Raw genomic sequence first — 144,179 nt, forward strand, 5'->3', positions numbered from 1 at the left:
CTTCTCTGCTCTCCAGTGAGCCATGGCCATGCCATCTCCAACAAGGTCTGCATCCTCAGGCCCTGGGCTCTTTGTCAGCCCAGGGTCAGCAGATCTTCTCTTTATCCACTATCCCTGTACACTTTAGTGTTCTTTTTACTTCTAATTAGCCAATTCCTCAGTACTCCAATCCCCTATATAGTTAATAATTCTTTACACTAAACTTTCCCTGTTCCAATTATTAAGTGGATTCTCTCCTGATTGGACCCTGACTGACACACTGCACAAGGGGTTTCTTTGGTGGCATTCACAGGGGACACTGACATGCTCACAATGTAGATGCATTCTTAGAGTTCCACCTTCAAACCAAACAGTCTTGTCACTGATATATCCATGTTGTTCCTTACAAGTCCCTGGCCATCTAGCTATCCTTTAGCCACTGCAATTGGCTCTATAAGTAGAGGAACAACTCAGTGAGCCACTCAAGCTTCTTCCCATCTGAAAGATTTATTTCCCACTAATCTTCAGAGATTCTCTGAAGTAGAAATAAAACAATACAATGATCAATCATTTCTGGCTGGTGAGAGCATCTCATGCAGACAAACTGTGTACTAGGCTCAGATCAACTGGTAATGGTAAAATCTCCATAAGTCCATAGGTGAGAGTTGAATGAGAGGTGGCAATGGGTCAAGAATTGGCCTACTGGGAATGTGAGCCAGCTGCTCAAGCAACTTACCAAACCCTCATGGGCTGCTTGAATTCATTGTCCTGTAGACCACCCATTTGGTGGAACTTTATTGTTTAGTGGGCCAGATAACATGTAGTACAGGAAGGCCACTCAGAATGCATGGACATATGATGTCCCATCTACCTAAGCTCAATTACAAGAGAAGAGCTCTTTCTGAAAGGGAGAATATTTACCAAAGAAAACTTAGCTTTGTTTCAAAACCCTGGGTTCTTGGCAGTGATTCTCTAATTGTGAGTTGCCACAGACTCCACGTAGTATCTAGTCAATCACAGGCACTTCAAGTTTAACTGGATCCATTGCCTCTTAACGGCTAGATGGCAGAGATGCTTTCTTGAAGCCTCCAGCTGGAGAGCCTTCTCTTGCTCAAGATCACTAAGAGCTGGCAGCCTAATGGATTCCTCAGTAAATAGTTTTTGGAGCAGCATGCTCAAATGTGGCATATGTTGCCTCCAAAACCCAAAGAAGCCCGACAACCACTCTTTCATCATAGCCCTTCCAGTTAGGAGATTATTTTCAGAAAAAGCAGATAGTCAATAAACATACAAAAAGATGCTCAATTTCATTAGCAATCACAGGAATGCAAAGCAAAGTCATAATGATATAAAATTACTACCCTGCCAACTTGGCAAAAAATTTAAAGTCTGAAAAAAACAAGAATTGGAAAGGCTGTAGACTAATGAGTATTTTCATGCTTTGCTGGAGGGAGTATAAATTGGTAAATGACTTTGAAAACAGTATGTCATCACCTAGTGATGTTGGACACGTACATAACCTATGAACAAGCAATTCTACTTCTGGTTACTTATCATAGAGAAACTCTTGCACAAGAAGTTTGTAACAAGACCTGTAAATAAGAATGTTCATGGTAACTTGTTTGTCATAATAAAAATCTAGACAATAACACAATTGTAAATCAACAGTAGAATGGTAAATGAATAATATAGATATAATGGAATAACACAGCAATTAAAATAAATGAAGTATAAATATCATGTTTAGTGCAGTAGGCAGAATTCTAAGATAGCCCCAAGATTCCAAACTTGTGTATACACACAATAGTCCCCTCCACTTGAGTGTTGATGGGACTTGTGAATATGATGGGATAGTCACTCCCTTTATTATGGTGTGTAATATGCCTCCACTGTAGCAGACTGGTGAGAAATTCTCCTGCTGGCCTTGAAGAAATGAGCTGTCATGTTGTGAAAGGAGGGACCCACATGGCAGGGATGTAAAAACTGAGAGTTGTGTCCAGTTGGCAGCTAGTTAAAAAATGGGAACCTCAGTCTTATAACTGCAATAAACTGGATTCTGCCAATAACCAGTGAGCCTGAAAGAGGATTCTGAATTTCAGATAAGACTGCAGCCCTGGTTGACACCTACATTTCAGCCTGGTGAAACCCTGAGCAGATGACTCAACTAACTCAGATGATCTGACCCATGGAAACTATGAGATAATAAATGTGTGTTTTTAAGTCACCAAGTTTGTGGTAATTAGATACAATGCAATAGAACACTAATATATTAAGGTAAAGAAAGAAATCACAAAGCAAAATATATAGTATGATTTTATTTCTGTAGTGTTCAAAATACTATGTTCCCTGGAGGCACATATATGGATAACAAACCTATAAAGAAAAGCAAAGGCATGATTGTCACTTAAGGCAGCGTAATAATTCCCTCTAGGTTAGAGGGAAGGTTTACCATTAGAGAAGGGCATGTGGGAAACTTCTAAGTTTCTAGCACTAGTTCCTATACTATCTTGGGTAGTGTTTACATGGGGATACACTTTGTTATCACTGATGAAACAGTGCTTATAGCGTTTATACAATTCTCTGTAGGTATGATATATTTTACAATGTAAAATTTTAAAACTGAGAGAAGGAATGGAGGAAAAATTAGGTAGGAGAGAGACAAGGGAGGGAGGCAGATAACCATTTTAGGAATGGCAACTGCAATTGAAATCACCATTTGATTAGACCTATTATAATCACAATGTGACTCCCCAATATCCATCCGATTTTTGCACAGGACATACAGGCAAGTTAAATGGGAGAGGTGGTAGAAATCAATACTTCTGTATCCTTCAAGTTTTAGGTGGTAGCACTAACCACCAACGTTCCCATTGTAAAATGGCACTACTTTGGGTTTATTTTTTGAATACAGGGTAGGTGCATATGTTTATACCACAATAGCCCCTCACTCCATGGGTCAGGGAGCTGATGTGAGAATCCTGCCAGATGACAAGCATGCTTATTACAACTGACATTCAGAACCTGGAGAATTAATCTCAGGATGGCTTGTGGACATACTGGAACCACTGAGAAATGATGCAGCTGGTGCACACAAGTCCCCATTCTGATTGAGGGACCATGGTGTCTTTCTAGGAAGTATGTTGCCTCTATTGAGATGGCATCAGTCAAGCTTTGGTTAACCAGAACTAGCACTGTACTTATCAAAAAAGGCATAGTAGACTGCACAACTATTTCAGTCCTTGGTATTTTCTGACCAATTAACCTCTGTTAAATATCCATGTAGGCCAAACCATTCAGATTTCTATTCTAGCTCTTTTATGTAAGACTTCTTCTCTTAAGTTGGACTTTGTAAATGTCATCTAGGAGCCCTCTTAATGATATGGACAAAGAATCTCTTGGTTCATCAAAGTCTTTTTTTCAATACCCACTTTAGTCTAGTTGACTACAGGCTATCATTTAAGTAACTACTTGGTTACTAGCTGCTGTGGACTACTGTCCCATTCTCTAACACTACCTAGTGTTCTTACTGCCTTCAACCAACCATTTCAGACACTAGTCCCAGATTTCTATTTCTTTGAGGATCTTTCTGGATCAATTCTGTGTCAGTAATAGTTCTTGACTGAAGACAACAGAATCCACTGTAACCAGTTTAGGCAGGTGTGTCAGAGTTTCCCTAGACTACCCTCAGTCTCGATGATTTGCTACAAGGACTCACAGGACTCAGAAAACCTGTTATATTCATGGCTACAGTTTATTATAGCAAAAGAATACCGATTAAAATCAGCAAAGAAAAAAGGAGATGGGACAAAGTCCAGGAGAAACCAGGCACAAACTTCCAGGTGTCCTCTCCAGTGTATTCACATGGGGATGTGCTTAATTCTCCCAGCAACAATGTGCGACAACACATATGAAATATTGTCAACCAGAGAAGCTCAGCCAAGCCTTGGTGTTCAGAATTTTTATTCAGGGTCTGTCATGTAGACATGTAATGCCTTAAAATGCAGAGTGTTACAAGGGCTCAAAGATTATTTCCCAGGGTTCCAGTCAAGGATTAGTCTTGAAAGCAGACCCTTCTTTAGAATGTGCAGGGTTTGAACTACCCAGGCTTATTGAGTTAACCCACTCCTGCCCAGCAGTTAAAGATTTATAAAGAAATATTGCAAAGATCACAGTACAATCAGAAGGGACTGCCTCTAGGTTAGGTTTCTGAGAACATTTCTCAGAACCATATCATAGAAATGACCTGCTAATGGAGATGCTGTCCCAGACAAGACTATTTTTGCTGCAAATGGAAGGCTACCACTATCTAATATGTACAGCCTAAGTACCCCTGCACAGAAAAACAGAAGACTGGGGATTGTTTCAATTCCACTTTGGGAGGTAGAATTCAAAATGTCGGAGCGTATCAAAGTGACCGTAGGGAGTTCAAAAGAATTGGGGGCAGCCATTAATGATTAATGACAGTTGTTCTCTGAAGTGAGTTATGGTTGGGGGGGATGAGTGGTGGGGGGTGTCTGGATAATTACCATTGAAATCACCTAAAGCATTTGGCAAAAGTTCAGGTTCCTGAGATTCATCTAAGACCTACTGAATCCCAATCTACCGTGTTAAACTCCCCCGTTCCCAAATATTTTAGTAAGTTAGTCCAGTACTACAGTGTTTGAATTTCTGACTTCATTAATTCTCTGCTTTCACTCAGATACTTATTATAGCAAAATGATAAAGCAGAGGCAGAGTAGCAGCAACTCACTGCCAGAGACAAGGTGAGTGTGGAGCTACAATATGTAACAAGGCCAGAATGATATTTAGCAAGGCTTGCCTACAGGGGGTCTTTAGTGTTGGGCAATCAATCACAAGGTACATAAAAGAAAAATATAAGAACAATCCATGAAGCAATTTAACTTAATCCATATTGCAAAAGGAATTCTTAGTTGGGGAACAAATACCATGAGGATTCAAAATCCTTCACCAAGTCCCAAGTTGTAGTTATTTCACAGACCCAGAGCCCCTTGAATTGCTTGAGGAAACAATTTCTGATAATATCACAAGTACAAATGGTAAATATTCCTCCTAACATTTCCCAGTCTGAGTAGCAGACAATTACAAGGCCAATTGTGTGCTGAAGAAAGAGAAAAACCCAGGTCTTCTGTGGACACTTGGAATTAATTCTGTGGTTCACTAAACAGATAGGGAACACTAAGGATCAAAAAAAAAAAAAAAAAAAAAAAAAGACTTTGAGCCTGTGTCTAAGTCTCAGAGGATCATGAAAACAAGCTAAAATTATTTTCCTAGATCTTGAGAGTATGATTGGACTAACCTTAGCAATTGACAGAATCCTCAACTGGTTCCCTTGTCAGTGGAGCAAAGCATATTATTGGATGAAAGACCAAAGGAAACTATGGAGCTGCCTCTCTAACAAAACAGAAAAACACATGCTTGTGAAAATTTCAAAGATCATACCACTTTCCAAGGCTTGAAATATATAGTAGTTGGTGATTCCTATCACATCTCCGTAGATCAAATTGTTAGGGGAACCACTGGCTGAAACTTCCTACCCTTTCCAGGCCCACAGTAACCATTTGCATGAGTTATCTTGTGACAGGAGGTCCTGGTAAGGAACGCGGAACTAAGAAGCCACCACCAACCGTAAGAATTCAGGAAAGGTCAAAAGGAGAGAGAAGAGGCCAGTCCATATGTCCTACCAACCTCCCAGAATCCTTCTTGCTGGAATCCATCTTGGCTGAGTGATGTGCGGGCCACCAAGAAGGACTCTGAGTCAGAATGATTGGCCAGGGACAACTGGGAAACTAATCCCATCACCATAAAACCTGAGACTGCAAGCCATGTGGCAGAGCAGTCCTCCTGGGTTCCCTTATCCTGCTGCTCTCCACCTGGGTGCCCCTTCCCAACAAAGTCTCTTGCTTTGTCAACACATGTGTCTCCTTGGACAATTCATTTCCGAGTGTTAGACAAGTGCCCACTCTTGGGCCCTGGAAAGGGTGCCCCTTCCTGCAACAAAATAGGTCTTGAAGAATGACAGCAGATTACTGTAATGTCAATCAAATAGTGATTACAATTACAGCTGCTGTCCCAGGTATATTTTCTTTACCAGAGCAAATAAGTACAGTTCTTGGTTACTGGTACATAGTGATGAATCTGCAAGATGATAATTTCTGTGTCTCAATGACCAGAAAACATCTGAATGAATTCACTGTGTCTGGCAGGAGTAGTGAGACTCCTTATTTCCCTTACCTCATGGCTACATAACCTCTACAACTCTGTGCCAGAACAACCTGCAGAGGATTTGCTTATCTTGTCATTCTACAGGAAATCACCCTTGTCTGCTACATTGATGACATTTTACTGAGAGACACTGGAAACCTGGGAGTGGCAGATACCAAAGATGCCTGGATAAGACATAGAGATAATAGAGTAGATAAGTGAGATTTCATTTAAAAAGGAAGGCCTTTCCCAACATTTAGCACCTTGGGAGGTGCATGTTCTCAGTCAGGAGCTGTAAGCCATGGTGACTCTTGAGTAGACAGCAAATGATATTTATCCTATTCTGAAATTTTCCAATTAGCTTGCTACTTGGTTCCAAAAGAGACTAAATGCCTGATAAGGGGACATCAAGTGACTTCATGAACTGAAATTTCCATGGTGGACTATTATTTAATCTACCAAGCCATAAAGTGGGCCGTGCCCAGCTGCACTCCATCAGAAATTGGAAGCAATTTATATAAGATCAAAAGCCTGATAAATTAATCTTCTTGCAAATAATAGTTATGAACTCTGAACAGTAACAACAATACCAAAATGCCTGAGGGCTCTAGAGACTGAACAAATAGATTTGGGGAAAGAGCTGAAATTGGGAACAAGTGACCTGAAAGGAGAGAGTTCCCATGTTTTCCAGCTTGGCCCCAGGGCAGCCACAGTTAGGGAGATGACAATGTGGGGCAGGTAACATTTGATAGAAAGGTTGCTGTCTTCTGAAGAGAGGAACCAATGAAAGGAGACCAAAGTAATCAGGGTCATCAGAGAATAAGGAGGAACCCCATAAAGAAGAAAGAGAAGGTGAACCGCAAATTCCATGTTTAAACTCAGCCAAACTTTCTTGCTGATCACTGAAACATGAATGGATGAAGCAAACTGAAAACAGTGTGCACATGCTCCCCACATCAGCTATGACAGCTTTCAGTTTGAGTATAACCAAGTTAAATGCCTGCGCTATTCAGAACAATATAACATGAACCAGAGTCTCCATAACATAAGTCTTCCTGATGTCCAGGATATAATACAAAACTATTTGATACATGAAGTACCAGGAAAATATGACTTAGCCTCAGGGGAAAAGAAGTTGACAGATGCCAACCAGAGACGACCCAGATATTATCAAACAAGAATTTAAAAGCAGCTGTTGTACCTTTGCTCAGTGAAGTAAAGGAAAATACACTCTCAATGAATAAAAAAAAATTTAATTTTTGTTTGAAAAAGAAAACTTTAGAACTGAAAAAGTACAGTATCTGAAATAAATTAACTACATGGGTTTAATAGCAGAATGGAGATGACAGAGTAAAGAATCAGTGAACCTGAAGATAAATCAGTAGAAATCATCTAATATGAAGAAGAGAGATGAAAGAGATTGAAAAACAAATGGATAGAGTTCCAAAGAGATGAAGGGTAATTTCAAAAGGTTTAACAGAAATGGAAAGATATCTGGTGCTCTTGGATTGGAAAAATTAATATTGTTAAAATGAACATACTACCCAAAGCAATCTACAGATTTAATGCAATCCCTATCAAAATGACATTTTTCACGGAACTAGAACAAATAATTCTAAAATTTATTTTGAACCACAAAAGACTTTGAATTGTCAAAGCAATCTTTTTTTTTTTTTTTTTTTTTTGAGCAGAAGGAATTCAGCAAGAGGCAAAGTGAAGGCAAGAAGTAGATATATTAATATAGGACGCTAGTGAGGGATAAAAGCAGGCAGGCGACAGGGCTCTGCCTGCCAAAGCAACCTTGAGAAAAACAGAAGAAACCTTCCCAGACTTCAGACTATACTACAAAGCTACAGTAATCAAAACAGTATGGTATTGGCACAAAAAAAACACACAATGGAACAGAACAGAGAGCCCAGAAATAAACTCACACACCTATTGTCAATTAATCTATGACAAAGGAAGCAAGAATATACAATGGAGAAAAGACAGTCTCTTCAATGGTGCTGGGAAAACTGGACAGCCGCATGTAAAACAATGAGCAACCCAAGCGCCCATCAACCGATGACTGGATTAAGAAAATGTGATATATATGTGTGTGTGTGTGTGTATATATATATATATATATATATATATATATATATATACCTCCAAATAAAGATAGCTCTAGGCTAAGGCCATGAACCATTGAGGTACAATCTCACTCTACTCTCAAAATGAAGGTTCTTTCTTACTAATCCAACCCTAATTATGTACCTGCTGGTGCCACTAGCAGTCTGAACTTCTCCTCTTGGTACTTGTTTCCAAATGCTAGTCCCTATGCATGTATCTTCTCAGCCCAACATTGTGGTTAAGAAGGATATTAGTGTTTTCTCATACTATATCTCTTAGGAACCCAGGCATGCCCAAATCCTGCCTTACCAATCTCCCTTGCCTGAATACTATTTTCCTACTGTGGTAATCAACAATGGAATCCTAACTAAAATAGAATCATAGTGTGTCTTTATTAACACACCAACATATTCCTAATAACTCTCAGTATAGATTCCAACAAATGCTATATTAAAGAATGAAGCTTAGACTACCTATTGTCCTTTATATTTAAACTCCTGTGACCAGTTTGGTCAGGCTATAAGCAAGCAAGTATAAAAGCAAGCATATATACAGAGTACGATGGCTGGGACCCCAGAGGATCCCCAAGTGAACGTATATACCCTGGCACGTGGAATGAGACACAGAGACAGAGAGAAAAAGAGAGAGAGAGAAGCAACTTTTAACATACAATCACCCTGGGACTTCCCTGGCAGTCCGTTGTTAAGACTTCACCTTCGGGGCTTCCCTGGTGGCGCAGTGGTTGAGAATCCGCCTGCCAATGCAGGGGACACGGGTTCGAGCCCTGGTCCGGGAAGATCCCATATGCCGCGGAGCAACTGGGCCCGTGAGCCACAACTACTGAGCCTGCGCATCTGGAGCCTGTGCTCCGCAACAAGAGAGGCCGCAATAGTGAGAGGCCCGTGCACCGCGATGAAGAGTGGCCCCCGCTTGCCGCAACTGGAGAAAGCCCTTGAACAGAAACGAAGACCCAACACAGCCAAAAATAAATATAAATAAATAAATAAATTTATTAAAAAAAAAAAAAAAAAGACTTCACCTTCCAATGCAGGGGGTGCGGGTTCAATCCCTGATTGGGGAGCTAAGATCCCACGTGCCTCGTGGCCAAAAAAGCAAAACATAAAACAAAAGCAGTATTGTAACAAATTAAATAAAGGCTTTAAAAGTGGTCCACATCAAAAAAAATCTTTAAAAAAAATACAAGGGCTTTGCCTACTAGTAAAAATAATCTAATGATTGTCAAATATTTTATGTTTTCATGTCTCTTTACTGAAGTATAATTTACATACGTGAAATCCACTCATAAGTGTACAGTTAAACAATTTTTAGTAAATGTATACAGTTCTGCAAACATCACCACAGTATAATTTTAAAACAATTCCATCACTCCATGAGGTTCTCTCATGTCCGTTTGCAACCAATCCCTGCTCCCACTCCCAGCCCTAGGCAGCCTTTGATCATCTTTCTGTCTCTTCAGTTTTACCTTTTCTAGAAATTTTATATAAATGGAATTCTATATAATTTATATAAATGGAATATACAGTGTCTTCTGTCTGGCTTCTTCCACTTTAGCATAATGTTTTGACATTCATCCATGTTGTATGTATCAGTAGTTTGACCCTTTTTATTGTTGATTAGCATTCTGTTGTACAGATATACCAATTGGGGGAGATTTGCACTGCTTCCAGTTTTTGCTATTATGAATAATGCTATACAAGTCTTGGTGGGTTTGTATGTTTTCATTCCTTGTGGATAGAAACCTAGAAGAATTGCTGGGTTATATGACAAGCACATGATTAACTTTTCAAGAAAGTTCCAAACTGCTTTCCAAAGTGACTGCACCATTTTATATATCCACCAGAAAATTTTCCACATCCTGGACAACAGCCTTATATTATCAGCCTTTGTGATTGTAGTCATCCTAGTGGGCATGAAGTGGTACCTCTCTGTGGTTTTAATTTGAATTTCCCTAGTAACTAATGATGTTGAATATCTTGTGTTAATTAGCAATTTGAATATTATATTTGGTGAAAGGGCTATTCAAATATTTGGCCAATTTCAAATTGGATTGTCTGTCCTCTTATTATTATTATTTATTTATTTATTTATTTATTTATTTATTTTTTGGCTGCACCACGGCATGTGGGATCTTAGTTCCCTGACCAGGGATCAAACCCGTGCCCCCTACATTGGAAGTGCAGAGTCTTAACCACTGAACCACCAGGGAAGTCTCTCTGTCCTCTTATTTTTGATTTGTAAGAGTTCTTTATATGTTCTGAATATATCCTCTATTAGATTGATAATTTTCAAATATTGTCTCCAGTCTGTGGCTTTTCATTTTACTAATAGTGTAGTTTGATCAAAAAATTTTTAAATTTTGATGATGTTCAATTTGTTGTGTTCTTTTATGGATTGTGCTTTTGGCGTTGTCACATCAAAGAAATCTTTACCCATGCTGGGGACAAAAATGTTTCTCCTATGTTTTCTTCTAGAAGTTTTATAGTTTTAATTCTTACATTTAGGTCTTGGTTCATTTTGAGTTAATTTTTGTATATGGTATAAAGTAAGCGTATAAGTTCATATTTTGCCTATGACTATCCAATTGCCCCAGAATCCCATTAGTTTAAAAGACTATGCTTTCCCCACTGAATTGCTCAGGCACTTTTGTTGAAAATCAGTTGACCATAAAAGTGAATTTATTTCTGGACTCTCTATTCTGACACATCCATCTATAAATCTATCCTTATATTAATACCAAACTGTCTTGTTTACTTTAGCTTTATCATAAAATTCAAAATCAGGTAGTATACAAAAAAAACAAACAGAAGAACCATTTTTCAAGAAATTATTTTGGCTATTAGTTCCATATAAATTTTAGAATAATCTTGTTAATTCTACAAAAAAAATAGTTTCATTGCATCCATAGATTAATTTGAGAGAGACTTGACATCTTAAGAAGATTGAATCTTCCAATCCATGAACATGATATATCTCTCCCTTTATTTAGTTCTTGTTTAATTTCTTTTAGCAGTGCTTTGTAGTTTTCAGTGTACATGTCTTGCACTCTTTTTGTTAAATTTATCCTAAATATTTTATTCTACGTGAATTTTAAAATCAGCTTGCTAATTTCCACAAAATAATGCTGAGATTTTAAAATCACACTTGCATTGAATCTGTACATTGATTTAAAGATAATTGACGTCTTAAAAATAGTCAATTAATCTATAAAGATGGAATAAATTTCTATTTATTTAGGTCTTTAATTTCTCCCAGCAATGTTTTGTAATTTTCTATGTTAAGGAGTAGTATATCTCTTATTACACTTATTACTAAGTATCTGTTGCTTTTTCAATGCTATAATCAATAACGTTTTCAAAATTTTTCATTTTCTAGTTTCTTGTTGCTAACATATAGAAAAAAACATTGATTTTTATATATTGGCTTTGTTTCAAACAATCTTGCTAAATTCCTTACTAATTCTAAAGGTAGGCTTATAGATTCAATTGGATTCTCTTTATTATAGCAGAGTATATAATTTTGTCATCTATGAATAATACTAGTTTTACTTCTTCCTTTCTAATTTGTATGTTTTCTATTTCTTCATCTTGCCTTATTTCACTGGCTAGGACCTCCAGGAAAATATTGAATAGGAATAATGAGAGTGAAAATCCTTATCTTAATTTAGAGGGAATGCTCCTAGCCTCTTGCTATTTAGAACAATTTTGTCTATAGCCCCTGCAATCAGCTAAGTCATTTGCTATTGCCCACGAGTCCAGGTGTATCTCTCTCCCGCAAAATGGATGACGTACCACCCAAAGCTCTACCCATTGAGAGGCTTTCCACTACCCTACACCACTGTTTTTCATTTTCTGATCATACCAACCTCACCAGTTGACCCATAGTGAATCAAGCTCAGGTCTTTTTCTTCTTTGCTAGCTGGCTATAGGGAATACTTTCCTGGGTCAAAGGTGTGAGCTCAGGGAGTGGGAACAGTGCAATAGTGTTGAATAACATGGGGGTGAGAGACAGATGTTCTTTCAGCTTATTTGTGATGTTTGGATCTGCTTAAGACTGATCTTGGATGTATCACTTCCACTGTTGTGATGAATTGATGCTAGTCCTATCTGACCCTATGACTACATTTTAAAAAAATATTATGGAAATAAAAGAAGATCTGAATCTGTATGTTGAAAAGGGCCTCACTGTGAACTTGGAAAACTGGTCATCTCCAAATCATATCTTAGTAAAACTTTTAGACATTAAAAATAAAGAAAAATCTGGACTCCACACTAAAACACCAGACAAAGGACAGAAAATCCAGTTGCCATCAGATTTCTTAAAAGCAACAAAAGCTAAGAAGGAGTGGAGCAACATATACATGAAGATCAAAGATAAAATGTGAACCAAAGAATTTTTTAGAGCCAACCAAGCTGTGCTTTGAATATCAAAGCTGTAGGAAAACAGTTTTAAACATAAACAAACTCAGGGAATACTGTATGCCTCATCTCTTCCTGAGGAATTTACTAAAAGACAGCCTTTATTAAACCAAGATACGACTGAGGAAACGTCAGTAAAAGGACTGATTATAAGATTTAAATGTATTTAATTATAGCTCTAACCCTAAAACAAACTGTTGATTAGGTGTAAGAATAGTATGTAAAAATATGTTGTTACAAAGTAGAACTAACACCATTTTTAAAATAAGAAGAGAAGGGAGAGAGAACAGGGAAAGAAGAATATGCTCATTTATTGTTACATAGACATGTAACATATGTTACATTTATTGTTACATAGACAATAGGTAGAATTCAAAGGATATTGCATAGCTGTTGAAATAGTAGAAATCAAATAGTAGAAATCGCAATAAAGGATCCTAAGGGGATTATATAAAGTATGAATGTAAAGTTTTCTCTGTCATAATTTATGTTTCTTAAATACCAAAAGAGATAAACTTAAAAGGGACAATAATTTTAAGGATATATACATATATATTACATATACATATAAAAATGTGTGTGTTTGTAGGTTTATTTCTGTAAAAGGAAACTCAGGAAAGATAACCTTAAAAAAATAAAAGTGGCTACTTATAGAGAGTGGGTGGAATGGGGTTGAAGGGGTGGGAATTAGAGTGAAACATCTCCAGGTATATCTTTTATGTAGTTTTCATATTTGAAACATCAAAATATTTTACATATTCAAAAACTAAAATTAAACTAATGTAGATGAAAGAATCAAGCCCTAAAATTCCTACATACAGAAACAAAAAAATCTAATTATGTATCAAACTAATAAGAATTAATTCAAGAAACTACTGAATGTAATACTCTGAACATCTTTATGGGAATTTAGTTTAAGGACTAAAAGAATTGCAAAGAAATCTTGAACTTAGTAGATTTGTTGTTGATAGTGGTATTGGTAATTTGTGTGTATTGTAAGATAGAGCATGTGATAAATATATCGGGTTCTCACTGTGGGAGAAGAGAGATAAATATGGAATGAGAGGAAATGCAAAAGAATCCAGCATTGTTGGATATGAAATATCATTATGAATATATATATATATATATATATATATATATATATATATATATATATACTCCATAAGTATGGCCATTGAAGAAATGACAAGTTAGATGCAATGACTAGTGCCCAGATTTACTAAAAGGAACCAGGTGTCTGAGAAATGACTGAAATGGGGCAAAATAAGTCTGAATATTATATTGTGCCAAAACCAAAGAAATGCTCAGGCGGATAGGGACATGTCAAAAGGATACACAGTTGGCTTGAGGGGCCCCAACTGGACAAATCTGGGACAATTTGAGCACCAAAAAGAATAATGATGTAATGTATTATGCCATACGGATAAAAAGGGAAGCTATGAATCCATATTGATACTAAAGAAAAGTGGTGGTTAGGTGGACAATTTCTTCTTTTCTGAAGAACATGACTAATAAACCTAGAAGGAATGGAGGAAAATTTATCATTGTGCAATCACCAGTGTAAAGTTAATTTAGGCAATGATCACCCATGGATGCTAAAACTAGTGGGTAAAATACTGAAATATTTACTCAATTCTCAAAGTATCACCACTCAGATTACTTATTAATTACAACATATACATACTAGTTGCCCATACTGGATGCTTGATTAATAATCCAACCTTTATTGGTTGTCTCCCTTCCCTAAGTTACTTCCTTACTTCCCTACTAATGTTTTTTGGGGATCAGTTCCCAAATAAACTACTTGTACCCAAATCATTTTCTCAAGATCTGTTTCTGAGGCAATCCCAAATTGAGACAATTTCATCCATTCACCCATTTATTCATAAACATTTATTGAGCATTTATATTGTGCTAGGCACTGAGCCAAGTCATTAGCAGCACATTGTCTCTTTAATCATCACAGTATCATCCCCTTTATAGATGAAGAAATTGAGGCTTAAAGAAGATAAGCAGCTGGCCCCAAATCACACAATTAGGACTGAGTACTGGAAGGGAGTGGTGGCAGTGCTGGCTGGCTGAGGCTCTCAGAAGCCCAGTTTTGAACTGAAGAGTATGGAAAAGGAGCTTTCTATTCAGGTAACAATTTGAGAATATTGTTCTTATAATACTTTTAGGAAGCAATGAATAAAAGTGATGACTGGAAAATTGAGAAAACATTTCAATGAAACATATTTTTGAAATTCAAAAAACTTATCTTTGTCTTCTGGGAAAGCAGCAACACACACACACCACCTCCTCACCCCCCGCCCACGGATTTACACCCTAGCTCTACTAGGTTTTATGTGTGGGACACGGGCAAGTTACTTATTTTAAGCTCAATTTCCTAATCCATGAAATGCATAATAGCAAAGATTGTTGTCAGAATTAGTACAATTTATTTAAGCAACTAGCACTTAATAGGTGCAGAAATGCAATTTGTGGAAATAAATTCATTTTCAGGAACTTTGCATTAAGTACTGAAATATAGATGCAATCACTATCTTGCTTAGCAGGAACTAAAAAAAGAAGCAATATAAAATATTTTATGTCAAGAATAATATCAGCGTTAGAATTTTAAAAAACCTTTGTCTTTTTATATTGTAATGATGGTTTACTGTCACAAAGAAAAAATAAAAACAACAAAAAGAAGGCAAGCTTTGTTTCAAGGAATACCAAAAAATTCCAATAGTAAATTTTATCATTTTGATAATTTTTTATTCTCTTGTGTCAACCAAGAATAAAAAAATATTGCTTATCAATTGCAAACTATATTCATGATTCTTCCCTTGCTAGATATTTTCTTTAGTTGAGGTATCCCAAAGAAAAACAGTAAGTATAGTTGTCTACATTATTTTTACTAACCAAGATTTTATTTAACCAACGCACTTCCTTAGATTTAAAAAATTGTTAGAGTTCTTGTTAGAATCAGTATGATATGTCTTAAAAATGGTATTGGATGCATGAATTCAGTGTGAATGCAGCAACCGCTGTTCAATAAAACTCCTCTTTTCCATCTACTCTCCAGTTGGGTAAGGCAGGCACAAAGACTGAAATGACCATAGTCAAAGCATGATTTAATGACTTGCAGGTTTTTGCTTGAATGACTTCTTAAGTAGTCTTGGATATATGTGCAATTAGTGAAATTTAGTGGTTGAATAAGTTGTAGATTTAAGAGAATTTTGTAGGTTATCTTGCTCACTATCTTAATTTTATACAAATAATACTAAGGTCCCAAAAGATTAAAAGATATATATTGTTGCTTACTTAGTTGCTGGAGTTCACAAGTTAAAATATCTTACTTTGATAATTTATCAAAACAAATTTATTTGCCTGATTTTTCTGTCCCCACTAAATTGTATAGGCAGGCACTTCTGCACCTTGTATCTCTGCTTGGCACAGTTGAAAAGTGAAATATCCAAAGATACGCTACTTTACCATATATTAGCTCATTCATTCAAACACTTTTTGAGGACTTGCCAGGCTTTAGCTACGGAGATGATAGATACTGGGAACAAAAAGCAAACCAAAGGCACTCTCCTCTCTCAAGGAACTTCTTAAGGGGAGACAGAATTGTAAGCATAGCACATAAACCAACAGTATGTGAAAAGTGACATGATAGGAAGAAGTGGCATGAGCAACAAGCCTGCCTGGAAAGATTAGAGAGGCTTCTCAGAGGAGGTGCTTTAAATTGTTTAAAAGACAGAACGAATTGCAGGCAAAAGGGCTCCAAATGACTGTAAAGTACCGCTCCAGGAAGGGATCCATGAGGGGAGTGGAAGGAAACGGGGCTGGGAGGCAGGGTCCACCTCCAGTGGACCTTGTTCTTGGAGTTTGAACATTTTCCAGAAAGCTATGAAGAGCCACTGCTATATTCAAGCAAGGGAGCAATAAGATTCACATTTGTTTCTTTAAAAAACATTCCATGATGAGATGCTTCAGTAGGAAAGTATTGGACCAGCACTGGGGTGTTGGGGATACAATAATGAGTAAGATAAAATAGCCCTGCCCTTCTGGAGTTTATATTCTGGTTCAAGTGAGAAACACTAAAGGTCTAAATTATGGTAGCAGCAGTGGGATTATATAGAAGGAAATGGATGTTATAATAATAATGACAATAACACCTATTAATAGTAATAATAGTGCCTATTCCCATTTATTGGACGCTTCCCATATGCCAGGCACTAAACACTTCACATGTACTGTCCCTGTTCACTCTCCACAGTAGCCGGATGAGGTCAGTACTATTATTTTTCCTGCTTCACTGATGAGGAAACAGATAGATTAATTGAATATTTAATTTAAGTTTCTATATCTGGTAAGCGGCAGAACTGGAATTTGCATGGGATTAAAAAAAAAGCTCACCTTTACTGAGCTTGTACTACGTACCCAGCATTACTCTAAGTGCTTTTATGTATACTAACATGTAATCCTTACAGCAACCCAATTTTACAGATGAGAAAACCAAATCACAGAGGAGTTTATGATTTTGCCCAGCATTTTTGCAGTTGTTAATAAATTGTGAACCTATGCTCTTAACCACTCTGCTATGCTACCTAATTCTAAAATCAATTCTTTAAGGAATATATAACTTTGCCTCCTAAGTGTCAGGAGAGTGAGGAAGAGGAAGAAGTCTAGGATTATTAACATTATGATTGGGGACTGCCACAGATGGTAAAGTCATCAATCAAGTCAAAGAATGTAAGATGATTTGGTTTCATTCACCCCTAACTCCAGATGACTATGTCCACCTGCTTCCTTGATTTCTTCATTTGGATATTAGGATACAAGGTCAGCTGCAGTGAAAGGTATCTAGAGTAACCATGGCAGATTATAGAAGTTAGTAGCTGTCTCACACCAAAGTTCACTGGTATACAAACTGTGACTCAGGAAGTCCTCAGGGACACATATTATTGCTCTAGCTCACAACCCCACCACATTCCAATCATCAGAAAGGGACAAAGGGAAAGGAGCATCTCATTTCTTTTAGAGTATGATTTGGAAGTTGCTCACATCATTTCTGCTCACATCTCACTAGCCAGAACTTAGTGACATGGCCACACTTAGAGAGTTTATTACAGTCAACTGTGTATCTGGCTAGATATTCCATTATCATGGATGAAGAGTAGAGTGCATATTAGGGGCCCACTAGCAATCAGTCTGTACTACAGACATATAGGCATCTCAAATTTAACATTTGCAAAAACCAATTCCTGCTTATTCTTCCAAAACCTGCTTCTCTCCACAATTATCCACATCTCAGTTAATGATGAAAAATGGGACACAGTCAGCAGTTCGATTTCAGACATGGATGAATTTGAGGTGCCTGTAGGATATTCAATACAAATTTTCAATAAGGGGCTGAAGATACATGTCTCAAGTTTCTGAATGAGGTCAGTGTTCAAGATTCAGATTTCATTCCTGACTTATATAAGTGATAGAGAAAGAGTATACATAAACAGTTCTGTGAGAGACTGTAATAATGGAGGGTGAAGAGAACCAAAAGTAGAGAGAACAAGCATTCTGTAAAGAAGAGAAAGAGTGGTCCAAGACACAGAAGATGGAGAATTCAGGGTGATGGAACCAAGGGAGCAGTTTCCAGTAGGTAGTGGTTAGCAGTGAGGAAGGCTGCAAAGTGGTCAGATACCATGAAAATTGAGAAGCAACTTTTAAATTTGATCATTATGCCATTACTGACATTAATACTAGCAATGTATATATTGATAGTAAAATGGGGGCACATGCTAAATTTCAGTACTTGAAGAGGGACTTGGAAGGAAATGGCAATCTGATAGCTTTTCCAAACAGAAAAGACAAAGTTAATAGGAGAATTAATGAACAGGAGAGGGAATGACTGAGGGATTAAGTCTTGAGGCGCACCTCTCCCCATATATATATAATATATACATTAGCTGTAGAAAGGAAGAAAGATGGCTCATACTTTAGGACAGGAGATCAGGGGGAGTACAGATTTGGGTAATCTGTAGGAATAAGGGTGAAGGTGTGAAGGAGTTAATGCCTGAAGTCCGTAATGATAAACAATGATACAGATAATGCTAATATCACTACAGCTATTACTAAGCACTAACATTTACTGAGCACTTGTCATATGCCAGGCAATGTTTTTCATGGAATTAATTTTGCTACAACAGTATTTCTTAAATACTGAGAGCTACTCTTATACTGAAAGCCTAGTCTTTTTCAATAGTTGAGTGTGTAACATTTTGATGCAACCTAAATATAGCAACAGTAACTTTTATCCCACCATATCCGACCATTTTTTGTTCCATTCTTTCAGCTTCTTCCTGATCCCAGGGGCATGCTAGGTAATAAAAAATTGTGTTTTTGCATTTTGATTCCTCTGTTGTGACTCACATCAAAAAGAAATCTTGAGCAGCAAAACAGCCCTGTTGAAAAACCAACTTCATCAGCAATTTGGGGCAAACTGTTCCATAAAAACTGTTGGGTTACTCTGAAATAAATTTCGTTTTACTGGTGATTTCCTCTTGGACTGTGAGTTCTTGAGGGCAAGGATAGGGATTGTTGATCTTTTATTGTTTTCCAAAGCCTGGCACAGTTCTGGGTAAATAGTAGAAGTTCAAAGTTTGTTAAAGGAATTAATGCACTATGCTAAAAAAATTAAACTGCTCCTTTCACTTTACACCTGAAATGAGAAACTTAGAAACTACTGGGTCTCATTTTGCCTACAGTAGTCTAACAAATTTACTACTTAACTTGGTAGCTACTAAGTTGTTTTTCTGGGAAAACGTACCTGAAGAAAAATATGGGTTTGACTTGGGAAAAAAAATTATTCATAAAAACTGATATATATGGAGATGGAACACTATTATTCTAAGGATTCCTGACAATGTTCCATACTGGTAATTTTTACCAGCAAACATTTTGAAATTTGAACATGGACAAGGCAAACAGCACAGTGGGTTCTTGAAACAAGTCTGACACTAGCATCACACGTAAGAACGCCTATTTAATATTAACGAGCTAAGAGGGCTATGGGTAATTTCTCCAGATTTCAAGGAGGAATTGGGATCCTTTGATCTTAGTAAAGAACTGGCATTTAACTGACATTTAATTAAGAGGTTTATTTCTCTTGTCTTTAATTTTCTTGGAACTCATGGTTTTCTGCCACATTTGATATACCAGGTTATTACAAAATAAAATTACATTTAATTATTCAGACAATTTTTACTTAAGAGGAAGTAGAATCGCTAAAAGAATCTTCATATGCTAGATATTGTAGTAATATTTTACTTTACTCTAATAAAGTCTTTAAAGATTTACACTTGCCTATTTTGAAAATATGCAAAGACAAATCCTTAAGAGACTGATTTTAACTAATCTCTCCCATAAAACATAACTGCAAAGTTTCCAAATGAGAATCTGTAATGGAAGAAAATGAAAAAAGAATAAGGAACTGAGTTAAAATTGGGCATGATTTAATACTGTTATCATCAGTTGTCCTAGAATAATTTAAATTCCACTAGCTTATTTTTTTTAGTTGGGAAGCAGTATATATATATATATACATATATATGTGTATATACATATATATACATATATATGTGTATATACATATATATACACATATATATGACTATATAAAAAAGATGTTCTAAGAATGACAGCTAAATTCACTGCTATGTATTATTGTTGATATAAAAAGTTTCAATACTAAATGAATGGGATCTCATATGGTATTCTATGGACTTATCAGCAAAAGCCACAAACCGTAAGGATATGAATTGTTAGTGACCCCATTACAGATTTGCTAGTAAGTGTTGCAGAGCCATAAAAACATCCTTTTAAATAAGATGGTGACCTTGGTGCTAAATATGAAGGCGCACGGCTTTAAATGGATTCAGTCGTCATACGGATCAGAATTAGCCTGTATCCAGCTGGGGTCAACTAAGGGGCCACTTTCTCTTTATCGACAACCTACTGAAGGTCAAAATTGCAGGAGACAGGCTTTCACCTTCATGTAAACTAGTGACACATCGTGTGTTGGCAAAAGTCCTAAGCATATGACCTTGGTCCCCTGAAAGCTGGTCCGCACTCTTGGGCTACCTCTGCAATGTTTACAAAGCAGCTCAGGGCGTAAAGGGGTTGGGATCGGAGACCTAGAATATGGAGTGTTCTGCCCGACCGCGGGGCTGGCAGCTATCAAAGCCCCCTTGGCGCAATTTCGGAGCCGATTCGTTCCCCAACAAAATCGGGAGCGTCCAAGTTCAGGCACGTTCCTCGGTTGGGTAGACCACGGGACTCGCCAACACTCCAGAGGGCTCCAGGGGGTTTCCGGAGTGTACCGCCTGCTTTCTGTCGGGCCACAGACCACGGTGGCTCAAAAGAAGCATCGCCCCCACTTCCCAGTGCCAATATGGCGACCAACCCTGGTGGGACTCCGAGGAGGCGCTAGCTACTTCCCCTTCCCAACAGCCCCTGCGCTGCCGACGACGGCAAGCTGAAGGGGAGCGGAGGCGGCGGTGGGGGGCGGGGCAGAGCGCGGCGCCGTCCCGCGCGCACACCGGCCCCGCCCCGCGTCCGTGCGTCCAGACCTGGAGCCCTCGCCCGGCCGGGTGGCGCGCGCTGCCTGCCGGGATACTCGGCCCGCCCAGGCCGTCCTCCCCGCTTGCGCCGCGGCCGCGAGATCCGCGTTTTTCCCAAGATGGTGGCGCTGGGCTCGGGGTGACTGCAGGAGACGAAAGAGCCTGACTCCCCTTCGCCGGAACCTCGACACACCGCCCTTCTCTTGCTCGCGCACCCCGCCTCCGCGTAGCTTTCCGCCGGCTCGGGCGCCCGCCATCCGCCGCCGCGCCGACTTGCGCTTCACCTCTGCCGACCCGGCGCTCACGGCCGCGGGCGGCGGCGCCTCTCTCGGCTCCTCTTCGGGGCTGTGCTCCGACCACCTCGCACCTAGCCCCGGCCAGGCGGGCTCCGTAGCCCCCCGGTGCGGACAGGCAACGGCGGAGCGGCGGCTGGCGACGAGCGCAGGGTTTTCTGCGGCCCCTGCGCCTCCTTTCCCGGTCTCGGTCTCCGGAGAAGGAAGCGCGGGTCCCGCATGAGCGCCGGCGGTGGCGGCAGCGAAAGGGAACGAGGCGGTGGCGGGCGGAGGCGGCGGGCGAGGGCTGCGACGACCAGTGAGGCGGCTGCTGCTGTGGGGGCCGCAGCCCAGGCGCGGGGGCGACGACAGGTCAGTGTGGCTGAGGACCGGGCCTGGGCCGGGGCGGCCGGGTGGCACCTCCCATCGTCTCCTCGGCCGCCCAAGTTCCCCTTCGGGGCAGGCTCCGGCGAGGGTAGGGACGCCCCCACCCCCGCCGGGGCGAGTGTTTGGGGGCGCGCGCGGTCTGGAGAGGTCGGTGCCAGAAGTAGGCCTCTGCTAGCAGTGGCTGCTGCTGCTCCTGCCGTGACTGTCAGTCCTGGCTGGGCGCCGCAGGGAGGGAGGGTTTTGTCGCCCGAGGGGACACGAGCGGGCCCGGGGCGGGGCGTGCTGGCCGTCGAGAGGTGGCCCTTCTTAGAGCGGGGCTCGCAGAGCCGGCCTGGGCCTCAGGCTGGGAAGGGCTGGCCTTTTCCTTCCAAGGGGAGCTCTTCCTTGCTGTTTTCCAGGTTTTGGCCTTCTTGGTGAAGAAATATTTAGATGTGTGCTTTGGTGGGTTGGGGTTTTGGGGGTGGACTGGTGGGGAGGGAGGGCGGATGAAGTGGTAAATCAAGCCCAAGGGTTGTGTTCACAGATTACTCATGGCGATTCTGAAATTAAACGTGAGCTACTGGGTTTGCTGGAGACTATTAAATGCAAACCTGCAAACAGTTGGCCCTTTTTTTTCCAGTTGAGAAAATGAAAAGGACTCGTCATGGTGTGGAGGATTTTGTTGGTAAAGTCAGAATTTAATGCGACAGACGTTTTGGTCCATAAAATTGTTAAAAATAATTTTAATATGGACGCTGTTTGGTTAATCTTAGAATCCTTGAAAGATAATTTAGTTTCCGAAATTTTTAAAACGTTCGATGGATATGTTGAAAAAAACATTACGAAGTCTGTTTGTTATTATATTTATTAAGTGGCTAGGGTGCCGTCGAGAATGTCAGCTAATAGCATATGGGGCTTACAGTCCAAAGTTACCCTCCATCAATCAGAAAGGAATACAGGTATGACCCATAATTTCGGATCATTCCACTATCTGCAATATTGAGAGAAGCAGCAGATTACTCCAGAATTTTGTCTGGGGGCAGGGGGGAGAAGGGGGATTGAAATGGAAATGACCTAAAGTTCAGAAGTACAACTGTTAAAAAGTTACCTGTGAAAGACCCTTGAGATAGCCAGTAAATGTTGTCAAGTGATTTGGACAAGAGGGCTGAGAAGTGTTTATCTCACACCTCTGACGAGTAAGTACCGTTAACTTAAGAGATTATTTTGTAAACCATGTAAAAAAGTTTAGAGTTTAGGAAGATAAAAAGAAGTGGAAATAACTTTGGAATTAGATCCTGCTTGTAAATCTGAACTGCTTATCACATTTTTAATGAAATGAATACAGTATTAATGATGGTGCTGATAAGTCCAAAGAATGACCAGAAACCCATTAAAGAAATTATTAATCATGACAAAACAGAAACAAGAAGTAGCTTTAAGAAATAATGATCTCAGGGCTTCCCTGGTGGTCCATTGGTTAAGACACTGGGCTCACAATGCAGGGGGCGGGGGTTTGACCCCTGGTCAGGGCACTAGATCCCGCATGCCACAACTAAGAGACCGCATGCCGCAGCTGTAACCCGGCATAGCCAAATAAATAAATATTAAAAAACAAACAAACAAACTCCTGTGGCACTAAAGGAATGCTTTAAATAGCAAACCAAAAACAATTTTAAAAAAATTAAAAAATTAGAATGTAAACCATGAAAGTCTTATTGTGTCAGTATTTACTAAGTAGCATTAATGTGCTGAGTAGCATGTACACCATCTTCTGACATTGCTGGGTTACTGAGGAGTTTACACAGTTTACAATGTTCTGATTCCTTTTCACAGGTTTTATATGCTGCTTGTATTTCATATCTCTTAAATTTACACTTTCTTTCACGGCTTAAAAAATAGCTTCTTAAGTAAGTAGTCAGAAGCGAGAGGAAGACACATTCTCATCCCACTTGCCCAGTCCATTTAACAAGATTTGTTGGGTACCTACAGTGTCTTTGACACATAACATTTAATGTTTTATTCCTTAAACCATAGATCATTTCTAAATGACTCCTCCTCTCTCCCCTCCAAAAACAATCCCCTCTCCCCTTAAAAAAATATTTGGAATAATTTGCTGTTTCTCTCAATATGCAGTCAGTGGAATAATCTAAAACTCTGGATCATACCTAAATTTTTCAGCCCAAACACTTACAAGTAAGTGTCTGTTTTCTTAAATGATTACTGGTCATGTTTTTCAGTCATGTTGTGCCCTTTTGTTTAGACCTGTAGTTGTATAGGTCAAAATGTAGAAACATGACATTAAGTATACATATGCAGCTGTTGAAAAATTAGTTTTATGATTTTTATGAGTGAAGACCAATTTTCAGAAGTGAGTTTTCAAGTAAAATACTTGGGTAAAGTTTTAGATGCTCTTTTCATGATGATTCAGGACGACAAAGTTTTGGCTGATTTTGACAGTCCCTGCTCTCTCCCCACTTCGAATGTAAAGGTAAAGTATAAAAACCAAAGACATTATGGTATGTATAGCGTAAATAGCTTTGGAGTTAGATCCTGCTTTTAATTCTGGCTTACCCCTGGTTGTCTGACCCTTGGCAAGTTACTTAATCTCGAGCTGCAAGTTTTGTCATCTGTAAAATGGGGTGGTGAGACTAACTCAGAGGTGTGAGGATTAAAGCATGTGAAATGCCTAACACATAGGCACTTAATAAGTATTATCCTTTGAAGTCTTCCTACCCAGTTTTTCTGAATGTTCTCAAAGCACCGTATAGACAGTGGACTCTAACATATTATCCTTTACATTGTTATTTTGATTACTGGTTTTGAACTCACTTTTTAAGGACAGGGACTTCTGGTGTTTACCAGAGAGTGTGTTACCAGAGTATGGATGACTTCATTATCAGCTAACATTTATTAGGTATCTACTGTGGCTACTCTGAGCTGAGCTTGGTGTAGGGGCTATAAAGACAAGACTCATGTCTCTGTCTTTTGGAAGTGTATAGTCTAGTGACTTTCTCCATATAAGACTTTTTGTGAAACCCTGTCAAATGATGGAACCCCATTCTCCTGGTGCCCTTCCACTCCTCAGGCAGTTCTGTGGACTCAGCACCTCCTACTCCCAGCTCCTGTTCTAAAGAATATTGTTTTACTGCTTCCTTTATACACTGTCTGGCACATGTTAGATACTTCATATCTTGGTCCCAATCCTCCACCCAATATCTGGCACATAGTGTGTTAGTGTTTGTGTGTATGTATACGTATAAAAAAAATAAGTTTACTTTGGCAAGTTGCCTGTAAATACTCTGGTATTTTTCTGGGACAGTCATCATTCTGTCTTCTGGTTATAAATTCACAGAAGTTGTGAGTCTGAGTAGGGCTATTCCTGTTTTACACATGAGGAAATTGAAGTGCAGAGCTTTAAGATGGTTTTCTTAAAAGTCACCAGGTGGCAGAGCCAGGGCACATTTTGAGCCTCTGGACTCCAGGTCAGGACTCTGCACACAATGGTACATGTTCTGTCTTACCTGTTGGGAGGAGTGTTACTTTGCTTTGAGAATGCCCACCCACCTTATTGCAGTTAAGTGAGTGTTTTCTATGATATTAGTAGAAGGCACCCTTCAACAAGATGCCTTTTCTGACCATAGCAGTTACTGGAGGAAGTGGGGCTTTTTCTTCTAATAAAGAAAATAAAGTAAAATTACAGTAAGTGGAAATAGTGTTAATCTACAAGCCTATATCCTATGTCCAAAACATGAGATGTTTGAAATACCTTAAAGATACTACATAAATAGTTTTTTCTTTTTTCTTTTTTTTTTTGGCCGCACCACACAGCATGTGGGATCTTAGTTCTAGGGATCGAACCCATGCCCCCTGCAGTGGAAGTGCAGAGTCTTAACCACTGGACCACCAGGGAAGTCCCTATAAATAGTTTTTTAATGAGATGACTTACAAGTACATGATAAATTTCTTTGCCAACTTTTCATTTTCATTTAATCTCAAAATTGTCACTTACAGTGCTTTGATCTGAGTTATCTGTTATCTTTAACACATAAATACCATTATGGATACTAAGTTAAAAAAAAGATCATTAAGTATAAGGTCTATCTGAAAATGAAATAAGGCTAGTACTTTTTTTTTTTTTTTTTACTGCTGTTTGCACATGAGATTTAGCTGACAGTTATTACTGTTTGATTCTAAGCCTTGTGACTATGAACGCCCCAAAATTATATATAAAATTTTAAGTGCTTCAGAGTCTCAACAGGTTCTGTGAACGAAAGCCATGGAGAACCATTGATGTGGAGGAAGAAGCACTAACTTTGGTATCAGAAGATTGTGGGTTCATCCTTCTTCTCTAGCTTCCTAGCTGGGCATGAGTAGGCCATTTAGCTTTCTAAGCCTTGGCTCTGTTCCTTCTGTCAAGTAAAGGCGATACGTGCTTTGTTTCTGAGGAATGATTTTCAAATGAGATCATTCTTGAAAAAGTAAATTAATGGTACTCTATAAAGTGACCTTATAACTGATTTAGTGACTTGCCCAAGAAAACAGGTTGGTTAGTGGTGGACAGACGGTTGGAACCTTGGTATATTTTCATGCTTTTCTCTACTAACATTTTAACCTTTCCATAGATATATTATTTTTGGAAATACTTAGTATGTGAATTTATTTTATATTTGGTAACTACATTTGAAATAAACAGTAGATCTTAATAGTTAGTGATGTGATTCAGTATTATTAGTCCAAAGTCAAATCACTTCTGTAATTTGCTTTACTTTTGACCTCTCCTGTTAATGTGATAAAGGCAAGTGAATCATAAGGTTGACCTGAAAGGAAAAGAGGTTTTGGAGACTTAGAACCTTACTAGATAAAATTATTCCTGAAGTTCAATTTTAGGAGATCTTCGGAATCTCATATAAGATGTCATATGTGGATTGTGGAAGAGAATCCTAAGTAAGACTTCATTAATTAAAGTCAACATCTGTGCTGCAAATGAAGCAAGGAGGTGGTGTACGAGCCCTGAACACTTAACCCAAGTAGGATAAAAATCTTTCAATGAAACTCTTGGCTTGCCAGTGTGGAGACTACTGTGGTGACTCTTAACAGTTCATTGTGTTCCAGAAGTTGATCTTCTGTACCCTTTGGGAACAGGTGAGGTTAGTCAAGCACAGATCCCTTTATGTTACAGAAATAAAACATGAAACTTTTTTTTTTTTGACCTGTCTCTTTGTGGTATGCAGTCTTGTAGCTCTTTTTAAGGTCTTAATAGGTGCCCATTTTTCATACTTGCAGTAATTCAGAATGTTCCTTTTCACATTTGAGACGAGTAGTGCTACACACAAATTACATAGCTAGGGGCTGAATGAAGATGCTACCAGTACTTTACACATATTCTTTTCATTTGTTGACTTTTGTCTCCTTGTATCAAAAAGAATGGCTTATCCATTTCAAGTTGCTAATAGACTTTTACTTCAGCAGTCTCCTTCTTGAATGTGAGAAAGTAGTCTTAGGATTAATTGCCCTTGTGAGCTGTAGCCAATATGCTAACTCATTTATTTTTATATTCTTTGTGATGCAGTGTAAATTCTGAATTTTCCTTCCAAATTAAATATACAAACAGTACAAAGAATAATATAACAACCGTGTATGTACCACTCAGTATGGACAAATGTCACATTTTGTCACTTGCACTCTTTAGCACCCTTTCTAAAAGGGATGTTCTTTATTTTCTTCTCAGATGATAGCTCTAGCACTGCAGGTACCACTACAGGAATTTCTTGATACAACAAATACTTTCCTATCTTTTATCATATGTAAAGCATAATCCTGTTTTTTGGAAGGGAAAGGATGAGATGCCCAGCAGTGTTTTCTATATAAAGCTAATGGGTCACAGGGAGAAATTTGGGTTATTTCCAGCTTATTAATTGCTTTAGTACTTTTTTCTTAGGAATTCTATTTGTTGTGCCTTGTGTGTGTATTTGCCAATATTGATAACCTTACAGTGTGCCATGAATAAGGATACTAAATATTTACCTTTGCTAAATAAAGTTTTTGTTTTGAGAATTAAAAACTACCTGTCTTTTGAACACCTATTGTATGTGACATGTATACTAATTGATAAATCCCATTTCACACAAAGAATATTTAGGTAACGTTTTTTCTAGTTTTCTGAAGTGAGCTGATAATGTGCCATATTCCATGTTGGTGATAGAAAACTATGCTGTTTAAGATAATCCAAATTTAGAGCTCCTAAGAAATGAAAAGCTTCCCTAATTAGTTAAGCTGCTTCATTCATACTCAATTTCTTACACATTTTGCTATGTCTGTAACATATTGTTATAGAATGTTTATGTCCCCCCCAACCCCCAAATTCATATGTTGAAATCCTGACCCCCCATTGTGATGGCATTAGATGGTAGGGCCTTTGCGAGTTGATTAGGTCATGAGAATGGAGCCCTCATGATGGAATTAGTGCCCTTTAAAAGACCCCAAAGAGCTTCCTCCCTCCCTTCTGCCATGTGAGGATCTAGCCATAGGATGGCCATCTATGAAGCAGGAAGGTGATTCTTGCCAGACATCACATCTGCCGGTGCCTTGATTTTGGAATTCCTAGACTCCAGAACTGTGAGAAATTTTTGTTGTTTATACACCATCCAGTCTATGGTATTTTGTTATATAAGCAGCCTAAATGGACTAGGACACATATCAAACATGTTTAAAGAACAGAGAAGGAAAATAGAAAATTAAATGGATAAAGTTTGGTAGCTAACATAGGGGTACATTGTCCTTGATAAAATGGAACTGCTTTTTTTTTTTTTTTGAATTGTTGAATTTTATTTTACTTTTTATACAGCAGGTTCTTATTCGTTATCTATCTTGTACATATTAGTGTATATATGTCAATCCCAATCTCCCAATTCATCCCACCACCACCACCACCGCCCCCGCCACTTTCCCCCCTTGGTGTCCATACGTTTGTTCTCTACATCTGTCTCTATTTCTGCCCTGTAAACAGGTGGAACTGCTTCTTAAAAGTTGACTTTAATGCTGACATGAGAACACTTAAGTATAATATATTAGAAAAGCTGAGCAAACATTAGACTTTAATATACATAAAACTAGATTTCTGCATTTAAAAACATCTGTTTCTTTAAATTTAATTATTACCCAGTGCACTATATTTCATATTATCTTCAAAATAAAAAGTAAAATCTTAGAGTTTCATTTAACTCAGTATCTGAGTCAGTCTCCTCCCTCCTCCTCAAAATTCCTCTTCCATGTTTTGGGTAGATGAAGGGTAGGGAGGGGTGAACTTAAAAGTAGATGGATCTCAGTTGTAAAATATTGATAGGTAGGTCACTTACCTCAGCTGAAATTAAACAATTTGTTTACTCCTGGATTGAAGATTCTATGTGAACACTAAATATTTGCTGTCTCTCTCTCTCTTTTTTTTCTGTGTGCTGTTTTAGTTATTTATAAGTACTGGATAGATGAGCTACTTTTTAGTTAGTTCAGGACTACTTTTAGATATCTGCTGTGGGCTAATGAGCTATGATCAGGATATAATGAGGTATGATCAGGAACAATCCTCTAGGCCTCAGAACTTCAAGTAATTTTAAGTAAAGGTGGACTAGGGGTCAGCCTGGACAGTGGGCCAGAGACCAACTTTACTGCCTATTCCTGTGCTGAATTTGACAAGGCACTCCTAGGAGAGTGTGTGTGTGTGTGTGTGTGCGCGCGCATGTGCGCACACATGCCCATTCCATATTACTAGCTGACACCAGATTTTGAGAAATTGGGGCTGATCACTATTCAGCCTACCAAGGTTTTCTCTCCAGCAATCAAGGTCTAATACCCTTAAGTGCTTTTTTAGCTACATAGTATGTGTTTAAAATGGCGTTGACTACAATAGTATTTATTTTGTGTTCTTACTCTGATATCTTTCCTTAGTTCTTTTATAAAGGAAGTAGGTTGGATTAGATGATCTCCAAAGTAATTTTCGGCTTGGATAGTATATGCTCATTTTTTTCTTTTTAAAATATTTGTATATATTTTAATTAAAAAAGAAAACATTTAAAACAGAGTAAATAATGTAGCAGGTACTCATTTACCCCTCACTCAGAACTATAAATTATGCCAATTTTGATCCTTAGCGAACCAGATGCAGTCTTACATATGCGCTTGTAGCCACCTCACCCCCAAGTCCTATTACCTTCTCTCTTTACCCAAGGTAATAACTATCCCGAGGTTCTTGAATTTCATATCCTTGTTTATACTTTTACTGTATATGTGTACTTGTATCTGTAAATGCTATATATGATGTTGGATTTTGTGTTTTAAAATTTTTACAAAATGATATTGTTACTGTACAGCTCTTTCATCAGCTTTTTTTTTTTTTAACTGTTTTTTGGGATATGTATGTTGATGCATGTAGCTCTAGTTTATTTGGTTTAACTGCTGTATAGTACTCCATTGTACGATATATCAAATAAATGTGTCCCACTACTAATGGATATTTTGAGTTGTTTCCTTTTTTGCTATTATAAACGATGCTGCAGTGATCATGTTGACACATTTCTTTGTGCATGTATTTCTTTGGGAAGATTCATGGAAGTGAAACTGCTGGGAAATAGATTGTGAATAACTTTACTGGATGTTGCTAAATTCTTCTCTAAAATGGTTATGTCAGTATATACTTTATCAGCAGTGTATGGACATTTCTTTTTCCAGCATCCTAGCCCATACTTGAGATTGTCAGATTTAAAAACTTCTGCAAATTTGATGGGTGTGAAATTTTAGCAAAATATTACTCTCATTTTAGCATTTCCTTGATTTTTTTATTAATTCTGGGTGGTGGATGTATGGATATGAATTTTATTATTTTCTGTATGTTTTAAATGTTTCATAAATTAAAGAAATGGATTAAAAGAAAATAAGAGACACCGTGTTATGCAGCATTTATGTTGTAAAGGATCTTGGAGATCATCTCACCCAACATTCTTTATAATGCAGCCGGGAAAGTTATCAGAATAAGAGTAAAATATAAAACCCTACTTATTGTTCATTGTGATTTTCTCTTTTGGGATATATCTCAATTTTTGAAGTGAAGCTCATGAATCTTTTCTTTTATGATTTCTGTTTTTTATTGAAGAAATCCCCCTTTACTATTGTCTGCTAATAGTTGAGAGGTTTTTGTTGTTGTTTATTTTTTTGCATTTAGGTCCATCTGGGAGGGAGTTAGGAATCAAATTTTTTTTAATATGAAAAACAAGTTGTCCCAACATTAAGTATTGAATCTTTTCCCCATTAATTTTTTAAAATATCACCTGTATCATCTGCCAAATGCTTGGGTTTCATTTTAATTTTTTAATTTTTTTTTTTAAACACTGGTACTACATTGTTTTATTTCAAATAGCTTTATATTAAGCTTTGAAGTCTGAGTCAAAGCCTACTCCTTTATTCATTTTCAGAACTTTTATTCTTCTTAGACTTTCACTCTTCCATAATAATTTAAAACCAGTGTATCAAGTTTCTTTGGGGATATTAATTGGAATTGCATTGAATACATAAATTAACTTGAGAATTGACATAGTTTATCTTGCCATTTAGTCTGTATTTTACAGTTTTCTTCCTAAATTCCTTTTATACATACCTTGTTAAATTTATTCCTAGATATTTGATCTATACATATTTTTTTGCAGTGTAAATAGGATCTTTTTTTCTGTTACATTTGATCATTGCTGGTGTTAATTTTGTATCCATTAATTTGGGTGAACTCCATCAGTTTTATTAGTTTATAATTCTTTTAGATAATTATAAACAAATAACAATTCTGTCTTTTCCAGTGAACTTTTAAAAATACAAGTCTAACTTTTTGTTACTTTCTTTTTAAAACTATTCTTTGGCTTTTCTGTGGCTTTTAGAATAAAATGCAGAATCCTTAATTGGTCTACAAGGTCCCATCTGATCTGGATTCTCTCTGCTTCCTCAGATTTAATTCACACTCTCCTTTGTTTAGAACCATCTAACAATATTGGCCTTTTTTCAGTTTTTTGAACTATCCAGCAGGCTCCTGTTGCAAACCTTTTGCCCAGTGCATTTCAGTCTGCCTAGAACACAGTTAGCCAACAAATTTTACCCATCCTGTAGGGCTCAGCCTAAATATTACTCAGGGAAGCCTTCCTTTTAGAATCTCTTTGTACTTACTAGTATTAGGGCTTTCTTGTATGGTATGGTTATTGAATTCTGTGTTTCCTGAATAAGTACTTAGCTCAACTGACATTAAATAATTACTTTTGAATTGAAGGTTCAATGAGAAAAATAAATGTCGATCTCATTTTTTTTCATGTGCAGTTTCAGGCATTTGTGAGTGTTGGATGAATGAATGTTCATTTACTGATTGATAAGAACTGCATTTTTTTTCCAGTTAGAGAAATATTACTCCAGTTGATAAACTGCTCAAAAGAAAATTTGTAATTAGGCTACACTTTAGTGTTTTACCAGACATTAATAGAAAATTAAATGTTCTCAATGTTTAATATTTATGTCCTTCGAGTATGGATGGTCTTTAGAAAAACAATTTTCTGTCTTTTAACAGATGCAATGTAGTTCACTTAAAATTATATGTTGTGAATTTTTAAAAGCATTTTGAAATTAAATTAGAAGCTAATGGTCTTTTGTCCTTAATTCAGATTTTATGAGTTTAGATGCTACATTTGATAGATGAAATGTAATAAATTAAACGTAAAATAGTGTTCAGGATTATTTCTAGGAAAACTCACCTACCTTTAGTTATTTTAGTATATTGCATTATAAATATTTTTTGTGTGTGCGCTGAATGCTAATGTAATTCTGTGTTTAATTTTAGGTTAAGCTCTGTGTAAGATTGAACTCAATTTAACTATTGTACAGAAAGAACCCAGAGGAAAATTTCAGAATAATAAGTCATTGGGACTATGTGTGGCACATTGCTTCTGTTTTCAGATCATGGAATTGTTGATTGCAATAAGTGATTTATAATTAAAGTCAGGAAATTGAAATAATTCTGGTAATTTGGAATTTTTAAAGACTTTTCATAGATGACACTTGGGATCTACACTGAGATAAGATTTTCTCACTGCTAGTAAGTCACATAATAAACACAAGTAAATACTGGGGAAAGATAGCATTTTAATGTTGGCAGATCATGAGTTTACCTTTTATAGTTTTTCAAACAGGTAAATAGCATAGTTTGTTTACTTTTGGAAATGTTCACAGAACCCAGAGAGAGGGGAGGGCCAAGGGTCACATTAGAGAGTTCTGTTCTTTTCCAACGCACAGTGATTGTGATCCGAAAATTTTACTCCTGTTGACCATACACCTAGATTTGCCGGTGCAGCCTCAATTTTAAATGTTAGGTTATTCCTGTAAATCATAAAACCAGAAATCCTGGAACTTTCATATTTCCAGAGAGCCTTTTATATGTCGTGGTTGGTTGCCCCTCCCCTCAAATATTGGTGTGTAGAATTAATTATTTTTGAGAATAAGGAAATACAGGAAAAAAATATGTATTTTTAAAGTATAAAAAGAAGTGAAAGTTTCCTCTTCCTTTCTTAGCCAGTTCCAAAACTTAACGGTTGTTCAATTTAAATGTAGAAAAACATAAGAACACCTGGTGAATACCAAACAAATACATCTGTGTAAGTACAGATACTTGTAATTTTTTTCTTTTTTGAGGTGGTTTATAAAAAATCATTCCATACACTTTTTATAATTTCCAACTTTATTAGATATAATTCACATACCATAAATTCCACCCTTAAGAGTGGGTCTTAGTATATTCAATTGGCAACTATCACCATTATATAAGTTTAGAACATTTTCATCATCCCCAAAAGAAACCCTGTACCTGTTTGTTAGTAGTCATTCACCATTCTTTCCTTCTTCAGCCCCTGAAGAGTGGCAACCACTAATCTGCTTCCTTACTTTATGGGTTGCCTATTCTGGACGTTTCATATAAATGGAATCATAAAATATATGTCCTTTTGTGTATGTCTTCCTTTACTTAAATGATATTTTGGAGGTTCATATTACATTGTATGAGTATACACATACTGTTTATTCAGTAATCAGTTGATAACTTTGGATTGTTTCCATTTTTTGGTTATTATGAATCATGTTATGAACATTCATATATAAGTTCTTGTGTGGACATATATCTTCATTCTCTTGGGTAAATACCTAGGAGTGAAACTGTTGGGTCTTAGCTAACTGTGTTTAACATTTTGAGGAACTGCCAAACATTTTTTCCAAAGTGGCTGCAGTATTTTACAGTTACATCAGCAGTATATGAGGGTTCTTTCTAATTATTTCCTTGCCAAACCAATTGTCTGTTCCTTTTATTTTAGCCATCTTGTGGACGTGAAGGTATCTTTGTGATTTTGGTTTGCATTTGCTAAATGACTAATGATCATCATTTCATGCCCTGATTGTCCATCTTCAGAGATCTATTTAGATTCTTTGCTGTTTTAAAATTGGGTCATTTTTCTTTTTATTGTTGGCTTTTAAGCGTTTTTATATGTTCTGGATACATGTCTCTTATCAGATATATGATTTCCAAGTATTCCCCCCCCCCCCAAAAGGTTGTTTTTTCACTTTCATGATTGTTTCCTCTGAGGCACACAAGTTATAAATTTTGGTGAAGTCCTGTTTGTTTTTCTTTTGTTGTCTTTGGTGTTATTTATTGTGTTGGCCAAAAAGTTTGTTCAGGTTTTTCCATACATCTTATGGAAAAACCCGAATGAACTTTTTGGCCAACCCAATAAGAAACCATTGTCTGACCAGTCATACAGATTTATACCTGTTTGCTTCTAAGAGTATTGTAGTTTTAGCTCTTACATTTATGTTTGTCATCTGTTTTGAGTTAATTTTTGCATATGGTGTTATATAAGGTAGGGGTCCAACTTTATTATTTTTACATATAGATAGCTAGCTGTCTCAGAAACATTTGCTGAAAAGACTATTCTTTCCCATTGAATTGTCTTGTTACCCTTGTTGAAAATCAATTGGCCATAAATGTAACAATTTATTTCTGGACTCTCAGTTCTCTTCCATTAATCTGTATGTCTGTTCTTCAGCCACTAACACACATTCTTGGTTACTGTAGATTTGTAGTAAGTTTTGAAATTCGAAAATGTGAATATTCAAACTTGGCTCTTCTTTTTTTGGCTGTCTGGGTTCCTTGAATTTCTGTGTGAATTTTAGGGTTAGCTTGTCAATTTCTGCAAAAAGGGCAGGTGAGATTTTGATAAGGTGTGTGTTGAATCTGTAGGTCTATTTGAGGAGTATTGCTACCTTAGTATTATGTCTTTTGATCCATGAACATGGGATGTCTTTCTGTTTATTTAGGTCTTTAATTTTTTTGTGTGTTTTGTAGTTTTCGTTGTACATGTCTTACACTTCTGTTCAAAAGAAATGTATTTTGTTATATATTCCTAAGATTCATTCTTTTTGATGTTATTGCTTATGGAATTTTTCTTAATTTTATTTTCAGATTATTCATTGCTTGTGCATAGATTTTTGTCCTGAACTTGTATTCTGTACAACTTGTTTTTTTTCTCTCTTATTTGTTATAGAAATCTTTTCCATGTGAGTGGTTACATGTGCATCTACCTCATTCATTTAGCAAATATTTATTGAGCACCTACTATGTCATAGGCATTTTTCTAGGTGCTAGTGGAGACAGCAGTGTACAAAATCCACCAAAACTCCTGTTTTCACGGAACTTACACTTAGTAGGGAAAGAGAGATCATAAACATCAAAAACAAGATATGTAGAATATACCGTATGTTGCATAGTACTTCTAAGGAGAAAAATAAGGGAAGTGGGATATGAAGTATTTGAGAGTGCAGGGGTTGAGTGCAAATTATAGTGTGGCCAGAGAAAACCTCACTGAGATGATAACTTGAGTAAAGAACTGAAGGAGATGCGAGAGCTAGACATGTGGATGACTGGGGGAAGAGTATTTCAGGCAAAGGGTGTAGTGAATAAGGAAACACTGAAGTGGGAGAGTGCCTGATGTGTTTGAGGAACAGTGAGGTGGCCTGTGGGGCTGTAGAAAAGTAAATGATGGAAATCGAGTCAGAAAGGGAATGTAGGATACAGATCATTTGGTCATAATAAAGAGTTTGACGTTTACCTCTGAGTGAGATGGGAAGCCATTGAAGGTTTTTGAGCAGAGTGGAAAGTTCTGATTTAGGTTTTAGCACGATCACTCTGGCTGCCATGTTGGTCGTAGATTGAAAGAGAAGGGCAGAATCAAGAGACCAGTTGGCAGGCTATTACAATACAGATAGGAGGTGATGATGGTGAGTTGGACAAGGTGAGGCCTATCAGGTTGGTGAGAAGTGGCTGAATTATTGATACGTGTTGAAATTATAGTCTGTAGGATTTGGTAATAGGTCAGATATAAGTGTGAAATAAAGGGAGAAGTAAAAGATGACACTGAGGTTTTGGCTAGAACAACTGAAAGTATGGAGTTGAACAATACTTTTTAATTACTGCATTAAATCTATGTATGGTATCACATGCCCACATAACTACAGGTAATTTTATCCTATTAGCTTGGTGGAAAGGGGAACAAAAGAAAAAACTCAAGAAAGAAAAGAATGTTTGATGTGGAACATATGTCCTGAAGTAAACTTGATAGAAGACTATCAATCTTATGACTTCTATCAGTCTTTAGAACTGAACTAGGAAACTAACTCAGAGTTCATAATATATTTTGAAACTCTTTATTGTGGAATTTAGGTTGTTTTCAATTTTTGATATTACAAATAATGGTACGTATTATTTCTGTAAGGTAGATTTCTATAAAATGACTGTTAGACCATGAGGCTATGTCAGCTTAAAGATTTGATAGATACTGCCAATTACTCTTTACAAAAATCTTTTTAAGCAAGTTTCATTCCCAACACATTGTATAGGTCTGCTGGTTTACCTCATTGTTTATTATATAGTATCTAGTCATGAAATTAAAATTTTTTGGTATAGGTAAATCTATCTGTCCTTTTTGGCTTCTGAGTTTCACCATGCTTACAAAGATAATACAGAAATCTCATACCTTCTAGCACTTCTATGAGGTTACTTTATAGGTTTAGATTTATAGATTTAGATCTGAGTACATTCAGCATTTTTTTGAATATTGTATGATTTAGGTTTAGATTTGGATTGCATTTGGCATATATTTGGATGTTGTGTGAAAATATCTAACTTCTCTAAGTTCTAATATTTAAATATCCCCACTTGGGCAGCTAATTCTCTAGACCAGCGGTTCCCAACCTTTTTGGCACCAAGGACTGGTTTTGTGGAAGACAGTTTTTCCACGGACAGGGGGTGGAGGTGGGTCGGATGGTTTAGGCGGTAACGTGAACGATGGGGAGCTGCAGATGAAGCTTCTTCGCTTGCTCGCCTGCCGCTCACCTCCTGTTGTGTGGCCAGTTCCTGACAGGCTGCGGACCAGTACCAGTCCGGGGGTTGGGGACACCTGCTCTAGACCACCTAAGGGATCCTTTCCCCACTGATTTAAAATGCCATCTTTTTATATATTGTTTTCATAAATTAAAAAAATCATGTTTATTGAAGTACTAATTTATATCCAGTAAAGTGCACCTATCTTTTTTTATTTTTAAAATTTATTTATTCATTTATTTAATTTATTTTTTTGGCTGCGTTGGGTCTTCATTGCTGTGCGCGGGCTTTCTCTAGTTGTGGCGAGTGGGGGCTACTTTTCGTTGTGGTAGCTTCTCATTACGGGGCACGGGCTCTAGGTGCACGGGCTTCAGTGGTTGTGGCATGCGAGCTCAGTAGTTGTGGCTCACGAGCTCTAGAGCGCAGGCTCCGTAGTTGTGGTGCATGGGCTTATTTGCTCCGCGGCATGTAGGATCTTCCTGGACCAGGGATTGAACCTGTGTCCCCTGCATTGGCAGGTAGATTCTTAATCACTAGGCCACCAGGGAAGTCCCCATGTGGTAGTTTTATGTTTAAATTTATAAGGAACTGATGAACTATTTTCCCAGTGGTTGTACCATTTTGCGTTCTTACCAGCAATGTATGAGAGTTCCATTTCTTCCAAATCCTTGTCAGCATTTGATACTCTCAAATAAATTGCAGATCTTCACATGGGTGTGTAGTGGTATCCCACTGCAGTTTCTTTTTCTTTAATTGTAGTATAATATGCATAACATAAAATTTACCATCTTAACCATTTTAACTGTACAGTTCAGTGGCATAAAGTACACTCACATTGTGCAGCCATCATTCTTAACCCATTTTTGAAACTTACTCATCATCTCAAACTGAAACTCCATCCCCATTAAACAGTAACCCCCCAATTTCTTCCTCCTCCCTCCAGCCCCTGTTCTACTTTCTGACTCTACGAATTTGACTGTTCTAGGTACTCACGTAAGTGGAATCATATGATGTTTGTCCTTTTGCTTTTGGCTTATTTCACTTAGCATAATGTCCTCAAGGTTCACCCATGTTACATTATATTTCAGAATTTCCTTTTTAAAGCTGAATAATATTCTATTGTGTGTATATACCACATTTTGTTTAATCATTCTTTCATTGATGGAGACTTGAGTTCCGTCCTTCCTTTGGCTATTGTGAATAGTGCTGCTATGAACATGGGTGTTAAAAATAGATCTCTTCAAGTCCCTGCTTTCAGTTCTTTTGGGTATCTATCTAGGAATGGAATTGCTGGGTCTTATAGTAATTCTGTGTTTAACTTTTTTGAAAACCAATATACCATTTTCCATAGCAGCTGTACTGTTTTACCTTCCCACAAGGGTTCCAGTTTCTCCACGTCTTTGCTAATACCTTGCTAATATGTTGTTTTTATTTTTTAAAAATAATTGCCAGATAATGAGTGTGAAGTGTCTTTGTGGTTTTAATTTACATTTGCGTGATGACTAATGATGTTGATGTTTTCATGTATTAATTGGTCACATGTATGTCTTTTTTTGTGAGTATCCAAATATTTTGCACATTCTTTTTCTTTTCAGGATACAGGTCCTTTTTTAGACAGGCATGTATTCTGTATCATTACTGATTTTTTTTGGGGGGGATACTTTATTAATTAACGAGAGGAGTGTTGAAATCTTCAACTATAATTGTGAACCTGCTATCTTTTCTTTCACTTCTCTTCATTTTTGCTTCCATGTATTTTCTTTATTTATTCTTTTTAGTTTTTGGCTGCGTTGGGTCTTTGTTGCTGCATGTGGACTTTCTCTAGTCGCAGCGAGCGGGGGCTACCCTTTGTTGTGGCACGCGGGCTTCTCATTGCGGTGGCTTCTCTTGTTGCGGAGCACGGGCTCTAGGCGGGCTTCAGTAGTTGCAGCACACGGGCTCCATAGTTGCGGTATGTGTTTTGCCCATATTTTCCATTTTCATTTCTTTTCCTTTGTGTAGATTTGTGTAGACTTTTTTCATGGACCTAAGTTTCTATGTGGTGTTGTTTTCCTTCTACTTGAAGAATTAAAAAATTTCTAAAGCACCAAGTCTATTGGCCAAAAAAACATTTCAGCTTCTATTTATATGAAAATGCCTTTATTTCACTCTTCAACATTTTATTAGGAAAATTTTCAGACTTACATGGATGTGAAATAATTGTGGAATGTAATTCCACAATTAACATTTTACTATATTTACTGTCTTATATCTATCCATCTATTAATTTGTCTTATTATTTTTGATGTTTTTCAGAGTAAGTTGTAGATGTTAGAATATCTTATCCTTAACTTCATCATATATAGTCAACTAAAACTTAGAAATTTAGTATTATTAACTGAATTTAGTATATTGTTCTGGTTATCTATTGCTCCCTAACAGATCACTCCAAACTTAGTGTACCCCAAACATCAGCAGTCATTTATTTTGCTTATGAATCTGTACTTTTGGCAGAGACTGGCAAGGATAGCTTGTCTTGACTTCAAACATGTCAGCTGGAGTTGTTTGATAACTGAGGTAACCTGATAAGTCGAGGCTGTTATCATCTAAAGGCTTGCTCACACATCTGGATATTGATGCTGGCTGTCAGGACTTCAACTGGAGCTCTGGTCTAGAACACTTAGATGTTGCTTTTGTATATGGTTGCTTGGCTTCATTGCCAAGTGGCTGGCTTCATCACTGTAGAGTGGCTGCATTCCAAGAGTGAGTATCTCAAGAGACCAAGGCAGAAGTGCATGGCATTTTTATAACTTAGCATCAAAAGTCTAGCTTATAAAAGAGCACAGACTTCCACCATACTTTATTGATTGAAAGTCACCGAGGCTGCTCAAATTCAAGGAGAAGGCACATAGACCCCACCAGCTGATGGGAGAATGCCAATGTTAACCTTGTAAGAAGAGCATGTGGGATGGATTATATTGTGGGTGGCCATCTTTAGAAAATACAGTCTGTCACATATACCATTCCATGTGTGTTGACAAATGCTTACATCTTTGCAACACAAAGTCCTATCAAGTTATGGAACCTGTACCCCTTCCTAGCCATTTCCTGCCCCCACATTACCCACACCCCCAAGTCAATCATTGTTCTGATCACTTTAACATAGATTAGTTTAGCTTGCTCTAGAATTCCATATAAATATAAATCATGGTACTTATTTGTATAAGGTTTCCCTTAGCATAATGTTTATGAAATTCATCTATGGTACTGCATGTGTCAGTAGTTTGTAACTACATTCTTCTCTTAAGGGACACCTGGGCTATTTTCAGTTTCTAGCTGTTGTGAAAAGCCTTCAGTGAACAGTTGTGTGAAAGACTTTGTGTCGATATATTTGGTTTCTTTGCTCTTGGGTAAATACCTAGGAGTGCAGTTTGGGTTATAAGATAGTTGCCAGATCTTTTCCCCAAATTGGTTGTTTTGTTTTATACTCTTACCAGCAATTATATGAGAGTTTCCAGTTGTTCTACATTCTTGTCAGCATTCGGGACTGTCAGTCTTTTTGACGTAGCCATTCTGGTAGATGTATAGAGGTTTATCTTCATATTTTGAAGGATATTTATCACTTGATATATAACTCTAGGTTGACATTTTTTTTTCAGCATTTGTTTCTGATGAGAAGTCTGTGGTTATACTTATCTTTCTTCCTCTGTACTTAAAGTCTTTTTATTTACCTCTGGCTTTTCTTTAAGATTTTCTCTTCATTGCTGGTTTTCTTTGTGATTATCCTGCTTAGGATTTATTGAGTTTTTGGTTTTGTTTTTTTGGTCTGTGTTTATGTTTTCATCAAATTCGGAAAAGTGTCAGTCATTATTTCTTCACATGTAGTTTTTTAAAGTTAGCTCTCTTCCTTCTACACTCTTTTTTCCAGGGTTACTCTGGTTACATGTATAATGTTAGACTATTTGATATTATCTTCAGGTCATTAACATTTTTAGTTTTTTTTGGTCTCTCTGTGCTTTAGTTTACTTTGTCTTGTATTTCACTGTCCTTTTTTTTTCCCCTGCAGGGTCAAATACTTTAAGATATTTTATATATTTATATAAATATGTATATATTTATTTACTTTTTGTATTTCTAGACGTTCCATTTGATTTGTTTTCATGTATTCCTTTGAATCCTTGAGCATATTTATAATAGCTATTTAAAAGTTCTTGTCTACTGATTCTATCAATTCTTTCATTTCAGGGTCTATTGATTGGTTTTTCTGTTGGTTATGGGCCGTCTTTTCCTGCTTACATATTTAGTACTTTCCTATTGGATACTGAACATTGTTATAGTCTATTGTTGAGTGGTTGGATTTTGTTGTCTTTTAGAGTGTTAAACTTTGTTTTGCCAGCAAGCTAAGTAACTCGCTGGTCAGCTTGATCCCTTCAAGGCTTTATTAGGGTGTATCTAGAGAAGACTTTACTTTAAGGCTGGTAGCTACTACAAATGCATGGCCCTTCTTAGTTCTCTACTAAATGTCCCCAGTGTCAGCATATTCTCTTCACTCTGGTTGGGAGGAATTTAGGAATCTCCTAGTCCTGTATGAGCACTGGGGATATTTCAGCTCACAGCTCCTCTTTCTCCAGCTTCATATAGTCTTTCCCTTTATTCATGCAGTTTTGTATACAGTGGCAGACTCGAAAGGACCCCCAAGTGACAGATTTCTGGAGACTTTCCTCTGCATAGCTCCCCTCTGTGGCAGTCTGTCTTATTAAAAATTCCACCCACTTCAGCCTCAACTCTGACCTCTTGCTTCTTACCTCAGTGAGACTGCTGTCCTCTGACTGTGTTTCCTCTCCATTGACTCAGGTTGGAAAGCTGCCTCCATGAAGAAATTCAAGCATTGGAAGGGTTCACCTCATTTCTGTTCGTTCTCATGGATCAGTCTCACACTGCCTGTTATCCAGGGTCTGAAAACAGCTGTTTCATATGTTGTCCAGTTTTCTTGTTTATGACTAGAAGCAACTGTTACATACTTTTGGATCTTTCTCTGGACTTAACTTTCTGTTCCACTTAAACATTTAGTTAATGCTCATACCATACTGTGCTTTTTAAAATAAACTTTTGATTGAAGTATAATACACATACAGAAGTGTGTAAGTGTGCACGTAGCTTGTTTAACTTTCACACACTGAGCACACACGTTTAGCCAGCATTCAGATCAAGAAACAAGATCAGCTCTTCTGAAGCCCCTTGTGCTCTCTTTGTCACTACCTCTCTTTCCCCAAGAGTAACCACTATCCTGACTTCTACTAGCATAAATTAGATTTTTCTGTTTTTATATTTTATGTAATTAGAAACAGTCACATTTAGTTGTGTCTGGCTTCTCTCACAACATATTTGTGAGATTCATCCACATTGTTGGTTGTAGTCGGTTGCTTATAATTTCTGTATAGTACACTTGACCCTTGAACTAGGTAGGGGGCTGGGGTACCCATCCCCTGCATAGTCGAAAATCTGCATATATAACTTTACAGTAGGCCTTGAGAACTTTACAGTTCTGTATCTGTGAATTCAACCAATTGCAGATAGTGTGGTACTGTATTAATGTATTTACTGAAAAAAAAAAAAATCCACGTATAAGTGGACCTGCATGGTTCAAACCTGGGTTGTTTAAGGGCCAACTATATTTTGTTTATCATTTTGCTGTTGATGGACATTTTAGTCATTTTTGGTTTGGGGCTACTAAGAATATTGTTACTCTCAATATTCCACTGAACGTCTTCTAGTGAACATATGTACTCATTTCTGTTTGATGTGTACTTAGTGGAATTTTTAAGTCATAGGGTAAATGACTAAACTAAATGATTTACATTTAGTTTTAGTAGATACTGTCAAAGTTTTTTGAAGGGGTTGTATTGATTTTAATTATACTATTTAATATTTTATGCTTTAGTCCCTGGTAGAACAAGTTCTTGGGAGAGAGGCATTATTCTTTGAGAAAAATGAAAGTTTCGTGGCTATTCTTACATGTTTGAGCTTCAAAATAAACTTTTGTTAGATTGGCATTGGGTTAAATTTGTGTTAATTTGGAATTAAAGGATACCCTTGTTTGTTCATCCGTGAATTGCATTTGGAGCTAGTTTAGAATCCTTTGTCAGGCCATGATCCTTATTCCTTTTTTTTTTTTTCCTTGTAGAGGGAGGTGTGGTGTCAAGAAAACAGTCCCATTACTATGAAAATAAACATATGGATGAGATGAGCCCTACCCTCCACCAGCTTACAGCTAGAGACACTGAGAAACGTATTCAGACAGCTATAATGTATAAAATAATAAATTTAGGGTGGAAATTAAGAAATTATTTTATAGTATTAGGAACATATAGTTCCCAGACAAGACAGTGGTTATTTACAGAAGAGCTTAGAGAACTCTGTGAGATACAGCCTTTAAAATGAATAGAGTTTTTTTAAACAGGGCATAATAGGTGGGTGGGGGATGGAGGTTAGCAAAGGAGAGAGAAGTATTTCTGAGTGAAGTGTCGTGAGAAACAAAAGCATTGAAATCAGAAATACAGATGGCCAGTATGTGATAGCCAGTAATCCAATGATGGGACTAGATCAAGTACTTGGTAATGATTTCATAGAGTGGCCAGTAAGGCTTGTATGAATGGGTGGAAGCCGGTGGCAGGGACTTCATATGATAGTTTGAAATTTATCCTGTGGGCATTGGGAAAGTATAGATTTTGAGTATGAGAGTGATATGCCCAAATTTGGGTTTTTAGGAAGATAATTCTAGTGGCAGAGTCAAGGATAGAGGAAAAAGTAAAACTAGATGAAGTAATGAGCATCTGTAACATGACTATGCATGGAGAAAAAAGGATGCAAGTGATATTTCAAAGAAAAAATTTACAGGATTTGGGTATAAATTAGAAGTGTACAAGGGAAGGAGCATGGCCTTTACAATCAGACAATTTGTTTTTAATCTTGTATTCACTAGTTAAATGACCTCCAAAACAAGTCACGTAGAAGAAAACTTTCCTCTTCATAAGATGTTTATCCTGTGAAGTATATTTTGTGAACATTTTCAAGCACTGGAAGTGTAAAAATGAATGATATATATGTTCTCTAAAAGTGTGGTCTAGTCTGAGAGAAGAGGCTGGACTGGCAGGTTTTGGCCAAATTATGTATAGTTTCATCGGAAACGTTACTCTGGAACAAAACCAACAAAGGAATAATTGGGGGCAGTGTTGGAGTGTGGGGGAATTTCTGAGGTAGAATTGATAGCACTGGGTGAACGGTTTGTTGTACTGGAAAGAGAGGGGCCTTCTCTTTAGAATATGACTCAGAATTTTCTAATGGGTGACTGGACTGGTAGTGGTACCATTACCTTCCACGGTTTTTCTTAATATATCTGGGATAAACCTTGCTCATGCCTCAAAGCTCAGTTTATATGTTACTTCATGAAGAACGTCTTTCCTTTTTCCCCAGACTAAGTCAGAATACTGTATATGTACACTTACCATATCCTGGTTTCTTCTTCACAACACTTAACTATGCATTGCAGTTACCTAGTTTATTGTGGTTTTTATTGTGCGCATTTCCCCCATTACATGAGGATACAAGATTGTCTAGTTTCTTTACCACTATGTCTTCATCCACTTAGTAAAACACTCAAACATATTTTTTAACTGAGTTATAATTGACATATAACATTGTATTAGTTTTAGCTAGTAGACATTCTTTGAATGACCTAAAGGTCATATCAAACCATACATTGGTTAGGCTAAATAAAAATGAGGGGGAGTGGGGCTTCCCTGGTGGCGCAGTGGTTGAGAATTTGCCTGCCAATGCAGGGGACACGGGTTTGAGCCCTGGTCTGGGAAGATCCCACATGCCACAGAGCAACTGGGCCCATGAGCCACAGCTACTGAGCCTGCGCGTCTGGAGCCTGTGCTCCGCAACAAGAGAGGCCGCGATAGTGAGAGGCCTGCGCACCGCGATGAAGAGTGGCCCCCGCTCGCCGCAACTAGAGAAAGCCCTCGCACAGAAACGAAGACCCAACACAGCAAAAAAAAACAAAAATAAATTAATTAATTAATTAAAAAAAAAAAGTAGCGATTAAAATACAGATTTTCCATCAAAATTTAGAACACTCCTACCTTTTAAGAAAAAAAAAAATGAGGGGGAGAAAATAAAGAATGGCACCAATTTTTTTCTTTCTGTAACTAGTAGGACAACAAGATTAGGCACATTCAGGGTGAAGTAAGTTTTTTTGGGAATAATTGAGCTTGATTTTAGATGCTAATGAAACATCCAAGTGCATGTGTACTATTGGTAATTGAGAGTAGCAGGCTTATGACTCACGACATGAAGTCTTAAAGATGTAGAGTTAGGGATTGTAAGTATAGAGAGGTGCTATAGGAATGAATGATGACATTGCACAGAAAATTAATTCTTAATCTATGAAAAGGGGCTATTGATAGAAACTTGGAGAGTGGCTGTGATTGAGAGGTAGGAAGATGAACTAGCAGAAGACTTAGTTCCTGTCAGAGGTAGAAGAATACAGGCAAGTACAGCATTATGGAAGTCCAGGAGGGGTGAGAAATGGTTAGCAGTGTGAAATGCAGCAGAGAAAAAGTAGGATTAAGAGGCCATAGGATTTAGGACATACAAGAATGATGATGACTTATATAAGAAAACTTTGAGTATGTGGAAGGTTTTGTATATTAGCATCTGAGCTAATGGTTTTCAGACCTTTCTGGCAGTTAAAGGAAGGAGAGTAAGGAAATGGTACTGTGAAGAGTTAATGGAGTTGAGGGAATTATGTTGAAAGTACTATATGAAAGCAGTGTTTTAAAATTTTAGTCTAACTGCAGAATGGACTAGAATGAGGAGAGCCTAAAGACAGGAAAATTTACACCAGAAAGTTAACAGTCTTTTGTTGTGAAATTTACAAATGTACAAAACTTAATGACTTTCAACAAGTAGCTTTCCCATAAATTTAAGACACCATAAACATGGCATAAAGGAGAACAAGATTGCTGAGTGGACACAATAAAAAAGTGATAGAAAAGGTAGTCTGAAATTAAGTTTGACCTAGGGTTACAAGGAGGTGAAGGAAATAGGCTGTTGGAGAGGAGATAAAGGACGTGACAGATGTAATAGTAATATATATGCACCTGTGTAGAGAGGGAGAGAGAAAGAGTGAGAGCAGGCAGATGGACTATTTTAAGGATAAGTGAAAATGTTACAGGGACAGGTGGATGTAGATTGGTACAGGCATTTCTTATTATTTGATTCATTTCTTATTCTTAGATTATTAGACTGAGCCCTCTGTTGGAGAGGAATGCGGTTATAAATAAAGGCACTAGGTCTGGTGTAAGAGTGCTAATGGTTAAATTTGCAAAGAGTGCAGCTAACATTTCTGGTGCTTACAGTTTCTGTTACTTATCCTATATCTTCGTAGATTTGGTACATTCTATAATTATGTGTTCCTAATCTTCTAAGGCAAAGTTTCTCAAATTGGGGTATGCATATCACCTGAAATGTATGTTAAAAATACAGATTCACACAACCCCATTTTATGTATTGAGTCACAGTCTCTGGAGGTTGAGATAAAGTAAGTATCTGCATTTTTTACAGCTTCCTTAGGTGATTGTATTATAGAACAGAGTTTGAGACTCAGTCCTCTTAACACTTGGTTAATTTAAAAAAAATATTTGTATGCAGTGTATAGTATATTCATTTTCTGCCATCAACCCTGTAGGATGCTGGGTGGGTTTCCTGATTTGGTGGGGGACTTGGTTTCTTCATATGCAATAAAAGGAAATGTATTAAGAGACTTTAGTTCCTGTTCAGCTGAGAAATGATCTGATTATATACAAATGAGTTAAGAATTTACAGTGATTATTTGGATGCATGATTTAAGCTTCAGAATTTGGTTTTTGATAAGAGTTAAGTTTTGATAGATGTATTAAATGTTTAAGAAATAATATGTGCTACCATACACTGAGGCCCTATTATGCTCCAGGCAGCATTGTCCTACATACTTTAAAAATATTTTCTCTATTACAACAACCTGACACCGAAGACTTACAGGTCAAGGGACCTGCCAAAGGCTGCTACTCCAGGAGGTAGTTGGGCAGATGCCCATATATGTACCTAATATAGCAGGTCCTCAGCATATGGAATTTAATTAAAAGCTTAATTGCTGTAGGTATCTGAAGGAATTAGAGGCATGTAGTTAAACAGTTTTCATATATTTTCAGGCCTTTTGGAGGGAGGGAAGAGTAAAGAAACAGCAAGCAGTAAGTTCTGTGGATGAAAATGGGTATCATGGTTCTGCCAGCTGAAAGCACTCAGACCACAGGGCCTGTCTAACCACCTTTCCATGCATCCTGGCAACAGCATTAGGGGCATTTGTCTCTTAATATGTTTCTGGATATTCATAAGTATTACAAATGAATTTGCTTTTATAATAAATTTTAGAAAAAATTTTTTCTATGAAAGTTGTCCATCCAGTTGTCTGTGTAAAAAGAATTGAGTGAGGTGTTTTATATTTTAGGTTAAAAATCTGTAAGAGCCTGATTTTAGAATTCACCAGTTCCTCAGAAGTTTGGCGAAATATGGTATGTTTCTGTTTTATTTTTTGGAATTTAAAATTGCATGTATATCTTAATGTCATGGTTAGAATAATGACAAATGTATTCAGCAAATTTGGGTGTCTGCCATTTTTAAAGCATGTGCTAGGTGCTAAATCACTGTGCTACCAGGTAGACTGTATGAGGAATCCAAGCGGGATTCTGAAGAAGTTTAGAAGAGTATGCTATGAGAAGTAAAATAATTGCATAAGAAGGTTGAGAGGGTGAGTTTGGCTGTTAGGCTATGAGTTAATAATAGCTTCCATTTGTTGGGCTCTTACTATGTGCCAGACACTGTTGTGAACAATATATATGTTTGTTCATCCTCATGACAGCCCTCTGAGATAGATACTACTGTTATCTTAGTTCTGCATATCAGGATACTTAGGCTTGGAGAGGTTAAGTAACTTGCCCAAGATTTTCCATCTAGTAAGTGACCAAACAGGGACTTGAATCCAGACTGACTCTGGAACCTGTTTGCTCTGTGGAGCGCTGGACCTCATGAAAACGGAGGTCTAGAAGAGAGGACTTGCCTCAGTAATTTTCACAATACACGTAGCTCTTTAATGAATTAATTCATCTCAATTAATTAATCAGTTAAAAGGTATTTTGACTTTCTCATTTTTATGTTTACAGGTTGGAAAGTTAGACTTGCATCTTTTAAATCCACATACACTATTAGTCTTTTGAGGAACCCACAGGAAACACTGTTCATTTCAGGGGCGCCTTACCTCTTTCCCATATGACCTCAGGAATATTCTAGGTTTTTATTAGAAAACATGCAACTATGATAGGAAAATCTGGGAAATTTGAATTATATCTTCCAGGGATTAAAAATCTCACTTATAGGCATACCTCAGAGGTATTTCAGGTTTAGTTCTAGACCACCGCAATAAGGCAAATAAAGCTAATCATATGAATTTTTTGGCTTTCCAGTGCATATAAAAGTTACGTCTACGCTATACTACAGTCTATTAAGTGTGCCATAGCATTATGTCTAAAAAAGTAATGTACATACCTTAATTACAAAATATTGCTAAAATATGCTAACCATCATCTGAGCCTTCAACGAGTTGTTGTAGTAACATCAAAAGTTACTGATCACAGATCACCATAACAAATATAATAATGATGAAAAAGTTTGAAATATTGCAGGAATTACCAAAATGTGACACAGAGACATGAAGAGAGCAAATGCAGTTGGAAAGATGGCACCAATAGACATGCTTGATGCAGGGCTGCCACAAACCTTCAGTTTGTAAAAAACACAATATCTGTGAAGCACAATAAAATGAAGTATGCCTGTATTGGAGTCCCCTAAAGTTAATGTATTCTTAGGCCAACTCTCACCCTTATCTGAATTTGAAGCCCAAGTTCATAGGCTGCAGAGGTATGGGCTTAAGCATTGATGTTTCATCCCTTCTCTTGGGGTTCTCAGATAACTTGCTGTTTTATATAGGGCTCTGGATCCATGCTGTAAACCACCTTCTGTGGTTGTCTGTTGTCACTTGGAAGGTGTTAACTATCAAGGATCTTTTTTTTTCTCTCCTAATTTTCTCATCTTTCCTTAGTTCACTTTTCAGATTTGGCCTGGATATATAGTTTGGTAGGGAAATCATCAGGGGAAAAACTAGTTGCAGGACATGAGCTCTTGATTCTGGGATATTTCAGATGTGTATCTTTGCCTGAAACTACAGTGTGATTAGGATGCCTGATAAATGTGAACCATGATAATCAGGAATCAGGAACGTTCAGCTAAGGCCAAGTAAGAGGATCAAAAGATACTAGGTTGAGGGAGGAGGAAATGTTTTCATATTTTGCCATTCTCTCTCATGAAATTGAATATTAGTGGATTTATGGCTGATGTGGAGAACATGTTTTCATGAAATACCCAAGGAGTTTTGGCTAATGTTAAATTATCCTATTTAAATATGGAATAAGTAGGAATAGACTGGGGGGTGGTGGTGTGTGTGTGTATCTGTGTGGGTGTGGGTGTATAACTATTCCATTAAGCATTTGACTACCTGGAAAACTCTACTACTGTTAGTCCCATTTAAATTATTGTAATTGTGGGGTGTCAATCCATATTTTAAATCTTTGTTCATATTTTTAAATCATGAGACTCTATAGCAAAACTAAATGAAATCACAAAATACTAACTCTGGATAGGCAGTCAGTATATCTGGGTTTTTAATCCTAGTCCTGGCTTTAACACTAATACTAAAATCTTGGGCAAGTCAATTAATCACTCTAAGGCTGCTTGGTTTTTTCTTTTTCTTTTTCTTTTTTAAAATTCTTTCTATAGTATCTGCTCTGAATAGGTAGAGCCCAAGTTGTCTTTAGACTTAAGATGCCGTTGAGCAAAGTGCTTTGTAAACTGTAACACTTCATAAAAGTACAGGAGATTATTATATTTTCTCAAGTGAAGAAATCATTAAAGGAAAAAAAAATGCTGGAAAATAGTCCTTAAAAACATTTCTATAATTACTCTTCTGATGAATGTTGCATTGGCACCTAATTTGAACCTTTGAAGATTATTTTTGAACAATGAATTGGGTTTATATGTTAAAGTGTTCTAACTAAAGATTTGTTTAATTTATTAGAGTTATTAAACCTACGCTCAGATCAAGTTAGCAGCTAGACTGGTGTGACAACCTGTTTTTAATCAGTGACTCAAAGCTGTGATCACCCTGATGTCACCGAATGGCCACAGCTTGTAAAAGGTAATTTTGAATGTTATTTTACAGCCTTTAAAAGGCTGTCATTGTAAAATACATGCTGTAAAAAAATGAAGAAAATATATAGTTGGCAGGAATACTGACTGCTAAGAATAGTGGACCTAAGAGTTGACCTGTTTCTCCATTTAATCTCCTTCCTAAAATATTTTGTGCCTTTTCCCCAGACCTATCTGTATGAATAAACAGGAAAGTATTTCTAAAAAATTTCAAGCTTTTAAATAAACATTTTATTATGAACATTAAAAAAACTATGAAAAAAGTCTTAATATGCATTTTAAAGTGTGCTTATGTGGTGAGAGTTTTAATAAATATAGTATACTTGTCTCTCCTAGAGAGTTACAGTGGAAGGGCTTGCAGGCTAGAGAAGCTGCACCTCATAGAAATCTCTTTTCTGATTTGTTATTCTGACGAACTTTAGGTTAACCTAAGTCAATACTTTTTGGGTTTTTTTCTCCTTTGATTATATGTCCTCAATTTGGTAAAATTACAATATGTACCAGATCCTTACTTCCAAGAACTTGAGAGTAAAGAATAAAGAGACTCTTCAGGGGCTAAATTAAAGCTTGGAAACTATTGTTAGATCTTAGGTATTTTATAATTTTGAGAGTTTGGATCCTAATTTTAGGATATTCTTTAGTAAATTATTTAGAAAATTAGTAAAATATTTAGAATAAATAATATTCTAATTATTTAGAATATTTAGAATAAAACAGACAGAATACAATAAGCAGAATGACTAGAAATTTATTCAGGCAGGTACTATTACTTATTGCTCACTGTAAGGTAAAAGGTGCTTCTATTTGTTCAGCGTATATTCAGCTTTCTCTGATTAAAAAACGATTTTTGTTTTGAGTAAAAAACAATTATGCTAACTCTGTTTAAGAGACCTAGGATAGATTGTTTTAAGGTAATAATCTTCAATCCTTATTCTTTTGTTCTTCTTGTTGACTGAATTGGTTTAAATTACTTGGTTTGACTTAAAAGTGGTTTTTGGTAGCTCACATTAATATATGTTAATGTTAAATGATCTAGTTTATTTACAGTAATTTGATGACATTTTGGTGCTAATGTTTACATATCCTCTTGTTTAGAGAATAGACTTTGGAAAATAGAATGTAGTTACCATTTGATGTATTTAACCTCTATCCCATTTCAGAATCTCAAAACTTTGCAGCAGTTACAAATTGTGCTTCTGAGACTTGGATTTGTTTTTCCTCTTGCTTGCATCTTACCTTTTTGCAGTAGCAGTTTAATTTCCCTGTCATTGTGTCCTCATTTTTTCCCCTCTCTCTCTTTCCCTGTTAATTTTAAAAGTTTTGCCGCCTACATGTATGAAAGCTTCTAATCTGCCTCTCTTCCCTTAGTGCCAGCAGGTTTATTTTTTGTTTTGCAAGCCTGCTCTGCCTCCTTACAGTATGACATCTGATGCTGGAGGGTCGCACTTTCAAAAATGAGTCAGCTGGTACATGGGGTTATCATCACTTTTTAGCTCTTCTGTCTGAGAGATACAAGTTTGGAAGCAATCTTGGGGTACTTACCCACAAGGCTGGTGGAGACCAGGTGTGTCACAAAGGTGATTTGCTTGCTCCCTGGGGGAGAGGGTGGAGTGAAATTTTTGCATTTGTGTCACTGCCAAGTCACTGCCACCTCCAGCATGCCCCAGTTTTTAGTTCTAATATCATTTTGTGCAAAATTGAAAATGTAAATATACTGCAAAGAAGATCTAAAATAAATATTTGAGCTGCTGGATTTTTTTTTTATTTTTTATTTTTATTTTTTGCATTCTTGTCCTTGGACCACTCAGTGAGGGGTAATTTTGAAAGTCTGATAAAGAAGTGAGTTTTTTAAAATCTAAGAAATATGGAAAACAGATTCTTTTCTATTCTGGTGGCTCTGATTTTAAGATTCTCTTGTTAAAAGTTGTTTGAATTTGAAGTCTCAAGTCAGTGATAAATTTACAAATCAAGTCCTTGTAATGTCAGTTTGAAAATCTAGCTTTTGACCTCTAAAAAATATTTTACCTGTTTTGTGAATTGAAAGTGTCAGAAATCAGTATTACGTTGATTCACCTTAATACAATATATATTGATTGATGCTGGTTGTAAAAGTGAATAGAGTAACAGGAATTTATTTTTAACAGCATGGTGGGGTTGGCAAAATTGGTTCATGCCCCAAAATGAAAATAAAAGGCTTCTTAGTGTCTTAGAATTTTCAGTATTTCTACTTAAAATAGCAGCAGTATATTAAAAAAAAAAAAAGAAAATAACTGGGAACTATTTATAACTGAAGTCAATTCACAGTTATCCACAGCAAAATTTTAATACCCTAAGATGGTACAATTTTGACAGGTAGTACATCCTGTCAGTGTATTTTCAGGGAAACCTACTTTGATTGTTGAAATAAGGTAATCATGATCAGAATGGTAAAACAGACTTAAATGTCTCAAAATTCCTAAGGGTATTAGATTGAAATTTGAATTATCTACAGCAGAGGTTGGCAAACTTTTTCTTAAAGGGCTAGGTAATAAATATTTTAGGCTTTGTGTGCCACGTCTCCGACAGAGTTTCTCAGCTCTGCTTTTGTAGTGTAAAAGCGGCCGTAAATACATGAGCGTGATTCTGTGCCAGTACAACTTTACAAAAATAGGCGGCCAACCCAGGCCTTAGTTTGTCATCCCAGGCAGTAGTTTGCTGATCCCTCATCTAAAGCTTGGGACTGTTAATACCAGTGAATACTTTTGATATTGTGTGGATAACCAATACTTGGCTGTAGAAGGTTTCATAGTTGTGGGTTTTTATTATAAATATTTGACTTTGTGAATTATGATTTATTACACTGGTTTGTATGTTGGTATCTAAATATAGTGTTTACAGTTTCCTTTCCTTAAAAAAAAAAACAGAGTTTTTATTAGTCTAGCCCTTACAATAAATGTGTTGTATGGCAATCTGATTTGATCACTTTTTTCTCATGTTGAACTTTTAAAACTGTTAACCATTAAATCTTGTTTTCAAATTTGTCTTCCAAAATAAAATGTTTGCCCCTTTTTGAAATATGGAATATTTTGCTTAACTTTCCTGAATTGCATTTTACAGATCATCAGGAGAACCTCAGTCTGACGACATTGAAGCTAGCCGAATGTAAGTATAACTTGGTTGAGGCTGTGGTGTCTTTTAAGTTGCCCTAGATTGCTTTAAATGGTATCACATAATTTGAAAATAATTTCCAGTTAAAGAGAGTATAATGCTTTAAAAAGTAAATTGGAAGATAGGAATACGCATGTCTAATATTTTCCCTACCAAATAAATACCTCTAAATCTTGGTAACATGCTACTAGATTACTGCTTCTGGATAGATAATTGCATGCCCCTGGATTCTTGTATGTTTTTGCTCACCTAGCAGTTTTGGGGAAAGAGTTCAGCTTAACAATCATTTATTAAGTGCCTGCTGTGTATAAGATATTGGGTGCTGTGTTGTGGATACAGAGATGCATAAGATTAGTTCCTAACCTACAGAAATTTAGTCTACTCAGTGTGAAAGACCCAGAAGCAAATCATTTCAATCATTGTGGTAGAAGGATACCCAGGATGGAACATGAGCATAAAGAAGTACCAGGGTACTCAAGTACCCTGATGCAATAGGGACCTAATCCAGATGGCAGGGAAATAGGGGTGATCAGGGAAGGCTAAGTTAAGTCTTGAAGTGTGACTGGGAGTTAGGTAGCACATTCTAGGCAGAAGCAGGAGCAGAGTTATAGAGCAGCATAGTGAATGTAGGGAACAGTAGGCAGTTGATGATTCTTAGATCATAGGCTGACTGAAAGGTAGGAAATTGAAGGAGATGAGACTTGAAAGAAAGGACTAGGTACTTGCATGCTATGTAAAGGACCTTGGCCTGTCTCTCACAGGTATTTGGGAGTCAGTAAAGAATTTGCTAAGTAGGGGTAGTAACCTTGTTAGGTGTATATTTTTAATAACTTTGCCAACAGGGAAGCAGGATTGAGGAGAAATCATGTGGTGGTACGTTGACCAGGGCTTCAGTCAATGAGGGCCTAAATAAGGGCAGTGGTATATTAGGAATTCAAGATAAAGTTTTCTGGATGAAAGAAAAATGGAAGGTGAAGTAGGTCAGACTTCAGTGATTAGTTGTGAGAATATAAGAAGTTCAAGATAATATGAGAAGTGGTAATTGTTGAAGCAAGGTTTTTAAGATAGTAAGGGTTGGAATGAAGAATATAGGTGTAGGGATTTCTCTTGAATAAGAGCAAAGACCCTCATCTTACGAAACTAGAAGAAGGAAGTAAAAATGCATATGTGATGTTAAATGTGTTGGTAGGTAAGAATGGGGAAGTCAAAGTCATTTGTGTCTGAACTGTCAATTGTCTTAGTAAATTAGGTCAGCTACACCACTGTGTGCTTCTTGAAAAAGTGGTTGTGGATTAAACTTGGGGCATGCAGACTTAAACAGCAGATTTCTTTACTGAAAATAGTGGAAATCCTTTAAAATGCTGATGTACATTGTGCATCTCCAAGAAGGGGCTATAAAATGTATTTCTCAAATTTATGTGTCCATGTAACCTTTAAAAAAAATTTTTTTGTGGTAAAATACACATAACAAAATTTACCATCTTTACTGCTTTTTTTTTTTTTTTTTAAAGATTGATTGATTGATTGATTGCTATGTTGGGTCTTTGTTTCTGTGCTAGGGCTTTCTCTAGTTGCAGCAAGCCGGGGCCACTCTTCATCGCGGTGCGTGGGCCTCTCACTATCGTGGCCTCTCTTGTTGCGGAGCACAGGCTCCAGACGCGCAGGCTCAGTAGCTGTGGCTCATGGGCCCAGTTGCTCCGTGGCATGTGGGATCTTCCCAGACCAGGGCGCGAACCCGTGTCCCCTGCATTAGCAGGCAGATACTCAACCACTGCGCCACCAGGGAAGCCCTTTACTGTTTTTAAGTATACAATTTAGTGGTATTAAGTACATCCATATTGTTGTGCAGTCATTGCCACCATCATCTCCATAACTCTTTTCATCTTGCAAAACTGAAACTGTACCTGTTGAACAATCACTCCCCATTCACCCTTCTCCCTAGCCCCTGGCAACCACCATTCTACTTTCTGTCTTTATGATTTTAACGACTCTACCTCATATACTCTGAGCGCCCACAATATTTGTCTTTTTGTGATTGGCTTATTTTACTTACGTAGCATGATGTCAAGGTTCATCCCTGTTGTAGCATGTCAGAATTTTCTTCCTTTTTAAGGCTGAATAATCTGTTGTATGTATGTAACATATTTTGTTTATCCATTCATCTGTTGATGGACACAGGTTGCTTATGTTTTAGCTATTGTGAATAATGCTGCAATGTACAAATACCTCTTTGAGACCCTACTTTTATTTCTTTGGGTATATACCCAGAAGTGGGATTGCTGGATCATATGGTAGTCCTATTTTTAATTTTCTGAGGAACCTCTGTACTGTTTTCTACAGTGACTGCACCAAATTAGCATTCTGACCTAATAATGCACAAAGGTTATAATTTCTCCACATTCTCATCAACATTTGTAATTATCTGTTTTTTTCATAGTAGCCATCCTAATGGGAGTAAGGTGATATTTCTTGGTAGTTTTGTGACCCTGTAACTTTTTTTTTTGTAATAAATTTATCAGTCTATCTATTTATCTATTTATGGCTGTGTTGGGTCTTCGTTGCTGCGTGCGGGCTTTCTCTAGTTGCGGCGAGCAGGGGCTACTCTTCGTTGCTGTGCGTGGGCTTTGCATTGCGGTGGCTTCTCTTGTTGCAGAGCACGGGCTCTAGGCACGTGGGCTTCAGTAGTTGTGGCATGCGGGCTCAGTAGTTGTGGCTTATGGGCTCTAGAGGGCAGGCTCAGTAGTTGTGGCACATGGGCTTAGTTGTTCCGCAGCATGTGGGATCTTCCTGGACCAGGGGTTGAACCCATGTCCCCTGCATTGGCAGGAGGATTCTTAACCACTGAGCAACCAGGGAAGTCCTGACTGTAACTTTTTAAGAAACATTTTCAGGTAGTTCTTGTGGAACATGGAGTTTGGTTAGGGGATTTGAGAAGACTGAATACTTGGAAAGTTATTGGGGGAAATGGGTGAAGAAGTGGACCAAATATTATTGACAGTCTCATGCTACTGAGTGGCCAGCTAAGGTTAGCTTACTGCATACTTGCAGTTTAAAGACTTTTCTTTAATAGCTAGAAGAAGATGCATGCTATTTCAGGGTTGGCTATTAGAGCATATGGGAAGTGGCATGTGTGTAGAGTGTTAACATTGGAGTAGTTGAACTTATATGTCATTGGCGATGGCCACTGTTGGAAAGGTTGTGATGCCAGGTGAAGATGTTGGGTTGTTTACAAAAAGCCTGATGGGTCAAAGAGATAGTTCAGTATAAGTGAAACTCTTACAAGGATAGATGATAATGATCAGAGCCTAAGGTAGTGATTGGCTGAAATTGAGAGGAGGTGAGGGACCCTCAAGTCAAGAAAGTCAAATATTTTGGGGGCTAGAGTGTTGGGATAGATCATGCACACAGACATGGAAGTCACAATGCCAGCAATATAACTCGGGAAAAGTAGAGCCTTTAGTATATGGGTATAATTTACCAGACCAGAGAGGGAAGGAAGAAGGATTTCAGGTAGATAACGTGAGTTTCAAAGAATAAGTTGTGTTTGTGCTGTGCTTTGTTTTGTTTGGGGGGATGGGCATTATTTTTAATATAAGCAATTAGAATAATAATGGTGCACTTAGGGGTTTGAGTTGTCTATGGAACCCTCACCTAAAAAGGTTGCAACATAAGAAAAGCCTTTGTGGGTAAATCAGGTTTTAGTGAAAGCTAAGAGATTGAGGAACCATTATATAAAGCAGTTGAAGATAGGTGACAGCCTATATCATAAATGTATTTCTAGAAATCTTGGTGGAGGAGGTTAGATGGATAAATCAAGAGTAAAGAATGGAAAAGGAAAGATGGAGGCTTGCATTTTGTAGTAAAAACCAAGTATGGCAAGAATGTGAGGTTGATACAGTTTCTCAAATTCCTGTACCTGTAGAAATTGTAATCAGGCAGTAATTTAGTAAGATTTGTTCTACCTTAATCTTGTGGGTATTGATTTACAAAATAGGTGATGAAGGAGTCTTGTTTTTACCTAAGAATTAGCTAGTGTGTTTTATTAATGGCAACATCTTAAATTTATTAAAGCATGATTTTTTTTTTAGCACTTTGAGATGCATTTGCATTTGACATCCTTTAACTAGGGAACACCTTGAGTACATTTAAAATAGTAATTTATATAAAATTAAAGAATATGCCTGTTTGCTTTTAGGAATTCCTAGTGTCACCCATTTCCTAGAGTACAGAAAAACATAGTAAAAGTTTTTAAGAGCTGCATGCTAATTTATAGTTTAGCCTAGAAATAGAACTAACACAATAACCCAGATCTTTTTATTCAATTATATGTATTATGTACTTGGATTTGGTTTAAATTTATATATACCATGTAGTAGTCTTTTTGCACATATTAATTTAGACTCTTTAATTTTCTTAATGTTTTCAAAGAAGTTTCTAGTAACTTCAGATTTCTTATCTTTGGTAGTTACTCCCCAACCCTATCTCTAACACTTAGGCTATGTTTTCAGGTATATAACTAATACAGTAAATGGAACCAAGGGTAAATGTATCAAGTGATTTATGGTTCAGTGTTTGGAAAGCCTATTTTTTCTAAATGTTGGAATGACCAAGGACCTAGTTCTCAGGCCATCATTATCTATTCTCTCTAGGTAAGAACTTTACCATATATACTGTGACAACTTGCATATTTTCATCTCCAACTCTGACTTACCTTCTGAATTGTAGACATATATATACAATAATTGGATGTCTGATTCTCACACTTAAGTCCAAAATAAAATAGAGCTCTTGATTTTCATCCTCTCAAATCTGCTTCTCTTGTAATCTTTTTGCCATTTTAATCAGTGGCAACTCTTCTTTTCTTCCATTTCATCCAAAGTTTTGTTTTGGAAGCATCCTTGTTTTCTCTTTGTCTCACTCAGCTCATCAGCAAATCCTATTGACTCCACCTTTAAAATAAATTGATACTTCAACTTTTATTTTTAAACACCATTTCCACCTCAACCACTCTGATTAAAGCCATCAATTGCCAAAAGAATGAAGTTGTTTCCCAGTAGTCTTGCTGCTTCTGTACTTACCCCTTACCAAGGTATTTTCTATGTAGCAGCCAGAGTGATCTTTTTTAAGATCGAAGTTAAACTGTGTTACTTATGCTCAAAACCTTTCAAAGGCTTCCCATCTCTCTCAGAGTAAAATCAAAGGATCTACAAGGCCCTGTATGAACTTCCTTTCACTTCTGTGACCTTTCCATTTTCTCTTGACCATTTTTGTCTACACTGGCTTTATGCTCTTGCCCTTAATGTTTTGGTGTTCTTAAGACTTGTGCCTGTTTTCTCTGACCCTTCTCTGTGATATCCACATGGCCTCCTTTCTTACTTGCTTTAGAGCTCTTAAATGATGCCTTATCAGAGAGGCCTTCCTTGACCAACTTTCTTCAAAGAATGGTCATGCTCTCTCTTCCCTATGCCCCTTCCTGTGCTGTATTTATCTTCATGGGATTTAATGTCATCTGACTGGTTTCATATTGATTTCTTTGTTGTCTGGCTCATTTAATACTATCAATAGCATGGAAGCCTAATGAGAGTGCCGGGCATACAAGCGGTAGTCAGTAAATATTTATTATGTAAAAGAGTGAAATGACTACAATTATGTAAAATGTTTATTTCTACCTTTTCAATTCCCTTGTAGAAATGTAGGAAGAATTTTCTGGGATCACCTAAATATAAATAAACTGATATATATGTACACAGCCTACAGAACTTGGGTAATAACATCTTCTTGAGTACTTACCATATGACAAGCCATTGTGCTCAGTACTGTACATGCATTATATCATAGGAGAAGTAAGCCTTTTATCAGAATAGACTATGGTGATATAACTTGTGTCCTCTGAAAGAGATTGTAGAGAATTGGTATAGTTTCTTCCTTAAATTTTTGTTAAACCCTTCTGCTGGTGGTGCTTTCTGTTTTGGAAGGTTATTTTTTAATTGATTTAATATCTTTAATAGATATAGGCCTACTCAGGTTGTCTATTTCTTCTTGTGAGTTTTGGCAGATTGTGTCTTTCAAGGAATTGGTCCATTGCATCTAGGTTATCAAATTTGTGGGCATAGAATTGTTCATAGTATTCCTTTATTGTTTTTTTAATGTCCATGTGATTTGTAACAATGTGCCCTCTTTCATTTCTGATATTAATAATTTGTGTGCCTTCTCTTTTCCTTAATTAGCCTGGTTAGAGAATTACCAGTTTTACTATTGATCTTTTCAAAGAACCAGCTTTTGATTTTGATTTTTCTCTGTGGATTTCCTTTTTTCAGTTTCATTGATTTCTGCTCTAATTTTTATTATTTCTTCTGCTTACTTTGGATTTAATTTGCTCTTTTTTCTAGTTTACTAAGGTGGGAGCTTAGATGATTGATTTTTTTTTTTTTAAGATCTTCTTTTCTAATAAATGCATTCAATGTTATGAGTTCCCTCTAAAGCACTGCTTTCACTGTATCTCACAAATTTTGATAAGTTGTGTTTCTTTCAAAATATTTTTTAGTTTCTCTTGTGAGTTTTTTCTTTGACTTGTGTTACTTAGAAATGTGTTGTTTAATCTCCATGTATTTTGAGATTTTCCAGTTATATTTCTGTTACTTATTTCTAGTTTAATTCCATTATAGTCTGAATGTAGACATTGTATGATTTCTTTTCTTTTAAATGTGTTAAGGTGTGTTTTTTGGCCCAGAGTGTGGTCTCTCTTGGTGAATGTTCCATTGGAGTTTGAGAAGAATGTGTAATCTGTTGTTGGATGAAGTAGTCCAGAGATGTCGATTATATCCTGTTGATTGATGGTGCTATTGAGTTCATCTGTGTACTTAATGATTTTCTGCCTGCTAGATCTGCCCATTCCTGATAGAGAGGTATTGAAGTCTCCAACTATGGTAGTGGATTCATCTGTTTTTCCTTGCAGTTCTATCACTTTTTACCTCATGTAATTTGATGCTCTGTTGTTAGGTGCATACACATGAAGGATTATAATATCTTCTTGGAGAACTGACCCATTTCTCATTATGTAATGCCCTTTTTTAACCCTGATAACTACTTTGCTTTGAAATCTGCTCTGGCTGAAATTATTTATTTTATTTTATTTTATTTTTGGCTGCATTGGGTCTTTGTTGCTGTGTATGGGCTTTTCTCTAGTTGCAGCGAGCAGGGGCTGCTCTTTGTTGCAGTGCGCAGTCTTCTCATTGTGGTGGCATCTCTTGTTGCAGAGCACAGGCTCTAGGCGCGCGGGCTTCAGTAGTTGCGGCACATGGGCTCAGTAGTTGTGGCTTGTGGGCTCTAGAGCACAGGCTCAGTAGTTGTGGCACACGGGCTTAGTGGCTCTGCAGCATGTGGGATCTTCCCGGACCAGGGATTGAGCCCATGTCCCCTGCATTGGCAGGTGGATTCTTAACCACTGTGCCACCAGGGAAGCCCTCTGGCTGAAGTTAATATAGCTACTCCTGCTTTGTTTTGATTATCGTTAGCATGGTATATGTTTTTTCTATCTTTTTAAATTTATATGTGTCTTTATATTTAAAGTATAGACAACATATAGTTGGATCTTATTTTTTGATCCACTCTGACATCTCTTTTAATTGGTGCATTTAGACCATTAATGTTTAAACTGATTATTGATACAGTTGGTTTAATATCTAACATGTTTGTTACTATTTTCTATTTGTTGCGCTTGTTTTTTGTTCCTATTTTTGTCTTCTGTTCTTTTTCTGCCTTTTGTTGTTTTTACTTGAGCATATTATATGATTCCATTTTCTCTCCTTTGTTAGCATATCAGTTATCCTACATTTTTACTTTTTTCAGTGGATGTCATAGAGTTTGCATTTACATCTAATCTTAGTCCACTTTCAAATAATGCTATATCACATCACAGGGAGTGTGAGTACCTTGTAATAACAAAATAACCCTAATTCCTCCCTCCTATTCTTTGTATCATTGCTGTCATACATTTCACTTGGATAATAGCATATATACACATATATACATATATAAGCGTATATATACACATGTATGAGCATATATGTACACACTCGTATATGTACACACACATAAGTATTCGTAACCAAATACATAATGGTATTATTTTGAACAAACTGTTACCTGATAGGTCAGTTAAGATTAAGAAAAATAAAAGGTTTTACTTTACTTTCCACTTATTTCTTTTTCAGTGCTCTTCCTTTATGTAAATTTGAGATTCTGATCTGTATCATTTTCCTTCTCTCTAGAGAACTTCTTTTAACAAGAAGGCTGGTCTACTGACAACAAATGCCCTGAATTTTTATCTGTCTGAATCTTTATTTCTTCCTCACTTTTGAAGAAGAATTTCACAGGGTACAGAATTCTAAGTTGGTGTTTTTTTCCCCTTAACACTCTAAATATTTCATTTCACTCTCCTTTCGTAGTTTCTGAGGAGAAGTCAGATGTAATTCTTATTTTTGATCTGCTGTAGGTAAGGAGTTTTCCTCCTCTGGCTTCTTTCAGAATTTTTTCTTTACCTTTGATTATCTATAGTCTGAAAATGATATGCCTAAGTGTAGGGTTTTTGGGGGGGCATTTATCCTGCTTGGTGTTTTCTGAGCTTCCTGGATCTGTTGTTTGTGTCTGATATTAATTTGGGGACATTCCCAGTCATTGTTTCAAGTATTTCTGATAGTCCTTTCTCTTCTTTTTCTGGTATCCCCTGTATGTGTATGTTACACTTTTTATAGTTGTCCCACAGTCCTTAGATAGTCAGTTTTGTGTTTGTTAGTCTTTGCTCTCTTTGCTTTTCAGTTTTCGGTGATTCTATTGATATATCTTCAAGTTCAGAGAGTCTTTTCTCAGTCTACTGAGAAAAGTTGTTTCCAGTCTACTATTAAGCCCATAAAAGACATTTTTAAATTGTGTTTCAATGTTTTTGATCTCTAGGTTTGTTTGTTTTAGTTCTTTCTTAGGATATCCATCTCTCTGTTTACATTGTTCATCTGTTCCTACATGCTGTCCACTTTATTCATTAAAGCTAGTAAATTATATATTAACTAGCTCTTAGTTGGGTTAAATTTCTGGTGTGTTAATTCCAACATCCCTGACATTTCTAGTTCTTATGCTTGCTCTGTGGTTACAAATAGTTTTTTTTGCCTTTTAGTATGCTTTGTAATTTTTTCTTAATAGCTGGACATGATTTCCCAAGTAAAGGAATTGCTATAAATAGGGCTTTAGTAATGTGATAGTGAGATGTAAGGGGAAAGGAAGCATTTGATAATATCCCATCAGGGTAGGCTCTGGTAAACTAGTTTGCCTGAGGACAGGCCTTGGTAAGAAGAATAGAGGGCTCTGGTGTGTCTCAAAATGGTTCCTTTCCTCCTCCCCCTGCTGGAAGCATGAGGGGATTTTCCCCAGTACTTGCTTTGAGAACCTGCTTGAGCTTCTTGGGGTAAGTCTCATAAGAACTGTGGGGGCTCCCCTGTGATTGGCCCCCCTTAGAGTTTTTAACTCTAGACTTACCTATGCTCAGTCTCCTGTCCTGTCACAGGTTCCTGCTTGTGGATCTCTGCTTCAGTAAAACTGTGACTCCCTGTATTTGCCTGTCTCTTCAGTATTAGGGACAACGGTTTGCAGTTTATGTTCTCCCTCCCTAGGGATTCAAGAAGAGTTGTGGATTTTTTAGTCTCTTTAGCTTTTTACTTGTTATTGGATTGGAGAAGTGACTTCCTAGCTCCTTACTTGTGGAACCAGAAATCAGAAGTTGAGATATAGCTTGGATGCTGTTTTCAATATGGAGTGGGAGAAAATATTTCTATACAACTTCCAACTCAAATATACTTACATGTGTATAAAAACATTTATGGATTAAATAACATCTTGAAATACATTCTGAAGTAAAAGATACAAATCTCTTCAACCAAATAAAGATAGCTCTTCTGTTTTCAGGTTTCTCTCCTATGGGTTCTGAGATAGCACGTTCTTCTTCTTCAGACTGAGCCTTTGCATATTCTTTTGTGTGCATCTGATATACCTAAGAAAGTGGGAGGTATCCTGACATCTGTTTCCCTTTATGGTTAAGTACTAGAAAAAGATAGAGTTAATTGACACTGTTATCTAGACAATATCAGGAGAGAAATTGAAGACTCCTCATTGAGGCTCTGAAGTTCACTAGGTTATTTATTAATTTATTAATAAATAAGTTATTGGATCATGTGTCTCAGGGAGCTTACCATGTAATTAATAGGCAGTTATTATAAGGTGTACTGAGAGTAGGTACAGGTTACTGTGGGAGCAGCAGTCGTGATCCTGGAAATGATAGCTAAGCTGAATCTTTGAGGATGATTAGTTATAAATGTAGAGATCATAGTATTCTAGGCAGGAAGAAAAACTTTTTTAAGACCTGGAGCCAAGGAAGACAGCAGAACAAATCCTCTGAACTGTTATGCTGGAATACAGAGTTAAGAGATGGGAGAAGTGGCAAAAAATGTAGTTGGAATTAGAAAGCTAGAACCATATAGTGAAAGGCCTTGACACTACTGAAAAGTCCCTGGTTTTCTCCTGATAGACATAGGAACTAATGAAAGGTGTTAGGCATAGAAGTGACATGAGTCATAGTCTGTCAAGTTTTCTACCACAAAGCATTGTATAAACCTATATATTCTGTTTTAAATACAAGGAAGCATGCTCCTGGTTCATGGTAGGGATGGATGAATAGATGAACTGCCTCTGACTGAGTCTTCTCAGAAGGCAGAATGAGCAAAATTCTGCTATTTTGTTGAAGTACTCCAATGAAGCAGTTTTTAGAATCAATGTGAATTTTTTTTTTTTTTTTAAATCTGAGAATCGGGTTCCAGACTTAATTAGTATGTTGCAGAGCAGTTTAAATTTATTTATTTATTTACTTTTGGCAGTGTTGGGTCTTCGTTTCTGTGCGAGGGCTTTCTCTAGTTGTGGCAAGTGGGGGCCACTCTTCATCGCGGTGCGCGGGCCTCTCACTATCGCGGCCTCTCTTGTTGCGGAACACAGGCTCCAGACGCGCAGGCTCAGTAATCGTGGCTCACGGGCCCAGTTGCTCCGCGGCATGTGGGATCTTCCCAGACCAGGGCTCAAACCCGTGTTCCCTGCATTGGCAGGCAGATTCTCAACCACTGCACCACCAGGGAAGCCCCTGAATTTTGTATTTTATTCATTATATCTTACACGTGTCCTTAAAAAAAATTTTAAGAAATGTTAGTGGGAATAGTTTACAATCCTCGCTCCTAGGATAATTTGTGAGGATTAAAGGACATAATGCACAAAAACCACTCACTGTATGTTAATGAATGTTTATTGTTTTTGTTATCATTTCAGCTTGTAGCACTACCTTCTACCCAGGTGCCCATCTTAGAAACCTAGGTATTCAGCTGTTCCCACTCATTTGCCCCTACATACTGCATCTTTTAAATGTTTCTTGCATCAGTTTCCTCTTCTTTCCTGCTACTTCTTCATTCTTTGCCTGGTCTGTAATAGTAGTCATCACTTAACTGGATTGCCTGCCTCCAGTTTTGCCAACTTTGGTCCCAGTTTCGAAAATGGAATTACCATAAAGGCAGATTTGACTTAGTCACTGACCTGCTTAAAACCCTTTAGTGACTCCTGCTGCAAGTGTTCTTATCTAGTGGTTTATGAATAGTGTGTGAACATTCTAAAACTTTTTGCCAGATGGAGTACATGTGCATGCATTTTTATGTGGAGAAAGCTATTAGCCTTTGTAAGATTACTCCTCTGCTGGCTAAAATCTGAATTTCTTATCGTGTCTTATAAAGTATCCCATAATTTGGTTTCTCCCTGCCTCTTCATATTTTTTGAGTCCTTCTTTGAACTTTTTACTGTTGAACTGCTTCCAGTTGTCATAAGACCATGTTCTTAGGCTCTTCTGCCTTCACTCACTCATTTCCCTCTTATCTCAACCGGTCTTCCCACCCTTTGTGTTGTCAGTTCCTAGTCATCCTTTGTGATTCATCTTGGCTAAATTGCCTCTCTTTATATTGCCATACCTCTTGAGTCCCTATGATGTTAAAATCTTCTGGCTTTTTTTCCCTTTAAACAGTAAGTTCCTTGAAGAAAGAGCCCATATAAAAATAGCCATAGGAGCTGGAATAGTACTACTTTCTCAAGCAAAGTTTCAGCTATACTGAAGGAGACATTTGGAAGTCATCAGGTGTTTCTAAAACCTTGAAAGATGAAACTGTCCAAAGAGGAATACAAAAGAAAAAGTGTCTAATGGCTGGTCCCTGGGGAGTATAATAAGCATTTCTAGATTAGGAAGGGAAGTATCTGAAGAACAGCCAGGGAGAAAGGAGGAAATCAGGAAATAGTGTCCTGAAAACCCACAGTCAACAATTTCCAAAAGGCCTACATTTCGCAGCAAGGTTAAGTGAAATAAGGAGTGAAAAGTGGTGACTTGGTGAGAACAGTCTCTATATTACTGGATACAGGGTGCTGTAAGCCTTGACGTTATTTCCTACACACTGTTACTCTTTTTCCATTAATGCTTCTGGACTGTTTCTGTTATTTTCTCAGTATAAGAATCCCTGTTCCTTTGAGGCTGTGCTTTCTGGCTGTGTCATCTTCTCTCTCCATTATCTAGTTATCTCCCAGGCCTTTCTCAGTCTTTGAAGAACTCATACTTTTGTACTCTGCTGCAGATCCCCTGCTGTCTTTGTTTACCTGGGTAACCTCTAACAACATCTCAGTTCCCCACCCATTTTATCTTCAAAAACCTTCACCGCTGCTTCCTGCTCCTTCCCATTCCCATAGGCATACCGGTCTGAACTGTTCTGCCCCTGAAACCTTTAATTAAAACACCCGCCTCTGGTTGCAGACTTTGTGTGCTTTCTTACTTGCTTTCTCTCATCCCATCTGTCCTTCCTTGTCTTTGAGAGATGTCCCTTGGCCCCTCTACTATCTTCCAGCCTCAACCCTCTGGTTCCTGTACTCCTGACATAGACTGTTGAGCCCAGAAGATTGAATAGATTGTATTCCATAGGTTGCCTTTTCACTCTGTTGATTGTTTCCTTTGATATTTCTTATTTTTAAGTTTGATATAGTCCCATTTGGCTATTTTTGCTTTCATTGCCTATGCTTTTGGTGTCATATCAAAGAATTCATTACCCAAATCCAGTGTCCTGAAACTATCCCACTATGTTTTCTTCTAGGAGTTTCATAGTTTAGGGTCACATATTTAGGTCTTTAATCCATCTTGAATTAACTTTTATATTGTATAGTATAAGTTAAGGGTCCAACTTCGTTCTTTGCGTGGGGATATTCAGTTTTCTCAGCACCATTTGTTGAAGAGACTGTTCTTTCCCATGTGTACCCATGGCAACTTGTTGAAGATCATTTGACTGTATGTGTAAGAGTTTATTTCTGTATTCTCTGTTGTGTTACATTGGTCTGTATGACTTGTCTTTATACCAGTACCATACTGTTTTAATTACTGTAGCTTTGTAAAGATGTTTTGAAATCAGGAATTGTGAGGCCTCTGACATTGTTTTTCTTTCTCGAGATTAGTTTTGCTATTTGGGGTCCTTTGAGATTCCATATGAATTTTAGGATTTTTTTTTCTATTTCTGAGAAAATGCCATTGGGATTTCAGTAGGGATTGAATTGAATCTGTAGATTGCTTTGGGTAGTATGGACCTTTTAACAACATTAACTAAGTCTTCCAATCCATGAACACAGGCTGTCTTTCCATTTGTTTGTGTCTTCTTTAGCTTCTTTCAGAAATTTTTTGTCATTTTCACTATAAAAGTCTTTTGCCTCCTTGGCTAAGTCTGTTCATAAGTATTTTATTTTTGATGCTGTTGCAAATGGGAATATTTTCTTAATTTCCTTTTCAGATTGTTCATTTTTAGTTTATAGAAGCACAACTAATTTTTTTTTTTAATAAATTTATTTATTTATTTTTAGCTGTGTTGGGTCTTCATTTCTGTGCGAGGGCTTTCTCTAGTTGCCGCGAGCGGGGGCCACTCTTCATCGCAGTGCGTGGACCTCTCACTGTCGCGGCCTCTCTTGTTGCGGAGCACAGGCTCCAGACGCTCAGGCTCAGTAGTTGTGGCTCACGGGCGTAGTCGCTCCGCGGCATGTGGGATCTTCCCAGACCAGGGCTTGAACCCGTGTCCCCTGCATTGGCAGGCAGATTCTCAACCACTGCGCCACCAGGGAAGCCCCACAACTGATTTTTGCAAGTTGATTTTTGTATCCTGCAACTTTACTGAATTCATTTATTAGTTCTAACATTTTTTTTGTGGGATCTTTATGGTTTCCTGCATATTCATGTCATCTGTGAACAAAGATAATTTTGTTTCTTCCTTTCCTATTTGGATGCCTTCATTTGTTTTTCTTGCCTGAATGCTCTGACTAGGATTGCCAGTACTATGTTGAAAAGAAACGGTGAGAGTGTGCATCCTTCCCTTGTTCCTGATGTTAGAGGGAAGGTTTTCAGTTTTACACCATTGGGTATAATACTGACTGTGGGCTTTGCTTATATGGACTTTATTATGTTGAGGTAATTTCCTTTTGTGTCTAGTTTGACTTTTTGTTTTGAAAGGGTGTTTGTCAAATGCTTTTTCTGCATCAGTTGAGATGATCATGTTATTTTTGTCCTTCATTTTGGTAATTTGCTGTATGACATTGATTGATTTTCATATGATGAAGCATCCTTACATTCCAGGAATAAATCCCACCTGGCGATGGTGTATAATCCTTTTCAGGTGTTGTCAAATTCTACTTGCTAGTAATTTATTGATTTTTGCATCCATATTCATCAGGGGTATTGGCCTGTATTTTTCTTGTCTCATAGCTCTGTCTCATTTCAGTATCAGGGTAATGCTGGCCTCATAGGTAAGTTTGGAAGTGTATCCTTCTCTTCATTTTTTGGAAAGAGTTTGAGAAGGATTGGTGTTAATTCTTCTTTAAATCTTTGGTAGAATTCTCCAGTGACGCTATCTTATCCTGGGCTTTTGTAGAAATATATTCATTTTTTTCTAGGTTATTCAATTTGTTGGTGTATACTTGTTGTTAGTAGTCTCTTATGATTCTTTTTATTTTTGTGGCATCAATTATAATTTCTCTTCTTTCATTTCTGATTTTGCTATTTGAGTCATTTCTCTTTTTTCTTGGTCTAGCAAATGATTTGTTGATTTTCTTGAAATTCTCCAAAAACAACTCTTACTGTCATTGATTATTTTTTCAGTTGTCTCTGCTCTATTTCATTTCTCTATAATCTTTGTTTCCTTCCTTCTGAGTTAGTCTGTTTTTCTGGTTACTTGAGGTCTAAAGTTAGGTTACTGATTCGAGGTCTTTTTTCTTTTTCAATGTGGCTGTTTACCACTATAAACTTCCTCAGTACTGCTTCTGCTGCATCCCATACATTTTGGTATGTTGTGTTTCATTGTTGTTTGTCTCAAGATATTTTCTAATTTTTCTTCTGATTTCTTCTTTGACCCATTGGTTGTTCAAGACTATGTTGTTTTATTTCCATAAATTTGTGGATATTCAAGTTTTCCTTTTGATTTTGATTTTTAACTTCATTCCATTGTGGTTGGGAAAGATACTTGGTATGATCTCCGTCTTCTTAAGTTTTGTTAAGACTCGTTTTGTGGCATGACATGTGCTCTTTCCTAGAAAATGTTTTATGTGCAACTGAGAAAATGTAGATTATGCTGTTGTTGTGTGGAGTGTCATTTATTTGTCTGTTAGGTCCATTTGGTTTATTATGATGTTCAAGTCCTCTGTTTCCCAAGTGATTTTCTATCTGGTTGATATATCTACTATTGAAAGTGAGGTACTGAAATGTCCTACTGTAATTGTGTTACTGTCTATTTCTCCCTTTGATTCTGTTAATGTTTGCTTAGTATGTTTCAGTGCTCTGCATATATATTTATAATTGTAGTGTTTTTCTGGTGAATTGACCCTTTTATTATTATATAATGTGTCCTTTGTTTCTTTTGACAGTTTTTGACTTTATTTTCTTATATATAAATATTTTCTTTATTTTCTGATCATATGTATCTCTTCCCTCTTTCGGTTATATTTGCATAGGATGTTTTTTCTGTTCTTTCACTTTCAGTTTGTGTATGTCCTTGTATCTAAAGTAACTCTCTTGTAGACAACATATAGTTGAGTCTTTCCTTTTTTTAAATCCATTTAGCCAATCTGTGTCTTTAGATTGGGAGTTTAATCCATTAACATTTAAAGTAAGTACTGATAGGGAACAACTTACTATTGCCATTTTGTTAATTGTTTTTTGTATATATTGTAGTTATTTTTTCCCCTCTTTTTCTCTGAGATGCCTTCCTTTGTGTTTTGTTAATTTTTTTTTGTAGTGACATGCTTTGATTCCTTTCTTTTGTGCATCTTCTATAGGTATTTTCTTTGTGGTTACCATGGCAATTACATAAAATCTTACAGTTGTAATGAAGTATTTTAAACTGATAACAATTTCAGCTGCATACAAAAACTTTACTTCTTTACATCTCTCCCCTTTTTGTTGATGACACAAATCACACCTTTTTATATTTCATATCCGTTGACATATAGTTGAGTTTTTAAAATGTTTTTATATTTTAACTCTCTACCTGAATTAAAAGTGATTTACTCACCACCATTACAATATTACAGGATTCTGTATTTGTCTATAAATTTACCTTTACCAGAAAGCTTTATATTTTCATATGCTTTTATGTTGTGTTTTGTGTCCTTTTGTTTCAAGTTGTAGGACTCCCTTTTGCATTTCTTGTAAGGCAGGTTTAGTGGTGGTGAACTATCTCAGCTTTTGTTTATGCTAGGAGGTCTTTATATCCCCTTCATTTTTTTTTTTTTTTTTAAATGCATTTTAAATTTATTTATTTATTTATTTTTGGCTGTGTTGGGTCTTCGTTTCTGTGCAAGGGCTTTCTCTAGTTGCGGTGAGCGGGGGCCACTCTTCATTGCGTGCGCGGGCCTCTCACTGTCGCGCCCTCTCTTGTTGCTGAGCACAAGCTCCAGATGCGCAGGCTCAGTAGTTGTGGCTCACGGGCCTAGCTGCTCCGCGGCATGTGGGATCTTCCCAGACCAGGGCTCGAACCCGTGTCCCCTGCATTGGCAGGCAGACTCTCAACCACTGCGCCACCAGGGAAGCCCCCCTTCATTTTTAAAGTCAGTTTTACCAGATAATAGTGTTTTGGTTGGAAGGTATTTTTCTCCAGCACTGTGAATATGTCGTCCCACTCCTTTCTGGTGTGGAAGGTTTCTACTGAGAAATCTGCTGATAGTCTAGTGGTAGCTTCCTTGTACATGACCAGTAGTTTCCATTTTGTTGCTTTCAAGATTTTCTCTTTATCTTTGGCTTTGGATAGTTTGATTATAATGCATCTTAGTATGGGCCTCTTTCGGTTCATCCTAGTTGGAGTCCTTTGAGCCTCTTAAAATTAGATACCATTTTTTTCTTCCTCATATTTGGAAGGCATTTGGCCATTATTTTTTCAAATAAGCTGTCTGCTTCATTCTCTCTTCTCCTGCTGGTATTCCCCTAATGCATATATTGGTCATCTTGATGATGTCCCATAAGTCCCTTAGGCTTTCTTCATTTTTCTTTTTTTTTTTTTTTTCTTTTTCTTCTTTTTTCCTTCTGACTCAAGAATTTCAAAGACCTGCCCATCAGGTTCATTGATTCTCTTCTTTTGCTTGATCAAATCTGCCATTACCTCTTGAGAATTTTTCAGTTCATTTATTGTATTCTTCAACTCTAGAATCTTTGGTTCTTTATATATATATTTTTTGATATTCTCATTTGTTCATGCATCATGATTTCATCTAGTTTTCTCTTTGTGTTCTCTTGTAGTACTATGAGTTTCTTTAAAGCAGTTAGGCTGAATTTTTTGTCATTTAATTCGTAGAGCTCTGTTTCTTTAGGTTATTTTCTAGAACTTTATTTTGTTCATTTGACTGGGTCATGATTCCCTGTTTTTTTATGTGCCTTATTTTTTTGTTGTTATTGATGTGGATTTTGCATTTGGAAAACAGCTTCTCTCCCATTCTTTATGGTCTGGCTTCATAGAGGAGAAGATCACCATCATTCAGCCTAGCTAGAGATTCTTGGTACCTCTAAAACCTTTTAGGGAGTGCATCTTCTCTGGACTTGTGCTTGTAGTTTCCCAATTGAAGAGGTTTATTGGTTTTTTTTCAAGAGCTTATAGTCTTTTGCCTTCTCTTGTGTCTTTCTGTAGCACTTAAGGTTCTCTGAGGCTACAGCAAGCCAGAGAACTGTCTTTTGTTTTCCCTAGGCATCCAGTCAGTGTATGCTAGTTCCATCAGTTTTCTGAGTTAGGCAAGACAGAAAGTAGTTCTTTGGGCAGCCCCCTTGAGAATGTTGGACATAATTCTTCTCTTTTTTTTTTTTTCTGTTTCCAAGGGTGATGCTGCAAGTTGGGCTTTTCATCACTATTGTGAACTGTGCCAGTTTGAGGAGGGGTTGAGGCAATTGATATGAAACAACTTTTCTTACACATTTCTGGCTGGTTTAGGCTTTGAGCTTGCCTGAGGTACTGCAACTTTCTAATTGGTTTTGGAGGTTTCCTAAAAGGTTTTGGGATCACATGTAAGTCAGAGTTTCTGTGGGGGAATCAGTTCTGGTGCTTCTTTTTTCTCCGTCCTGCTGTCCTTTCTGGTTGGCTGGTTAGTTTTTTTATCTTTGTTCAGATAGATGTAGTAATTCTACAGTTCAGTTGATAGGAATGCACCTATAGGCTCATTTATCACCTATACAAAGCTAACTTTGATGTGTATTGAATAATCTTTAGTATAAATTCAAAGTTAAGTCTTAAGAATTTTCTCACCCTAACACTGAAAGAACTCTAGGTGTTTCTCAACAATATATATAAAAGCTCTTAAGTTTTTAAATAACTCCAAGGTTTTCTCAGCTCCCTAACCTCCTAGAAAAGATTATTTTATAAGAGTGATCCAGCTATCTAGAATGCAAAATAGTCAGCCAACCAGATCTTTATCACAGAATTTACAGCATATTGCCTGATCCATGGTAGACACTCAGATGTATAATTAGTCAAGGTACAAGTTTTGTCTTGATTGTCTTTGAATCAGAAATAAAAGTCAAAGACCATATTTCATGATCATCACAGAGAATTAGTAGTTGCGCTACACTAATGCCAACATGTGCTTTGTATTCCTTTCCCTTTAGGATCTTAATTGGAGGGAGGTGGATGGATATATTTTGTATTTTGTTTATTCTTCATTCTAAAATGTCACACTGTTTTAAAAAACAAAAAGTTTTTTTAAGGTGAGTAATTTTGAATAAATATTTAGTTCTACAGTAGTGTTTACTGTATAACAAACTCTCTAGGCATTGAGATTAAAGCCTCAATAAAAGAATACTGAGGACTTATTATTACAGTAAACATATTTCTAACAGTAAAAAAATAACAATTTAAATAAAAACTTATTTTTGTGAAAACTGTATCTTATTCTATAGTTAATGGCTTGTTGTTTGGATCATGGTAATAATGAGTTCACAATTGAAATAATCTAATAATTCACTCAAATCCATTGTAATAGACCCAACCTTAAACCTGATCGTGGCTGTGTCACAGATGTTTTTTTGTCGGATCTATTTCTGTAAGGCCTAATACTATCTAGGATAACATTGGTCATTCTTAAAATTTTTTTATGTTAAATAAAACTTTGGGGAAGGGGGTGGAGGATTTACAAAGGCAACATCCTAGAAGGAACAAAGCTGTTCTACTTTCTTTGAGGCTAGTAAGCAGTGGTTATTAGCTTTATAGACTGATTATATAAGCCTTGGGCCCTTTCTGTTTTATCTTTGGCTTCTTGATTCCTCACATCTTCATTTGACTTCATTTTCAATTAAAGCCCCTCTACTTAACATTCACATGTTCTTTTGATCTTTGCCTTTTTATCTCTTTTCATTATTCTGTACTTCCTCCACCAATAGTTCTTATGTTGCACGTCACAGTTACTATTTCTTTTAAGTTCTGTCGTTTTGTATTATAATTAGTCTTGTTTGCTCACTGTTCACTGATACATCTTCACTTTCTGACAGTTGCTTTTTTGTTTTTTGGCCACGCCATGCAACATGCGAGATCTTAGTTCCCCGACTAGGGATCAAACCCATGCCCTCTGCGTTGGGAGCTCGGGGTCTTAGTCACTCGACTGCCAGGGAAGTCCCCTGACAGTTACTATTTTTATTTCTTCATTTTCTTCGTTCTTGTATTCATTGTTTATTTTCCAACTTCCTACTAAGTTCAATTTAAGATCATTTTCCACTTCCATCTCTTATATTGTTGGCAGCCGTTTCAGTGGTTCTGATTCCAGTGGTTTGCCATTGGTATAGGAACATTAAACATACTTTCCTAGTATTTGTTTCCTTGACAGGCAAATTAAGTTGCTGTGCATAATGTGGTCACAGTTTAACTCTTGTATTTATCATTATTATTATAGGGTTTTGTTTTTTTGTTTTTGTTAAGTACCGGACTGTTCCAAAAACAGAGTCGGCAAATGTGGTATTAGTACCATTGATGATGTTGACATTGGTTTTCCTTTTCCTCCCCTGATGGCTGAAACCATTTCCTCTGCCATTTGATCTGCTGTCTAAAAAGTTACAATATGGCAACAGTATTTTCCCCCAGTGTTTTACTTTGAAAACTTCCAAACATGCAGGTAAATTGAAAGAATTGCACAGTTGATGCCATATGCCTGTCATCTAGATTCTACCTTTAATATTTATGGTGCTTTATCATATATCCACCCTTCTATTTATCAATCCATCTTTTTTCCCCCATACATTTCAAAGTTAATTGCTGACATCAGTACACTTCCCCCTAAGGTGAAACCATTTTTAAAAGATTTCCACCAAGTTTTCTAGAGTAACTCTGGCTCTCCATATTATTATTCCACAGAACATTTATTTGTAGGACTGTCTCATTGATTCAGTCATAGAAATAAAAGAAGTCAATGGAAAGTATTACCTGTGTAAGTAATCTCAAGAGCGTTGAGAGCGCTATCACTAAATGGTTTCACTTGACTTGATAAGAAAAAATCCCTTTATAAAAAATCAGTATATTATAAAGTATAATACTTGGTTTGTTTTTTACATAGAAGAAAAGGCAGTGAGATGTGAGGAAATTATAGAAAGTTAGCCATAGCCCCTCTTGGGGTAGTTTTGAATGACAGATAAGGTGTCACTAAAGGGACCCCGTTGGGAAAAGACATCTCTTCATTTCTTTCCTTTTTTCTATTTCATTTTCTTCCTCTTTTTCTCTCCTCATCTCTTCTTTATCTTTCTTTTTCCCTCTTTCCTTTCTTTTTTGAAATCATACTTGAGGGAGTTATACATTTTACTGCATAAAATGATTTGCTGAGGGAAAAGAAAGAGTAGGAGGCCATGTGATTGGATGGAAGTGTCACTGGAGGGCAGAAAGCACAGTCTCTAAATTAAGAGTTGGGAAATTTTTTCTGTAAAGGCCAGGTGGTATTTATTTTAGGCTCTGCAGGCTGTACAGTCTCTGTTAAAACTACTCAGCTCTGCTGTTGTAATATGAAAACAGCAGTAGACAATATGTAAATGAATGAGCTTGGCTGTGTTCTAGTAAGACTTTGTGGATGCTAAAATTTGAATTTCATGTAATTTTTACATGTCACAAAATGTTATTCTTATACTGACTTTTTCAACCATTTAAAATTTAAAAACCAAACAAGCTATAAAAAAATAGGTGGCATGCTAGATTTGGTCCATAACCTATGATTTGGCAACTCGATGTATAGGGTTTTATCTTGTACAGGTTATTTACCAAAATGTCATTATTAGTGTACATATTCCCAATGTAGAGGCTTTTTTATGTGCTCTAAATTAGATGGGGATACAGAATTATATACAGGTAATTCAAGGTGTCACTGAAGTGAGGAAAGAAGAAAAATGCTTGGTGTGGTTGATTCCACTAATAACACGGAGGTTCTGTCTTGGCCTCCTTTCAGTCCTGTTTCATCAGTCTAGCTGCCGTTTCTAAGTCTTGGGGCAGCGAAGCAGATCAAATAGAGGGGGCTACTTTTATATTAAATCTACCCTTAGTGGTATTAAAAGCCCAAGTTTTGAGTCAAACCTGGGTTCAGATCTCTTATTAGATATGTGACTTGTTAGGTAACAGCTTTGAGCATCAGCAGAATGCAGGTTAATATAGCTAATCATACACTTGTGAGGATGCTAATAAAAATTGTAACAATAAATGGTGGCTAACTATGTGCCATAAGTTAATGGTGCTTACTATGTGCCATGCAGTGTTTATATATTAACTCATTTAATTCTCTCACAGCCATAATAATTCTGTATGCCATCATTTTTAAGATGAGGAAACTGAGACACAGGAAGTTAAGTAAACTCATGCAAGGTCACATAGTTATTAAGTGACGGAGCCAGCATGTGAACTTGGGCAATCTGGCCTCAGAGTGTGAGCTTTTAACTTCTAGGGTTTATTGTCGTCTAAAGCAAGAACATCTGTAAGCCTAGCACGTAGGTCTTCAACAAATTATAGATATATTAAATTTACAGAATATAGTGCTACCTGTTCCTCAAGAAACTTTTGTGTTTTGTGTGATACCAGATATGCATAAATTTGAGATTCAAATTATGATTTTTCAGAAGGCATTTTACTTTTTCAATTACACATTATTTATGGGATTTTTTTTCCATAAAAGTTTTTAGTACTACTATTGTTAAGAATTATTTTGAAATGTATCACCTTCTTAAGACAATATAGTAGAAACGACTTAGACTCTGAAGCCAGAAGACCTCTGGACTCCTGCTCTCATCCTAGTTCTGCACTTTGCTTTGTGCGACCTTGGATATGTGATTTGACTCTTTCAGTTCTGTCTCCTTTTTTGGCTGTGGACTGAAGATCATCCTCAAAGTCATGGGATTCAGATGAGATAACCTGTGTAAAAGTCCCTTGCAGTGTGTCCAGTATGTTACCAGGCATTCAACAAATGATAGTTCCTTGCTCACCTCCCTATTAACAGATTTAGAACTGAAAGGAGTCTTAAAGATGGGAAACTGAGGTCCAGAGTTGTTCAGATAGTACACCTACTTTGATTCTTAAAGCCGGTTTTCTGATTTCTCAGTCTTGTTCTGTTTTTAATGTTCACACTTGTTTATGTATTACATTCAGAAGCATTATGTGTATGACCGGTATTTTTTTGGTTTGTTTGTTTTTTTAGGACAATAAGAAAAATAGCTAGACTGTTTTGGTATTTTGATTTTTGAAATTAATCTTTAAAAACTCATACGGACAATTTAGTAAACCCTGAGGCCATTCAAATCACGTATATGAAGTTTTGAAACCACTAACATTTTCCCCTTTCATATTCATTAATTTTAATATATAATAACATGTTATAGAAAAAATAAATTGCAAACAAAATGATAGAATAATTTAAAAAACTCATTCAATCACATTATTCAGGGAAATGACTGTTGACACTTTGAAATAAAAATGGCTTCATATGACAGTACTTTGTAACAGACTTTTACAATTAAAAGATCAATTAGTGATCTATGCCAAATTCATATCTTGATAATTTTTGTTTATCCCATTGTGTGAATGGTTTTCAGTTCATTTTAGTAATCTATTTTTGGGCATGTCAATTTTTTTCCAGGTTTTGTAGAAACAAAATTGTCCTCTATTATTTTCACCCAAAATGGGATCTTTGATTCATATAGTTCATCCTCTGATTCATTTTTAAGACTTTTGATAAAAGTTCATAATTTTCTTCCAGAAAGGAAATACATACTTATTTACATTCTCACTAGGGAAAGCTATTGCATTTTGGAAGAAGAATAGCAGTGTATGGTATAAACCTTATAAATTCCATATTTCTTTTTCTTCACATGTTGTCACTTAGTATTTTGCGCAGTGATATATCTGAAATAGTATGTTTTAATTTTCAGGAGTGGAATTGTTTATACATATAATAAAATATCTAAGTGCGTTTTGTGGGTTTTTCTTTTTTCTCTGTTCGCATGCATTGAGTGGTAAATTTGCATGGAACATATGAAAAACAGAGCACCAGAATGAATTGAATGTGTTTGAGTTATTACTGTTTGTCACTTACCTTGATAGTTTAGAGACAGAGTCCTACTTTTGAGACAGAATTTGACTTATTAGTGTGTCCCTTATTTGTCTTCTTGTTAGTTGTTCAGTTTCTCATGATTAACAAGATGTATCTCATGATTAACAAGATGTATCTCACGATTAACAAGATGTAAACTCTAATGCCATTTGCCACTTAGTCCTACATGTTTGTGAGATCATTGTAGGAACACTTTGAGAATTAAATTAGGTAAATTATTTTTTAAATTGTTTTGATTATTTGTAGTTTTTATTCCTGTATGTCTATTTGGAAACAAAAGGAATAGCTATGAATTATGTTTTTTTGGATCCAGTAGACTACTCAAGTTATGGTGATCTCATATCATCAATAGTAGAAGTATAGATCTTAAGAGTTGGAATAAGCCATAGAGATAGAAATGTAGTCCAGCTTCTTGCTTGATGAAATAACCCCTTCTTCAGTATCCTTCCTAGGTCTGCTAGAACAGCCATAATGGAACATTAATTCACATACTTTATGTTCACAAAGTAAGAAGAATATAAGATTTTGCTCTAAAAGGAATTTAAAATATTCCATGTTCCTATGACATGGTATTAATGAGGAAGTTTAATGATACCTTTTGGGTTCAAAATTGTATGTTTTGAGCCACTTTCTTATAATATAACATAAGGTTTGGATATTTTATTTATAAATTTCTTTTTAAATCTCCCACATAGTAGATAATGGGGGGGGGTGTCCTTCTTTGTTCCACATAGAAGTTCTGTGTTAACTATAAGTCAAATATTTACAGACTGTTGAAACAAAATGGTGATTATATAAAGGAAAGCTGGATTGATACTTTAAATAGACTCTCATTTTCTTAATGTTAATTTTTAAAGTGATAAAATACTAAAACTCTTAGTCATAAAACTTGTGATTTTCAGCTGTGGTGCTAAACAATTGAAGCACATCAAACAAGCGCCCCTCCACTGCGCCCCAAACCAAAGGAAAGCATATTCTATTAAAACAATGATTTTTGACAAGCATTGGTATTCTTTATCATATGTCTTAGGAAATAAGTATCAAATATTTCACCAGTTAAAAGTTTTGTATAAATAGTGTATCTCCATTTTCTATACCTCATATTAATATGCAGGTTTATTACTTCAGTGCTTGACTAACTTCTGCCTTGCTGATGATCTGTTGAGCTTTGTACCTGAGAGCTCTACTAATCACTGTGCTTATTGTTTGAATGTTTGGTACAGGAAGCGAGCAGCTGCAAAACATCTAATAGAACGCTACTACCACCAGTTAACTGAGGGCTGTGGAAATGAGGCCTGCACGAATGAGTTTTGTGCTTCCTGTCCAACTTTTCGTCGTATGGATAACAATGCAGCAGCTATTAAAGCCCTTGAGCTTTATAAGATTAATGCAAAACTCTGTGATCCTCATCCCTCCAAGAAAGGAGCAAGCTCAGCTTACCTTGAAAACTCTAAAGGTGCCCCTAACAACTGCTCTGACGTGAAAATGAACAAGAAGGATGGACAAGGAGCAAGAGATGATTTTAAAGGTAAGATGTTCTATTTTTAATTGAGAATTTTGGACTGAAAACCACATTGGAGATTTTCAAAATGTGTGAGGTGTTGCAGTTTGCTTTTTTTTGTCTCATTTTGTGACCTTAGGACATGATAGTATAGTGGAATCGATTTTTTATTGTGATAGAGGACAGAACTAATAACTGAGTTAATGATTTCACTCTATTTTACTGTTCCGATGATCTCTAATTAGAAGCAGATTATATTCCCAAAAGTTCCTTTGCTAATGGATTGATTAGAAATTTTAAATATTTTCCACTAGGAAAAATGTATTAAGTAGTAGTTAATAACTTAAACTAGGCCACAAAGTCATTTAGATGTTAGAATGGCTGGACTAAATATCTGGCATGCATTTTGGAACCCGAGCACTATACAGTGGAAGTAGCAGAAAGAGGAATCAGTGATCTTTTTCTGTTTCTGAAGGCAAGGCAAAATGTTATTAATAGTTACCTGAGAAATAATCAATTTTTCTTCCTAATGTATTCTTCCTGTATCCTGCTCACCTTCTCCCAGGCATTTGGCACACTCATACTGCCAAGAATCATTACCTAACAATGGTAGTCTTACCCAAGCCTTATTTTTCTTTCTAAATGATCCTGTATTCCAAAACTTTTAAAACTTTTTTTCTTTTTAATAAACTTCAAGCTTTCTTTCTCCCAGTGAAGGCAAATCGGTATTAGAAACAAGTTAATCAGATTTTTGAATGACTGACAGTCCTGCCAGAGGTAATTGTATTTTAAAAGAGGAAGCTTTTTGTTTAGAATATATAGAAGTTAGATACTACCTCTGAAGTTTTCAGTAACGTCATTTGAATCAAGTTTAAATTAATTAGTGAAATGGAATTGTGTTAATAGCTTCTACTCTGTTTCCATAATAAAGCTGTTTTCATAACTTTATTGCAGCTTTATTGCACGAATATTTCTATTCCATGAATTAGCTCACACACTAGATAAATAAGTGAACGTTGTCAATATGTTAATGTGGAAGTTGCATTATACATATTTCCCCAGCAAGTGTACACCATAAGAACAACTGTTACTGTGAATGTAGGATGTGCTGCCACAGTTGAAGGCAGCAAGCCATTTGGGGGTTATAGTACAGGATGGATGTACCCATCTTCTTTTTGGCTATGTGGTTCATTTTAGAGGTACTTATTGGGTGATTATCCCCAGTCTTTGTGTACTGTTTAAGCTCAAGTCTATATAATTTAGCAGTTCATTGTACTTTCTTCCAATATACGACACTCTTTCCCCCTGCCCCCTTTTTCCTGCAACATCTGTATTTACTATAGTATATTTTTACTAGGAATTATAAATATAGTAACTGCACTAGTACTTTTATTTCGAGTGTTAATTATATATGTTAGCTGTAGTTACAAAGTTTAAGGTGTTGAATAGTCTGCCCCAAACTCTTTTCGCATAAGAATTTAAGTTTAAAATTTTATAGATTAAGAGTATTTTTCAAAAACACATATATTATAAAATATACAGGTATGTCATACAAAAATGTCTCATTTATTGTTTTCTCAGTAGAGTACCTCCTTTTATTGATACTCAAACGTTAATGAATGTTTATATTTCAAAATGCAATGTTTTTTAACTAATTTACATTTATGTCTGAAAAACTCAGTTTAACATTTTAAACAAAACACCATGTGAATAAAGTATTAGTACATTTTATGTAGAATTAGTAGAATGTCAGAATCACTTGAAGATGTTCTGAAGAGCATGTCATGCCAACAGAGGGTGCGTGGGTCTAGAACGCTGCTTATCTGTAAGATAAGCCATATTTACTGCATGCAAGGCAACTCTTTGTTAACAACTTTATTATTTGATGATTAGGAAACAGAATGTCCTATGTCCTAACTGGATAGTTATTTATAATAGATAGTTACTATGTTCTGGTTATATTTTAAGAAATTAGGTGTTTTTTGTTTTTGTTTTTTTTGGGGGGGCCTGGTCTCATAAGAACATATTATAATTTTTTCCAATTAAAATAGTGCGAAATAAGCTCCCAGTTAGCAGTTTCACACTCTTCAGGAAGAGGTTACTGAAGTTTAGCAGAAGATGCCTAAATATCCTGAATAGAACAAACCTTAAGGATTCGTTCTTAAAGAGTTATGACCCATAAAAGAAGGTGTTGACAGTCTGGTAGCAAGGACCAAAGATTAGATTCGTGGTGTGATAAAATTTGGTATTTTTGTGGTTCGGTTTTTGGAAGCTGCTCGTTCACTAACCATTTGCATTTTGTATTGTCTTTTACTATGAAGCAAATATAAAAGCAGAGGTAGGAATCATATTAAGAAATTTTATATGTGTTCATTACAAGTATAAGGGTCCATTTGACACAATGAAGATAGGATTATCTACATGACTCTAAAATTATCCTCTGCTTAAGTATTTGATGACAAGGCTGTCACTCTTTTGATTAAAGGGATTAAGACTTTTGTCAGTAATATTGTTTTACCAATACATCTTCTTAGAGTTAACAGACAAAATATATCATTTGTTCTCTTTCCTGTAAAATAACATATCTGAATAGTTAATTCAAAATGACAAAAGCTCTTTATTTGGGGTGCTCCATTTTTATTTCTTCCACAGTTCGATAATTTTTACTGGCCTGTATGAAAAGTGGTCTCAAAATATTAGTAAACACTTTTTTTTTTTAAATTTGAAGGACAGTTTTATAATTTATGGAGACCTGTATAGTCTTTGCTTGGGTAATTTGAAAATGATATTAGTTGGCTTATTTTGTACATCTGCTAATAAGAATAAATGATTTTTTTTTCTACTCAAAGTATGAGTTAGCCATATTTGTCTCATTTATCAGGAAAACAAATACTCAGAAGTCCACCAGTAGGCTTCCACTTAGGTCACTGGCAGACCTGTGTCACATACCGTCCCCCAATGCAAGTGAGGATTGGAATACTAGTGTTTAGTTTTCAGTTTCTATCACAATGGCATGTTGGGGTAAAGGTGGTGAATAGATTTGGAGTTAGGCAGCCTAAAGTGTCTGCCCAGATATATTAGAGAGCTGGAGGAAAGAGAGCAGTTTCAGAGGATCACATTTCAGATACAGAACAATTATAGCACTTGCTTTGAAGTTAGAAGTAATCACAATAGAAAATTTAAGTTGATACAGCCATGTAAACTAAACTGCTATTAATCAGGACACAAAAGTTTTGGGGTATTTCCCAGCATTACTCAACTTTCTGTTAGTTGAGAATGAGATCTTGTGGTTGGTCATTAGACGTTTCATATACTTTTAGTAATCGGTTAGTCTTACCTGTCAAACATTTGAGTACTTTGAGTAATACCAGACATGTTTTATAGTCATTAGGGAACACACACACACACACACACACACACACACACACACACACACACACACACACACACACACACACACACACACACACACACACACACACACACACACACACACACACACACACACACACACACACACACACACACACACACACACACACACACCCTTTTCAGGGTTTTTGAATTATCTCTGCCCAGAGCATTCATTCTTTTCTTTGCTATTAGAATTGATTTGTAAAGTGAAATTTGGTTATCTTCTGTTTAAAGGCTGTTTTCACTTCTTTTATTAATGTAGTCATTTGACTACAGGATTGAAATATTTTTACTTCTGTATTTTCATTTAAAATACAATCGTTTATGCTCCTGTTTATTGTATGCAATAAATTGGTGACTGTTAAAACATTTTATTTTATATCTAGTAATCTAATATTCATGCAAGCCATAACAAAAAATAGTGTTATTGGGGTATATTTCTCAGCTTTGGTAGGTGAAATTTTGTAATTATGTAGGCTTATCTCAGAAAATAAGTGAGAGAATGTAGGGTGGGTTTGGTTCTTTTTGAGTTTTTTTGATAACATCATGAGGGTGAGTGCATTATAGCTAAGCTAATTTTAATTTTAAAATTGTTAGTTTTTTTCTTCTTCTTCTTCTTCTTTTTTTTTTTTTTTTGTAGCTGAAACTCATGGTAAGTGCCCGGGAGTTTTATGATATGAGGTGTTAAATCAACACATTGCCTGTTGTATGATGTTCCCAAGCATTGGGATTTACTACTCTTTGAGTTTGAATGTTTTACATTGTTTTTCACTCCAATCATTGTACTCGGTAACTTCTTTGAAAAAAGTCAAACATTATGGAAGCTCATATTAAACTGCACAAAATAAATCAACATTTGAGTAAGATGAGAACTTGGAGTTTTAGAAAACAGCATGTTAAAATTCATTTTTGTGTGTGTGCTTGTATTTTCTTCTCGAGTAAGAAAAGTGAAAGAGAAGGAACACATGGAGTTTTTCTTTCTTTTTCTAATGTATTTCATGCAGTGGCACTCACCTTAAGCACTCATGCATTCTGTAACCTCCAAACTTACTCCGTTCCTCTTAAGGGAGTATATGTATAGATTTAAATTTTGTTGTTAAAGAGAATGGGAGGTATAGGTTTATCTCGTTTTGTCTGAAAGTGAATAATAACAAATGTAAAAAGTCTAATGGCAAAAGCTGACAGTGGAGGCCTAAGCTACTATATTTAAAGACAGATATGAGAAGGAAGTAAAATGAATTCCAGCAAACTGCAACAAACTCTTTCACCGCTGCAACTGCCCATGGCTCCAGAGATTTTTATCTCAAAAAGTCCTTGAAGTATTCTCTTCTTCTTTGTTTCTTCTGTGATTTCATTAGAATTTTAATTTGTTAACATTATGGTAACTGAAAATGTGTAATAAATTTATATTCAGTCTGGCCTTTCAGGGCCTCCTGTCATTTTTGCCTTTTATGATGTTATTTCTTTATGGGGAAGAATGGATATAATAGAAAATCATAATAAAACTCCCATGGATTTAAATACTACAAGCTGCAGAAACAGTGGTAATATATCAGCTTAGGGGGAGATGGTCATTACTTGTATTTTAAAGACTCTGAAGGCAAGATGGGGAAAATGAAAGGCTTCTCTACTTGTAAGGATCAGCTAGAATACAATATTAAGTAGACCCCAGAAAGAATACTAGCTTATTACAAACAGTGGAAATTTGTTTCTAGCTCATCTAACAGCCATAATATTTTAGATTGGCAGAGAGTTCTGGTTCATGCAGTCATTCAGAGCTGCAGCTGTAATGGCACTATCTTTAACACGATTTTCAGAACCATCCTGGAGGCATCATCCCATTAGCCAGAAGGAGAAAAGCATTAGCCTGAAAGTAGCACTTATCTCAGAAAGCTGGGAAAGCTGGAGAATGTGTCCAACTCTGTGCCCAGGAAGGAGAGGAAACAGATTTTGGTGACTACATAGTAGTCTGTTTCACTTGTCTGCTCATAAGTTGTCTTCTTCCCACCCTATTGTTTTCACTGCTTTGTAACTATTTCCTGTCACTGTGTAAGATTTATTCCAACCTGGCTGCAGATGGCAGTGTCTGTCAACTTCAGACCTTATGGGAAATGATACCTGAATCCTTCTCGGTCACCCACAGAATGGCCACCCTGAAAAAAAACTTAAGACTCAGAAAGGAACTAGTCTGGTTTTAGGACAAGGGCTATTTCCAAAAGAGGACTCTGAAGAAATCTTTCTTAAAACCTTGCCTTCCTAGTCTTTTGAAAGCAGAGTAGTGAAATAAGAAAGAAACCTCTCAGAAAAATAGTGGTGTTTCTGCTCTAAAATAAAGCGAAGTTGTAAGCGGTATATTGTGATGAGTCGGCACATCATATCTTGGTTCATATTTACAGTTAAAACTGCACGTTAATATATACCATCATTGTGAAAAGAGCTTGAGCTCATTAAAAGCTATATATAAGAATATATGTAGAATATAAAACAATGAGTAAAGTTGTTAGTAGTACATTGAAAAAATAAGTAAGCATATTTTGTTGGTTGAACCTAAGTATTAAGATACTTTTTAAAAGAGTTGTAAATCATAAATGGTATTTATTGCAACATGGTTGGTGATTTTATTTTTCACTAGAACTTATTTAAAGAAAGCAAACATACATATATATTATGAAAATAAATGTTCTCTTTTTTCCTAATTTTCTAGATGTGACTTACCTAACAGAAGAGACGGTATATGAAATTCTAGAATTATGTAGAGAGAGGGAGGATTATTCCCCTTTAATTCGTGTTATTGGAAGAGTTTTTTCTAGTGCTGAGGCATTGGTACAAAGCTTTCGGAAAGTCAAACAACACACCAAGGAAGAACTGAAATCTCTTCAAGGAAAGGATGAAGACAAAGATGAAGATGAAAAGGAAAAAGCTGCATGTTCTGCTGCAGCTATGGAAGAAGATTCAGAAGCATCTTCCTCAAGGATAAGTGATAGCTCACAAGGAGATAACAACTTACAAAAATTAGGTCCTGATGATGTGTCTGTGGATATTGAGGCCATTAGAAGGGTCTACACCAGATTGCTCTCTAATGAAAAAATAGAAACTGCCTTTCTCAATGCACTTGTGTATTTGTCACCTAATGTGGAATGTGACTTGACATATCACAATGTATACTCCCGAGATCCTAATTATCTGAATTTATTCATTATTGTCATGGAGAATAGAAATCTCCACAGTCCTGAATATCTGGAAATGGCTTTGCCACTGTTTTGCAAAGCAATGAGTAAGCTACCCCTTGCAGCCCAAGGAAAACTGGTCAGACTGTGGTCTAAATACAGTGCAGACCAGATTCGGAGAATGATGGAAACGTTTCAGCAACTAATTACATACAAAGTCATAAGCACTGACTTTAACAATCGAAATCTAGTGAACGATGATGATGCTATTGTTGCTGCTTCCAAGTGCTTGAAAATGGTTTACTATGCAAATGTAGTGGGAGGGGAAGTGGACACAAATCATAATGAAGAAGATGATGAAGAGCCCATTCCTGAGTCCAGTGAATTGACACTTCAGGAGCTATTGGGAGAAGAAAGAAGGAACAAGAAAGGTCCTCGAGTGGACCCACTAGAAACTGAACTTGCTGTTAAAACTCTGGATTGTCGAAAACCACTTATCCCTTTTGAAGAGTTTATTAATGAACCACTGAATGATGTTCTAGAAATGGATAAAGATTATACTTTTTTCAAAGTAGAAACAGAGAACAAATTCTCTTTTATGACATGTCCCTTTATATTGAATGCTGTCACAAAGAATTTGGGATTGTATTATGACAATAGAATTCGCATGTACAGTGAACGAAGAATCACTGTTCTCTACAGCTTAGTTCAAGGACAGCAGTTGAATCCATATTTGAGACTCAAAGTCAGACGTGACCATATCATAGATGATGCACTCGTCCGGGTAAGTTGGGCTACTGTTTAAAAATTAGTACTAGATTGAATACCTAATGATGGGGAGACTGTGATACAGTTCAGTGAATTCATTTTATAAGTGACTCTTTGGGGGGAAAATGTATGTATATGATTATATAGTATAGGAACACATGGACTTTTTTATTGTAAATGTAAGTACTATATTTTTGTTGCTCCTGTCCAAGTTCATAAATGTTCCACAAAATATTGATTGTCTTGTGTCATGATCACTCTCTCTTTGAAAAAGAATAAATTTTCTAAATCTTGACAACTAACCCCAAAGTTTTGTCATTCAGAAGAGAAGTGGATGTTGCAGAGCACAGAAGCAAGGGGGTTGTGGAGATACCCAATAATAAGTATGAATGTCAAGTCTTAATGGGGAGAAATGGTAGAATAAAACCACACCATGAAATAATAAGTGGTGTCTAAAAATGCCATACTGTGAAGTTGAGTATTGCATTATTGTGAGGTTAATGAAGTGACCCGGGCAGGTGGTGCATGCTGCTGGTAGGAGTTCCTTCAGGGTCACTCAGAAGGTCCCTGTTTGGCACTGCCTGATGGTGGTAGTTTCTTCCTACTTACATATACATATGGACTACACTGGGCCTTGGAGTTGGTTGGAACTTCTGGGAAAACAGCAACTATTCCAGGAATCTTGTAATTAATGGTGCCTGTATTATCAACACAATCCAGGGAGACTGAATTGGGTGAATACTGAGAACACAGGTACCCACCTTCTAGCTCCCTGTTTCTCCAGATGGGTTGCTTTTTGTTCACTCCTTCCCTCCACAGAAAATAAGAATTTTAGTGCCCCCATTTAAGAATGTAAGCCTGGCCAGAAGACAGAAACCAATTGCCAATCACATTGTACCAACATTTACATTTGTTATAGGGTTCTTTATCACAGGATTTTATTGTATTTATAATATTAGATGTACCTGGCATTGCCAGTTCTTTTTCATCAACCTCAAGTAAAATTTAATGGCAACTAAAATTAAGATATAGTCAGTCTTCTATACTAATAAAGGAAAAGAACCCATGACACAGATAGCTAGAAAGTAATGAAATTTATTTCAAAATATATTTTAGTTTTAGAATGGATTTGTCTAAATCTGAGACTTTATAAAACTAAACCAGTGGAAAAAGTTGTTTGACATCTTAGAAATTTAAAAGTTGCAGAGGTTCTGTGCTGCTTTTCTTTGTTACCGTTTTTTTTTTTTTTTTTTTAATACCAAATAGGTTTCTAATGTTGAAAAAAGATTCTTCATTATTTAAGCAACTCAGGCAATTTTTCACCGGAGACAGAAAGGGGCAGTAGTTGCTTGGAGTAATTATCATTGCTTGCTTGCTTTCTGGTGCCCTTTTAATTTTACTTTAGTAGTTTTGAGCTACATGAATAACTACTGACTTAATATACTTAATAACTGATCATCACACAGCCAGCAACTTATTTTCCATAGTTTAGCAGAATGATAGGGTATTATTGTATAAGGGTGTGATGATATTTTATGGAAAGCATGTTGAGGTCTATCTTATGAATTTCCGTTGTTAGAGCAGAACTGCAAATCCCCAAACTACACATTTTATCTTTGTCTTCTTGGGTTAGGATCTTTTCATCTGTTTCCAGCAAAAGCTGTACCTGGCCTTTAAAAACAATGAAATTACTCTCTGTAACATTCAATCCAGAGTTTTAAAAAATTGTCTACCTTACTTAGCTGCCTTCTCGGAAATCTACTGAGCCTTACTGTCTTCCCCCACAGCATCCCATTTTCCCCCCCCTAGTAAAGCAAGACTAAGAACCTACAAAAGTTTAGGTGCTTGTTGTATACTTACTTTATTCTGTTTTAAAAATTATCCTCTAGAATTTTGAGGAAACAACCATTTTAGTTTATAAGGATGTCCTTTGAGCAAGTATTAGGGTAAAGTTAACTGTGAGCTTTTAAATTATGCTAACAAATTGTTTTTTTAGTGAGTTCAGCTTAATTATGTCAAAGCTAAATATTATCAATTGACCTATTATAAATTAGGATTCACTAGATAATATCTGTACTTGAATATTACCACTTCAGAAACCCTTTGTGTGAGGCAGTTTGCTAAGCAATAGAGATGTAAAGATGAATCATGACCACTGAGGAGCTTCTTAGGGGTACACATTAAGCAGATATTACTGCTAACTTTCTTCCTCCCTTCGCGTCCCTACCTCCCTTCCTCCCCCCTCCCTCCCTCCCTCCCCTTCTTTCCTTCTTTAATAACACAGTGTGAAAAGGTTAAAAATAAAAAGCATCAAAATAGGTCTTGGAAGTCAAATTGATAATCTGCCAATTTTTTTGGAAACATTCATAGCAGATGATGATCATGATAAAGTTATAGTGTTTTAATAACAAAAAGTAGTTTAAGGTGATCCTCTCAGGTACACTCTCAGAAGTACTGATGGATTTTCAACATCTTATTCCCCAGTAAGATCTACTTTGCCTTTTTTAAGCCTCATCTTTTAATATCACAGTTTGACAAACGAAATAAACCTATTGACCACTTTCTTATGACCTGCTAATTTTGAACTACAGAGTAGGGTCAGGAAGAGAAGAGGAAATGAGAAACTTCGTGGTGTGCTCAATATTAATAATTAAATAATCAAGGTTATATAGGGCCTTAGACTTTAAGAGCTAAAAGGAGCCTTGGAGCTCATCTACTCGTTGGTTTATAAATGAGGCCTGGAAGATAGTGACTATTTCCTGGAAAATATGGCACTCTTGAGTATTTCTATTGGGTCTTATTTTTCAGTTATTAATTGTAAGACTGACTAGCTTGGAGGGAGCGGTAGTAAATTAATGATTATAGATTTTTTTTATTTAAAGAAAAATACATTCCTTGCTTTCATGTACCATATAATTCAAACCAGAGTAGCAAATTGTTTCCTAACTGGAGTTTTTAGAGGAACTGTTTTTGATGACAATAAGAGTATTAGTGTTTACAATATTTTATCAAACCTAAGATATCTTAACTGGTTGTAGGACACACTATTATTTTATTACAGCTAAAAAGAACAAATGCTGCCAATTTAGTTTTGAGATGCTGTCAATTTTATGTTATATCCTGATTTCAGAGATGTTAAAAGATGAAAACAGAAAAGCAAATTTTAAAAATCAATGAAATATATGTTATCTTTCCACAAATAGATATCAGAATCGTTTAAAAACTACCCCTACACCTTTAAATTACTGGAATATTTCTCCCTAGGACTTATTTTTACTGCTTTTTGTTGTTCCGTAGGAAATAGTACAGTGATAAATGGGCTCAGAACTCAGCTTTCATTTGAATGAGAACGATCCTAATGCGATGAGGTTTTTACAGTATTTTGCTAATAACATTTATCTATTTGTATGTTCTTTTAAATTATCTTTTAGATAATTTGTCATTTTTTTCTTAGACAAAGCATCTTCAAGGGAAGAAGATGTAAAAAAATTTTTTTTAATTACCTTTTATGTTAGGAAATTGAGTTGAGGGTATGAGTATTTTGGAAGACAGTATTGCTATCTGTGAGGTGCCCCAAACTGCCTTCGCATCTGAATGAGAGATTTGTTTAAAAAAAAAAAAAATCCTAAGTTCTACTCACTAGAGATTCAAATTAGGAGCTCTCATGTATAGCCTAGGAATATATATTTCTGTTAGTAACCCCAGGTATTCTGATAAAGCCAGACTGGAAACCAGTATTTGGGAGATGGCTGTTGGTACAGTTTATATATACATATTTATTGAGGCCATTTTTATATACAATTACATGTTTAGGAACTGGCAGGCTTTAAGAGAGTGATGAGGATTGTAGGCATAGGGGTAAGGGGTGATGGTGGGGATGAGACTTGGTTCAGATTAGTCAGGGAGTCCTAGAATTTTGAGTAGAGATCTAAAGACCAAAAGAAATGGCTAAGATGTAGAATTGGATAGGAAAGTGCAAAAATAAGAACTAGAACATATTAAAGGTGATAGGTACAAATGCAAGCCCTACTGCCAAGAGGTTATGCTCAGTCTCTTCTAAAAATCACTCACTCATTTATTTCTGGGCCCTGCTATACTAATACTGTCTAACCCAGTCCCCAGCATTTTCCTTGATAGACACCCTTAGTTATTATTGAAACAAAACTTGATTCTTTTACTTGTCAATTGACCTACAGTGCTTTAGGAGTAAGATTATTCTGTGCTCCTTTAGGTATGTTTAATTGTATCTTCTACATTCACTATATTGTGCTTAATGCAATGGCCATTGCAGTTTCTTAAGATTTATTCTAATTGAATTGAAGAACTTCATACCTGATTTATGTCCTTTAAGTAGAGCAAGAGAGTGAAGTAGATCTACATAGATTCATCGTAAATTAATTTAAAACAATGAAACTTGTCAAACTCCTTAGTTGTTACATGTGAGGAAAATGAAACTCAGATTCTGACCTACAGAAATTAATAACAGAATTGGAAGTAGAACTCAGGGTTCCTGGTCTCACAGGCAGATGTGATTATATGATTTGGCTGTTACCCAGACATCTAAACTTTATATTTAAGATAAACAACTTTTCCTCATCTCTTTATAGAGAAATGAAAAAACTAAATATATCCAGGTAATCTAAAAATCTCATTCCAGTCAATAGTTTTAATGTACTCACTAGCAAAGTGTTTAAACGTAGATTCTAGTAAGTTGACTGAAGTAGTTTAAGCCAGCCATTCTTACTGATCCTAAGCATTCTTAAGTATTAGAGAGGTCTATTTTATCTGAATACTACTACTTCTACTTAAATATCCATACCATTAAGGAATTTTTTTTCCGACTATGAATCAGGATACATTTGACATAATCTGTCTTTTGCCAGTCTCCATATTAAATTAATACAAAGTGTACCCTACTTTAAGAAAACCTATATGTAAAAATCCAGGTCTGTGTACTAATAAATGAATTTAATTAAAGGATGCATGCAAATTCTCCTTTTAAAGACTGTTCATTGACATATTCTTCCAATTTCCAAATATTCTCCTGCCTTCAAGATAGCTTTTGGTTAAAAAAATTCAATTTTAAATGGTATGTGTCTATTACATAAAGTGATATACCTTTACTATTTAATTCTTAAGTCTTCTCTAATTGAACAGTGAATTAGAAGTGCTTGTTTTTAAGAAAAAATAAATGCAGTCCGTTAATAATGGCCTTTGTCAAAATAATTATTGCTAAATTTTGTCATGTGTTTGTTACCACAAAAGTAAGTTTTGTAAAAGATAGGCTACTGATGTCATAAATTATACCATAATTTATAGAACCACGTAGTATATCTGAGAATGATAATCTAAAATTAATAATGGGAAATTTTCACCCACGGAATTCAGTTGCAGTCTATTTTTCAAATCATTCTTTCTACGAATATTTACATTTGAATATGTCCTTATTCTAAAAATAATATATATTTATTGTAAAAAAAAAAAGATTGAAGCATACAGAAGAGCATAACAATGAAAATCACTCAATATTTTAAAAAAGATTGTTGCTAGTCATTGAGGAGAGGCAGTAAAGCATAGTAAAGAGCTTGCTGCCTGGACTAGAATTTCTGTTCTACCATTTACTGACTGACTTGAGCAAGTTTATGAATCTCATTACTTCAGGGTATGCATCTGTAAAATAGGGTTAATAATATTACCGACCTGATAAGATTCTTATGAAAATTAAATGAGTTGATACGTGTAAAGTGTCCTGGCATATTAAGTGCTATATATTGTTTTGTTGTTAATACCGGAATGTTTTTGTTCCGTTATAGCTGAGTCGTTAAATTTTCAGCCAAGCCTGAAAAAAATTTGAGAGCCAATAAAATAAAAGTGATAATAAGAGCTAGTATTTATAAAGAATTGTTGTGCAGGGAATTCATCTGTGCTTCACATACATTAACTTATTGATATATTTTTATGCTCATTTTACAGATGAAACTAAAACAGATAAAGTGACTTGTTTATAATTATCATAATAATAGAACATATTGCATTAAATTCTTTTGGCATTCAAGGTGTGGAGTGGAGTGAAGATTGGTGGGAATGGACAGACATGTAACATTTTATTAAGAGTGAAGATAAATTTGCTTCACTTGTGATATGAAGTGTCTTGTGTGGAGCTAAGACTAGAACACAGGGCCTCTGAATCCTTTAGAAACTACACCAAATCCTTTAAAAAGTATCAGTCACATTGACACAGAGTCAGCTCTCAGTTATGAATGTTAGTGAGGAAGAGATACAGTAGGACACATAAATAACAGAAAATTATTTTTTCCACCTTGGAATAGATGTACCTGATAGAAGCCGGTTTGTCTTTGTGTTGTAAGGGTGTACATAAACATTGATGTACATTTCTATAACACCTAGGCAGGTGGAAGCTGGGAGAAGGAATTAGCAATGCGTTTCATGGCAATACGGGATATTGGCCTGATGGGTAAACCACATTTGAGCTAAGATGATAATTCTGACTTAGTCCTTGGAATTCTTTATAGCCAGTGACTTGAAACAGGTTTCCAACTGGAACTATTTTTTTTCCCCTAAGTTATTTCCAAAATTTGAGACTAGGCTATAAAATCAAATTGAGAATTTTTTGTTCAAAGAGCAGAGGTGTTTTAAAAGTTAACAATATGATGTGTTATCTTAACAATATCACCCACTCTAGAACTCTTTCTCATACATTCTTTCTTATTAAGCCTTCACAACTTTGCAGTGTGAAGAATACCATCCTATTTATTTTCCCCCTTTGCAGATGAGGAAACAGGTTCAACTGAGTTCCTTGCTAAAGTTTAAAGGTTAAAAATTATGTTAAGTGACAGTTGGGACTAATACAGAGTATTTGACTCAATCTTTCCACAGCGACACTGTCTCAAAAATAAATTATCTTAATACAACTTGGCATAAAAATGATTTTGCAAATGGTAGATACCACTGTTGTATGGGATAGACATTCCTTAAAGCTAAAGATTCTAAATTCACAGAATCATAGAATCCAAAAGTCGAAGATATCCAGGAGATCATTTTGGCCTTTGTTCAAATGTTTTTTGATTGCAACCCCTAGTAAGAGATATTTTACATAGCATTCCAGTACTCATGTGCATATCTGCCTGTACATATAATTGAAGCAAAAGTTTCACAGAACAGTAGGTGCCAGTACTATGTGGAATGCATTCTGATTTTTTCCCTTATTTGGTTTGCATTAAATGGATTGGACTACCCGCTAATGAATTGCAGTTGGCAGCTTTAAGAACATTGATCTAGGGCAACTGACCTGAATCATGAATTTGTGAGGTTTTATTTTTTATAGACACACTAGAATGTACAAAATAGTGTGTTACTTAAAGTAATTACTTTAGGACTGACTATAGTACACTTACTCTGATGATGTTTGCATTGCTCAAAACCATTTTAAAGATTCTAGTTGGAATAGTTGCAAAAACCTGAACACCCTTAAAAATATATTCTGTTTTGGCAGATTTAAAGTCACTTTAGCAAATAAGGTGGATGATCAGTCAGGCATGCTGTTACTAAATTTCCGACACATAAGACAACAGATTGCAGTATAAATATTTCACGTTAGAATACAGTGTTGATTTTATGATTAATCTCAATAACTGAGTGCAATCATTATATTATTCTATAGATACAAAAAGTATTTGGTAAAGATTTATAGTTGAAGAAATGTTGAAACTGGGGTTTGATAACTGTTAGTAAGAAGTTAAGAGTAAGGATATAAGCAAGTATATGTCTCATCTGCTTTCAAAAAAAAGTGGATATAAATTATGTTCTAATCCATTAAAATGGTAATTTGTACCTAAGGTGCTATTAGGAGACCATAAACTGCTTCCTTAAATGTATTTTTCTTAATTGAAATTGTTTTATTTATGGTTTAATAGATATTAAGACTTAATTCTTGAGCTTCTATTCTAGTAAACATAAAGAACTACAAGTGAACAGTTTTGAAGTCAAACTTCTATATGCCGTTGTTTTTCCTGAAATAATTTGAGTAGTTACTTAAGGCATTTTTGTTATCTTGACTTTTTTCCATGTCCTAATCTTACTGCCCAGGTTTGTTATATACATAATTACAGAAAACCTAATTCTAATTTTCTACTGTATGTTAATTTCATGGCAGATCAGTAGTTAGAAAGTAACCCTTTTAGAATTCTATGCCGGTTTTTTTTCTGTCCTATTTTTCCATTATCTATGAGACTGAATCTTTGCCTTCACTGGCTTTTTACCAGTTTGCTTCCTGTTTCCTTTTAAAATATATCAAAAACGTTATCTTTTTTTTGCTCCGTACCCCTACACCTTATTTTTATTTTCTTTCATCCTAATACTGGCATTCACCTTTTCACTTTATCTTTTCACTCACTAGCTAGAGATGATCGCTATGGAAAATCCTGCAGACTTGAAGAAACAGTTGTATGTGGAATTTGAAGGAGAACAAGGAGTTGATGAGGGAGGTGTTTCCAAAGAATTTTTTCAGCTGGTTGTGGAGGAAATCTTCAATCCAGATATTGGTAAATATTTTAGTGATGTGATCATGGTGTCATATCTTTTTGAATTAAGAATTTATTTACCTAGGTGTATAAATATTTTCAGTTATGAAGAGCAACAGAAGGAGATTTTGGTATGGATTACCTAGAGTCACAGATAATGACTGAATTTGTGGACTTTGGGGATTGATCCTGCATCACTCATTTATTCAAGTTCTTATTTAGATAACTTAGACAAATATTTTATTTTTTATTTTTTGGCCACATTGGGTCTTTGTTGCTGCGCATGGGCTTTCCTCTAGTTGCGGCGAGCGGGGGCTACTCTTTGTTGTGGTGCGCGGGCTTTTCATAACGGTGGCTTCTCTTGTTGTGGAGCATGTGCTCTCGGTGTGTGGGCTTCAGTAGTTGCAACATGCGGGCTCAATAGTTGTGGCACGCAGGCTCAGTAGTTGTGGCTCACGGGCTGTAGAGTGCAGGCTCAGTAGTTGTGGCACACGGGCTTAGTTGCTCCACGGCATGTGGGATCTTCCCGGACCAGGGATTGAACCCATGTCCCCTGCATTGACAGATAGATTTTTAACCACTGTGCCGCCAGGGAAGCCCCTGGAAGGTGGATTGTTAACCACTGGACCACCAGGGAAGTCTGACCAATAGCATTTCTGAGACAAGAGTTTCATAAAATAATGGTCTGAAGACTGTTGGGAATGTCTCACAAGTGTATCATGCTCAAAGTTTGGAAACACTGGCTGATATCAAATTAATTTGGTTTATTTGCTACAGGATTTCTTGGGCTTAATATTGTAATGTTTTCCCAAACTTTTTGAACTCCAGAACCCTTCTTCCATCCTGCATCTAATAGTATTTGCTTCCCAGAAGAGTTTTCATTGAACACAGTTTGGGAAAAACTGATCTATAATATATCAGTCTAAAAGTGAAGAATTTGGGTTTCACTGATAGACAATGTAATAGACAAACTTGGCAAAGTAGGACAGGAAAAAGACAACAGCTTCTTAGGTAGTATACTATTGTATAATTCTGATCTGATTCAATTTCTACAGTATAACTACTTGATTACTGGGTTTGCTTACTTTTAAAATTGAATGCATGACAGTTATAGGAAAAGAATTTCTCAAAAGCTACCATCATAATTGTGAAGAATGTGGCAGAGAGTACTACAGATCATTTCCCTTAAGCTTTGAGAATTGAACCGGTAAAGTCTATTGATTCTCAGTATGTACAGTGAATTGACTTTTCTGTAATTGTTCTTAGTCTACTTGCAAATGAAAATAGACATTTTGAGTTCATGACATAAATATAATAGTTAAGACTTTGTATTTTAGCTAATGTTTGTTAATCCGAAAGCTATGCCATTTTGTATGTAATTCATTCAAAGTAAACCTAGACACATAGAACCATGCCTTTTTTGAGATAGAAAAGAAAATTTATGAGCTTCATAAATTTGGTAAACTTTAGCTGTAGGTTCTGATGTATCTAAAAAAGTTAAACATTAGCTATAAAGTATATTTACATTATATGCAGAAATACTTTTAAGAAAAAACATACATTAAACAGTTCCACTTGGTAGTAAAACAATTAAAATGCTGACAATAGAAATATCAAAAAGGAATATTTTAGAAGAGCCACCCTTTATGGAGCTTTTCTTCCAGGGACCTGAAAATAAATGTGCCCCAAATGGTATCTCCTTGAACTTTAAGATTATTATCTTTCACACAGAAAGATGAGAGTAGTGACCTGTGTAATTTACATTCTGATTAATTTGTAATTTATTACCCTTGAGACCAAGGACATACATTTGTGATATTTCATCAAAGTTATTAATTGTAATTATTTTTAACTGTTCTGACCCTGTTAATACCATATTTATAATTAAATGAAGTTTTTAAACACTTCAGTGGGTATTGTAACTTAGGCCTGTAAAAAAAGTTGGATGTAAACTGTGAAATTCAAGTATGAATTGGATAATTTATAAAATGTTATTTCATGAACATTAAATTGCATTAGAAAAATGTCTTAGTTTAATTCATGTTCTTATGATCAAGGGGACCTTTTAAATTTACCTTTATATTTAACTTAAACTGAATGTGAAAATGAAGAAACATTTTCAAAGCTTTTAAAAAACTTATAAATTGATTTATATGCTCTATTGATTTCTAAAGTTTGTTCTATTGGAACTTCCCCCTGTTTTCCAGACCTAATTCTTAAAATATTTTCATTCAGTTTCACAGTAGCAAGTGAAAAACATTTTAGTAAAATGAAATTGTTAATTCAATTAAAATATCATTTAACTCTTATCTTAGATATTTCTTTAAAGGGAAGGAGATAAATCTACCTTGTTCATGGTTATTCAGTTTCCTGTTTTTAAATGAGTGATATCAAAAAGGTTTCCAAGCTTGCGTTTAAAATAGTGAAGACCATGTGAAACTGAAAGAAGACTACAAATTACAAATACAAATTACTTTTGTTTTACTTATTGGCTCACAGTTAATGTGTGTATTAAATGGGTTTGGTTTTTGGGCATAATCTAAGTTTATCAAGTTTACCTGAGTTAAAGTACTTGGCATCTTTGTTAGAAAGGTGCTGGAAAAACTTCATGGAACCATTGTGCAATTTGGGGAAAACACAGACTTTTCCTTAATGAAATTCAAAATTGTTTTTTAAAACAGTATGTATGGATTGAATATGTTTTTATAAGTGAAACATTTTCAAAGTATGATTAGCCTTTTTTCCTTTTACATTTATTTTTCAACGATTGAGTGGATAAAGTGTGAATGCAGATTAACTTTTCATTTGTGTTAGTAGAAGATTAGAGAACTTGAATTTAATGAACATTTTCCCTAACTTCTTAGAAAATGCCACCAAAATGCCTTATTACTTTATTTCCTTGGCTTCTTAAAAATATATGCTACCATTTGCCACAATTTATAACATTCATATGTATTTGAACTTTGTTTTCTCAAGTGCTAATGTAAGAGAAAAAATATTTCTATACGTAGTGCACATAAACTTACATGTATAATTATTGTATATTTTTATATTTTATATGTATAAATATTTGTTCATCAGTCTGTAATAAAATGTGAAAGTAATGTATTTTTAAAAATCATTTCTTATAGGTATGTTCACATATGATGAATCTACAAAATTGTTTTGGTTTAATCCATCCTCTTTTGAAACTGAGGGTCAGTTCACTCTGATTGGCATAGTACTGGGTCTGGCTATTTACAATAACTGTATACTGGATGTACATTTTCCCATGGTTGTCTACAGGAAGCTAATGGGGAAAAAAGGAACTTTTCTTGACCTGGGAGACTCACACCCTGTAAGTCTTTGGTCATATTTTCTTCGCTCTTTTAGATTTTATTTAAAAGCAAATATAGAGTTTCATTTATATAAAAATTTTAAAGCTTTCATTTGGAATCTTTGTTAATATCTATACCTATAAGATAAAGTTGCTTTAATCTGTCTGAAGTACCATAAACACTTAAAAACTTGAAGGGGAATTTTTTGCATATTGCTGTCAGCAAGCTGGCTTTGTAAAGATTGATTCTGTAGGAAAGTGTTTTTAATTTTTTGTTTGTTTGTTTGTTTTTAATGAAATCATGAAATTGCCCAGTTAAATCAGAGCTGCGCTGAATAAGGGGCTGGTGGCTACAGCAGCTCTTTAACCTTGAGACACCTCTAAGGCTCTCATAAGAGCACAGTGTGAGATCCATAGCTAAGCAGCTGGTGTGGGGTTTCTCAGCAGAGAATGGGACATCACCAATGACTGACAGTCTTTCTTTAGTTTCTACATATAAACTCTTGGGGCAAGAATACTATCTATGCTTTAATTCTTATTGTTAAAGGTTTTTTTTTTTTTAATCTTTTCCCAAGAAGAGTGATACAAACTGTTGTATTTTGTAGTTCTGTGGTAGCCTTAATTTTCCATTTCTGGTTGTTAGGTTCTATATCAGAGTTTAAAAGACTTATTGGAGTATGAAGGGAATGTGGAAGATGATATGATGATCACTTTCCAGATATCTCAGACGGATCTTTTTGGTAATCCAATGATGTATGATCTAAAGGAAAATGGTGATAAAATTCCAATTACAAATGAAAACAGGAAGGTAATAAATGTTTTTATGTCATCCTTGTCTTTCCTCTTTATTAACAGAATTTTAAATCATATATGCTTGCAGTTTTTAAAGGAGTATCTAATATCATCCATACAGAGACCCAAGAAATCAAGTAACCAAGTTATTATAAATGAAATAACCACAGTTTTCTAAATCTTGGCTGTAAGCTGGTATGAGAGCACATGGTTGGGCACTAAGCCCCTTTTAGAGAAAGAAGGCATGCGTAGGAGGTAGTGAATGGCTCAGTGTGGCTGTGGTATAAAGCATGAAGTGGGGTGTTTCTCATATTAAGCTGTAGAGGGGAGGGAAACAGGGACCTTGTAATTAAGGTCCTTATAACCAAGCAGATGATAATTGCATTTAATGTACTCACACATATATGTGCCTTAAGTATACATCTGAAAAGTATTAAAGAATACTTTAAAGAAGTCAGTTCTGTGTTTTCTGTTGACTAGAAAAGTATGCATCTGGAAACAGGGGAATAACCCAGAACATAACAGGGAAATTATGATATGTATAAAACCTTTAATAAGTGTGTGTTTATATTAATAAAATTTTTGATAAAGTATTATATTCACTAAGTTAGGATACAAAAGTATGTTTTCCATTTATGATTTGGTATAGTAGCTTGTGCATCAGTTAAAACACCAATATTTTTGTTGAACTGGATACAGTAGGCAGCTCCCCAAATATTCTAGAATAGAAAACATGCGACCTCCTTGTTTGCTTATACATATCCAGTACATTGCACTTTATTAAAAATGTTAGCTTTTATAAATTGATGTATAAATGGTTTAAATGTCTCTTTGTTTGCATACCTAATTGAGAGAACTTTAAAATTGTATCAACTTATTTGTGCATGACCTTTTTACAGTTTAATATTGACTATAATAGAGAGCTGTGAAATTGTTAAAGGTGTTTTCCTTTGTGTGTGTAAAGTTTGAATTTTAAAAAATATTCTTGAATGTTTTTTCTTTGGGAAAATAAAAACAAAAAAGTTATTCAGCCCTGTAGCTCGTTGTGTTTTGTTGTACTGCATATTATAAGATGTTCTCGTGGTTAATATTTTCTGCAGGAATTTGTCAATCTCTATTCTGACTACATTCTCAATAAATCAGTAGAAAAACAGTTCAAGGCTTTTCGGAGAGGTTTTCATATGGTGACTAATGAATCTCCTTTAAAGTACTTATTCAGACCAGAGGAAATCGAATTGCTTATTTGTGGAAGCCGGGTAAGAAAGCAAGGGTTTGCAAAAATATCTTCTATTGATTAATTGTTTGTAATGGTGTGGTATAGATGTTAAGACATGTTTTCTTGAATTTGCAGAATCTAGATTTCCAGGCACTAGAAGAAACTACAGAATATGATGGTGGCTATACCAGGGACTCTGTTGTGATTAGGTAAGGTGCTTAATTCTTAAAAGGAAGATTTAATTCACCAAAGGGGTGTGTGCTTTATGCTTTGGACCTTTGTCTCCAGGTTTTACTTCCCAAATAAGCAAACTCACAAATTCTCAATCTATAAAATTGGAGGTATATTTGTAATATAATCAATCACCAGTTCTTATTGTTAATCTTGTGATTTATTTCCTGACTGATGTGTTTTATGTAAGTGGCATGCTTTTTTCTGCATTGGGGGTATAAAGTATCTAATATTCCTAGTAATTCTGGTTAGAATGTGCTTACTGCCGGTTACATGATGAGGAAAATAGAACTATCACTTCCGAGTATTTCTCCTTTCTTTTGAACTCTGTGAAATGTTACTTACCTACCCTATATGAAGCATCTTTTGTGTGAAATGGTACATTCTTTGATTTAATCCTTACAACATGGCAAGATACATACTAGAATTGTTATTGTACATCTGAAGACTCCAAATTCTCACAGAAAGAAGCAGAGATTCCCAGTCTTAACTGCTTCCTAGCAAATGCTATTGTCTTCTTTTCTTTACTACCGTCCAATCCTGAAAGACATAGGCTTCTTCCTCTCCTGCTAAGGTGGGTTTAAGGGGACAAAGATGCCCTTTTGGCAGTCACTGGTGGAGTGAGATGGGAAGGCATTCCTGGAGGTTGTCTCTGAAGGTTATTACTCTAAGACTCAAGTGTGTGAAAACCATAATGAATATCAATTGTATCTAGAAATAAATATTTTATATTATTTTATGTTCTATTATTTTCTTTTGTTCTGTTATTTTATTCTTCATTCTGGTTTGTGGGAGGTTACTGATATTTCCTCTATTTAGCACACCCTTGGTCATTTCTAGCAGCAGTTGTGAGCTTTTTTACTTTTAGCAACCACGGTTCTGCTATTTACTTGAAGTTCAAAGGTGACCCATAAAAGGGTTGAGATAACATGATGAAAGGATAACCTCACTTGTGAGTATTATCACAGCAGTATCTCTGTTAGTGATATTATTGACCACAGATAGTTATGACTGTGTAGCATCTTAATGTTTCCCTGAGAATAGTTGAAGATATCTCGTGCTCCTCCTTATGGAGAAATTACTTTTTAAGTTAAGGTCTTAATTTTATTTCTATCTTTTATATAACATAATTCCTACTTGATACATATCTTAAGATCATATGTGAATGCTTTAAAAAAATTTTTTTTGAGGTATAGTTGATTTGCAGTATTACAATATTGTGTTAGTTTCAGGTGTACAACATCGTGTTTTTTTTTTTTGCAGATTATATTTCATTATAGGTTATTATAAGATTGGGTATGATTCCCTGTACTGTACAGTAAATGCTTGTTGCTTATTTATTTTATGTATAGTAGTTTGTATCTGTTAATCCCATACTTCTAATTTGACTCCCCACCCCACCCCCACCCCCCATCATTATGTAAGGTCTCTATGTCTTGTAATTTTCTTTGCTCTGAATCTGATACAACCATTCCTGGTTTTGTATTGCTTTGCTTTTTGTTTGCATGATATATCTTTTTATGTCTTTCTACTTTTCAACCTATCTTTGTTGCTGAATTTGAAATGAGTTTCTTAAAAATAGCTGACTCATGTCTGTCAATCTTTGCCTTTAATTGGTATATTTAGGCCATTTGTATTCAAGGTAATTATTGGTATGTTAGGGCTCAAGTCTACCATTTTATTTGTTTTCTGTTTCTTTATGGTTCCTTGTTGATGCCTTTTTGCCTTCTGTGGGGTACTTAGTTACTTGAACATTTTTAAGGATTTCTTCATGACTTTAGTGTTCTTTTTTTGTGTGTGTTGCTTAGTATAGTGTTCTTCATGGTTGCTGTTGGTATTACATTATACATATGTGATATTGCTATCAAAATCTCTTCCCATGAAGTATGGAAAACCCCACTTTTAAATATCGTTGTCTTGAATATTAATGCTGTTATAATTTTTGTAGCAGTCATCACATATGATTTATAAAATTCATGAGGAGGATGGTAGGCTGTTGTATGTACCTGTATTTCTACTATTTCTGTTCTTTCTTCTGTTTGCCTCAGAGTCCATCTTTTATCACTTCCTTTAGTTAGTCTTCAAAGGCAGATCTGCTAATGACAAATTCTTTTAGTTTTCCTTTGCCTGAGGGTGACTTCCCCTTTATTTCTGAAGAACAGTTTTGTTTGTGCTATTTGGGGTTTCTTAGCTTCTTAAGTCTGGGTTTGTGTCTTTTTCCAAACACGGGATGTTTTCAGCCATGATTTCTTGAAATACTTTTTCAGTACCACTCTGTTTTTCCTTTTTTTTTTTTTAAGTATTCCTTTATTTATTTGTTTTGGCTGCACCGACTCTTAGTTGTGGCATGCAGGATCTTCATTGTGGATGTGGGATCTTTAGTTGTGGCTTGTGAACTCTTAGTTGCGACATGCATGCGGGATCTAGTTCTCTGATCAGGGATCAAACCCAGACCCCTTGCATTGAGAGTACGGAGACTTACCCACTGGACCACCAGAGAAATCCCTCTTTTTCCTTTCTTTCTATGCCTCTAGTGATACCAACGTTCAGTCATTTGTCATTGTTCCACATGTACCTGAGGCTCTATTTATCTTTTTTCAGTCTATTTTCTCTTTTGTTCAGATTTTTATCCTTGGTCATCTTGACTCTACTATTGAGCCCATCTCGTGTTTTTCTCTTACTCTGTTTTTTAGTTCTGTAATTTCCATTTGGCTCTTTTTTATTATAACTTCTAATTTTTGCTGAGAGTTTCTAATTTTTCAGTTTTGAAACACTAGAACTTGTAATTGCTTGTAGAATCATTTTTATGATGACCTCATTAAAATCTTTGTCAGTTAATTCCAGTATCTTATTCATCCCAGTGTTGACATTGGTTGATTCTCTTTCTTTCATGTGATTTTCCTGGTTATTGGTTTGAGAGGTGATTTTGGATTGTATGCTGGACATTTTGGCTGTGTTGTTAGGAGACCCTGGGTCCTATTACGTTTTTTACTTTAGCAGTAAAAAAAAAAGTGTGGCTGAATACTGTCATATTGTGTAGACAGACATGTTGGTTATTTCCAGCCCTGTTAGAAGAATGTCACAGTGAATCATATTGCATACGGATTATTCCATACATATGTAGAGACATCATTAAATTGGGAAGTGGTGCTAAAAGTGGGATTGTTGAACCAAATGGTAGATACATACGTAATTTTGCTAAATACTGCCAAATTCTCCTTCACAGAAATTGTGACATTTTGCACTCCCACCAGTAATATATGAGTATCTCATTTCTTACAATTTTCCCAAACCCAGTGTGTTGTTAAACTCAGCTGTTTAACCTGTCTGTTAGTTGAGAAATGGCATTTCAGTTTAGTTATAATTTGTGGTTTTCTCGTTATGAATGAGGGAGGTTGGGCATCTTTTCTTATACTTAAGAGCTATTAGTAATTTTTATAGTTCTGCTCATTTTGCTGCTCAGTCATTTTAATTTTTAGAAACTTTATATTTGTATTACGGAGATTAGCACTTGAATAAATTGGCAGATATTTTTTCCTAGTTTGTCATTTGTCTTTTGACTTTGCTTACAGGGGTTTTTTTGCAAATGAAAACTATTATGTTTATGCAGTTAAATACTTTATATTTCTTTAGTTCTTTAAAAATACTTTTTATTTTTGCTTTTCTGTTTCTGACCTCCTACGTCCATAGTAGAAATTTTAGTCATATTGTTTCTTTAGTCACCACATAAATTAGCTTTATTTCCAAGTTTATTTTGCATATTTCTTGAGTATTTTAGAGAATTCTAATTTCTATTTCAGATTTGTCCATCTCTCACTGAGTTCCATGTGTGTTTATGTGGCCCAGTGCCTTCTACCTGACTAGTGCCAATTTTTGTCAGCTGCTTTCATCCCTTTACAACCAGAAGCTACTTTCAAGGGACACCTCTGCTTTCCAGGGTGCCCCCTATCCCTTTCAGGCATGATGTCTTCCTAAGACTGCCATATTTGGTCCAAGATACTTTCCTGTTGCCAGTGCTCTTACCTGCCCTTAGTAGTTCACTCTTGGGGTGGGGCTCTGCCCTTTTCGGGTGAACCATAGCCCATGTTATTTTGCACACCCCGTTCTTCCACATAGCTCCTGCTGAACTCTGCTAGTGTGGACTCAGGTGTATATAAACTCCAGTTTACATGTCAGTTTGAGTTTTCCACTCTGTTTTTCTAGTTAACTTAGGCATAGATTATGGGTGTTTTTATTGGAATTTGTCTCCTTTATGTACTGGATAGATTTTAGAAGATGTGAGTGGGATGCAATCCATACAGCTACCACTTTAATGTAGAAACACAACAACTTCTTTTTTCATCTTCAGTTTTCTAAATAGTTGCATTCTTAGTTCACAGTTTTAATGTAGAACATAACACTTATAGGAAAAGAAGAATTTTGCTCAGTAAGTGTTTTCATTATATAAACTGATACTAACCTAATATTTTAAGTTCTAATTTTTTAGAAAGAACCAGAAACAGCTAAACTTGTCACAGTGACCACTGCTGGTCTGCTACTTCCTTCAGGGTTTGTCTCCTCTACTCAAGGGCACCCGTTGGTCTGCCTCTTCAGGTGTGGCTGATTCAGTTTGGCTTTAGAACACTCCTGAAGGGTGAGGAAGCTTTTCTGCCCTGACAAAGGGCTCTGGGTTACAGCAGACTTGCTTTTTCTTGCCAGCCACCCAAAAGGAATGACCTAAACTGTGGTATGATTTCACTCCTTCCTGAGAGTTGTGCCTGTACGTTCCATGTCCAATTTCCTGTTGTGTAGTTTTTTTAAAATTCTTTTCTCTAGGTGAATGGGGGGTTTGCAAGAACTGAAGGGTGGGGAGGATATTAGAGTGTCAGGGAAGGGAAGTGGAGAGAGCCAAGAATTCTAATAAAGCTGCTAAGCTATGTTAGAAATAATGGCATTACACCAACAAAAATACTAGCATTTTGGTAATAGAAATTGTATACTGGAATACTAGAATATCAAAAACTAGAATTGTAATTATGGATGTAGGAACTGTGACATTCTCTGCCAAGTTTCTGGAAAGAACTTTCAAATAAATATTAAAGTGCATTCTTCTGAAAACTAGAGCTTATCAATGAATTCGGTAAAGTTGCGGAATCCAAAATTAATATACAGAAATCTCTTGCATTTCTATACACTAACAATGAAAGATCAGAAGGGGAAATTAAGGAAACAATCCCATTTACCATCGCATCAAAAAGAATAAAATACCTAGGAATAAACCTACCTAAGGAGAAAAAAGACCTGTGCTCTGAAAACTATAAGATGCTGATGAAAGAAATCGAAGGCACAAACAGATGGAAAGATATACCATGTTCTTGGATTGAAAGATTCAATATTGTCAAAATGACTATACTACCCAAGGTAACCTACAGATAATCCAATTCCTATCAAATTTTCAATGGCATTTTCTAGAAGAAAATTTTAAAAATTTGTACAGAAACAGAAAAGACCCCAAATAGCCAAAGCAATCCTGAGAAAGAAAAATGGAGCTGGAGGAATCAGGTTCCCAGACTTCAGACTATACTACAAAGCTACAGTAATCAAAACAGTTTGGTATTGGCACAAAAATAGAAATATAGATCAATGGAACAGGATAGAAAGCTCAGATACAAACCCATACACCTATGGTCAATTAATCTATGACAGAGGAGGCAAGAATATACAGTGGAGAAAAGACAGTCTCTTCAGTAAGTGGTGCTGGGGAAACTGGACAGCTATATGGAAAAGAATGAAATTAGAACATTCTCTAACACTATACACAAAAATAAATTCAAAATGGATTAAAGACCTAAATGTAAGACTATACTATAAAACTCTTAGAGGAAAACATAGGCAGAACACTCTGTGGCATAAATTATAGCAATATCTTTCTGAAATAATGAAAATAAAAACAAAAATAAACAAATGGGACCTAATGAAACTTAAAAGCTTTTGCACAGCAAATGAAACCATAAACAAAACAAGAAGACAACCCACAGAATGGGAGAATATATTTGCAAACGAAGTGACCAACAAGGGATTAATCTCCAAAATATGGGGCTTCCCTGGTGGCGCAGTGGTTGAGAATCTGCCTGCTGGTGCAGGGGACACGGGTTCAAGCCCTGGTCTGGGAAGATCCCACATGCCGTGGGACAACTAGGCCCGTGTGCCACAGCTACTGAGCCTGCGCGTCTGGAGCCTGTGCTCCGCAACAAGAGAGGCCGCGATGGTGAGAGGCCCGCACACCGCGATGAAGAGTGGCCCCCGCTTGCCGCAACTGGAGAAGGCCCTTGCACAGAGACAAAGACCCAACACAGCCATAAATAAATAAATAAATAAATAAATAAATAAAAAGAAATCTCCAAAATATGCAAACAGCTCATGCAGCTGAATATCAAAAAACAAGCTAATCAGAAAATGGGCAGAAGATCTAAATAGACATTTCTCCGAAGAAGACATACAGATGACCAAAAAGCACATGAAAAAATGCTCAACATTGCTAATTATTAGAGAAATGCAAATAGAAACTACAATGAGATATCACCTCACACCGGTCAGAATGGCCATCATCAAAAAACTTACAAAAAAGTAAGTGCTGGAGAGGGTGTGGAGAAAAGGGAATCCTCCCGCACTGTTGCTAGGAATGTAAATTGATACAGCCACTATGGAGAATAGTATGGAAGTTCCTTAAAAATTAAAAACAGAGATACCATATGATCCAGCAATCCCACTCCTGGGCATATATCTGGAGAAAAGGATAATTCGAAAGGATACATGCACTCCAGTCCAGTGTTCATTGCAGCACTATTTACAATAGCCAAGACGTGCAAGCAACCTAAATGTTCATCAGCAAAGGAATGGATAAAGAAGATGTGGTACATATATACCATGGATATTACTTAGCCATAAAAAAGAATGAAATAATGCCATTTGCAGCAACATGGATGGACCTGGAGATGATCATACTAAGTGAAGTAAATCAGAGAAAGACAAATACCATATGATATCACTTATATGTGGAATCTAAAAAAAAATGATGCAAGTGCACTTATTTACAAAACAGAAACAGACTCAAAGACTTCTAAAACCAACTTAATGGTTACCAAAGGGGACAGGTGGGAGGAGGGATGAATTAGGAGTTTGGGATTAACATATACACACTACTGTATATAAAATAGATAATCAACAAGGACCTACTGTATAGGGCAGGGAACTCAGTATTTTGTAATAACCTATATTGGAAAAGAATCTGAAAAAGAATGGATATATGTATAACTGAATCACTTTGCTGTACACCTGAAACTAACACAACATTGTAAATCAACTATACTCCAATATAAAATAAAAATTAAATTTAAAAAATGCGTTCTTTCACCAGTTAAAAATGTTTTTGTTTTCTAAAATCTTAAAAATTTTTATCTGAGAAGTAGTGTGTATGTTAAATTTATGGATTATTATTCAAACAAGCATGCCAGGATTGTTCTTAATGTGCTTGCATTATGTTTTTAGAGTAAGTTTAACAAGCATCATTATAACATGACTTTTATCACATAGGTTTTAGGAATGCCAGGGGTTAAATTATTCTCTTAAAATAACTGCAGATGACAGATATATCAGAATAATCCCCCATCTCCCCTTCCACAGCACACACTATTGATATTGATTATATAATAATTGTATACTTTTTTATTAGTACTTTTAGGTGTGGGGTTTGTTTTTTATTTTTTTTTCTTTTCCTTTTGTCTCTAATCTGTATCACCTTCTCCCCCAAAGTTGTGTAAGGTATGAGCAGACAAAATAAAGGAGGGGTAAATAAAATATATACACACACGCACACACGTAGACAAAGAAAATAAAGAAGGAGGGGTAAATAAAATACACACACACACCTGAAGACATCCAGAGTTAATTTTTCACAGTACACACATTTTGTCTTTTGTTTGTTACTGATTATATATTTACAATTTACATAATTATTTCCTTTTGTTGGACACTTAGGTTTACCAGTTTTTACTGTTGTAGGTAATGTAGTGATGAACAAGAGCTCTTATATTTTTAAAAACTGTTTCCTTCAGATAAATTTGCATAGTGGAATTCCTAGGTCCTAGATGACCAGAAAAGAATCTTCAGGATACTTGATATTAACTTCCAGGTTATCTCCTATTACGGTTTTAATGCAAATCATAGACTTACATTAGTGCTCATTATAATGAATGCCAAACTAAAATCAGTATTTTATCTTTTCTCATTAGGGAGTTCTGGGAAATCGTTCATTCATTTACAGATGAGCAGAAAAGACTCTTCTTGCAGTTTACAACGGGCACAGACAGGGCACCTGTGGGCGGACTAGGAAAATTAAAGATGATTATAGCCAAAAATGGCCCAGACACAGAAAGGTAATTATTAAATTGTGACTGTATACTGAAAACCTTGCATTCCACATTACACATGTGTGATCTATCCAGAAGCTTCTGAGCACTTTTGCAATTTTATATAGAAATCTTCAAACCACATGAAATATTAGTTCAGAGAATATTTTGCTGTTAATGTTTGAGAAAATTTTTGAACACTGGCCAGGTTAAAAATTATTATGGAGTTCACTTGATTTGAAATTTTATAAATTGGTGTGATTCATTTAGTTTTTGGTTGAGAATTTTTTGATTGAAAGCCATATTATGTCATCTGTTTAGAATGGTAAAGTTGAGGCTCAGGAGATTGTCTGTTCAGTCCTAGATTATGGTAGAATCACTGATTTCATAGTCTTTACATTAATTGTGTTTCCTCTCCATCGTGTAAGTTAACATTTGGTGCATAGCGACCATATGTGAGCAGTAGTATATTTAATAGCTTGAATGTATAGAAACATTTCTATTAGTTTTCTACATTATTTGATATTATTTGGTATTGTCTATTACTTGGTATTAATGTAAATTTATTGGTTATCAAATCAATTACATAGTCATACAGGAATATTTCTAATAAGCATTAAAGAGCCCAGACTGAAATTTTGGAAACGAGGTTTGAATATATTACCTCCACCTTTGAGTAAGTTACTTAACTTCTCAGTGACTTCAACTCTACAGTGGGGAAACTTGACACCCAGTCTGTAGGTTTATTGTGAGAAAATTTAGTTAAATGAGCTCTCAGGGTTAAGTACCTAAAACAATATCTGGTATGTGGTAATAATTTTGTGGATGCAATATGTTGTCATCGACCATCATCATTATTAGCATTGAGTAATTTATGAGATAGAGACAAACTGCTGTTTGGTAGTTGTATGGCAAGAGCAGAAAGTTTATCCATGACTTGCATTAATGTATAGTCTGCATTGCAAACCATCTCAACATATATACCATCTAAAGTAGGATCATTTAATACTGAGCGTATTTCCCATGACTTATTTTCCTATTTTTCCCCTTTCTCTCTATATAGGTTACCTACATCTCATACTTGCTTTAATGTCCTTTTACTTCCGGAATATTCAAGCAAAGAAAAACTTAAAGAGAGATTGTTGAAGGCCATCACTTATGCCAAAGGATTTGGCATGCTGTAAAAAACAAAAAAAAAGGGGGGAGGGAAAGAAAAAAATTTAAAATTTTAATAAATATAACAAGAGGGATAAAATTGGTGGTGATAGTGACCCAGTACAAAAAGGCTGTAAAATAGTGAACCACAGTAGTCACCTATGTCTGTGCCTCCCTTCTTTATTGGGGATATGTGGGCTGGAGCAGCAGATTTCAGCTACTTACATGAACAAATCCTTTATTATTATTATTTTTTTTTTTTCTTGCTTCAGTGAAAGTGTTACTTATTCTTTCACTTGTATGTACAGAGAGGTTTTTCTGAATATTTATTTTAAGGGTTAAATCACTTTTGCTTGTGTTTATTACTGCTTGAGGTTGAGCCTTTTTGCATATTTAAAAAATATATACCAACAAACTACTCTCCCAAGGAAAATATTGCCACCATTTGTAGACCATGTAACCTTCAAGTATGTGCTATTTTTTTGTCCCTGTATCTAACTCAAATCAGGAGCTGTATTTTTTTTTTAAACAATTTGCTTTTGAAACTTGAAGTCTTGAAAACAGTGTGATGCAGTTGCTGCTGTTCTAGTCCCCAAAGAGTTTTCTGTGCAAAATCTTAAAATCAATAAAGATGGAAGGGAGAACTTGGAATGTTTAACTGCAGCCCTCAGAACTTTACTTTAGTAACAGCACAACAAATTAAAAACAACTCATGCCACAGTATGTCGTCTTCATGTGTCTTGCAATGAACTGTTTCAGTAGCCAATCCTCTTTCTTAGTATATGGAAGGACAGGGATTTGTTGTTGTCGTCACTGTTGTTGTTGTTGTTGTTTTAAGTTTACTGGGGAAAAGTGCATTTGGCCAAAAGAAATGGTAGTCAAACCCTTTGCAAGAAAGGTAGGAAGTTTGTTGTTTATTATAAACATAAAGCATGTGAAAGTGCACTTAAAATAAATTTTTTATTAATTGCTTATTACCCGCATTTTAAATAGACAATCCAAAGTCTTCCCTTCATGTTGCCATCATCTTATCTAATCAGCCATTTTATCAAGGCACATGATCAGTGTTGGAACATAATGGAAAGGATGGCTACTGTGCCTTGTTTTACCTAATCATACAGTAAGCAGAGACCTGGAAGTGAATGGAACTATTACTCTTAAGTCCTATTTACATTGTCTATCCCCAAAGATTAAAGTTTATTTCAAAAAGTAAGTGTTAAATAATACTTTCATGTACTATGGAAAAGTACAGGTTGGTTTAAATTACTGGACATTCAGAAGTAAGTAGTTTCTTCCCCTTTCTAGTCTTCTGTGTCTGTGTTGTTAATTTCTTTTATTGCAATATAAAATAAAAGGATTATGTATTTTTAACTGAGAAGAGACATATTGATATATCCTTTTACTACAAGTTACAGCTAATGTGCTGAGCTTGTGCCTCTGATTGTTTTAACTGACTATGACAGATCAATTTGATGATTTGTTTGAAATTGGCAGGAAAAATACAGCTTTCAAATCATTGGAGGGGGAAAGAGGATGTCTTTAAGAATTATTTTAATTCTTTTAGTAATTGAGACTTAACTGTTATGTACCATAATGCTAAATAAAAGTGACATTTTTCACCATAATTTAGTGGAAAAAGAAGACATTGCTTTCCATATTGTGATAAAGTAACATGGGGTTTTTCTGGGCCAGCCTTTAGAACACTGTTAAGGTATGTACACTACCTTGATGCAAGGGACCCTCATGCTACTACAGTCATCTTAAAAGGCCTCTCATTCCTGTGCTTCTTGTGTATAATGAAAGTGAGAATAAGAGAAATCAAATACTCTGGGGGCGTTTTGTATAATAAATTCATGAAGAAATTTGTGTTCTTTGGTTCTCAAGTTTTATTATCACTACAGTATTGAAGTTCTACAGTTGTAATAATATGTGTGAAGTTTTTGAATAGTAATTGAGTATAGGTTATCAGACATAGAATTCACATCAAATAGACTTTTAACAAACAGTTGAAAATAAACCTACCCTTGAAAATATTTTAAGAGAAAAATTCATTGGTTGTCTAGACTAATTGCTCTCACTTGCTTAGTAACTAATTATCCTGGGCATGTTACCACTTCTTTTTATCATTGCCTCCTTTTCACTACTGTTTACAAAAATGTCACGGGACAATATCTTTAGGAAGAGGAAAAAAATAGAAATTTTGACTGTAGCAGATATCTACCCCAGATGTCGTGTTATAAAGTACTCTCTTGCCTGGATCAGCAGGAAGCTCTGGAGGAAATAAAGAATCATAAACTAAAGTAATTGGTTTTCCAAATAAAATACAAACTTTCTCTTACACATCATTGTTACTGAATATTTCAAACATAAAATAAAAACACGGCCTGTAGCCAAACTTTTCTGGAGCCTGACAGCTTCAGCAAATTGAGTTGGATTTCCTCCCCTATATACTTTCCTGGGCTGTGCTTAGTTGTGTGATAAAATCCAATGACAACTTCCCTAGCTTTATTTTGGGATACATACCTAAGCAGGGAGATACATGAAATGAGGCTCCAAACAGAACTTGCTAATGGTATTCATTTCCCCATTGGCACAGGTCCATCTTATTAGAAAAGACATGATTGTAACCTGGCAACATCACTCCCTGTTCCCATAATACCATGACTGTGCTGGGATTTCAGGCCCCTTTAAGGGGTTTTCTCAAGAATTTCATGCAAACTGTCATTGGAAGGAGTGTCTTCCCAAGGCTGCTCTATCTGTAGTCATGCTCCCCTTACCTGTTTACCTTAAATTTCTTTTTTGACCTTCCACTGGCTTCTAAGGACCATCTTTACCCTCCCTACCCCTTCCCTGAGCCACAAGAGAATTCAAAGCACAGCTTCCTCTGGCTCCCTCTCGTCTTCTTTTACCCATAGTGTTAGTGTATAATTTCCTGGGGAGGCTAGAGAGTGTTACTAGTGCAGAGTCCCAAGACTTTTTCTTTTCCCCTATTCAAATCCAGTAGTTGACTTTTGTTAACCACTGTAGGGAGATTTTGGTGCAGATGTGTAGTCCCTGTGAGAAATGCTGCTAAACTATTGCTGTGCTAAAAATGCTCTCCTGAAAGATACTCATAGCCTCCTACTTGCCAGTGAGAACTCTAACCTTGGCAGCACCCTGAACTTGGTTCAGCTGCTACTGTCCTTTTTTCAGTTGGATGGATACTACTATAATTGTAAAGTTCTGGCCTGTACTTGCCAATTCTGTCTGGTACACCTCCACCACTCAAAAAGATTCTTCCTCAAATCCATGTCTTCTGCTCAGTCTCTATCCCCAGAATAGCTTTCTGGTACCTCAAAATCAATGCACTTAAAAATGAAACTCTTATGTCTCTACCTACCATTTATTGTTTCTTCCTTAAAAGCATCATTTTCAACTCAGAATCCCTCATCCCTCAATTATCACAGCTTGTATCATTTCTTTCCCCCTCCATCATTCATCATACTTCCTTTCAGCCCCTGATCCTCTGACTCACCTGGATGCTGTTAGTAGCTTCCTAACTCATCTGCCTAACGTCCTCTTGCATTCTTTTTTGTTCTGCCAAAACACAATTTTGCTAATTTAAATATCCTTTGCTTCAAAACTTGTTCCCCTTTGAATAAATCTGCAAGCCTGTTTCCAAAACCCTCCATAGGCTCAGCCCCACCTTTTCCAATTTTACCATCAGTTACAGGCATGTCTCCCTGCAAACCCACCCACATCTTCACATGCTGTGTTTAATTCATATTTCTCAAGTAACCTTGAAGGCCAAAATTTTAAGAGCCCCTCACCCATAAAGACTTCATCAATCCCCAGAGTGCCTCTGTAACCTAACAGCAACCCAAACTTCCATTTGGTAGTACATGAATGTTTGGGCACATCGAACAGTGAGGAATCACTGGGATTTTTCTTTTTTTCCCATAATCATTACCTGACGTGGGCAGATTCATGGGGAAGATTGTTTATCTTTGTGCCTCTGCCATGTAGTAGTTGCATAATAACTTTGTTAAAGGATTAGCTCTATTTTTCCACTAGCTTGTCAATCACCACCTGATGAATGATTGAAAATGACTCAGCGTGCCATAGAATGTTCAATGAAGCTTCTCTTTTTTCCACTAAAAATGGCCTCAGTCTCCTATCTCCTCTCCCTCCTCCCCCAAAAAGGTTTTTATTTTTAAATATTTGAATATTTAGTGGCTAAAGAACTTGCTCTTGGAGGAAGTGGCTCCCCAGAATGACCGGCTCTGTCATTTCAGCCTGTGAGAAGGTAGATTACTAAGAGGGGAAGGATGAAAAGAACAAAGTCCTTGAGGGCAAGATTTTCCTGCTTTATGGATGTGCTCTGGCAACCAGGAGCCTCTGTGCAGCCAGCCTCTGTGGCTACACTCCTCTCCCAGTGGAGATGGGAGCGGGTGTCTTACACCATCCTGCTGTTGCCAAACCCTTATATCAGGGAACTATTCTTTGCTAAATACTGTGTTTTTTATACTAAATGAAGCACTCACCATGATGAATACCTGTTTTGTCAGAACCTTATAACCATTGCTACAAATTGACCCTTAAATCAGGATTCTTAATGTTCAGCTGAACAGGACCTGGAATAATTATCCTATCCTTCAGTCTCCAGGAAACCATAGAAAATGTGATGGGCATGTGTCTAGTAAATAGTGCACAGATTGAGGGCACAACCTTCAGAGTTGGATGACTGGGTCTCAGTCCTGGCCCTGCCCTTCCTTCAGCTTGGATTATCATATCCAAGACTCAGTGAAGTTGAGATACAGATGCTAGGCAACCTGTTGCAAGACAGAAGAGGGAATCCATTGAGAGGCTGGAGATGCTTGTAGTGATTTCTTTTGCAGGAGTTAACCCTTCCTCATCTACCTCAAAATGGAGGAGGGGTGTTTTCCCTCATCTTTGTTTTTTTAATTAAGATAATTCACATAATAAAATTCACCCCTTTAAGGTATATAATTCGTGGCTCTTAGAATATTAACAAAATTGTGCAAGCATCACATTATATAATTCCAGAGCATCTTCATCACTGCAAAAAAAGAAAAAAATCTTGTACCCATTAAAAGTGACTATCTCTCCCTGCTCTCCAAGTGCTAACCACTAATCTACTTATCTACTTTTTGTCTATAGATTTACCTATTTTGGACATTCCATATCAGTAGAATCATAAAACATGTGGCCTTTTGTGTCTAGCTTTTTTCACTTAGAACAATGTTTTCAAGGTGCATCTATGTTGCAACATGTATCAATACTTCATTTCTTTTTATAGCTGAATAATATTGTATTGCTATACCATATTTTTGTTCATTTGGTAGATATTTGTTAGTTTTCACTGTTTGGCTATTTTAAGTACTACAACCATGAACATTGTGTACAAGTTTTTATGTGGACATAAGCTTTCATTTCTTCTGGCTGTGTACACAGGAGTGAATTCCTGGGTCATATGCCCAATCCTTTCAAGGAACTGCCAACTGTTTTCCAATGTGGCTGCACTATTTTACATTCGCACCAGCAACTTGTGAGTTCTTATTCCTCCACATCCTGGCCAACGCTTATTATCTGACTTTGATTCCAGCCATCCTAGTGGGAGTGAAACGGTATCTCAGTTTTTTTGTTTTTGTTTTTTTTTAAATTAATTAATTAATTTATTTATTTTTGGCTGTGTTGGGTCTTCGTTTCTGTGCGAGGGCTTTCTCTAGTTGTGGCAAGCGGGGGCCACTCTTCATCGCGGTGCGCAGGCCTCTCACCATTGCGGCCTCTCCCGTTGCGGAGCACAAGCTCCAGACGCGCAGGCTCAGCAGTTGTGGCTCACGGGCCCAGTCGCTCCGTGGCATGTGGGATCTTCCCAGACCAGGGCTCGAACCCATGTCCCCTGCATTGGCAGGCAGATTCTCAACCACTGCGCCACCAGGGAAGCCCCGGTATCTCAGTTTTGATTTGCATTTTCCTAATGACTAATGATGTTGAGCATCTTTTCATGTGCTTTTGGCCATTTTATCATCTTTAGAGACATGTTTATTCAGAGCATTTCCCCATTTTTTGATTGAGTTGTCTTTTTATTATTGAGTTCTTTAATTCTGATGCAAGTCCCTTACCAGATAAGTTATTTGCAAATATTTTATCCCATCCTTTGGATAGTATTTTCACTTTATTGATGGTGTTCTTTGAAGTACAAAAGACTTCAATTTTGGTGATGTCCAAATTATTTTTTCTTTTGTTGCTTGTGCTTTTGGTGTCATATCTTAAAAAATCATATGTGTCTTGTAGTTTTAGCTCCTATATTTAGATCTTTAATACATTTTTGCATGTGGTGCATTATAGGAGTCCAGCTTCATTTTTTGGCATGTGTATATCCAATTGTCCAAGCACCAGTTGTTGAAAGACTTAACTTCCCTGTGAATAGTGTTGGCACCCTTATGGAGAAATAATTGACAGTAAATATAAGACTTTATTTCTGGACTCTCATTTTCATTCCATTGACCTATATGTCAGTCCTTATGCCAGTACTACATTGTCTTGATTACTGTAGCTTTGTAGGAAGTTTTGAATTTGGGATGTGTGAATCTTCTTTGTTCTTTTTCAAGGTCATTTGGGCTATTCTGGGTGCCTTGCAGTTCCATGTGAATTTTAGGGTCAGCTTATCAGTTTCTACAAAACAGGCAGCTAGGATTTTGATAGGGATTGTGTTGAATCTGTAAATAAATATGGGGAATATCACTAATTTGACAATATAAAGGTATTCAATTCATGAACATGGATGTCTTTGCATTTATTTAGGTCTTTAATTTTTTCATTGATGTTTCATAGATTTCAGTGTACAAGTCTTGGTTTCTTTGGTTAAATATTTTCCTAAGTATTTTATTCTTTTTGTTCTTTTGGATTTTCTATATACAAGATCATGCATCTGCCAAATAGAAATAGTTTAACTTCTTCCCTTTCACTCTGGGTTCTTTTTATTTCTTTTTCTTTTCTAAGTGCCCTGGCTAGCACCTCTAGTACAATATTGAATAGAAGTGGCAGAAACAGATATCTTTATCTTAGTCCTGATTTTATGAGGAAAGCATTTAATCTTTCACCATTGAGTGTGATGCTAACAGTAGGTTTTTCATAGCTGCTTCAGGTTGAGGAAATTTTCCTTCCGTTTCTAGTTTGTTGAGTGTTTTTTCTCAAGAAAGGATATTAGATTTTGTCAGATGCTTCTTCTGCTTCTATTAAGATGGTCATGTGGGTTTTGTCCTTTATCACATTGATGGATTTTGGTATGTTGTACCAACCCTGCATTTGTGGGGTTATCCTACAGGTCCATGGTACACAAACCTTCTAATATGCTGCTGGGTTTGGTTTGTTTGTATTTTGTTTAGAATATTGCCGAATAAAGGGCACATTTACCAATGATGAGGCTGAAGTGTATGTTTCCTATAGGCCACATGGGGTCGTTGTAAGAGACTGGTCACGAGCCGTCTTGAAAATTACCCTGCACAAGTGGGCTTCCTGCTCTGGAGCGAGGCATCCAACATCTGAGTACCATCAAATGTAGAAGCTGTGCGAGGAGAAGAAATTGGAAGCTACCAACCAAGCCAGAGGTTCTCAGTTGGGATTCCCTGTAGAGTCTACTTCATGAAAGAAAGACATTAACCCCCACCTCTGCCTGAAGGCTCAGTATCCTATTATAATTGCACCAACTGGATAAGGCAGGATTCTTTCCTCTAATTCCCTCCTTTCCAGAAGGTCCAGAAATAGCTTTTGAGTGAGAAAGAAGGTAAAGTGAGGAAGAGCCTATCTTCAGGCTTCCCACCAAGAAGGCCTGAGCAAGAGTTATGTTTTCAATTAGGAGAGAGAGTGGCCTTTTGATGTTTCACTAGTGTGGACTTCATACCCAGAAAAATAGATGCTCTGTTTATTACCTGAAAGTGACCAGAAAAACTACATGACCTGAGATTTCATTCCTAGAAAAACAAATCCAGAGCCAGAGAGCAGACTTGCAAAAAGAAAAAAAATTGTGTTCTGCTACACCATCCCCCTTACTTTCCTCCTTCCTGACACACACGTTCCTCATTATTTGGTAAATCAGACCTATAGAAAGGACTTAGGCACACTTAGGATGGTGCTAAGGAAAGATCTCTAAGGGAGATTTCAAACCTACCTCTAGTCCTATTCCAAATGAAGTGTGAAGTTTTTTCTGTTCACTAACATTTACCTGGCAAATGCCAATTGAATGCTAATCATGTTACAGGTTTGCTGAGGTTTCAGATTGATTTCAGAGCCGCTTTGTTCAATCAAGGAATCTTTTATGGGGAGACAGAATCTAGTGGGCCAGACATACATCTAAACCACTAAGCGTAATAGAAGTATGTAGAAATACAGCTCGGACAGAGAATTCAGATCCAAAAAATTTTCAATTAGGAGGTGAAGGATTAGCTGAATCTTAACGGATGGGTGGGTGTATACTAGGCAGACAAGTGGAGGGTGTTCAGTATGCCTGAGTGTAGGGCTCAAAGGGATCAAGACAGGATTGGAAAGGAAGACAGGTCAGATCATGAAAGACCTTGTAGACTGTACCAAGGACTTTGGACTTTTATTTTGCAGATACTGTAATACAAAGATAATTCATTTTGCATTTTATATAATAACACGGACTGGAGGAGCATAAGTGCCACGCGGTCTTTGTAGTTAGGAGACCATTGCCATAATTCTAGAATGGTATATAAGAGCCTGAGGATAGAAGGGAGGGGACAGTCTAAGACATATTAGGGACTGGGACTGGGTGACTGATTAGATATTCCTGGGAGAAAGTAGTCAAAGATAACTCCCACATTTCTGGTTTGGGTTAATGGGTTGGTAGTGGTGGTGTGGGGTCTACAGGGAAGAGAAGCAGGTTTTGGAGGGAACATTAATACTCTTGGGTCATGTTTTAGTTGAAGTGTCTGAGAGATTACACAAGTAGAGCTGTTCAGAGGCAGTTAAAAAAAAGGGTTTAAAGAAAAGCCTACACAAGATTAAAATGTATGGTTCTTCAGTATAGATGAACCTTTAGGTAATCACCAGGGAAAGGGAATAAAGGGAGGAAGAAAGAACATGGACAGAATCCCTGGAAAATGCTAGCATTTGAGGGTTACACAAGGAAAGGAAAATGAAAAGCAGTTCACTTATTTGCTCATTTTTATCTGTGCTCCACTAGAAACCAAGCCTGATGAGGGCAGGGACCTTGTCTTAATCATGGCTGTGCCCCCAGTGCCTAGAACAGAATGTAAACAAGCTTTGTAGAGCTACAGAGCAACCAGGTTGCCTCAGAAACTCCTTCCCATCCTCTTCCCTTCTGTCCCTCGCACACTTCTGGCTGATACCCTCCCCCACTTCAATTCTTACCGCAGTTTTAAAGAAGGTCATCCCAGGAAATATATCAGCTATGTGAAAATATTTCAAAACTTTTGAAAACTTTTGAAAACTATGTGAAAATATTTCAAAACTTGAAAATCATCAATTACAGCAAATGTCCACCTTTCAGGACTGATCACTGCCTAACATTGCTGGGTTCGGCCCACTCACCAGTGGGTCAAAAAGTTCACAGTAGCGAGATCAAATCGGTTTCTTGAGGCAACTAAGAAGGCAGCCTTGCTCTGGAGATAATCACCAAGGGCAGGAAAATAACCTCCAATGCTTCAAGCTGAGATTGAGCAGGAGAATGCCAGCTCACCACAACTACAGTGTATACTTGGGCCTGTCAAATGGAAGTTAGCCTATTACCTAAAAATGCATTTCAGAATTGCCCCCATGTGCTTGCATCCTGTACCCAAACCCAAAGAAAATGCCATTTGCCTTCAATATGTATTGTTAAAAGGACTGAAATATTTTTCAAATTTAAACTATAGTCCCTAAAATATTCATAATTCCAAAGTACCTTTCACAGTGTATTATTTTGCTTACTTCATTATTGCCTAACTCTTCCCTTAAATTCTACTTCATGAGAGTAGGAATGTGTCTGTCTTTTTCACCCCAGTGTTCAGAACGTATTTGTTGAGTGAATGTATGAATGAAATTATGCTTGTAAAACCAAAGGGCCTGATTTGTCAACTGGACTTCCAGATCTCCACAGAAGCTACCAGTAAAAGTAGTGTAAGAGCTGTTCCTGCATGTGAAGAGGGGGTCCTGGATGGAGCTTTTCTGGCATTCAGGTGCTCCTCACACATTCCACTGTTCAGGGATAGCACAACCTTATACTGCTTTTATAAATGTAGCTGGTTTTGGAAAGCAATAAGAGGGAAACCAGTTTTCCATATATTCCTAAGAAGGTGGTGAGTAAACAATCATGTTTTCCTAAGTAACTTTAGTTTTATGAGCTTCTTTCTCTCTACTGCAGGTCCCCACCCCACTCCCCACTCTAAAACCATGCTTGTAATCCCATTATTTATATAAGAGTGGCTTTTTGTTTCTCATCACAACCACCTGTGTGCTTTCAACACTTCTATGCAAGTAACCCATAGAGGAAATTAGTAAAATTCACACTGAATCTACATGAAGTGGATGCAGTCATTTGGGACAGTGCAGACCACTGCAGTGGACAGGAGTAGCCTCTGCCTGCAGATCTGATTTCAGGTGACATTAGCCTGCAGTTATTTAGCCATGTGCTTTATAACATGAATTCCACTTACTTAGGTTGCTGTCATCATGGGACTTAAGTATTTAGGAAATACAGAGAAATAACATTTAAAGAGAGCCCTACCATTATTCATTTTAATGTAAAATTGCCACTTCTCTATATGTTTACCTCATGACCATCTAATTGATAACGAAGACTTTAACTTCCTTATATTACCTCAGAAAAAAGTCTGAAATGTTAACCAACCACTGGACTGACCACTGGAAGGAAAAAAGACTGAAGATGTTTTATTTTGCTCAAGGGCAGTCATCCAACATCTGCTTTTGTGACAAGTTAAAGTAATTGTATTGTAGAGGTGTAAGGGTAAAAATGACCTTCTAAAAAATCATCTTCTCCAACCCTCATTTTATAGATGAGGAAACTTAGGTCTCAAGCTGTGAAGCACTTTGCCCAAGATTACGCTGGTCATTACATTTATATGAATTTATATGAAGCTAGAAAGTAGAATCTCTGCCTCCCGTTTGGTGCTCTTATCACATCATCAGGCGACTTGCTTGCTTCAGTCAGCATTTCTTTGCTTAACTAAATGTAAGGAGGCTCCCCATAGGGCTTGCCTGCTGAGGATGGGGTGCAGAGGGAGAGTAAAAGAGAGAGGTCTCTCCTAGTTTTCAAGTCGACTAGTTTTCATTGGTTTGATTTTATTGAAAAAGGTCAAAAATTAGAGCCAGGTTCCTATTCTTGTTCCCTCCCCAAGCCACTGAAGAAACAAATTTGCTAACATTCCCCAAATTATTGTCTTTTACTCTCTCTTTTTACAGTAAGAGCATTACTGGCAAAAAGTTTCCCAGAATCATGTTCCTCTTAGATATTCCTCCTTGATGTGGATATGAAGGCTTACGTGGGAAGCTCCAGATGCGGGCCCAGCCCAGCCTGCTCTGCCTCTGCTGCTCGTGCTCGCTGCTTGTCTCCGTGTCTCCATTTGAAGGGCTGCAGGGCGAGTCGTGACCCAGGTCCACTTTCTTACTGTTAAATCCTGCCTTGGTTGTCATGTTTTTATAGAAGAGGAAAAGCATTTTCTCCCTGAGTTCCGGAGCAGTCTTGAGGTCAGGGGTAAGATTTTTCTTGGTAAGTATTAAGAAGTAGTTGCTGAATGATAAAGGGGTGGAAAGGGGAAGGGTGCCTTAGGAAAAAAGATGTTCTTCTTGGTGGTGGGATTGCTTCCAGTTTGTTTTCCAGTCTCTTCAAGAATGATTTTCTGCCCTCTTCCTGCACCCTGTGTTCTGATTCCTGGAGCACGCAGTACTCCTTCACTTCCTTTCTCCTAGGGGCTGTTAGAAGAGTAACCTTGAAAGAGAAAACGTGGGCTGTGGTAGACTTTGGATTCTGTCCTCCAGATACTTGGCTTTTTCACTCATGAGAAACTCCTGCCTTAGGCTAACTTGGATCTGGGTTAGCAGTGCCTAGTCCATTTTCACATCCTCTGGGCCATGTGGGCTGTTCTGGGGTCTTGACCTTTTCTTCTTGGGGTGCTCCCCACTCCTGTTGCCATAGACTATGTATTTAAGAAGCTTACCTTTCGATTTCCTGCCAATGGCTGGATCTTGGAAATGACTCTGCACAGTGCTCAAAGGCCTGCTAGGGGAGTCTCTAAGGATCACTTCTCCCCTGAATGGTGGCCTGCTGTCCACAGGAAGCTTTCTCTGTTTTTCTTCCTGCTCTGGATTATCCAAAGACTCTAAAGATAAAACCAGAGCTGGTTTGCCCTCCCCTCTGGAGGGAGACCCCCTTATTTTTACAGTTGCCTTCCCACTCTTCTCTTTAGAGTCTGCCTTTAAGGTTGCTCTGGAAGCTGTGGTTGGGTAGAGTCTGTCCTTGTCCAGGATAAGTCTGAAGAGCATCTAGTTCTTCTCCCCCTCTCTCCTGTTCTGGATTATTGCCTTCACTGCTGCCTCACTCTCATCCACCAAGGTGATGGTGTAGTTACACAACATATTCTTGGAGATGAGCTGTTTGACCAGGTCCTTGTTGCCTAGCAACCAAGCATGCGCCAGCTCTGACTTTCAGAGCTTCGAGTGGCATCGTTCATAAAAGGCTTTCTGCTCCATTAGCCAGGCATTAGCTTCGTATTTCTTCATGGAGTCCAGAAAACTGAGGTTCTTTTTCAGCAAATTCTCTTCTTTCCGGTTGAAGGACAGAAATGAGTAGGACTTCTCTGTTTCCATAAGCTTTATGTTCTCTCCTAATATGGAATAGCACCTATGTCCCTGATTTTTGGTGCTAACAAGCTCTGATGGTCACTCTGTTGGTGGCTTTTCCAGGAAATGCCAAGTTGGGTCTGGGGATCTGACATTTCTCCGCCCACTTGGAGACCTGGCAGCCAGTGTTCTGTCAGCAGACCTGTGAAGGAGCTTAGTGATGTGTGGGCACTATGACCAGAGGGTTCTTTCTATTCCAGGCTCCAGTGTTTGTTGTTAAGAACTGTGGATCATCAAGGGCAAGTTCTTCTCCCAAGGACAGAGGTCCTAGGAGGCTTCTTCACTGACCTGTTTACCACAGGCCCAGCTTCTACCTGAGAACTGTCCCCATTCCAAGGGGAAGGAGACTTAAATGCCATCTACCGTCTCTGAATGATAGGACCTGAATTGGCAATATCTCCCTGGCAGGTGGTAATGGGGAAGTTTTTAATAAGATTAACAACAGAGATATGAGATTTAGAAGTATAATCTAATAGGAGAACTTTTATGTAGGTGGTTGAAAAAAGATACTTTTCCTAGTTTTATTGTATGAATCTCTCAAGGATAGAGTTGGTCAATTGGTTAAAATTGAGCCCTTTCTTTAATTGTGTTATATAAGAATTTTATTCAAAGATGAGACCTCCCAAAAGTTAAAAAGGGGGGCGGTGGGGAGGAGGGAGGTAGAGGAGGAGGAAGAAGAGAAGATAATAAATGAGGATACCTTTGCTGAGGGCTCATCAGCTGTTGACAGACTGTCCCTGGATCCTGAGCTCAAGAAATGTGGCCCTAATTGTAGACCTTCTCTAGATAGACTCAGAGAGGGTGACAACAGGGTGGCTCACAGAGCCTGCTAGAAGGTGCTGGTGCCAGCCTGCAGAAGTCCCAAATTCCTAATCCTGGCTCTGTTATTCCTCAAACCATAGCTCCATTTACCTAAGCACCTTCAAATAAATTGCTGCATTTGTTCTACCAGGAATTTAGTTTGTTAGTGACCCAGCCACTTTGCAACTCAGAATGTTACTTGTTATGGTTTCTTTTTTTTAACAACTGACCTTTTAACAACTATTATCTTCCTCTCCTTAGGGGTCCATTGATTGTTGCCCATGTAGTACGTAAATCATCTTTCCTCTTCCTCTTCCTCCTATCCCTTTTACTCCTGTTTCCCAGTCTATCCTCCACTCTCCTCAAGAGCAGCAGACCCCAACCTCTTTTATGTAAACATTGTATTCCTGAAACAGTGCTGAGCCTTCCTTCAGCATACCAAACGTTCTCTAAATCTTAGACTTCCTCTGTGTTTGTTCCCCTTAAGAGTTACTGCTTTGCCAAACCCTGCCGTGTAAAATCACAAAGTTTTGATAGCTCCCACACCTACCTGGACCTTATCCTGTACTTACATTTAGGGTAAAAGTGGTATTTTTATTAGTAAAATTAAATTCTATAAAAGTGATGTCTAAATTAGAAAATATTATGTAAATCTAAATGAATTTTCATGAATTCAGGTTGCCTCCCAAATATCCAGGCCATGTTTCTCCAACTGAATGGCTGTCATGCAGTTTGGAGGGCAGGCCCAGCCACAGGGGTAGATAGATCCATCTAAGCCAATCAGAATAATGCCACCTGCCTTACCACAGTGATTGGCTTGGATTGGGTCTGGCCAAAACCACTATGACAGAATGTTTACTATAGCTTGAGGAAAAGAGCATGCTTCTCTTACGTGGGTTTTAAGAAGCAACAAGCAGCCTGAACAAGGAAGCATGTTGTTCCAGTTGCTATTAATGCCAGGTGCTGTCATGCCTTCCTACCAACATGCACACCCAGCCTTGAGATGATGCTGACACATGGATGGTTGTGTGGTGGGACAAAACCCAGATTTTAAATCACATGGCTGAGCCATTTCATCAAATCATCCTGGAAGTCTTCAGCTAACGGTATTTTAACTGACATAAGAAAATTTTACTTCTTAGCAAAGTATCAGAACTCCTTTGTAAGGGTAAGTGGCTGTGGGAGAATGATGTTGACCCATTGCACACTGTACAGGAAGGTCCCTCTTTCACTGACTTTAAATAGCAGGACAACCATCACAATGGTTTGGGTGATTTGGTTGTTTTATCACAACTGGTGAAGGAGCTGAATTAACCCAGTTACTCGTTTATTGACTGTCTTTCCCTTCTCCATCAGGGTTGTTTCCCCTAGTTTGAGCCCCTACAAATTAGAAGTGCTAGTTTGTTTTATAGTCAACAGAGCCCATCCAGGGATAATCTTCAAATATTTAACAATGTGGCACCAACCAATTGGAACAGATGCCAGCTGTAAACAACCATTGAAGCTGAGAACACTTCTGTACCTGAAACGCTACTGCCTTTAATTATACATGTTTTATAAAAGTATATAACTTTTAATTTAAAAAGTATTATAAAGTATTATAAGGCTTTTAAACTATACACTGTGATACGTATAATATCACTTGTAGGTAGACTGTAATAAAGAGGTATATAATAAACCCTAAGGCAACCACTAAATTAATAAAACAAAATTGTAATTAGTAAGCCAACAAAGGAGATAAAATAGAGTCATATAAAACACTTGTTATGGGTTGAATTGTGTCCCCCAAAAAGGTATGTTGAAGTCCTAACCCCTGATATCTGTGAATGTGACCTTATTAGGAAATAAGATCTTTGCAGATGTAATCAAGTGAAGATGAGATCATTAGGATGAGACCTAATTCAATATGACTGGTGTCCTTATTAGAGGATGAGAACAGCACACACAGGGAGAAGATGGCCATGTGATGATGGAGGCAGAGATTGAAGAAATGAATCTAAAAGCTAAAGAATACCAAGGATTGCTGAAGAATATCAGAAGGTAGAAGAGGCAAGAAGAATTCTCTCCTACAGGTTTCGGAGAGAACATGACCCTGCTGACACCTTGATTTCAGATGATTAGCCTCCAAAACTGTGAGACAAAAAATTTCTATAATTTTAAGTAACCTGGCTTGTACTACTTTTTTACAGTAGCTCTAGCAAATGAATACAATACTCAACCCAAAAGAAGGCAGAAAAGGGAAAGAAAAAAAAAAGAACTGATGAGACAAATACAAACCAGATAACAAGATGTTAGACTTAATATTAGCCATAACAATAATCATATTAAGTGTAAATCATATAAAAACTGCAGTAAAAAGGTAGAGAATATCAGATTGAATTTTTTAAAAAGATATATATATATATATATATATATATATATATATATATACACACACACACACACACACACACACACATACAGGAAGGGATAATAAAGTTTTACTTCATAATCATAAAGGAGTCAGTTTAATAAGAGGACATAACTATCTGAAGTATTTATGTACCGAACAGGCCTTCAAAATGCTTGAAGTAAAAATTGATAGAAATGCAAATAAAAACAGATCAGCTCCATGCTTTGTGACCACCTAGAGGGGTGGGATAGGGAGGGTGGGAGGGAGACACAAGAGGGAGGGGATATGGGGTATGTGTACATATAGCTGATTCACTTTGATATACAGCAGAAACTAACACACCATTGTAAAGCATTTATGCTCCAATAAAGATGTTAAGAAAAAGATAAATCCACAATTAAAGTCAGAAATTTTAATACATCTTTTTCTATTATTGATAGAATAAATGGACAGAAAATCAGCAAGGTTATAGAAGACTTGAACACTACTATTAACCACCTTGACTTAAGTGACATTTCTAGAACACGCCACACAATAGCAGCTTAATACACATAATTTTCAAGTGAATGGGATGTTCACCAAGATCGATCATATTCTGGGCCATAAAATAAGTATCAGTATATTTAAAGTTGAATACAGAATAGTGATTTCAGCAAAATAGTGAACAAGGAAGCTCTAAACTGTTTTTCTCCCATGGAGATGTAAGAAAAGAACCAGAAACTGTCTAAAATAACTTTGTACGAGCTCTGAAAAGCAGACAAAAGTCTATAGCAAACATGCAAATGCTCAATCAAGGAAAAAATCACAGTCAAAATGGTAGAAAGTTTTATTGCTGTTTTACTCCCACATGCACCACCAACTCCCTCGTGTGGTGTGGTCTTGCTTTGATAAGGTGAAAGTTCAGTTCCCAATTCCCTCCTTTAAACCAGAAGGAGCAGAACAGACCTCTTTGCAACTTTCTAACCTGCCTGCGGGCTTCCTGAAGGACTGCTGTCTGTCTCAACTAACTGAAATCTCAGATGGGGAAAAGTGGCAGCCACTGGTCATGAAAGTTGCAATGGTACTACAGCTGTGCAGACATCCAGAGCAAGAGATTATGGATGGAGACATACAGCAGACCATTTAAAGTCCTGGGGAGAAGCTGAGGTGAGACTCTTTGAGATATTAAGACATGAGAATTGAGAAGGTTATAAACAGGCATGAGCAAGGTGCATGCTCTAAGAAGACCTTAAGCTTTTATCTCAGCTGATGCCTAGGTTCAGAACATGCCCAGCTAATCAGTGAAGGACTGCTCTGGCACAGAAACAGTCTACAAAGACTGGGAAAGCTGGCTGTTCTTACAAATGCAAATTTTCAACAAAGATAACTTACAAGGCATACAAAGAAACATGGCCAATTACAAAAAAGAAAAGAAATTGGCAGAAACCACCTCTGAAGAAGCACAGACATTGCACTTACTAGGTAAAGACTTTAAAGGAACTGTCTTAAATAAGTTCAAATAGCTAAAGGAAAACACACACACACAAACTAAAGGAAATCAGGAAATTATATATGAACAAAGTGAGAATACCTACAGAGAGATAGAATTATAAAGAGGGACCAAAAAGAAATTCTGGATCTGAAAAATACAATATCTGAATTGAAAAATTTACCAGAGGGGTTCAACAGCAGATTTAATAGGGCAAAAGAAAAATTGGCAAACTTGAAGGCAGGACAATTGAAACGAGTCAAGTCTGGCAGGCAGAAAGAAGAAAGATTAAAGAAAAGTGAACAGAGCCTTAAATACTTGTGAGCCATCATCAAATAAACCAATATAGGCATTATGGGAGTCCCCTATGGAAAAGAGAGGAAGATTTAAAGAAAGAAGGCTGAAAACTACCCAAATTTGTTGAACGACATGACTCTATAAGTCTAAGACTCCTAACAAACTCTGTAAGATAAGTTCAAAGAGACTTATGCCAAGACACATTATAATCTAAGTGTCAAAAGACAAAGACAAAGTATCTTCAATAAAATTATCAGTTGAATTATTTCAACAGAAGTTTTGGTGGCCAGAAAGCAGTGGAATTATATACTTAAAAGGCTGAAGGGGAAAACAAAAAACAAAAACCTGTCAACCAAGATTTCTATATCCAGCAAAACTGTCCATCAAAAAACTGAAGGACAAATTAAGACATTTGCAAATAAACAAAAGCTGAAAGAGTTAATTATCATGAGACCTGCTCTATAAGAAATGCTAAAGGCAGTCCATCAGGTTGAAATGAAAGGATGCAAATAATTCAAAGTCATATAAAGATATAAAAATCTCTAGTAAGAGTAGATACATGGACAAATATAAAAATGTCTACTCAGAATATCTAAAGAACTCTTAACAATTCTACAATAAAGACAACTCAGTTAAATAACAGGAAAAGTACATAAATAGACATTTCTCCAATTAAGGTGTACAATGGCCACCAAATGCCTGAATAAATGCTCACCATCATTATTCATTAGGGAAATACAAATCGAAACCATGATATAACACTTCACACTCACAAGATGGTTATAATTTTTAAAAAAAAGGAAATTAACAAACGTTCATGAGAATGTGGAGAAATTGCAACCCTCATCCATTGCGAGTGGGAATATAAAATGATGCAACCACTGTGGAAAACAGTTCGGTACTTCCAAAATAAACTAAATACAGAATTACCATATGACCCAACAATTCCTCTAATAGGTATATGCCCAAACGAATTGAAGTTTTAAACAAAAACTTGTACACTAATGTTCATAGCAGCACTATTCGCAATAGTCAAAATGTGGGAAAAACCCAAATGTTTATCAATTAATGAATGGTTAAACAGTATGTGGTATATCCATACAATGTAATAGTATTCAATCATAAAAAGGAATGAAGTACTGATATGTGCTACAACATGGAAGAACCTCAAAAACATTATACTAACTGAAAACAGCCATATGCAAAAGGCCACATTTTATATGATTCCATTTATAATTGGTAAATCTATGGAGACAGAAACCAGATTACTGGTTGTCAGGGGCTGTGGGAAAGAGGAATGAAGATTGACTGCTTAATGGGTATGGGGTTTCCTTTTACATTAATAAAAATATTTGGTAACTAGATAAAAGTAATAGTTGTAAAAAGTTGTGAATGTACTAAATGCCACTGAATTGTGAATTGTACACTTTAAAATGGTCCATTTTGGTAATTCCCTGGCAGTCCAGTGGTTAAGACTCTGCGCTCTCACTGCCAAGGACACGGGTTCAATCCCTGGTCGAGGAGCTAAGATCCCACAAGCCATGCAGTGTGGCCAAAAAAATGTTTAAAGTTCATTTTATGTATGTGACTTTTTACCACAGTAATAAAAATTAATTCTGAAGGCATACAAAGCATGTTTCCAGGCCACAATGGAATTAAATTAGAAATCAATAACAGAAAAATCTCTAGAAAATCATGGATATTTGAAATTAGTTAACCAAATGCACACATACACAAAAATCCAAAGTGAAATTAAGAAAAATTTTGAACTAAAGAAAAATGAAAACACAACATGTAAAAATGTATGTTTTTTTTTGATACTGAGCTGCATGAGCTGCTTGTATATTTTGGAGATTAATCTTTTGTTTGCAAATATTTTCTCCCATCCTGAGCATTGTCTTTTTTGTCTTGCTTATGGTTTCCTTTGCTGTGCAAAAGCTTTTAAGTTTAATTAGGTCCCATTTATTTATTTTTGTTTTTATTTTCATTACTCTAGGAGGTGAGTCAAAAAGGATCTTGCTGCGATTTATGTCAAAGAGTGTTCTGCCTATGTTTCTTCTAAGAGTTTTATAGTGTCTGGCCTTACATTTAGATCTTTAATCCATTTTGAGTTTATTTTGGTGTATGGTGTTAGGAAGTGTTCTAATTTCATTCTTTTACGTGTAGCTGTCCAGTATTCCCAGCACCACTTATTGAAGAGGCTGTCTCTTCTCCATTGTATATTCTTACCTCATTTGTCAAAGATAAGGTGACTGTAGGTGTGTGGGTTTAACTCTGGGCTTTCTATCAAAATGGATGGAAAGCCTAGACGTTTCTCCAAAGAAGACATACAGATGGCCAACAAACACATGAAAAGATGCTCAACATCACTAATTATTAGAGAAATGCAAATCAAAACCACAATGAGGTGTGGACAATGAGTGCATTGACATATATACACTACCATGTGTAAAATAGATAGCTAGCGGGAAGCTGCTATATAGCACAGGGAGCTCAGCTCAATGCTTTGCAAATGATGTGGCTGACAATGGGTTAATATCCAAAATATACAAACAGCTCACAAAACTCAATATCAAGAAAAACAACCCAATCGAAAAATGGGCAGAAGACCTAAATAGACATTTCTCCTAAGAAGACATAGAGATGGCCAAGAGGCACATGAAACAATGCTCAGCATCACTAATTATTAGAGAAATGCAAATCAGAACTACAATGAGGTATCACCTCACACCAGTCAGAATGGCCATCGTCAAAAAATCTACAAATGATAAATGCTGGAGAGGGTGTGGAGAAAAGGGAACCCTCTTACACTGTTGTTGGGAATGTCAATTGATACAGCCACTGTGGAGAACATTATGGAAGCTTCTCAAAAAACTAAAAACAGAACTACCATATGACCCAGCAATCCCACTACTGGGCATATACCTTGAGAAAACCATAATTCAAAAAGACACATGTACCCCAATATTCATTGAAGCACTATTTACAATAGCCAGGACATGGAAGCAACCTAAATGTCCACTGACAGATGAATGGATAAAGAAGATGTGGTACATATATACAATGGAATATTACTCAGCCATAAAAAGGAATGAAACTGGGTCATTTGTAGAGATATGGATGGACCTAGAGTCTGTCATACAGAGTGAAATATGTCGGAAAGAGGAACACAGATATAGTATATTAGCGCATATATGTGCAATGTAGAAAAATAGTACAGATGAACCTATTTCCAGGGCAGGAATAGAGATGCAGATGTAGAGAAAAGACATGTGGACACAGGGGAGGAAGGGGATGGTGGGATGAATTGGGAGATTAGGATTGACATATATACACTACCATGTGTAAAACAGATAGCTAGTGAGAACCTGCTGTATAGTGCAGAGAACTCAGTTTGGTGCTCTGTGGTGACCTAGATGAGTGAGATGGGGTAGGGGGCAGGAGGGAGGTCAAAGAGGGAGGGGACATATGTATACATACAGCTGATTCACTGTGTTCTACAGCAGAAACTAACACAACATTTTAAAGCAATTATACTCCAATAAAAAAAAATTGTTGAATTTCACCAAAGTAATAATTAGGGCAAAATTTATAGCATTAGCATCTATATTAGAAAAGAAGAAAGATCTCAAATGAATGACATCAGCTTCCAACTCAACAAACAAGTTAAACCCAAAATAAGCAGAAGAAAGGAAATAATAAAGAGCAAAGCAGAAATCAGTGAAATGTAAACAAAATAATAGAGTAAAATCAATATAAAAATCAATAAAATTGACAAACTTCAAGCCAGATTGATCAGGTCAAAAAAATGGAGAAGACACAAAATTGCCATTTTAAAGACTAAAAGTGTTGACCTCACTTCAGATTCTACTGATGCTGAAAGGAGAACAACTGAATATTGTGAACATTTTGTCAACGAATTTGACAACTTAGATGAAATGATCAAACTCACCCAAGAAGAAATAAACGTGAAGAGCCCCATGTCTATTAAAGTAATTGAATATGTAGTTGGAAACTTATCCACAAAGAAAACTTCAGACCCAGATGTCTTCCTTCCTGAATTCTACTCAACAGTTAAGGAAGAAATAATACAGATTCTACACAAAATCTTCCAGAAAACTGAAGACGGTAGAATATTTTTCAAATTATTGAGTCCAGTGTTACCCTTACAGAAAATCCAGACAGTTTTTAAAAGAGAGAAAATTATAGAACTATAACCCTCATGAATATAGATACAAAAATTCTTAGAAAAAGTCCATCAAATCATACCCAATAATATATTAAAAAGGTAATGTATCAAGACCAAGTGAAGTTTATCCCAGGAAAGCAAATTTAGTTTACCATTTGAATGTCAATCAATGTTATTCACCATATTAATAAACTAAAAAGGAACCCACATATTCATTTCAATAAGCACAGGGAAGGCATTTTAACAAAATCCACTTTCAATCCTCAGTAAGCTAGGAATAGAATGGAACTTCCTCAACCTGATAAAGATTATCTATAAAAATCCACAGCTAACATCGTACTTACTAGTGAAAGATTGAATTATTTCCTCCTGAGACAGAATAAGGCAAATAAGTCCAGTCTCTCAATTTTGATTTAACATTTGTACTAGAGGTTCTGGCCAGTCAAATAAAGAAATCAAAACAAGTCATTTAGGTAAGAAAGGAAGAAATAAGAATGTCATTATTCACAGATGATATGATCATCTCTGTAGGTAATCTGATGGAATCTACAAAATTGCTATTAGAACTAATAAATGAGTTCAGCAAGGTTTCAGGATACAAGATCAATATAATAAAAAATTATATTTTATATACCAGCAGTGAACAATCACAAGTTGAAATACAAACTACCATTTACAATACCATCAAAAATCTGGAATACTTAGTGACAAATTTGAACAAAAGGTGTGAAAAACATGTATAACAGAAACTAAAATCATCACTGAAAGAAATTTAAGAACAGCTAAATACATGGGGAGATATGCCTTGTTTATGGGTTGGAAGACTCAATATTTTTAGTGTCAATTCTCCCCAAACTGATCTAGAGATTCAATGAAATCCCAAACAAAATTGCAAGAAGTTTTTCGTAGATATCAATAAGGTGATTCTAAAATTCATATGGAAATGCAATGGACTTAGAAGAGCCAAAATAACTAAAAATAAGAAAAAAGTGAGTGGACTAAAACTGGCTTTGAGACTAGTTATAAAGCTACAGTAGTCAAGAATGTGCTTTTGACATAAACATAACAAAATGGAATAGATAATCTAGATATAGACCTAAACAAATATGGACAGTTGATTTTAAACAAGGAATCAAAGGTATACTTCAGTGAAGAAAGGTTAATCTTTTCAACAAATTGTACTGGAACTATTGGATATCTACATGCCAAAAAAGAAGAAGAAGAAGGAGAAGGAGGAGGAGAAGGAGAAAGAAGAAGAACTTTTATCTGTACCTTGTACTATATAGAAAAATTAAGGAAAAAATGGATCACTGATCTAAATATAAAACATAAAATTCCTAGAAGAAATATTTATGACCTGGGGCTAAGCAAAGACTTAAACATGACACAAAACTCCATTGCACAAAAGAAAAAAGTTTGATAAGTTGGAATTAATAAAAATTAAGAACTTCTGCCCTTTGAAGACAGCAAGAGAGTGAAAAGACACTAGTTTCTTCTAGTAAACTAGCAGAAAATTTTGTGTATCACATATCTAATAAAGGACTTCTATCAAGAACATATTTAAAAACTATTAAATCTCCACCATAAGAAAACAAACAACCCAATTAAAAAATTGGCAAAAGATGAAAAAACATTTCACCAAAGAAGATATATGAATGGCAAATAAGCACATTTAAAATACTCAAAATTATTAAACATTCAGGAAAAACGCATTAATGCACAATTGAATACCACTGCACACTTATTGGAATACTAAAAAAGACTGACCATATCAAGTATTGGCAAGGTTGTAGAGAAACTAGTTCTCTCATACACTGCTGATGGAAATGTAAAATGATATAATTTCAGAAAACAGTTTGCCAGATTCTTAAAAAATTTACACATACACCTACCATATACATAATCCAGCCATTCCCACTCCTAGATATTTATCTAAGAAAAATGAAATCAGATGTCCTTACAAAGACTTGTACATGAATGTATATAGCAACTTGTATAACTCCAAATTGAAAAAATCCAAATGTCCATTAACAGGTGAATGAATAAATAAATTGTGGTATATCTATACATAAAAAGGAATGTACTGCTGATTCTCATAACAACATGGATGAATCTCAAAATAAATATGCTGAGTGAAAAAAGCCAAACCAAAAAGTACATACTGTGAGATTCCAATTATATAAAATTCTTCACTAATATATAGTGACAGAAAGTGGCAGTGGTTTCCTGGGGAGGGGAAGAAAGAGGAGACTTAGTGGAAGAAAAGAAGTTGCGGAAGAAAAGAAGTTGTGATAATAGTGGAGTGATGGATGTGTTCAGTATTAAATATGTGTAGTTTATGATATGTCAATTATGCCTCAATTTAAAGAAAAATGTTGAGGTATAGCTTGGTCTTTGGCACAGCTGCATACAGAGCTTTCATGAGGTCTTCGGAAGTTTATCCCTCTGGGTTTTTTCCCACGTGGTGAGTAGGACGGCCAGCAGCTCAAGATTTACCCCAGGAGAAAGAGAGTTTCTTCCCTGATGGTTTTTTTGGGCGGAAAAAAATCCCAGCAAAGACACTGAATGCTCTACCTTGTGTCATGTGCCTATCCCTAGACCAATCACTATGGCCAGGGCAGTGAGCAGACCTAAATAGCCTACCCATTTCCCCTGGCTAAGGCTATGAAAGTGGATTGTCTGCTTTTCTCCTGGCACACACCTATATCCAACAAAGTAAGTATGTTTAGGGATCATGAAGAGGCACAGACCATAGCAGAGGCAGCAGTCTCTCCTCATCACACTCATTTCATCCAGAAGCTGTGGACCTGCTGCCACATGGCATCAAGAGTGAATTCTTTCTAGACTGTATTTGTTCCCCACAAAGGGACCATGCTCTAGTACTGAGTCCTATAGGTGTGCTAGACTGAGGTAATCCTTGAGCCAAAGGCACCAGAAGCTCATGCTATATAGGTGATTTTGATTAAGCCACCATTAAAGATTATCTGCATTCCCATTAGGGAAGTTGTTTGAATACTGACCCCACCTAGCAATTTTATGTTTATGTCCTTAGCACAGTGAGGTCTGCATCTTAACTGAGAGCTGTTTTGCCTGTAAATAGGCAAATACAAAGGTCTGCTCAATTTAGAAGTTCTTGCAGTAGATGCTTAATCTTTTGCTTGGGCACTAGCAAAAGAGGTGAGTGACATTAACAATCCATCAGTATTTACAGAGCTCAGCTTGATTTCCATCTCTGAATTCCTTTCTCCCAGAACCTGCTTGATTAAATCACTTTTGGGGGTAAGTTCAGTGTCTGAAAGTGTATGAGAACATTGTCAATCCCCCTGCCTAGGGCCTTCAGTGACATCTCTCTCTTGGCAGTGGGAAGCATGAAAGCAGGGGAAGAGGACTGGTAGCTCTCCTTGGAAATGATATGCCTTTTTCTCAGCTCTCTCTCACCCCAGTGTAACCAGAGCCCTTAGCCCTGAGGATTATATCCTCAGTATGGCTTTGAGGAACACTTGCAAGATAATGGCACATGAACATCATATGGGCATGGGCAGTGGATTAAGAATTGTACTTAGATTTTAATTCCAGATCTACCCTTCAGATTGGCATGGCTTCTATAAAGTTACTTTAACTTAACATATGTCATCCATAAAATCCATTTTATTCAGCAAATAAATTTTTAGCAAGTATTCATTGATCTCTTACTACAGCCACATTGTACTAGACACTGGGAACATAAATATTGTATTGTATTTGCTTTCAAGAAGCCTAAAGCGAAGTTGAGGGAAAATGTGCCAGTTTTTAATTGCACACTTGAATGTGGCAAAGTGACCCATCAAGTGTGTTTATATGAGGCAATGAAAACATAAAAGTGGTGTTCAAATCTGCCTCCAGTAGTGGATGTCCAGGGGAAGCAATGTCTGCCCTAGTTTTGAGAGAGTAGGGAGGAGTTGAAGAGAAGTTACTCTAGGCAGAGATGCTCATAGACGATCTTGGAAGGGCAGTTGGTTAAAGGGCCTGGAGAGGATGGTGTATGTCAGGAGGTATGGTATATGATAGGTAGGCAGAGGCAGATGATGAGTTCACATATTCTGCGGGATTCAGGTTTTATTTGGAAGCAATTAAGAATCACAGAGGGTTTCATTGGTCACCCTGGCAAGAGCATGTAAGACTGCAGCAGGAATGCAGGGATAGAATCAGGGATGCAGAGGAAGGGGGGAAAAATCTTGAAATTCTAAGGTAAGTTTCCTGTGAATGTGCATAAGCACTGTTTTCTGAGAGATTGTCCAGAGACTCCATCAGATCCATCAGATCCTGTCAGTTAATCTCCATGGGACTAGACACAGGAGACCAGAGAGAATGCTGATGTAATAATACCAGTGGGAGATGATGAAACTGAGGACCAAGGCAGTGTCACTGGGGTGGGAATGTTCTCTGTGAACTGAAGAGCATTCTATAAATGTTAGATGCTGTCACAACTGACCAATCTCATTCATTCAGACTAGTTGAGGGAAAGGCAAATTTAATTCTGTGCAAATGCAAAATGAAAACTATAATTCCTCCGCATCTGTCGGTTGGCCATCCATTTAAACCCTTTAATTTTTTATAAGAGAAACTATTTGCTTAAATCTACCTTCTGCCCCAGTGAACGGGAAAGCAAAAAACTTCACCCTTGATTAGCAACAAAGAAGAGCTGTTTTTCCTCTCCCCCTCCTCCTCCTTCTCGTTCTCCTTCTCCTTCTCCCTCTCCCTCTCCTTTTTCTTCTTCTAATGCTGCTGCTGCTGCTGCTATTACTACTACTTTTGCCAGCAGCATTACATTATTTATTGCTTGCATTTCTAAATCTTAATTTTGGAAAATGATAGTTAAGGAAGACTTTTTTGGAGAACACACAGTCCAGCTGCTCCACTAGTATCCTAAGTTTACCCTTAGATGAAACTATATCACCAGAGAGTTTTTGTTCAGTCCTTCATAGAAGTGTCACGATGATTGTACTCTGGAGTGATCTTGTTGGTTTGCCCTAAGAAATGTGCACGTTGGCAGTATGTAAGTAAAGCTTTAGGGAGTGAACCAGCAATTCAGCATACATGAATTCATCCTAATGAAATAATTGGATAAAAGATAGTAGATGAAAGAGCAGAACTTAAACCTGACCTTACCTTGGACATTGTTCTTGGACTTCAGATCTAGATAATGATGTTGGAACTGGACCTCAGACCTGGACCTGGTCCTTATATTTGCATTATGATTCTTGACCTTGGCCCTGGTCCTGTCCTTGGACCTGGACATTGTACCTGAATTTGGATGTTGGATCTAGAACTTTCACATGGATTTGAATTGGACCTTTGATCTGGACTTCAGACAGGGACCTGGACCTTGGACCTGTACTTGTTCTTGGATCTTGACTTTGGACCTTCAACCTGAATTTTTGATCTGTACCTTGGATATTCTCTTCTTTTCCATCCCCGATTCCCCATTCTGACATCTGCCAATGTATCAACATTTTCTCTCACATCCTCACCACTTCTTTCCCCTTCTTACACCTGTGATTCTCCCAAATTTTCACTACCTTCTTTCCCTCTACTCGACTTCTGTATTTGGTACCTGCCAATTTTACATGATTATCTCTAGTATTCTCCACCCATCTCCTTTTTCTAGAGCAAGCCAATTCTCCAAGAATTTCTCCCCCCATTTTCCCAATGGTGTCTCCAAATTTCCCTTCCTACTTCTTCCCTTTTCTACCCCTACTTGTCCATGCCACTTTTATAAGATTTTATCATCCCTTTTTCTCATTCTCACTCTGGAAAATTCTCCATGATTTTTTCCCTCTTTGTCACCCTTCACTTGTCTTCTAATTACGGCCAATCTTCACTATTTTCTTCCTTTTGAAATAATGAAATCTTCTGATTCTTTAAGATTTTCCTTCCTTTTCTCCCTCATCTTCCCATTATGACACCGGTTGATTCCCCAAGATTTTACTCCCTTCTTTTACCTCATCTAATACATGCTGACTCTGAAGAATTTCTTCCCTCTCCCTTTATTTTCTGCTTCTGCTATTTGCCTATTCTCCAAGATTTTCTTGTTCCTTCTCCCCTTTGTTCCCCTTCCTTCTAATACTTGCCAATTATAAATATTTTTGTAAGTTTTATATTAGCAATTAAATTTAAAACAATAATCTCACATTTGCTTTCTTACTGTAAGAAGAAATCAAGATGAATCTAAGCAGTATTTATGAAAATGAACTCAGAATCATACATTGTCCTCATAAGTTCATCCTTATTTTGAGTTAGAGAAAAATGAGTCAAAGTAGTATTTAAACAAACAATTGTAAATGATCTCAATATCATATGTTTTTCTGATAAGTATCTTTTTATTGCTAATAGAAGAAATTTGGATGAAACAAGAAGTGTATGTGCACCAAAAATAAACAAAAAATCCACCAAAACCCCCAAATAACAACAACAAAAAACCCAAGACGAAATGAAGCTCAGAATCAGACCTTTCTTGCTAAAGAGAGAAAGGTCTCTTTAGCCATTAGAAAAAAAAAAAAAAAAAATGACATGACTCTAAGTTTTACATGAGCAAAATAGCTCAGAAACACACATTTGTATCAAATGAACTTTCTTGTTAGAGCAGGTTGAGATGAATGTAGCAGTGTGTTTGAACATCATCTCAATTCTTATGTCGTGCTCAATACAAAGGTGCTTCTTACTACCATTTACAGCAAATGCAGTGTTTGTGAAAATAGGCAGTATTAGAGCAAAGAAGTCACATCTCAGACAGTCTTCTCAAAAGTAATTTATTTTTGCTTCTTAGAATAGAGGTGAACATGAATAAAGATGGCCAAAAACACACCATTGAAAGAGCAGTTTTATAAAAAAACGGACAAAACCTTTACTCATAAAGCTTATGTGTTTATAAGGTGATAACCTTATAAACTTATATGCTTATAATCTGGCAAGATAGTTATCAAATGGCATATCAGATTGTGACAAAAGCTCTGAGGGAAAATAAACCAGGATAAGGGAGAGGAAATGCTGAGCTTCCAAATTTATGTAGTGAGAGCCAAGGAAGACTTCAATGAGAAATATATGTACATATATCCTTGTACTGAGCATCTCTGACTGGACTGTAGCCTCAGTGTGAAAACTCAAGAAAATTGTGTCCATTGGCCAGAAATTATAGAATTGTCCTCAGGCTCAACTATGCCACTGTAGAAAAAGAGCATAATATTAATCAATATTTTATACCTACATTAATCATAATAGTATGAGGGGGAAAATCTCAATGTCTATATGAAGAGGTACTCTGACAGATTTCAAAATAATGGAACATTCACTATCTACATAAGGTGAAAATTCTACATATTTCCACACATTATCCAATCATATGATGACCTAAAAAGAGAAAATTGGGAAGAGAATATGCACACAACTTTGGAAAAACTGTATACCATCAAAGAGATGGAGGGATTCGGTATGAATTTTTTAATAAAGTTTCTTCATTACTCAAGAAACAATTTCTCTGTAAAAGAAAATTTTGTTCTCTTTACCTATGATCAGAACTAATCTTAAAGTATTTTCTTCCTTGCAGAATTATTTAGGACCATGATTTTCTTTCAACTGGCGTACTGAATTTATCTGAAGCCTCAATACTCTAAACTGTGCCATAGTTTCTAGAAGAATGGATTTACTGAAGGCATAAAGTACTGTCCTGCTGGATAGTTTTATGCCAGCGACACTGATCATTAGTTCACCTTGACTTGAAGTAAAAAGACCATCACAGGCTGGAGAAATTTCTCCAAGCAAATGTGCTGCTCTTCTGGAGTGAAATACATAGAGTGTCTAGAACAACTGGAGGAAGGAGACCAAGATTTAAAAATAATGCTTAGATTTGCCAAGGAGAAATTCTGGAACTGTGAATTTCTCAATCTATGCAATATGGTATGCTACTGAATGTGTCTGTGGGGACTTTGGGAGCTCTGGGAGGCCTGCAGCATGATGTTTGAACATACTGTGTTGTTCCCTGCTTTGATGGACACCTCTGAATGGAGGTGATGTCTGAATTTCTTAGAAGATTGTAAAACATCCATGAGCTTTATTACAAAGTTGAGTCAGAAAGTCAATGAGACACAGCAGTGAAGGAAGTCACACCAGAAAGGCCAAAATGATGTCCAGTTGGCTTTTACATAAAACTTCAAAACTTTTTGCTAAATCACAATGAATCATTTCAGTAGAATGTGATCACAACTTCCTGAGTTCAGGCAATTGACATATGGAAGGGAGATAAATTTTAAGCCAATAAAGTAGTAAGAGATTTCTGATTAAGGCCAAAAGAGAGTATCCCCCTTATTCTCAGATTCTCTCCCTTTCAATCAAAACTCCCTAGACATAACAAACAAGCATAGGAGGACTCCAACAGTCCTACTGTGTGGAAGGAAGAAGGTGGACTACCTAGGAACCTTGAGACTTGAGGAATGTTGTAGTGAGGTCCCCGTGTTTCTTTAATACTTCCCATATATTCTAGGCAGGGCACTGCTTCAAGCCTCCAACTTGAACTGCCAATAGGCACACACATAAGGAAAAAAAAATCAGTTCCTATTAGACAAAGAACCTAATAACAGACTCTTTGGCAGTATCCATCTTACTTCAGCCACATACCAATGGAACAACTGTAGACCCCTTCTCTGAAGTTTCATCAGGGTTGAATGGGGAATTGTTATTCCATTACATTTCCCTGCACCATGGAATAGGTGATAAGACTTTGATTACCTGGCAGGGTGGTATTACTGTGCTGATCTTCCATCCTCTATCTGGTGGAAGCATGCAGTGTACATCAATTCCCCAGCTAGAGTAGTGTTAGCAAGACTGAACAGAGAGCTGAACTTCCATTACTTGCCAGGAGGAAACAGTGATGCCACGTTCCCAATTCCCCACCCCCCACCCATAGTAGTGTCAATGGAGTTCAGTAGCAAGCTGAGCCACCATGTAGCAATGAGACTTAATAAGATAGTGTGAGGCAAGGCTAGTCACCACTCTTCACTTTACCCCATATAAAGTGCACCTTGATAACAATGGGCCCATTGGGCATCTGAGATTCTACTATCACCTGATATCAAGTGAGAATGAACAGGGCAAGGTGTGATTGGGCTAGTTTTTCCTCAGTGGGATGTCAGCAGGGTCCAGTGGGGAAGTGACCTTTCACCCCCATTTGGAGACAACAAAATGGTGTGAGTTGGCACCTTACTTTTGCAGAGAAGGTGTCAACAGGGCTAAGAGGGAAGCTGAACTTCTCACACATCATAGCAGTGTGAGTCATCACTCCACTTTTGCTGAAAAGGTGTATGTGTATGAGGAATGGGCAATAGAAAGCCTACCATACACCCTCACCAAGACCTTGAGCTACACCTAAATAACGGAACTGCCTAATAAAAAAGGATTAAATAGGATCCAGAGTCACAAAATATAATATCTAAACTGTTCAGGATAAAGTTGAAAGTCACTAATCATACCAAGAACTAGGAACACCCCAACTTGAATGAGAAAAGGCAGTCTACAAGTGTTAACACCACCATGGATGAGATGTTGAAATTATCTGACAATTTTAAAGCAGCTGTCATGAAAATGTTACAAGAAGGGCTTCCCTGGTGGCACAGTGGTTGAGAATCTGCCTGCCAATGCAGGGAACACGGGTTCGAGCCCTGGTCTGGGAAGATCCCACATGCCGCAGAGCGACTAGGCCCGTGAGCCACAATTGCTGAGCCTGCGTGTCTGGAGCCTGTGCTCCACAACAAGAGAGGCCACGATAGTGAGAGGCCTGCACACCGTGATGAAGAGTGGCCCCCACTTGCCGCAACTAGAGAAAGCCCTCGCACAGAAACGAAGACCCAACACAGCCATAAATAAATAAATAAATAAAATTAAAAAAAATAAAGTTACAGCAAGCAATCATGAATTCTTTTAAAACAAATAAAAAATAGAAAATCTTAGCAAAACAATAAGATTTATAAAAGAGAACCAAATGCAAACTTTAGAAAGGAATAATACATAACCAAATTAAAAAACTGATAAATGGGATCAAATAATAGAGTGGTGATGACAGAGGAAAGATTTAATGAGCTTGAGGGCAGATGAAAAGAATTTGCCCAATTAATCTGAACAATAAACAAACAAAAAGACTAAAAACAAACAAAAAATAGTAGTCTTGGGGACCTGTGGACAATAACAAAAGAACTAGCATTCAATACATTGGAGTATCAGAAGAGAGAAGAGAGTGGAACTGAAAAATATTTTAAAAAATAATGGCTTAGAATTCTCCCAAATTAGAAAAACACATTAACCTATAGATTTAGGAAGCTAAACAAACCCAAATAGAATAAACCAAAAGAAATCAATGCCAAAAGACATCATAATCAAACTCTGAAAGTTAAAGAAAAAGAAAAAATCTTGAAAGAAGCTAGAGAGAAATGATACATTTAAGTGTGTTAAGGAAAGTAAATAGATTCAAATGACAGTACATTTCTCACTTGAAAACATAAAGGCCAAAGGAAGTAGCAAATGTTAATGTAGAAAAATGTTAATTTTTCAGGTACTAAAAGACAATAATCATCAACTACTTTTTTTTTTTTTTAACCCAGCAAAACAATCAGGGGAAAAAAGAGAAAATAAACACATTCTCAGATGAAGGAAAACAAAGAAAAATTCTCTAACAAACCTATCATTAAAGAAAGTTTAAAAGAAGTTCTCTAAACATAAAGGAAAGAATAAAAGATATCTTAGAACTTAAGAAAGAAAAGGAGAACATTGGAATGGGTGAATACAAGAGTAAAAATATAATAGATTATCCTTTTCATGAGATATTTAAACATGTTTGATGGTGGAAATAAAAATTATAATACTATCTGATTTGGTTCTTAAAATAGGTAGAGGAAATACTTCAGATATGTGTATTTTAAAAGTGTGGATGGTAAAGGAACCTAAATGGAAGTAAGGTTATCACTTGAAGTGGCAAATGCCAATATCAGAAGATTATGACATGGTATATGTTTATACTGTTATGCCCAAGGAGGGGTAAAACTACAAAAAACAACTATAAAAACTCAAAGACACTCATAGATAAATCAGATTGTTCCTTAAAAAATATGTTCAAGTGATCCATAGGAAGGCCAGAAAAGGGAAACAGAAAATAAATAGGAAACAAATAAAGTGGCACATGTAAGCCATAAAATAATAATTTCCTCAAATGTAAATGGTCTCAAATACCAAGTAAAAGACTAAGGAACAACATCACCAAAAATTGCAAAGTAGAGAAATACAGGGCTCCAGCCCTTCAAAGAAGAAACTAACAAGCTAACAAAAACTTGCCTGTAAGGAGCTTAGAAACCACCATTCCTAACAACAAGTAAAAAGCTGAACAAACTGAAAAATCAACAACTATTCTTAGATCCATCAGAGAAGAGAAACCACAAGGCAGACCACTGCCTGAAAAATTGGAAAGGTATACAGGCAGATACAGAAAATCACAATTTACTACAGCAGAAATCCATGAGCAGAAACCTCTGTGGGAACCAGTGCT

General features: G+C 36.5%; 2 protein-coding genes across 6 annotated transcripts; one reads left to right on the forward strand and one right to left on the reverse strand.

Moving 5' to 3' along the window:
• Positions 1 to 19,874: 19,874 nt before the first annotated feature.
• On the reverse strand, positions 19,875 to 48,080 carry LOC130707553 (sterile alpha motif domain-containing protein 1-like). The gene is made up of 2 exons (XM_057542671.1): positions 47,961 to 48,080; positions 19,875 to 21,999 (listed from the first exon to the last, which is right to left on the reverse strand). Exons 1-2 carry the CDS (start codon positions 48,078 to 48,080, stop codon positions 21,226 to 21,228), a joined length of 894 nt encoding a protein of 297 aa, XP_057398654.1. The 3' UTR covers positions 19,875 to 21,225.
• On the forward strand, positions 21,860 to 112,449 carry UBE3A (ubiquitin protein ligase E3A). Of its 5 annotated transcripts, XM_007179117.2 has the most exons (13): positions 21,863 to 21,999; positions 47,961 to 48,024; positions 50,640 to 50,759; positions 53,867 to 53,911; positions 79,324 to 79,628; positions 85,720 to 86,966; positions 95,367 to 95,511; positions 98,622 to 98,827; positions 99,450 to 99,614; positions 100,699 to 100,854; positions 100,950 to 101,023; positions 109,316 to 109,459; positions 110,496 to 112,449. In XM_007179117.2, the coding sequence occupies exons 3-13, from the start codon at positions 50,740 to 50,742 to the stop codon at positions 110,614 to 110,616; spliced, it is 2,628 nt and encodes an 875-aa protein (XP_007179179.1). In that variant the 5' UTR covers positions 21,863 to 21,999; positions 47,961 to 48,024; positions 50,640 to 50,739; the 3' UTR covers positions 110,617 to 112,449. The 5 variants fall into 5 exon arrangements, with proteins under 5 accessions (XP_057398004.1, XP_057398005.1, XP_007179179.1 ...); XM_057542020.1 differs by lacking the exon at positions 50,640 to 50,759; XM_057542021.1 differs by lacking the exons at positions 47,961 to 48,024; positions 50,640 to 50,759 and having other exon boundaries at positions 21,860 to 21,999.
• The last annotated feature ends 31,730 nt before the right edge of the window (positions 112,450 to 144,179 follow it).

Source organism: Balaenoptera acutorostrata, chromosome 3 (assembly GCF_949987535.1).
Source record: "Balaenoptera acutorostrata chromosome 3, mBalAcu1.1, whole genome shotgun sequence".
Lineage (NCBI taxonomy): Eukaryota > Metazoa > Chordata > Mammalia > Artiodactyla > Balaenopteridae > Balaenoptera > Balaenoptera acutorostrata.

Coding starts and splice junctions, on each gene's coding strand:
- LOC130707553 (XM_057542671.1), bottom strand. CDS start 48,080: ATGACATTAAGATATACATGCAATTTTAAATTCCAAAAAATAAAACAG. Junction 22,000..47,960: donor GGCTCTTACAGATTTTTAAC/CTAAAATATAAA, acceptor AGCCACACTGAC/CTGTCGTCGCCCCCGCGCCT.
- UBE3A (XM_007179117.2), top strand. CDS start 50,740: ATGGCCACAGCTTGTAAAAG. Junction 95,512..98,621: donor AATCTTCAATCCAGATATTG/GTAAATATTTTA, acceptor CATTTCTTATAG/GTATGTTCACATATGATGAA. Junction 99,615..100,698: donor TTACAAATGAAAACAGGAAG/GTAATAAATGTT, acceptor TATTTTCTGCAG/GAATTTGTCAATCTCTATTC.